Source organism: Artemia sp. Qi Xiang Cuo, chromosome 8 (assembly GCF_049724085.1).
Source record: "Artemia sp. Qi Xiang Cuo chromosome 8, ASM4972408v1, whole genome shotgun sequence".
Classification (NCBI taxonomy): domain Eukaryota; kingdom Metazoa; phylum Arthropoda; class Branchiopoda; order Anostraca; family Artemiidae; genus Artemia; species Artemia sp. Qi Xiang Cuo.
In genome coordinates, this window is record NC_142801.1 from 40,995,644 (window position 1) to 41,139,822 (window position 144,179).

The 144,179-nt window shown below is 35.6% G+C and overlaps 3 protein-coding genes across 4 annotated transcripts in view; 2 read left to right on the top strand and 1 right to left on the bottom strand.

Annotated features, from left to right (window-relative positions):
- Positions 1–36,238: 36,238 nt before the first annotated feature.
- Elp5 (Elongator complex protein 5) lies at positions 36,239–88,087 on the bottom strand. 2 transcript variants are annotated; one of them, XM_089092966.1, is made up of 6 exons: positions 87,964–88,017; positions 72,086–72,200; positions 69,421–69,708; positions 60,758–60,927; positions 37,276–37,442; positions 36,239–36,524 (listed from the first exon to the last, which is right to left on the bottom strand). In XM_089092966.1, exons 2-6 carry the CDS (start codon positions 72,168–72,170, stop codon positions 36,422–36,424), a joined length of 813 nt encoding a protein of 270 aa, XP_088949092.1. In that variant the 5' UTR covers positions 72,171–72,200; positions 87,964–88,017; the 3' UTR covers positions 36,239–36,421. The 2 variants fall into 2 exon arrangements, with proteins under 2 accessions (XP_088949092.1, XP_088949091.1); XM_089092965.1 differs by lacking the exon at positions 87,964–88,017 and adding an exon at positions 88,022–88,087 and having other exon boundaries at positions 36,240–36,524.
- On the top strand, positions 73,265–79,187 carry LOC148949411 (uncharacterized). The gene is made up of 4 exons (XM_089092699.1): positions 73,265–73,370; positions 75,227–75,514; positions 77,254–77,721; positions 79,031–79,187. The coding sequence occupies exons 1-3, from the start codon at positions 73,265–73,267 to the stop codon at positions 77,469–77,471; spliced, it is 612 nt and encodes a 203-aa protein (XP_088948825.1). The 3' UTR covers positions 77,472–77,721; positions 79,031–79,187.
- A 12,659-nt stretch (positions 88,088–100,746) lies between the features above and the next one.
- PIP4K (phosphatidylinositol 5-phosphate 4-kinase) overlaps positions 100,747–144,179 on the top strand; it is a 120,981-nt gene continuing 77,548 nt past the window's right edge. The window contains exon 1 of the mRNA XM_089093428.1: positions 100,747–100,959. Coding sequence (XP_088949554.1) covers positions 100,834–100,959 — 126 coding nt within the window. The 5' untranslated portion in view covers positions 100,747–100,833. The remainder of the gene's footprint in view (positions 100,960–144,179) is intronic.

Here is a 144,179-nt window from a genome sequence, read left to right on the forward strand (position 1 = left end):
TTTAAAGCTATAAACTTGGCTTTTTAATTTGTTTTTTCTTTCAATTTAGTCCATTTTTATCCTTCAGTTTTCCATTAATCTTAAGTTAGTCGTCATTTAGTCTCAAACCTGTTTTTAAATAATATAAATCTCCAACAAGGTATAATTCTATGAAACGATATATTATTATTACTACTACTACTACTAACAACTCACCGCAGCACCAAGCCGCCTGAGGCCAACACAGCTACGCACGCTCCTCCTCCACCCCAATCTATTCAAAGCCACCGTTTTTACACCCGCCCACGAAGTTCCCATTTCCTTTAAATCTTTCTTTATGAAGTCTTCCCACCCCAGACGGGGACGACCTGCTTTCCGTTTAGCCCTAGACGGTTGGCCAAAAAGAACAACCTTCGGCAATCTGTCATCCTTCATCCGCACAACCTGCCCTAGCCACCTCAACCTTTCTTTCATTATAGCCCTAGACAGCGGTATTGAACCACATCTTTCGTATAGCCTATTGTTTGAAATATGGTTAGTCAGCCAGGTACCCAGAACAATCCTTAAGCAATTTCTCTGGAAAACATTTAGCAAATCTTCATCCGCTTTTCTGAGCGTCCATGCTTCATAGCCATATTTGACCACTGTCATCACTGTAGCTTCTAATCTAATCTTGGTTTGCAGATTTATCTTCCGATTCTTCCATACTTTTTTAACTGTGAAAAAACACCCTTAGACTTGGCTATTCCACTTTTAACATCTTCACTGCTCCCACCATCTCTACTAATAATATTACCAAGGTAAGTGAAGCTGCCCACCTGATCAATCTTTTCATTACCCAACGTCACCTTTTCATCTTCACTTATTCCTAGCCTTAGTGACTTAGTATTCCTAACATTAATTTTCAAACCAATTCTAGCACACTGAAATCACAAAACCTCTAAAACTTCATTCATTTTGCTCACAGTTTAATCCAGGATGCTTAGATCATCAGCATAATCCAAGTCCAGGAAGTCTTTCCTCCCCGTTTGATTCCGTGTTCTCCCATTGCCTTTCCTGTGCTCCTTAAGACCAAGTCCATCAAAATGATCCATATAAAGGCGGAAAGAACACAACCCTGCTTAACTCCTAATTTAATACAAAACCAGCTCCTACCCTCATTTCCTACCTTAACCACAGCAGTGTTATTCTCGTACATAGCACTAATCACTTTAATGTATTTGTCTGGTATACCATACAAGGACAAAACCTTTACTAAAGCTATTCTATCAACAGAATCGAACGCTTGCTCATAATCTATAAAACTGAGGACCAAAGGCGTTTGAAAACTCAGGCACTTCTCAATCATTAGCCTAAGAGTGAAAATTTGGTCGACACATCCTCTACCTTTTCTAAAACCGCAGTGTTCTTCCCTTAAAACTTTGTCTGCGGCATCTCACAGTCTAAAAAGTATCATATTACTAAGTAATTTACTACCTTGAGAGACCAGACTAATGCCTTGATAATTTCCACACTCACTTTTATCACCTTTCTTATAAAGTGGCTGAATTAAGGTTTTCCTAAAATCGTTAGGTACTTCCCCTTTTTCAAAAATCATATTCATAATCTTCAGTAACTTATTTCTTCACCATAATCTTCACCATATTTAAGAAACTCATTTACTACCCTATCAGCTACTACTCGCTACTAGATGGTGATCTTTATTTTTAACATCAATAACGGCACTCCTATATACCCTACTATCTTGTATTGATCCTGCCAGTCTTCGGTTTACTATAACATAATCAATAAGGTTTGCTGTTTTACCATCACGTGAATACCCGGTTAACGCTTCAATCGTCTTACAATCATAGACTACGTTGGTTACAATTCGTATTTTACATCTTCCTACAAAGTTACTAACGTCTGTATTCATTGCTTCTTTCTTTACCTGCACCAAGTTTACCTACGATTGGGCACTGCTCATTTATGGTTATGCTAATCTGGGCGTTAAAATCTCCCAGTAAAAACATTATATTTCCACCTGGGACCCTGTCTATTTGCTCTTGTAACTGTAAGTAAAATTCATCTGAGTCACTAGTATCTCCGTCAATCGGTTCAACAGGGGCACATACAATGGACGTAGGGAGAGGGGCAGGGGGGGCAGCTGCCCCCTCCCTAGACCTTCAAATTTACATTATATATGGCTGAAAAAGCAGATGGTTGGAAAAGCAGTTGATAAAAGGCCCTCCATCACACTATCGACTGCCCCCCTTCCTAGACAATGTGCTGCCTACGCCCATGGCACATACTACTATAACTGATTCCCTGAACTTTTTAGTCATAAAATGAGCAATTTGTATTCTATTATTAATACCTTCCCAGCCTAAACAAGACTTGGCAGCTTCCTTATTCATCATGAGCCCTACTCCCTGTGTATGTGCACCATCCTTTCTGCCAGAGTAAAAACAAATTCTATATCACCTAATTTCATGCTTCCTGACCCTGGAATATGAGTTTCTGAAACTCCTAATAATTCCAGTTCGAATTGTCTCAATTCGTCAGTCAAAATGTCGAAACGATAGTTATTATTTAACGTCGTAACATTCCAAGTTCCAATTTTCATGTTCTTTAAATCATGGAAATTATTTTGGCCTCAGGAAAAGCAATGATCCCGGAAAGCAGTGCAGGACTGGGATCACTTATCTTCTCAAGTCTACACCGAAGTGCTTAAGCGGGCTTAGAACCGGACAGCAAGAAGTCCCTGGGACCTCCATGAATGGAGGCTTTGTGCAATCCTGGGCCCATCTTGGTCACAACATGGTTTTCAGCACTTGGTGATGCTCTTCTATCAACAAGAGTCAAAATCCTGCACAGACAATCTCAAGCCTATTACCCCCGACTCATTATATATTCATGCCTACAAATATATTGTCCAGATATAAAGCGTTGTAAAACTACGAGTGTAATTATAGTTGCTATGTAACCTTTTCCTTAAATCAATTAGTTGGATTCAAGAACTTTTGTGTTTCTTAAGGGACTTCATTGAGCAATAAGAGCTTAGATAAAGTTCGGTTTAGGACTTTGCGTATAAATAACGTCCACAAATGGTTACATTTGCAATACAAGTAATTAACTGTAACTCAAGTGCACATTTTATTTTCTAAAGTTCTAGGCATTGAATGTCGAAGATTTTCTGAGCCGCACAGAAAAATATCGCTCCCCTACTTGCATCTATGCTATAGCATCTTTAGTAGACCTTCAAATACACCTATTTTTTACTTGACTGGGAAAATCCTTTTTTTGCGTTTTTGGACTGTTTGGATTTAAATATTTCTATTAAAAATGAGTCAAATGCAAAATAATTGGTATAGAGAAACCAAATATGGCTTATAGAGACAAATTTTTTCCAATTGTATTTGCAAGGGAGAAAAGGAGAGATGGTGGAATCTGGCAAACTGAAAAACGTCAAGTATATTCACAGTCAAAATATTTACACAGTAAGTACTGAAGCAGTCAATGCCAGTCCATGCAGCTTGCTTCAATAAAAGATGCTGTAATTACAATGCGCTATCCATCTATTCGCACAATTGAATAAGTCCAATAGGATAAGATTTTGTTGCATATGCAACTATCATAGTCCCTTGCAAGCCGAATTTACATTCTTCTTTTTATCAGAACGAACGCAAAAGCAGATTTGAAAATCAGGCAACAGATAAAATAAGGCAACATCAAGAGATGAAAACAATAGGGGACACATGTTTTTTGATACCTTGAGAAAGGCGACAGCTAAGGGACAAGGTCGGTAAAGGGTGAGAAACACTAGTAGGTACATGGGTACTTACGGGGGGGGGTGTTTTGGAGAAAACATTTCAAGCGCGAGTTTTAATCACTGAATTTAATTCTGCAAAACGGAAACAAAACTGATTATTGTTCACTCTAGGGTTTCCCACCTGTTTTTTATAGTAGGAGGAAATATAAGGCTTCACACTCTTTCAAATTCATTCGTACGATTCTTTTTGGATGTGTTCAACCTTATCAGAGCCCTTAATTGAAATCCGAGGGTCCCAAATAAGACAAGCATATTCAAGTAGAGTCATTCTTCGAAGAACGAGAAGGGAGTAGCTACACTTGTTAAGGGTCGCTTGGTGGAAAGTAGAAGCATTGGCTTGAGAGAGGATGTATTTTTTTTACATGGATTAATTTAAAAAACTTTTTCCACGAAAGAAATTTTTCAAAGAAAATTTAAGGACTACATTCAGCCAAAGATGAGCAGAAATAAATCACTATCAATAAATAAATGAAAATCAAAACGAACAGAAATTGCAATAAATAGCCAAGTCAAACTCAAAAGGAGTAGAATTTCGCACAAAGAGGAATAGAGCTAATAAGAATCCAGATTTCGGTTTACTATTTATAGGTTGGACAATTTTTAATTAAAGCTGTGCTATAATGCTTTGGATGGATGTGTACGCGGAAAATATGCAAATACATGTGTTGAAAATCTGTTTAATCTTTGGGATTCTTTTGAGCTGACGAAAGTCTTACGTCCGTTATGTTACATCATTGAGTATCGACAAATATTAATCAACTATCCCTGTCCACATGCCCTGAAAGTTTCAGCTTAATACCCTTAGCCTTTCCTAAGATGTTGCAGGTACACCCTCTTGACAACCATGGATGTATTAAATAAAAAAAAACAAGTTTTTTTTAACTGAAAGTAAGGAGTGACGTTAAAACTTAAAACGAACAGAAATTATTCCGTAAATGAAAGGGGTTATCCCCTCCTCAACGCCTCGCTTTTTTCGCTAAAGTTTTTTATTGTTTTAAAAAATAAAGTTGTGAGGCAGAGTCAAAATTTAGCGTAAAGAGCTAGGGGTTGAGGATGGGTCAGCCCCTTTCATATAGGGAATAATTTCTGTTCGTTTTAAGTTTTAATGTCGCTCCTTACTTTCAGATAAAAAAAAATTTTTTAATTTAATTTCTGAACGTTTTTGAATTAATGCAGCTTTGATTTTGGCTCACCGTACATAAATAATTAGAACGCAATTTGTATATTAATTTTACTTGTTTTGGCTAAATGGCTTTCTTGAAATTTTGTTCTGACATAACTTACGAATTAACTCACGTAACGAACTTTAATATTTGTATGTTTTTATTGCGTATATTAGGGAGTTTACCCCTAGTTAATACCTCGCTCTTTACGCTATAGTTCGAATTTTTTCGAGTCACAAACCCCTGAATCACAAAGGCCGGTTAATTAGAATAGATAGCTCTTTTGAAAGTACTAAAGCAACTTTAGCGTAAAGAGCGAGGTATTGACTACGGGGTAAACCCCCTCATATACATAATAATTTCTGTTTGTTTTAAGTTCTAATGTTGCTTCTTACTTTCAGTTGAAAAAAACTTGTTTTTTTATAATTCCTGATCGTTTTTTAAATAATGCTGGGAAATCCGGCACCCCCTTCATAGAAATGTCCCTTCCCCCAAGGAAAACCCATCCTCCATGGAAAGATTCTCCCCCGTAACCGTCTCCTCCGACCCCCCCCCCCCACCAAAAAAAATATCCCTCCTGAAACATCTGTATATGTCCCATTAACCAATACTATATTTAAACAATGGGCAGAGTTCTAAACATACAGCCCTTCCCCTGGGAACTGTGGGGGAATAAGTCATCCTCAAAGACATATTTATTAGATTTTTTACTATGCTGAACAAGATTGCTATCTCAAAATTTTGATTGGGTGACTTTAGGAAAAAAATGAGCGTGGAGGGAGCCAAGTTACCCTCCAATTTTTCGGTCACTTAAAAAGGGCACTAGAACTTTTAATTTCCGTTCAGATCAGCCCTCTCACGATATTCTAGGACTACTGGATCGATATGATCACCCCTGGGGAAAAAAAAAAAAATATATATATACGCAACTATGATCTTTCTTCTGGCAAAAAATACAAAGTTCCACATTTTTGTGGATAGGAGCTGGAAACTTCTATAGTAGGGTCCTCTGATAAACTGAATCTGATGGTGTGATTTTCATTAAAGTTCTATGACTTTTAGGGTTTTTTCCCCATTTTTTGGAAAATAAGGCAATTTTCTCAGGCACGTAACTTTTGATTCGTAAGACTAAACTTATTGAAACTTATGAATTTGAAATCAGAATGAAAATCTGATTCTATTGATGTATCTATTGGTATCAAAATTTTGTTTTTTGGAGTTTTGGTTACTATTGAGCCGGGTCGCTCCTTACTTGAACTGTTTGACATAGGGTATTTGATTAAGTTCAATTTGCCGCTCAACAATGAACAACATCAAGTATATTCATAATCAAAATATTTACACAGTATGTACTGAAGCAGTCAATGCCAGTGCATGCAGCTTGCTTCAGTAAAGGATGATATCATTACAATGCACTATCCATGTATTCTCATAATTGAATAAGTCCTATATAATGAAATTTTGTTGCATATGTAGCTACCATAGGTCCTTGGAAGCCGAATTTACATTTTTCTTTCTTTTTTTTGTCAGAACGAACGCAAAAACAAAGATTTAAAAATCACGCAACCAGATAAAATAAGGCAACATCAAGAGATAAAACAAAAGTTCACACGCGAAATCACAGTTTATATAATTAGCAGTATGATCATTCTCTATCTCACCCATTATAAAAACCCGGACCGGGGTGCGAGTGCTCCGGAGAACGTTTTTGCAGATATAAACATAGGCGAAGTCAGATTAGCAGGTATGCAGGTTAGTCTGTTTCCGTCTGTTTCCATCAAAGTGCATTGAAACAAACGGAAACAGACTAACCCGCATTCCCGCTAATGCAGAAATAAGTGGGAGGAGCTTTTTGTTCACGAAGACCAGAAATGATCTGCGATAAGCTTACTGGGTATATTCTGTCTACTGTGCGCGAAATTAAAAAGAGATAACTATGGTGGTTGGTTGTTAATTGGGGACACACGTTTTTTGATACCTTGAGAAAGGAGACAGATAAGGAACAAGATAGGTAAGGGGTGAGGAATACTACAAGGCACATAATTCTGCAAAACCGACACAAAACTATTTTTTGTTCACTCTAGGGTTTCCCATCTTTTTTTTTACAGTAGGAGGAAATATAAGGCTTTATACTCTTTCACATTCATTCGTACGATTCTTTTTGGTTGTGTTCAACCTTATCAGAGCCCTTAATCGAAATCCGAGGGTCCCAAATAAGACAAGTATATTCAAGTAGAGGCATAATTCTTTATAGAATGAGAAGGGAGCAGCTAAACTTGTTAATTGTCGCTTGGTGGGAAACAGAAGCATTGGCCTGATTGAGAATTTTTTTTACATGGATTAACTTAAACTTTTTCCACGAAAGAAATTTTTCCAAGAAAAGATAAGAACTACATTCAGCCAAAGATGAGCAGCAATAGTCAAATAATTTTTCAAGCACAAAACTGTCATAAATCACTATCAATAAATAAATGAAACCCAAAACGAACAGAAATTGCAATAAACAGCCAAGTCAAACTCAAAGAGAGTAGAATTTCCCACAAAGAGGAATAGAGCTAATAAGAATCCATATTTCGGTTTATTATTTATATGTCGGACAATTTTTAATTTGCATTGATTTGTACACGGAAAATATGCAAATATATGGTTATAAAATCTGCTTAATCTTTGAGATTTTTTTGAGCTGAAGGAAGTCTAACCTCCATGCAAGGGGGGGCTGGGGGCCTTGGCTGGCCCCCAGTGCCCCATTGCACTTCCTGGCTGAAGGGCCATGAAACGGAGATCAGCACCGCCGTTTTGGACCTTAAGGGTCTAGTGCCGTATTACTTACTTACTTACTTAGCCTCCATTATATTACGGTACATCCTTGAGTATCGACAAATATTAATCAACTATCCCGTTCACATGCCCTGAAAGTTTCAGCCTAATACCCTTAACCTTTCCTAAGATGTCGCAGATACACCCTTTTGACAACCTTGGATGTACATAGTGTATTTGATTTAGTTCAATTTTCCGCTCAACAATGTCCTGACACTTTAAACTTAAGGCCCTTAGCCGTTCCTGAGATATCGCAGATATGCTTTTTGGACGCAATTGGGGGCACATAGTGTGTTTTGAGTTAGTTTTACTTCCCCATAAACTTCCCCTGAAACTGTTAACTCGACACCTTATTCCATTCATGAAATATTGCATCTATGGCATTTTGACAGCCTGGATGTACTTAAAGTCTTTTGATTTAGTTCGATTGTAATAGTAATACAGCAGTAGTAGCAATCGCAAGTAGTTATAGTTGCAGTTACAAATAATTACAGTCTCATGTGGCCGCAGTCAAAGTTCCAAGTAGTCGCAGTAGCAATCAATAGTTCCCTCTTAATGTCATTAGTCGTTCCAGATATATTGCAGATACACCTTTTAACATCCATATTTAGTTAAAAAACCCCTTAACATACCCTGAAAGTTTCAAATTAATACTTTTATCTGTTCCTAAGATATTGTAAATATGCGACTGTGAAAAACTTGACTGGACTTTGTGTCTTTTGATGTAACTCAACAGCCTCAATAAAATACTCTGAAAGTTCCAACATACCACTTTAGGTGTTCCAGGGATATCGCACGTACATCCTTTCGATAGTCTGGGTGCACTTAGTACCTTGTGATTTGATGTTACACCCTCCTCAACTTTCCTTAAAACGTAAAAGCATATTCTGTTCCTGAAACATTGTATCTATGCCATTTTGACAACCTGGTTGCACTTAAAACCTCTTCGCTTAATCCATCAGTATTAGCACAAGAAGTAGTGGCAGTAGGAATAGTAGCAGCCTCACAAGTTTCGGCTTAATACCCTCAGCCGTTCTTGAGATATTGTTGATACGTCCTTTTGACAACCAACATGCGCATAGTGCCTTTTGACTTAGTTTAATAGCAATATAAACCTTCCCTGAAAATTTATGATTTATATCCTATTCCAGTCCTAAGATATCCCGCCTATGCCATTTTGACAACCTCGATGCACTTAAACTGTTTTGAATTATTTGAATAGTAGCAGCAGTAGTAATAATCTCATAGTGGCTTTTTGGTTTGTTCAATATCCCCTTGAAGTTTCTACTTTATACCCTAAGCTGTTCCAGATATATGCAACTTATGACAAGTTGCATCCACTTTGTATGTTTTGATTTAGTTCAACATTCCCTGAAAGCTTCGTTTGATGCCCGCCTTTTTAGAATCCCATCATTAAAGATGCCCCCCTTTCCCAATAAAATATCGTATTTGTAAACAATGACCGACTAATTTTGCATTAGTTCAAGTAGTATCGATATACACACTCCAGAACTTACATGGAAACTTACACCTGAGACAAGAATATGCAGTGTAGTTTGACGTGCACATTGCAAAAAGCGACCAATCCTTTTATACTATATATCTATAAAGTGAACAAACACGTTTTGAAAGTATAATTGAGATTATATAACGCAACCAGACAGGTTTTTGAGGCAACACCCATTTTTTAGGGCCAATCAGAGAGAGCGGAGGTTACTCCATATATGATAATTTGATTAGTAATTGGATTCAAATAAAAGGAGTGATTTTCATTGCAATTTATATTAGTAAGAGAATTAAATTCAGAGAGAATATTTTATTTGAGAGGATATTAGTAGAGAAAATGAGGGGAGCATTTACACTATTGGAGGTTGATGGTGGAGCCGCTAGCAGCAAAGATATACGAGGACCAAACGTGGCTGTGAAAATAACAGGAGGCTGTAGACTATGCCTTGAATGGGATGATATGTATGCTAGATGTGATATCATTGAGCAAATTTAGAATGGAAGAGCAATTATGTTTTGCTACGAAACTGAATATTGTGCATATAAATAGACTTCGGGTAGCAATAGATGCACTAGTGAAATATATTGATGAAAGCAAATTGAATCAGTGATTATTATTATTGTACTTATGCTCAATAGAACTGTTTCTATATCAAAGATATTTCTCTTTCTATAGTAGACTATCATATATTTTTAGAGGAGAAAAAAAATCTGGTTTATCTGAAGTTGGTTGTGAGAGTGTTAGGAATCTAAAAAATAGATGGATTTGAGAAAGAGCGAATCTTGGGAAATCTTGTTTTTATGGAAAAACATTTTATTCTCGATGATGATTTTCTAGAGCTGTCTTTACAAACGAAGATATTTTCTCAGGGAATGCTTGTCGATATAATGAAAACTGATTCTCCGTCATTAGACTATTGCATGAAGCTTTTACATAACCAAATAATCAACGTATTTAATATGGATCCATACATGTCTCAGTACAAGTCCTATTGCATACCATCGGACTTTATTGAAAAAATTCTAAGTGTCAACAATACCCTAATCATTGTTAATAGCAGTCCATCGACTTTGAAGACAGGCCATTGGCTATATTTCTTTAAAACAGTAAAAAATCTTCAAATGCTTTCTTCTCTTGGACTATCGTATAAATTTTATATTCTATACATCAACCACTTTATTAAAAGCAGTGGAACAACCATTATTCAAAATCAAAAAAAAGTACAGGATTTAACGACTATGACATGCGGCTTTCATGCACTATTCTTTTTCATATTCAGATGCCATGGCTATACCTACAAGCAGTTTCTCGACATCTACGTTGACTTACCTTGATTGAACGACTTTCTAGTGGAAAATATACTTACAAGCGTGTTTAATATTGATTTTAGTGCCCTATAAATAAAATGTTCTATAAACGTATGTAAATCTGTTTAATAATATCAAAAATGTATACACATGATAAAAACGACTTTTCTACTCTATAGATTTCATCTTCTACTAAGTATAGGTATTTGTCGAGAATAAATAATGCAGGTAGATTATCCGAATTCACGGTATACTTATCCTGATGTGCTGCAATGTCAGGGTTGCATTTTCTACAGTAGAGTGTAACTTCACTCTTGTCATATCTCTTTGTATAGTCACTGATACTATCCTCATTCATTCTGTACAATTCACGTGTTTCAATTTGCTTTATTTGAAGTAATGTCACAAACAGTGTCCTCAAGTGGCGAATCACATTCCGTCACAGCCAAATAAAAATCAGTGCGCTTATAATCAAAGTAGCCATGGTCTTCACAACGATGACGTAGAAACCAAATTCTTTTGTTGTTCCAACAGCTGAATCGCTGACCCGGCTGCTCCTCCCAAAACAATCTAAAACCACGACGATACCAATCTCTTAGCAGTAAACTAAAATCACGCTTACGATTCTTTCCAATCATACCAGGATATGTATTCTCCCACTGACTAAACTTCAACTCTAACTAAACTCTAAGCTAAGACTCTAGGCTAAAACTCTCAACTCTTAACTATAACTAAACTTAACTTCAACTCTAACTAAAAAGCTAAAATAAGACTCTAAGCTAAAACTCTAAATTCTTAACTATAACTAAACTTCAACTCTAACTAAAACTCTAAGCTCAGACTCTAAGGTAAAACTCTAAACTCTTAACTAAAACTAAACTAGAACTCTAACAAAAACTTTAAGCTAAGATTCTAAGCTAAAACTCTTAACTATTACTAAACTAAACTTCATCTCTATATAAAACTCTAATCTAATAATTTAAGCTAAAATCTCTAAGCGCTCAACTATTACTGTATTTAACGTCAACCCTAGCTAAAAATCTAAGCTAAGACTCTAAGCTAAAACTCTTAACTATAACTAAACTTCAACTCTAACTAAAACTCTAAGCTAAGATTCTAAGCTAAAATTCTAAACTCAACTAAAACTAAACTAAACTAGAGCTCTAAGCTAAAACTATAAAGTAAAACTAAACAAAACTTCAACTCTAACTAAAACTAAAAGCTAAGACTCTAAGGTAAAACTCTAAAGTCTTAACTAAAACTAAACTAAACTAGAACCCTCACAAAAACTCTAAGCTAAGACTCTAAGCCAAAACTCTAAACTCTTAACTAAAACTTAACGAAACTACAAATTTAACTAAAACTCTAAGCTATGACTCTAAGCTAAAAATCTAAATTCTTAACTATAAACTAAACTAAACTTCAACTCTAACAAAAACTCTAAGCTAAGACTCTAAGGTAAAACTCTAAACTCATAACTAAAATTCAACTAAACTAAACTAGAACTCTAACAAAAACTCTAAGCTAAAACTCTAAACTCTTATCTATAAGTAAACTAAACTTCAACTCTAACAAAAACTCTAAGCTAAGACTCTAAGCTAAAACTCTTAACTAAAACTAAACTAAACTAGAACTTCAACAAAAACTCTAAGCTAAGATTCTAAGATAAAAAATATAAAATCAAAACTAAAACTAAACTAAGCTTGAACTCTAACAAAAAATTTAAACTATGACTCTAAGCTAAAAACTCTAAACTCTTAACTAAAACTTAAGTAAACTTCAACTATAGCTAAAACTCTAAGCTAAGACTCTAAGGTAAAACTCTTAACTATAACTAACCTAAACTAGAACTCTAACAAAAACTCTAAGCTAGGACTATAAGGTAAAACTCTAAACTCTTAACTAAAACTAAATTAAACTAGAACTTCAACACAAATGTAAGCTAAGACTCTAGTCTAAAACTCTAAACTCTTAAATAAAACTTAACTGAACGACAAATTTAACTAAAACTCTAAGCTATGACTCTAAGATAAAACTCTAAATTATTAAGTATAACTAAACAAAACTTCAAATCTTAAATAAATCTCTAAACTAAGATCAAAGCTAAAACTCCAAACTCTTAACTATTGCTAAACTAAACTTCAACTCTAACTAAACTATAAGCTAAGACTCTAGGCTAAAACTCTCAACTTTTAACTATAACTAAACTAAAATTCAACTCTAACTAAAGCTCTAAACTCTTAACTATAACTAAACTTCAACTCTAACTAAAACTCTAAGCTAAGACTCTAAGCTAAAATTCTAAACTCAACTAAAACTAAACTAAACTAGAACTCTAAGATAAAACTATAAAGTAAAACTAAACTAAATTTCAACTCTAACTAAAACTTAAAGCTAAGACTCTAAGGTAAAACTCTAAACTCTTAACTAAAACTAAACTAAACTAGAACCCTAACAAAAACTCTAAGCTAAGACTCTAAGCTAAAAACTCTAAACTCTTAACTATAACTAAACTTCAACTCTAACTAAAGCTCTGTACCATGAGTAAAATGCGATGTATTTAAAATACCAAAATAAAGTTCCTTCTTTCTAAAGATAATTCTGACTCCTATAATTAAGCTAAATCTAGTTTCAAAAATAAAAAGTCCTTAATCAGCAATGAAAAGAAACTGCAGTCTTTGGATTTCGCTAAGACAGTGAGCATTAAGAAAGGTGCAACGCACAATATTTCTAAGGACGTTTAAACGATAAAAACCGCGTGAACACCTAAATCATCAAAAATATTTAAGACGTATTATTGGACGAGGGTTCGCGTCCTTGGGCCACGTGAGCCAATGGCAAGCCAGTCCTTACAGCGCAGGACGAAAGAACTGCGTTTGGTAGTGGGGTAAAAGTGCCTTTGATTAGGATTCGTAAATCAGATTTGGAAGGATTAGTAGATCAGAGTCGAGATCATTCAGACAAAATTCTTATTCTTCCATCGTTGTCACCGGTATTGTTATTTGAAGTGACCCATTGCTGTGCATCTAAGTATGTAAGTTCAATAAATCTATTGCCTTTTTTATCTGTGTTTATTTCATCTTATATGTCTGCATCCAGTCTGATAATAGGTAATTAGTTCGTATGTCTCCAAGGTAAACGCTCCCAAAGGAATCGGATCTTCAGATAGCTCGAGGAAGAAAAGGCCTCATTTTTTCATCCCTACAAATACCTAAATTTGTCATCACTTCAGCTTAAAACGCTTCTACTCCCTGTTTACCATATAAGTTTTTGTTTCCCTGAATCCCGATAAAATTGCATTGTGGAAACGGGGTTCGGAGACGTCAGAATTAATAGTTCAATAATTCCTAATTCCTCATAACTTTTGATGAATTAAATTAAATGAAAGAATTCAAAGATATTCAAGATCAGCATTAAAATACAATTCGATTAATATGTATGTTGGAGAATAATAATAGGGAAATAAACCTATGCCATTCATATCTGATTTATTGAGAAAGCCAGGTTTTATTATTGACTGGTAAGAATACGTTTGATTTAAATACCAATTTTTCCATCGCTACAAACACAAACAATTTTTCTATCGCTACAGCTCCAAGCTAAGACTCTAGGCTAAAACTCTAAGCTCTTAACTAAAACTTAACTAAACTACAACTTTAACTAAAACTCTAAGCTATGACTCTAAGCTAAAACTCTAAATTCTTAACTATAACTAAACTAAACTTTAACTCTAACTAAAACTCTACGCTAAGACTCTAAGGTAAACTCTTAAATAAATCTAAACTAAACTATAACTCTAACAAAAACTCTAAACTCTTAACTATTACTAAACTAAGCTTAAACTCTAACTAAAACTCTTAGCTAAGACTCTAAGCTAAAACTCTAAACTCTTAACTAAAACTAAACTAAACTAGAACTTCAACAAAAACTCTAAGCTAAGACTCTAAGCTAAAAACTCTCAAATAAAACTAAACTAAACTAGAACTCTAACAAAAACTCTAAGCTAAGACTCTAAGCTAAAACTCTAAGCTCTTAACTAAAACTAAAGTAAACTCCAACTCTAACAAAAACTCTAAGCTAAGACTCGAAGATAAAACTCTAAAATATTAAATATAACTAAAATCAACTAGAACTTCAATAAAAACTATAAGGTAAGACTATTGGCTAAAACTCCAAACTATTACCTAAAACTTAACTGAACTATACATTTAAGTAAAACTCTAAGCTATGATTTTTAGCTATAACTTCATACTTTTACTATAACTAAACTTCAACTATAACTATGACTTTAAGCTAAGACTCTAAGCTAAAACTACAAACTCTTAACTATAGCTAAACTAAACTTCAACTCTAACTAAACTCTAAGCTAAGACTCTAGGCTAAAACTCTCAACTCTTAACTGTAACTAAACTTAACTTCAACTCTAACTAAAACTCTAAGCTAAGACTTTAAGCTAAAACTCTAAATTCTTAACTATAACTAAACTTCAACTCTAACTAAAACTCAAAGTTCAGACTCTAAGGTAAAACTCTAAACTCTTAGTTAAACATAAACTAGAACTCTAACAAAAACTCTAAGCTAAGACTCTAAGCTAAAACTCTAAATTCTTAACTATAACTAAACTAAACTTCAACTCTAACTAAAACTATAAGCTAAGACTCTAGGATAAAACTATTAACTCTTAACTATAACTAAACTAAACTTCAACTCTAAGCTAAGACTCTAAGCTAAAACTATAAAGTAAAACAAAACTAAACTAAACTTCAACTCTAACTAAAACTCTAATTTATGCCTCTAAGCTAAAACTCTAAACTCTTAACTAAAACTAAACTAAACTAGAACTCTAAGCTAAGACTCTAAGCTAAAAACTCTAAACTCTTAACTATAACTAAACTAAACTACAACTCTAACTAAAGCTCTAAGCTAAGACTCTAGGCTAAAACTCTAAACTCTTAACTAAAACTTAACTAAAACTACAACTTTAATAAAAACTCTAAGCTATGACTCTAAGCTAAAACTCTTAACTATTACTAAACTTAAACTCTAACTAAAACTCTAGGCTAAGACTCTAAGCTAAAACTCCAAACTCTTAACTAAAACTAAACTATACTAGAACTTCAAGAAAACCTCTAAGACAAGACTATAATCTAAAAACTAAACTCTTGAATATTACCAAAATAAAAGAGAAATCTAAATAAAACTCTAAGCGATGCCTCTATGCTAAAACTCTTAACTATAACTAAAGTAAACATCAACGCTAGCTAAAACTATAAGCTTAGACTCTAGGTTAAAACTCCAAACTCTTAACTATAACTAAACTAGAACTTTAACAAAAAATCTAAGCTAAGACTCTAAGCTAATACTCTAGGATAAAACTATAAACTCTTAACTAAAACTAAACTAAAACTACAAATTTAACTAAAACTATATGTTATGACTCTAAGCTTAAACTCTAAATTCTTAACTATTACTAAACTAAACTTCAACTCTAACTAAAGCTCTAAGCTAAGACTCTAAGCTAAAACTCTAAACTCTTAATTAAAACTAAACTAAACTAGAACTTACACAAAAACTCTTAGCTAAGACTCTAAGCTAAAAACTCTTAACTAAAACTAAACTAAATTAGAACTCTAACAAAAACTCTAAGCTATTACTCTAAGCTAAAACTCTTAACTAAAACTAAAGTAAACTTCAACTTTAAATAAAACTAAGCTAAGACTCTAGGCTAAAACTCTATGCCAATGGGTTAAAGAAAAAACCAGAAAAATGTTGGATAATTTCAAAGTCTAAAAATTCAGTCCAAAAAAAGTTAAAAAAATTCAAAAAGGGATGGAGGAAGGGAGGGGCTCGGGGGCCTTTGGGGGCCCGGGGGGGGGGGGGCTTTGGGGGCTCGGGGGCACCGGGGGACCTTTTCGGGACTCGGGGGCCTTTGGGGGTGCCTGGGGACCTTTGGGAGTCCGGAGGGCCTTTGGTGCCAGGGGGGCCCTTTGAGGTTGGGGTAGGGGACTTCACAACATTGATCAAATGGAACTTGTGTATTATAACGACCACAGAGTTTCGCCCCAATCATCTTCTAAAATGTCTCAAACGGTTTCGCCCAAATAATCCCCTAAAATGTCTCAAACAGTTTGGCCCGAATAATCCCTAAACGTAATTTCTGCGTGTTCCTTTTGTCTTGGCATCCCTGCGCTGTCACATTTGAAATTCCCGTGAAACCATTTCCCTCGTTAATCTCTTCATCTTATAGGTGTTCCTAGCTACACTATTATGGTTTCGATAGAATATCAATTTATCACTCTGATCTAAAGATCAAAGAAGCCATATTTAGAAAATCGAATATTAATTTATCTCTGTCACGTAAGATCAGAGAAGCCATATTTAAAAATGGAATTTTTATCTCTTTAGAGTCCCGTATATTCCTAGGAAACAAGTGGAAACAATTCCTAGGAAACAAGTGGTGTCATTTCTAATTCCCCTTTCGTAGATCAATAATTCCCCTCGATTATGTAAATCAATTTCTCGGACATCCACTTCCCCCTCGAGTCGAACAATAACCCTTGAATAAATTATTTGTAATCAGAATTCCCCCACTGATTATTTAAATCAATTTCTCGGAAATCCACTTCCCCTTCGATTACGCAATCAATTTCTCAGAAATCTAGTTCCTAGCCGATTACGCAATCAATTTCTCGGAAATCCACTTCCCCCTCTTGTCCCAGATCAATACATCTCTCTTCCCCGTTAATACGCATGTGCAAACTTCACCCAAGTGACATTACACTAGGAAACAACAAATAAATCGACCTTGAAAATGGGGTCATTGACCCGTTAGAGTCAATAAACCATGAAAATACATCAAAGTGAGAAAAATCCTGTTTTTTCATTCTCAGTGACAAAAACCATAAAAACATGCATAAATCATGTGTAAGTCGGACCTCCTGATAGCTCCCTACTGACGAGGTGCTGCCACATATCGTTTCTGATGATTACCTATATGTAGTAGAAGAAATCAAAAAGAAAACAGTTTTTTGTATATACAAATTTTATTAATAAGTCAAAGTATATACATTTTTAAAGCACATCCCTCTTGGAGAATCAACATTTGCTTAATAGATGTAGGAATGACTTTTTTCAACTGGCAAGTCGTTCAATCGAGGATTGTCTCCATAAATCTTGAGGAGGTTTCCATTACACTCTCCAGGTGTTCCAATTTTGTTCCAGTATTTGCAAAATTCCGAGCGTATTCCTAGGAAAAATAACATAGGATTTCTGCAACACAGATAGGAAAATTAACATAGGATTTATATGGGTCAGATAGGGAAATTAAGAGGGTATTTCCATGAAACTCCCCGGGTGTTTCAATTTTGTTTCAGTATTGTCAAGATTCCGAGCGCATCCCCAGGAAAAATAGAATAGGATTTCTTAAAAAAAAAAAAAAATACGAAAATTAACATAGGATTTCTACGTTTCAGACAGAGAAAATAGCATGGGATTCTTGTGACACAGATAGGTTATTAAGATGGGATTTTAAACGCACAGATAGGGAAATTAACATGGGATTTTAAACGCACAGATAGGAAAATTAACATAGGATTCCTTCGACTCTCTCAGGTGTTTCAATATTTCCCCTAGCAACAACCATTTTTGTCTTGATTCGTCACCATTTTTGGCACATTGTTTTTCTGGAAGACACCCAGGATTTCCGTGACCAGGTCTAATATGGATGACACCATCGTATGTGACAAGCTAGACTCTAGGAGCCCATGGGGAATCTCCGATTGTAACCGAGCACGGCGTACACGTGTGTGCTGCGTAATAACGGCGCTCATCTTACGCAATGATAGCTAATGGGAGAGCTTGGAAGATAAGTGCATCATCTTGCGAGAAGAGTAGGTACCCATACTGTTAAAAAGTATACTTATGGGCGAGAGCGACACTGTGAAACACACCCACGACAGAGTTATGGGCACTGCGGCACTGTTTTCATACATATCTGAGGGCAATTGACTAAGGATATGCTGTCACTTGGGGATTTTTTTGTTTTCTTGATATTATATTCTCTCAGTTTCAAGTCAATGACACATTTTAGAAACGAACGCTCCTCTTACGGCATTGCCGCCTCTGAAACAGGAGGTTCACTATGGCTATAGATTTTCGAATAGATTAACTATCTCAAAATTTTCACGCAATAGCTTTTTGAGCTTTTGTTTTAGCTAGATTTGTCGTTTCATACCACAAATCGCCTGAAAACACCGCTTTACTGAGGGACAGACTTTTTGGCTAAAAATAAATATATATGTTAACCCTTATTTTATAGGACTGCCTGGACCTTTAGAAACGAACGTGCCTCATACGGCATTGCCGCCTCTGAAACAGGAGGTTCAATATGGCTATAGATTTTCGAATAGGTTAACTATCTCAGAATTTTCACGCAATAGACTTTTGAGCTTTTTTTTCTAGAATTGTTGTTTCATACCACAAATCGCCTGAAACGCCGCTTTACTGAGGGACAGACCTTTTGGCTTAAAATAAATGTATATGTTAACCCTTATTTTATAGGACTGCCTGGACCTTTAGAAACGAACGTGCCTCATACGGCATTGCCGCCTCTGAAACAGGAGGTTCAATATGGCTATAGATTTTCGAATAGGTTAACTATCTCAGAATTTTCACGCAATAGCATTTTAAGCTTTTTTTTAGCTAGAACTTTAGTTTCGCACCACAAATCGCCTGAAAACACCGCTTTATTGAGGGACAGACTTTTTGGCTAAAAATAAATGTATATGTTAATCCTTCTTTTAGAGGACTACCTGCATCTTCAGAAACGAACTTACCTCATACGGCATTGCCGCCTCTGAAACAGGAGGTTCAATATGGATTTAGATTTTCGAATCAATTAACTATCTCAGAATTTCCAGGCAATTTTAAGCTTTATTTTTAGCTAGAATTGTTTTTTCGTACCCTAAATCGCCTGAAAACACCGCTTTAATGAGGGACAGACCTTTGGCAAAAATTAAATGTATATGTTAACCCTCATTTTATGGGACTACCTAAGCATTTAGAAACAAATGGTCGTGTTTTCTATCGTTTGATCTAGATTTTTAGGATCGAGCCTGATTTTTACAGATTGCTCATGATTTTTATGAATTTGTCAGGGTTTCTTTGTTTTGGTAATGATTTTTAAGAGGTTAGCCATGATTTCTACACTTTGCCCATGATTTCTAAGGTGATCTTGATTTCTATGATTTCCCCTGATTTCTACTGTTTACTCTTAATTTTTATGAATTTTTCAGGGTTTCTTTGTTTTGGTAATTATTTTTTTAGAGGTCGACCATGATTTCTACACTTTGGTCATGATTTCTATGATGTGCTCTTCATTTCTATGGTTTGGTCCGGAGTTCTAGAGTTGACCCTATCTTGTAGATAAGCATCTTATAATTTACAAACAGAAAATTGTTGCTTCTAAGAGAAATTTGTTATCTTGGTGGGAAATTTGCTGCTATTAAAAAAATTTCTTACTATTAAGAGAAAAACCGTTACCTCCAAAAGAAATTTGCTAGTAATAAATAAAAGTTTGTTAGTATTAAGGAAAAAGATGTTACTTCGAAGGGAAAGTTTGTTAGCGTTAAGAAAAAAGTTTCAACTTCTAACAGAAAACATGTTAGCATAAACAGATAATGGTCACTTCTAAGAGAAAATTCTTATCTTTGACAGAAAAATTGCTGTTATTAGAATAAATTTCTTACTTTTAAGAAAAAACTGTTGCCTCCAAAATAAATTTTCTAGTAATAAGTAGAAGTTTGTTAGTATTAAAGAAAAAGTTGTTATTTCGAAGAGAAAATTTGTTAGTGTTAGAAAAAACTTGCTATTTCTAACAGAAAACTTGTTAGCACAAACAGAAAATTGTTGATTCTAAAATAAATTTGTTTTCTTTGACAGAAAACTTGCTGCTATTAGATAAAATTTCTTACAATTAAGAAATTTAGGTTGACCTCTAAAAAAAATATTATCAAAACAAAGAAACCCTGACAAATTCATAAAAATCAAGAGCAATCTGTAGAAATCAGGCTCGATCCTAGAAATCTAGATCAAACCATAGAAAACAGGACCATTTGTTTCTACGGGTGCAGGTAGTCCTATAAAATGAGGGTGAACATATACATTTACTTTTTGCCAAAGGTCTGTCACTCAGTAAAGCGGTGTTTTCAGCCAATTTGTGGAACGAAAGAACAATTCTAGCTAAAAAAAAACTTAAAAAACTATTGCGTGAAAATTCTGAGATAGTTAATCTATTCGAAAATCTATATAAATATTAAACCTCCTGTCTTAGAGGTGGCAATGCCGTATGAGGTAGGTACATTTCTAAAGGTGCAGGTAGTCCAATAAAATGAGAGTTAACATATACATTTATTTTTAGCCAAAAAGTCTGTCCCTCAGTAAAGCGGTGTTTTCAGGCGATTTGTGGTACGAAACAACAATTCTAGCCAAAAAAAAAGCTTAAAATGCTATTGCGTGAAAATTCTGAGATAGATAATCTCAGAATCTTAACATGGAATTACTCGGAAAATTAACATGGGCTTTTAAAGGTGCCCTCTGACGTCACGGCAACCCTGGCAAGATTCCGAGTGCATACCTGATTTCCCGACCAGGTGTTCCAATATTTTTTTCAGCATTGGCAAGATTCCGAGCGGCTGGCAGGATTCCAGGTGTTCCTCCTAGTAAGCGCCATTTTTATCGATTCCTCTAAAAATAGAAGCCCCATATAGGTGTCTATTGATTTCCCTGTAAGACGCCCAGGTGTCCCCCTTACAAGCCCCCATATAGGAGTATATTGATTTCCCTGGAAGACGTCCAGGTGTTACCGTAGCAAGCGTCATTGTTTTACCTCGTAAAATAGAAGCCCCTCCATATAGGGGTCTATTGATTTCCCTCGAAGACGCTCAGGTGTTTCATTATTTCTTCTGTATTAAAAACTTATGAGGCCAATTTTGTAAGAAATCATGTCTAAACAAGTTTTGTGACATCCTAGAAGACATTTTATTCATCGTGGGTCAGTTTCTTTCTGGAAGTGAGACAGTCAACATCTAAAAAATGTTTTAAACATGCCCATTACGCTTGTATACATTGTACAACTGTACATCTTGTAGAAATTGTACATCTGTGGATTACTATGGCGAAATGTGTAAATTATGATAACCATGCAGATTACAAAAGGGATATACAGTGCAAATGCAAGACTATAAGAGATTCGCGACTCTCGTACTAGAGGATTCTTATGTTCCAATTGTCACTAATACAAATGTGATCAATGGGAAAATATATGTCACGATATTATCGCAAAAAACCATACACGTGAGGTCACTTTATTTTAAAAAGCCTGGTGCCGCCTCAGTTTAAAATTGTTTTTGGAAAGAAGAACCTGGTCTACATTTCAATTGCTGGAATAATAAAAGTTTGGTTTTTACGACATCGCTGTGAATACAATGGCTACTATGATTATAAACCTACAGACTTTTATTTGGCTGTTGCAGAAAGTGATTTTTCATATGCAAATTTTGTATGTGTTTTCAATTTTGTATTTTCCGGGGAGTAAACGCCGGCCACCATCTACTGGCATCAAAATTTCTTTTTTTTTAGAGTTTTTGTTCCTATTGAGCCGGGTCGCTCCTTACTTACAGTTCGTTACCACGAACTGTTTAAAAAGATAGTTGAAGGAACCTGTTTCAAAGAAAAGATAGTATTACAACCTAAGCGAGGGGATAAGTCAAATTTAAAGCGAACAGAAATTACAACAAATGAATAAATGAAACCCAAAACGAACATAAATTAAAGTTAATAATCGCATCAAACATATAGATAAAACATACTCCTATGGATGAACAGACGACTCCTATAACGAACATAAATTAAAATGAATAATTAAGTCAAACGTAAAAAGAGCAAAAATTGCTACAAACAAGAGTAGTGCTGCCGCCTCCCTAATCTCTTTAACGACCAGAGGGTCATTTACGCTTTGCTGACAGTGAGTTGGGTACTTGTCACTTTTTTTTTCACTTGAAACTTTTTTGTCAAGACCTTTATTACTGTTAATATGGGTGGACTCATCAACTAAGCCGAAGTTCAGGAAACAAGGGCCAATTGCTTCAATACCCCAAAAAAACTAATCAACGGTTTGCAGACTAGGAGCAAAATTTCCCCATCTTTATCGTATACCTTGCCAGCTGTCGGACCTAACCCCCCGCACCAATATCTTCCAGCTTAAAATCTAACTTTTGAAATGTCTTTAACCGGTATCTGACCCCGACAAGACATTCGTCTATAGATGCCTTTTTGTTTCCTCGGGCATCTAAAATAAATTAGGTATTCCAGTTTTAGTGAGAGGTGTCTGAAAATTCCTGTAATGGTTTCAATAACCCTTCGTGTTTCAGACCTTTAAAGTTGAAAAAGATGTTTAGTCAACGGGGAATTAGACTTAGGAATTACTTGCTTTGTTTAACTCATTACTTAAGCAGTAGTAAGTTGCAGGTGTCTACATGGTGTCTCGTTCTACCGAACTGTAACTTCTGCCTCTGATTCCATTGATCTGCAATTTTTAGCCCGACAGTACTTTGTTTTGCTTCTTCTTCTAGAACAATTCTTTGTAGTTTGAATTCCTACACGTAGTTCCATGGATATAGTGGCAGTTCCATAGTGCGTACATGTGATCTTTAGGCAGGCAAGCCTTAATACCCTTCTCAAGGGGACATATGTACCTAAATTTCGGTTGAATTGACGTAGATCACTATACCATACGGCAGGACTAGTCAAATTACAGCATTATACATGATCTGATTTGGAGCTAAGCCCCAGCTTTTCCCCATCATTCTCTGGCACTGCATTAGAGAAGCTATGGCTTTCTGCGCTTTCCCTAAACAGTGGGCTTTCTACCTCAACTGGAGATCGACTATGATTCCCAAATATTCAACCTGTTTCTTCATTGGTATCGGGCAACCATACGTTTTAAAATTAAAAGGAGCTGTCGAATTCCTTTTCTTCGTGAATACTACCATTTCACTCTTCTTACAAGCAAAACACAGATTATTTTTGTGTGGCCATGTTTGGATGGTATTCAGCATTTGTTGTCCTAACTCCAACAGGGTTTTCGGATATCTGTCTCGCAGGAGAAAAACTATCGGCGTATCCCTGAGTGTACCCAGAATGCCATTGTAGCAGATTCAAAACATTATTAATTACAAGGTTCCACACATGCAGAAAACTTACTCCTCCTAGGGGGTATCCTTTCAGATTAGTGATTTTTTCCGCTTTAGCTCTGTATCTAGGCAAATTCTTCGATTTTCATTGTTTGCTCTATGTGCCATATTAGCTGATGCACAGCTATTTCTGAAGAGCAGCTGGGTATAAAACCCACTTGGTTTTTGGATATTAGATTTTTAGTCTCAGGCTTGCTTATGAGGTAATAATGAATTAACCGTCCCATCACTTTCAGTTCGAAGGATGTTAGTGTAAAAAAAAGACCTAAAGCCGAACTGGCCAGCCATGACAAAACAAAGTAATGAAGCCGAAAATGACAAAAGGGTCTATGTCCAGCAAAGAAAAGGAAGAGGAACGCTTCTCAATTTCTCAGCCGAGTCCATGTCAATGGTAAAGTGAGTATATCCCACATCTCCTTTGACATGAGACCTGGTTAAACTTGTTTTCCCTTGCTTCAGGAGCCCGTTGCAGGACACCAGAAGTCCAACAAACCTATCTGGTGGATTGCAACGGGGCCCTCCACAAAGGAATTTTTTTAAGAAATGCATCGCCTGGCACGAGGGCGAGGTATCCCACTCCCTCAAATCTTATGGAGAAAGTATTCCGGAGAAAAATTAATGGTATTTAATGATTTTTTCATCCAGTAGATCAACAATGCACTATTTGATATCGACTTTCAAACTTCCACCGCGACCGCTCACCACCCTAATTGAGGTAAGTTTTGCAGCCTCCGCGAAGCTTGTTTTTTCCTTGGCCGTCAGACTAGGATTTTTCTTACTCCTTAATGTCTTTCTTTTTTTTTCCACCATAACTCCAGAACCATCAGTGCTGGTAGCAATACTAAGGATAATACCCGGTCCTCAAGCTAGTCCTTTGGACAATGGTGCCCCCCCCCCCCGGCGCAGTCGTTTGGGACGGGGCTAGCCTGTACCTTTTTTTCTTTTCAGGAGGAGCTTTCTTCAGTGATGTCCAGACGCTCAATAAAGCTTTTCACGCTCCTTTGGAGAGCACCATCCACAGGATTCAAACCAGTTTGGGTAGGCAGCTCTCGACCCTCAGAGGGGAGGGTCACCCACCACTTGTCGGTAGCAGGCATTACTATATCCCCTGAAGCAGTACTTGCGATAGAGCACTTTTCTCCCATTTCAGGTTGATCCTTTAGAGATTTCTTCTCGCAGTGTGTTTGGCGTTTAGTATGTTCTGAGCGAATTTTCCTCCAGGGCATATCTTCTGTTTTTAATACCTACTGTTTCTGCATCTCTTCAGACTCCTCTTCTAAGGGCTGAGTCTGAGAGGCTTCCTCTTCTACGAGTGTTGGTTCGGATGAATCACCGTCAAGCAAAATGGTCCGAGTTCACAGTCTTGCCTTCTAGTAAAGGAGGGTCCGTGATTTTAACAAACAGATCATCATTACAATGCATTTTAACAAACAGATCATCATTACAATGCATATCAATTCATTAACACAATAATCCTGCCAGACCTCAAGTCCTTGGCGTCCATTCCGCAGTGGAGAATCAACACAACAGCCTCCGGATATCCGCATTGGTCGGTGCCTTCCGAACGCAACACCAGCCTTCTCACTGGTTTGCCAGCCAGTTTGTATCGATAACGTGCAAGGCTACTCACCAAATGATAGTACAGCCATCTGCTTGGCTAGAATATGTCGGGTCCTTGGACACGGACAGAGTAAATTTTTATCCAATGTATCCTTTCCTTCAGCATCCCTCCACAATTGTTTATACTCCCCACCACATAAGAAAAGGCCAGTTACCATCAGTATGTCCAAGCTTGGTGGCATACCTACAAAAACACTACCTCATAGCCATTATACTGGGCAGGGCGGCAACTGAAATTAACAATAGTAGGCCCCTATTCGGTGATAGATAAAACATAGTTCACTATTTACTGGAGCACCACGTGAAGGTTGTTGCCACTGTCCCCGGTCGAAACCTTTTCTTTTGATTCTACTTCATTACAACATATAGACAATTAATGCCAAAATAAAACTTTAAAAATTAATATTGACAATTTTTATAGCAATCTGTTTCTTGTGTTGAAGCAATATTTTGATTTTGACGGATTAGTAAACAATTTAACAGTTGACTTGCAATATATTTTAAAGGAAAGCCTTTAAAATGAAGAAAGTATGGATGGAAAATTTGTGGCATATCGGACTAATGAAACTAGATTGATTCCTTGAAATGTAATGATAAAAGAGAAGCTGCTTAAAATAGCGGAAATGATGCCCCGGCCTTCGGGGATTTTAAGAGGGCGTTAGTCCTACTCAAATTTGTGGTAATTTTTGTGCGTTTTAGAATTCTCCCTTGGTAGCTGAACCAAAATTCTACAAAATCGCCGAAAGGTGTAAGAGTTAATTACACCCAGAGCGTGCAAATAGGCAAAGGGGGTCTGGAACCGGGCCTCTTTGAGGATCGAGATTTATACAACTTTCATAGAGATATCACAGGTGGGGAAATATTTCTAAGAATGGTCAATAGAGTCTCCAACGAATTGGGGGTATCTGAACTTAAAAATGAAACTTCGCATCTAGAGAGTAAACTCCACTGATTGGGAGGCAGCTGGGTGACTGGTATTACAGATATTTCCAAATCTCTAGCCGTAAGACTATGAAACAAAATTGTATCAGATATTCTAAACATTTTTCATGTTTTAGAAGGGGGGTGTTTCCCTCCTCCTCAGATGTTTTAACTTACAATTAGAATCAGTTACAGCTGTAAAAAAACGTAAATCGTTGTAAAATCTACCAAAAATAAAGCCCTTTAGAGGAGTTACAGTTCTTTGTTTGTAATTTCCGTATCTATACAACTGATGTAAATGCACTTCAACTTCCTGACAAGCGATTAAATTTAGAATATGTTTTTCGTTTTTAAATCTAAAATTTGGAAAGAGCAAGTGATTGACAGTCAAATGGGGCATCGAAAACATATCTAATACCATCTCGAATAGGTAATGTGGCTACCAAAAGTCTTACAGTTGTTATCGATATAAAAGAAAAAGAGAAGTATTCTTAGAATGGAAGTAAAGACATCGAAGTGAAATCGGGATTCGAACCGGAATCAAGAATAATCTTAGTATCGTACCATCATAGGCAGCGCAACAGCGCTGCCTAAGTAAAGAACGATGTTGGCACAATTTTTTTTTTTTTTTTTTTTTTTTTTTTTTTTTTTTTATAGACCAGGGCGCTTCGTATCGAAGGAGTTGACATAGAAACATCAAAAAGGGCCCATTTGATTGGAAACTAAAGGGGCTAGTCCACTTTTCAATAGTCAAAAGTGTTTAGAGGGTAATTAACCCCCTCCCATGCCCACTATTTCCCCTAACACATCCAATCAAAATTTTGAAATAGCCATTTTGTTCAACGTAGTTGAAAATTCCGGAAATTATGTATTTGAGGATGACAACCCCCCCCCCCCTCTAAAACCCTCAGGGCAAGGGTTGAAGTTATGCCCTGAAGGGATATAAGGTTTCTTATAAAAAGCGTTGTCGTAAAAACTTCAAAAAGGGCTCATTCAGTTGGAAATTGAGAAGAATAGTGCCCTTTTTAATAGTCGAAAGTGATTGGAGGGCAACTAACTCCCTTACCACCCCCGTCATTTCCCCAAACACTCCTGATCGACATTTTGATATAGCAATTTTGTTCAACGTAGTTGAAGGGTCCGGAAAGTATGTCTTTGAGGACGAAAACCCCCCTACAGCCCTCAGGGCTAAGGTTGTTAGTTATGACTTGGGAGCATATAAGGTTCTTTTAGAAAGCGTTGTCGTACAAACTTCAAAAAGGGCTCACTCGATTGAAAACTGAGAGGCCTAGTGCCCTTTTTAATATTCAAAAGTAATCGAAGCGAGAATCCCCCCAAGCCCATCATTTCCCCAAAGACTTCCAAGCAACATTTTTATATAGCAATTCTGTTCAAATTAGTTGAAAGGTCTGGAAATTAGGTCTTTGAGGATGACATCCTCCCCCCACAGCCCTCAGGACAAGGGTTTTAAGTTATGCCCTTGGGGCATATAAGGTTTTTATGGACAGCGTTGTCGTAGAAACTTCACACAGGGCAAATACCCCCCCCCCCTCACGCCCATGACGCCCCAAACACTTCCAATCAAAATTTTGAAAAAGCCATTTTGTTCAACGTATTTGAAATATTTGGAAATTATGTCTTTAAGGATAACAAATCCCCCCTGCCTTCACGGCAAGGGTTGTAAGTTATGTCCGAGGGGGGAATAGAAGGTTTTTATAGAAAGCGTGGCCATATATACTTCGGAGGGGGTTCATTGGATTGGTAATCAGAAGCTCTATTGCTCTTTTTAAGAGTCAAAGTAATCGGAGGAAAGCTACCCCTCCCCCCACACACACGTATCGTATTGTCCCGTTTGGGGTTGAAATGAACCCCAGAGCCTAGGGGCAAAGGTTGTAAGTTATGTCCAGGGGTATTTAAGATTTTTATGAAGGTATGGTTGTATCAACTTTAGAGGAGACTTATTTGGTTAAAAATCTTGATTATAGTTCCCTTTTAAGAGTTAAAAGTGATAAAGGGTAGCTAGTCCCCCCCCCCCCCCGACTACCCCTCTTCACCAAACTAATCTGACGTTAGATAGCAATTTTGCTCAAAATAGTCCAAATAACTAAAACAATGACTCTTGGGTTGACACAACCCCCCAGTGCCCTTGGTATTGGGTTGTAAGTCATGGCCTGGGGTCATATGGTTTTTATTGAATGGGTGGTCACAAAAACTTCAGATAGGGCTTATTTGAAATTGGAAGCTATAGTACCTTTTTTAAAAGTCAAAAGTGATTTGAGCGCAACCAGCCCCCGCACTCCCCACGCTCATCATTCCCCCAAAGACATCCAATCAAAATTTGGAGATAGTAATTTTGTCCATCGTAGTTGAAGAATCCGGAAATTATGTCTTTGAGGAAGACACCCCCGCCCCCACAGCTCTCAGGGCGAGGGCTGTAAGTTATGCCCCGGGGACATATAATGTTTTTATAGAAAGGGTTGTTGTATACACGTCGGAAGGGACTCATTGGATTGGTAGTCTGAATTTCTAGTGCCCTTTTTAAGATCCAAAGTGATCAGAATGCAGTTACCCCCCTCCCCCCCTCAAAAGTGATTTGAGAGCAACCAGCCCCCCTACGCTCATCATTCCCCCAAAGACATCCAATCAAAATTTTGAGATATCAATTTTGTTTATTGTAGTTGAAGAGTCCGGAAATTATGTCTTTGAGAAAGACACCCCCGCCCCCACAGCTCTCAGGGAAAGGGTTGTAAGTTATGCCCCGGGGACATATAATGATTTTATAGAAAGGGTTGTTGTATACACGTCGGAAGGGACTCATTGGATTGGTAGTCTGAATTTCTAGTGCCCTTTTTAAGATCCAAAGTGATCAGAATGCAGTTACCCCCTCCCCCCCTCAAAAGTGATTTGAGAGCAACCAGCCCCCCTACGCTCATCATTCCCCCAAAGACATCCACTCAAAATTTTGAGATATCAATTTTGTTTATTGTAGTTGAAGAGTCCAGAAATTATGTTTATGAGAAAGACACCCCAGCCCCCACAGCTTTCAGGGAAAGGGTTGTAAGTTATGCCCCGGGGGCATATACTGTTTTTATAGAAAGGGTGGTTATATACACTTCGGAGGAGACTCATTGGATTGGTAATCTGAATATCTAGTGCCCTTTTTAAGAGCCAAAGTGATCAGAATGCCGTTACCCCCCTCCCTCCCCTCAGCACGTCGTGTTTTCTCGAAATACACCAAATAAAAAAATTTGAGTCATTTTATTCAAAATATTCCAAAGATCATATAAGAATGCTTTTGGGGCTGAGACAAATCACCAGAGCCTAGGGACGACGGTTGTAAGTTACGCTGCGGGGAATTTAAGATTTTTATGGAAGTGATGGTTGTACAACTTTAGAAGAGGCTCATTTGGTTGAAAATTAGAATTTCTAGTTCCTTTTTAAGCGTCAATAGTGATGGAGGGCATTTAGACCCCCCCCCCTCCTCGAAAACCCCTCTTTTTATCAAAGGCATTTGATGAGATTATGAGATATCGATTTTGTTCAAAATAGTCCAAAGGACATATAATAATGTCTCTAGGGGTGACACACCCCCTAGGTGACGCATCATTTTTGTGAAAAATGGCTCGCAAATTATACCATGCAAAACAATAGCAGATGTGGCTCAGATCCTCAATCTGGCTAATGAACCTTCACTGTGAATAATTGAAGTTTGATTTAGTTTTCCTTTGTTTATTTGTGATATGGATAGATTTCAGTCGTTTTTGGAGTCCCGTTTAAACTTAGATGCGATACTTAATGATTCGACTGGGAGTGATAAAGATGTACAGTATGTCAGAAATCAACCGGATTGTGATTTTTTAGATGACCCTTTAACTAATGAAGTTGAGCAATGTGAATTCCCGATAAGGGTGTTACATGTTAATGCGCAAGGATAACAGAGTGCTTATAGTGAACTTAAGTTTTTGTTAAATTCTAGTCCTAAAGATATTGTAGCTGTAGGTGAAACTTTTTTGTTACAAAAGTCTCCAATGTCTATGTTGCCCCTTTCGGGTATGACATCTGATTCAAAGTGTAAGTCTGAGACTATGAAATGTGGTCAGGTCAATTAATTCATTTCCGATAAGATTAGCGTGTTGATCTACTTGATGATTTTTCCGGTTGGGAAGAAGGTTTATGTGAGATTCGTTTTGTTGAATTAACATCCCATTGGCTGTGAACCTTTTATTTTTGGATCAGTATATAGACCGCCATCAAGTAACCCCAAAGAGTTTTTTGAGATTTTTGAGCCCCTAGTTGTAAAACTTGGTGGGTGTAAAAAACCAGTAATAATTTCAGGTGAGTTCAATTTTGATTTGTTGAATTTAGATGTGGCTTTTCATAAAGAGTTTCTGAACATTATGCTGTGTTCAGGCCTTTTTCCAAGTATTTCGCTACCTACGAGAGTAACAAAGACTACTGCAATTTTGCTGGATAACATTTTCTTTTCTGGTGTTTCTTTTAAAGCGATAAAGTCTTCTGTTGGTATATGTGACATGTCTGATCATTTTCCAGTTAGTGTTGTTTTAGATATAGCCCAAAGTTTATCTCAACCTGCATTTAAAAAACATGGAAATAAAAATTCTCACCGACAAAAAAAATTGATTTTAAGCTTTTGCGTGAATTGATAGATAATAAAGGCTGGACCCCCATTTTTGATTCAAATGATGTTAATGATGGTTTTTCGACATTTATCCATGATATGATGCAACTCCGAGATCAAGCAGCATCGACAAGATTTTTGCGCGGAAAGTTTTCAAAAAAATTTGACCCGTGGATTACGGATGACATATGATGTCATTAAAGATGAAAAAGAAAAAACATCGTCAGTATCTGGCTGCCAAATCTGATGTATTTTATGAGGATTATAGAACTTATAGAAATAAACTGAATTCTATTATAAGATATGCTAAAAGAAAATATTATTCTGATAAATTTTAACAGTATAAGTCAAATATGAAAAAGGCATGGCAGCTAATCAATGAAAAAATCCGTCCCAATCATCCTTCGAGTTCGGGAGTTAATTGTCTTGAACTTGATGGTTCAAAAGTGACGGATCCAAAAGAAATTTTGGATTTTTTTGGAAAACATTTCAGTACTATTGGGTCTAGGATTGTATCGAGTATCTTTTGAAAAATGCCCATGTTTTATCTTTGTATAAAGGGGGTGCTTCTACGGACCCTTAAAACTATAGAGGAGTTTCACTGTTATGTTTTTAGTAAAATTTTGGACAAAATTGCTCATGAGTAACTTCAAAATTATTGATGTAATAATAAAATATTGCATCCTTTGCAGAATGGATTCATTAAAGCAAAATCAGCAGAACTAGCAACACATCAGCTTTTAATTGAAGTAAATAATGCGCTGGACACTGGTCAGGGCGCCTTGGCTATATTCTTGGATGTGGCCAAGGCGTTCGACTCGGTGGATCACCGACTTTTACTAAATAAACTAAAAAATATGGATTTTCTTCAAAATCTTTGAATTTTTTTGCATCTTACCTTGCTGAAAGAAAAATTAAATGCCATGATAGTAAAAATGGAATCCGATCTAATTCATTTTCCGTAAATTGTGGGGTTCCTCAGGGCTCTGTTTTGAGTCCTACCCTAGTTCTTCTCTTTATTAATGATTTGCCTGAGTTTCTTCCTATCTGCAAAATTGTTATGTTTGCGGATGATGTTGTGATTTTTTCTTCCCATTCTGATTTAAAACAGCTTTTCCTGAACATCCAAAGTACTGTATTAACTACTTCAAAGTGGTATTGTCGAAACCTTCTTCTATTAAATGAAAGGAAATGCCAGTATATACTATTTTCACGAGTTGGTTCAATCAATTCTGATGTTTTTAAATAATGTGGAATTGAAACGGGTAAAACAGTTTAGATATCTTGGGATAATTATTGTTGAAAATTTGTCGTTCCATGAACATGTTAAAACTCTATCGGTAAAAGTTTCTAGGAATGTTGGGATTATGTGCCGTCTCCGCCATGTTTTTCTGGTTAATATACTTAAATCAATTTACTTTTCTCTGATCCACCCTTTTTTTCTATATTGTGTTTCAGTGTGGGCTTCAACTTGTCCTTCTGTTTATAAACCCCTTAAAATTTTACAAAACAAAGCGATAAGGATTCTTTTTCTGAATAGGTCTTCTGTTACTCATCTTTTTGAATCAGCTAGGGTTTTGTCTTTATATAAACTTCATTTCGTTGCAATATCCCAGATATGTCACAATTACGATTTTAGTCAGTTAGCATGAGATTTCCATGAAACATTTCTTCTTAATTCACAGCTTTATATCCAACATCACTCAGGTTCAAATTCTCACACGAGTTTAGGCGAACAACTAGAGCAGAATTTAGTTTGAGGCATATTGGTCCGAAGGTGTGGAATTCTATACCCCTGGATATTAGAGAGTGTTCTGATTACCGTCAGTATTGCAGAATGGCGAGGAAGTTTATCTCTGAAAGTTGAGTTTGGTTTTATTTACCTTTTTTTTCTTTGGGCAGTTTTCCGAGAGAGTTGTTTTTGTTTTTTTGTTTGTTTTTTCTTTCTTTTTTTTTCGTTTTCATTTAAATTGCTAATTGCTAACGGTGTTTAATAATTTGTTGTAATTTTTAATGCGCTCAATTATGCCACTAGGCATGTGCGCAGGTGTATTTTGTAGCGTTATGTATATTTCATAAATAAAATATCTATCTATCTATCTATCTAGCGCCCTGAGGATAGGGTTGTAAGTTATGCCATCAGGGCATATAAGGTTTTTATGGAATGGGCGGTCGTAAACTTCAGATGGGGCTTATTTGATTTGAAATTGGAAGTTATAATGCCCTTTTTAAGAGTCAAAGGGATTTTAGGGCAACCAGTCCCCCTCCACACTCATCATTTCCCTTAACACCTCCATTTAAATTTTGAGATAAAAACTTTATTCATTGTCGTTGAAGGTTTCGGAAATTAGTCTGTGAGGAAGACGCCCCCCCCCCCCCCTACAGCTCTCAGGGAAAGGGTTGTAAGTTATGACCTGGGGCCATATAAGGTCCTTAGAGAAAGGTGGTCGTATATGCTTTGGCGGTCTCATTGGATTGGTAATCAGAAGTTCTCAGAGTCAAAGTAGTCAGAGCACAGCTACCCCCCCCCCCCCAGACGCACAAACACGTCGTTTTTTCCCGAGATGTTTCCAACAGATATTTTGAGACAGTCCTTTCATTCAAAATAGTCCAAATATCGTATAAAAAGGCTTTTGAAGTTGATAGAAACCACCAGAGCCTGAGGGCGAGGGTTGTAAGTTTTGCCCCTGGGGCATTTAAGGTTCTTATGGAAGGAATACTTGTATGAACTTTAGAGATGGCTCATTTGGTTGCAATTGGAAGTTCTGGTTCCCTTTTAAGAGTCAATAGGGATAGAGGTCAAGTAGCCCCCCACCCAACTACCCTTGTTTTAATAAAATGTATTTGATTGAAATTGTACGATGGCAATTTTGTTTAAAATAGTCCAAAGAACATATAACAATGCCTACAGGGTTGGCAAAACCCCCCAGAGCCCTATGGGGAGGGTTTAAGTTATGCCCTGGAGGCATATAAGGTTTATATGGAAAGGGTGGTCGTACTAAATTCAGATGGGTCTCATTTGATTTTAATTTGAAGTTATAGTGCCCTTTTTAAGAGTCAAAGTGATTTAAGAGACCCCCCCCCTCCCCCACGCCCATCATTTCCCACGGCAAATATCCAAACAAAGTTTTGAGACATATTTTTTTTTTAGCATTTTTGAAAGGTTCAGTAATTATGCGTAGCAATAGTTGTAGTAGCATTATTACCAGTATGCAAATAGCACCTTTTTCAACATCCCCTTCAACACACGATGAAATTATGCCATCAACCGGCCCTGAAGCATTGCTGATACGACCTCTTAACAACCTGTATGGACATAGTGTGTTTCGGTTTATTTCATTACGGCTACTATATTACCCAAAATATTTGCCTTAATACCCTTAGGTTTATAAGTAGTACTAGTAGCACTAGTAGTTATAGTAGTAGCATTAGGAGTGCAGTTAATAGTTGAAGTCTTAGGTTTAGTAGCAGTAGTAGTAGTAGCAGTAATAATAAAATAATAAATAGTAGTAGTTGTAGGAGTAGAAGCAGTAGTATCATGATGCAAATTTTGTCTTTTGGTTAGTTCAACACCCCCCTCAACAAGCGTTGGAAGTTTTAATTTCACACACCAAAAGATATTGCTTATATACCGTTTTGACAACCAGCATACAGACGGCCAGTTGTCATCCGTACAACTTCTTCTTCTTCTTCTATTTCACAGCAGGCGGGCTTTTCAGTAATACTATTTAGCCGTACAACAGAAATATTCTCTGAAATTTTCACCTTCATACCTCCATAGGTTGTGGATTTTGAACTAGCCAAAAGACACTGTGTGTATGGATTTAATACTGCTTTTACGGTTACTGTAAGTAATGACACTAATGATATTAAGTTAAAAATTTTAGGGAACGTTTAGGGGGAATTTCAATTAAACGAAAAAACTATGTGCATTCAGGTATTAAAAGGGCATGTAAGCAATATAGGGCATATAAGGACATAGGAAGCGATGCTTTATCATAGCTAGTAATATCATTGAAATATTTTAAAGGAGCTAATTTGATCAAAATTAAAATTTTTAGTGCCCTCTTAAGAGTCAAAAGTGATTGGAGGGCAGTCAGCCCTCCTCTTTAGCTCATAATTTTCCAGACACTTCCAGTCAAAATTTTAAGACAGCCTTTTTGTTCAGAATAGCTGAACGGTCTAGTAACTATATTTCTAGGGTCATTGGGTTTGTCTACCCCCCCCCCCCCTCCCCACAGTTATATAATTTGCCATTATGCTTAAAAACTAAATGTTGTTTTAAAAGTAAGTCAAAACGCACTGTTCGTATGCTGGTTGCCAATAATATATTTCAGCAATATACTAAGAACGACTGAGGGTAATAAGCTCAAACTTTCGGGGCTACTTCTGCTCTTAAAATTTTACTAAATCAGAAGAGTGTAAGTCTATCCAGGCTGTAAAAGAGCATAGATATAATTTTTTGAGAATGGTACTAAATGTTATTTATCAGGTCAACTAAAGGATGTATATGATTAAATTAAACACTAATATATGCGTCATGGTATTCAAAAGGGTTTATGTTGTTTTAAATTGCTGAAAAGTGTTTCCAGCATACAAATACCAGGCCAAGCTATAAATTCTTAAGAAAAACCAGAAAAATCCAAACTATTATTTTCTTTTTCCCTGAAAAAGACTATGTCACTATAAAACGAACAGAAATTAATTAAAAAACTTTTTCCACAAAATAAGTTTTTCAAAAAAAGTAAAAAACTCCATTAAACCAAAAATGAACAAAAATAGAATCAAATAATCTACCAAACTACCACAAATCAGCATCAAAATTATTAATGAAACCTAAAACGAACAGAAATTACAATAAATAACCGACTCAAGCTCAAAACGAGCAGAAATTAACACGAGTAGAGTTTAAAACCCCTATGCTTTCTAAAAGCCAGAATAAAATTTGTACTTTACTGAAAAAAATTAAAATGAATGGGCATTGTCAGTTCAACATACATATGCTCATATTTATTCCTTAAATTCTTAATTAATTTTGGATTTCTTAAAGTCATAAAAGTGAAAACATTTAAAAGAATTTTAAAACATTTTAAAGAATCTATGCTTTCCAATTGTTTAAGTCAAAATCCCCTCTATTCATTTCATTTCAAGAATAAAAAAAAAAACGAAAAAACGTGGTCCTATCTACAATTCAAAAAAAAAAAAAAAGAAAAAAAAAAAAAAAAAAGTTGTTCTCTCTTCTCTAATATATCGAGTTTACAAAATACTGAAAATACTCATTTTTAATTTTCATAGATAGTTATTTTGCACACTGAAAGTCAATGACTAAATGAAATGATAAGAGAATAGTTATGTTAATTGAGAGTGACCAGCAAATACGTAAGAATAATTAAAATCGTAACAAAAATCAAAATGTTAGGTCTTCATCAGGGTCTTCTTCATCAAAGTCATCACCTGCATCAGGCTCATAAAATATCTGACTGCTTGTCTCTTGGGATTCTTTGCTCTTTCTGGAAGAAAAACAAACTATTCAATTTTTTCCCTAAAACTATTTGAAGAAATTCAAATTGAACTTCGTTATTCAGAAAACACCAAACCTAAAAATCTGACGATGGACAATTTCTTTTTTCGGGCCATTAGGCCAGACTTGCAACTTTTTTCAATGCGTATCCATACAATATCAATGCAGTACGCATGCGTATGTTGGCCCAAAAGGATAAAAAAAAGAATGTAGATACAGCTGAACAAAGGAGATTGGAGCGGGACTGGCCAAAATTATACGAAGCTCCTAAGGAAGGAAAAACATATAAACAATTCATGGCAGACGTATTTCTGTTTTCTGAGTCAACTCTATTGCCTTGCGTATGATGAACCTATAAAGCCTTTGTTTTAAATATACTATTTGCATAATTTAGGGCCTTTACGTCACGTACTGTGATGATCATGTCACCCTCGGAGGCATATTTTTTGGCTTTTCGAACGTTCTGATTAAAATAGTTGTCTTGAAATTTTGATCCAATTCCATTTGGGGCGAGGTTGCCCTACGATAACTTATACCCCTTAAAAGGGTTACTAAGACTCGAACTTTGTGATCGACTGAGCCCTTCCCCAACTTCCAGCAACCGTCCATTTTTTATGATCCCCTGAGGAGGGGGAATTCTTGGAATAGATACCGCGCTTTGTTAAGCCGACGTCAGTAAGTTGACGATAATATGCCCATGAATAGTCAATGTTGAATAAAATGTGTGCGGTTTCACTTACTTGGTAAATGGTAGGACTACTTGTTTCCTATCTAGTTCTTCCTTTTCAGATAACGCTAGTCTAAATGTGGAAAAGGGCATAATTTCCTTCTCCCTGTTCTGTTCCTCTTTTCCTATCACGTTTGATGACACCAAACCTGCCAAATCGTCGAGTTTATAAGATTCGACCTAGAAATTAAACACAATTAAATTATTCTATAGCAATTCAAAATGACAGTGTTACAGTAAACATAATGTATAGGGTGCATGAATTGGTTTACACGCAATAATGACCTATTCATAGCCCATAGTAAGCCAAATTAGAAATTAAAGGTTCCAGAAAAACATACGAAGTGTCGACTGCGAAATGGTACAAGTCAACATATAAGAAACCCGACGCTTTGCGACTTTTTTCTATGTTCGTAGCCCATCAGAAAAATTGGAACATGATATGCAGGAGGCTAACATCCCTCCTTCAGAGGACGCTGCGGATAGCGATGGGATTTAATCTTTAAATCTTCAATCAGAAACCCCAACTGAAATATTACGTAACAAGAATATGCACGGAAAAAGAAGTTTCTTGTATAAAAAATTCTTTCGGAAAATTTTCCCTAATGCTGAGAAGAAAATTGTTAACCTATAAGAATATTTAGATTGAAATTAGACGAAGAAAAGCTTTTGAAACCAAAAATTTCAGATAAATGATTCATGTTGGTAAGTTATTTTAGGCAAACTTTAAAGCATTGGGAAACTATCAAACTCTCCAACTTTTTTATGGTGCTCACCCTACTTCAGGGGTACTTAAAGATCTCAAATAAAACCTCCTTTAGAGTTTTGTTGATTCAGAACTGAAAAAATATAACTAGATTTGGTTTAAAAAACGGTCTTGGAAAGAGCTGCGGTGTTGCCACAGGGCTATTAAATACTCCAATTTTTAACCTTAACTGCTTGTCACTTTTTATGGAAGTATGTTAAGAAACTTCTTTTATTTAACAAAAATTCTTTTTCCCTGTTCCAAATATGGTTCAATTGTACAAGCTGCCTCCTGGGGTGAGCTCCCCCTAAAGGTTGATGATTCTAATAACAGTTTTACTTCTTACATAAGCATTCAAAGAAACTTCTTTTGTTTAATCTTCTTTTTCCCTGTTCCACATACTGAGGAAAAGTATCTGAGGGCATTAAAATCGCCAAAATGCCCCTCGGAGGAATTAATAAAGCCTGAAAGTGTTTCTTATCATTAAAATTCCACTTTTAGTTGGTTATGCTAGAAAAGCACATACTAGGCATAGATAATCAGTCCCCTTAGGAAAAAGTTGAAAACAGTGCACAGGATCAATTTCTTGTCAAGAAAGAGCAAAGGAGGACCCCCCCTCCTATAATTTATGTTATTATATTTCCGTCTATCGGCTACGAACATAAAGGTGAAAAACATTCGTTCAATGCTTGTTTTTCATAAGTTGACGCGCAATGATTTACAGCGAATACGTTGAGATATTTTGTTTTTTATGCTGATCTCAAATATTCAACATTAGAGTTATGCGTAATATACCAATTTGCGTAAGATTGTCGGTCTGATTTAATACAAAAAGGAAACATACAGAACAAATAATAAACCTTCTCTACAGAACCTACCAGTAAACTCGCTACACTTGAGAAGTCTATATTTGAGTTTCCAACGCTCTCTCTCAAATAACAGCAACTTTCACGTTCTTCCTATTACGTGAAAGCTTTTCAGTCTAAGGCAGTGGTTCTCAAGCTGTGGAACGCGTACCCCTTGGGGGTACACACAATTTTTAGGGGGTACGCGGCCGGCCAAAAATAAATAAAACAACTCTTTTGCTCTAGGACCAGTAATTTTATTTATATTTTATCCATAGTTTACTTAGTACCGGTAACTGAGAAGGGGTACCTAAAATATTTGTGGGATAAAAGGGCTACAGTCTCTAAATAAGTTTGAGAACCACTGGTCTAAGGAATTTTTTTTTGTTCTTTCTATTTCCTAGGGGGTTGATCATATTGAACTAGCGGAAGGAAGGGCCCTTTTGAATTCGGAAGTCATCAGTAGACGGAAGTTCACACAAAGCTTATTCGAACCGAAATTTGTAGGCATAATGCCCTTAATATGTAAATGGCGGTGTAAATAGTAACGTACCTTTTTCTGTTACTTTGCGTAAAAAGAAAATGACAAATTTGGCCCAGCAAAACAGCTAAAAGCGGCATTAAACGACAATTATGAGACAGTCAATCAACTGAAGCGTAAAAAACACTATGTGAAAGTAGACACAAAATAAAAAAGGGATTTCCACTAGGATTGATACCTTTTTTGTAGATAAATGGACTTTTTCTTTAATGAAATAATGAACATTTTTAATATTCAAAAAAAGTAAATGAATGTAAATACAAAAAAAAACAAAAAAAAACAACTGAATAATAAAAAAGATTGAAAAGCAATCGAAACTTGAACGAGCTAAATTATCACGGGTTAAGGATAGGCTGGCACCTTTACTCTTACTAAGTGGACTGAGACATAATTCAATCCACTAGGATTGGTACCTTTTTTGTAGATAAAGGATTTTTTCTATGAAGAAATAATGAATTATTTTTAATATTCAAAAAAAGTGAATGAATGTAAATACAAAAAACAACAACTGAATAATAAAGAAAAAGATTGAAAAGCAATCCAAACTTCAACGAACAAAATTATCGCGGGTCACAGATAGGCTGCCACTCTTCGTCTTACTAAGTGGACTGAGACATAATTCTCACTTTGTGTAAAACGCAAAAAGTATCGGAAAGGAAATTTGGGTCTGCTGTAATATACGCATCAAAAGGAGTATTTTTATGTGAGCTTTGATCTATTTGCGCTTTCAACAATGGGTGAATATAATCGTAGTCCGCTTAGCTGGAAGCGAGGGCGACAATAATTTTCTATGCGCCATATGACATAGGTTCTAATGCGCCATAATTTTTTTATTTTCTAGTTCAAATCAATACTTTGATTAAAAAAAAAGTTTTCGATTGAATTCGCAGTAAGTTCTATAACATAAAATACCTTTCAAAGGATGGTTGGACAACAGGTCGGATCAAAAAAAAAAAAAATTTTTATAATTCTTAGCATGGTCATTCGTCTGGATTGAGAACGGTAGCCCACCCTGCCTCTTCAAGAAGATAATAAGAAACAGATTACTCATGTCAAAATAAACCAACCCCGACGTTTTTATACAATACTTTTTGAAGCATCGTTTCTATAAAACTCCCTGCAGCAGTACCATTCCATTTTTTGTTCCAGTATGGCCTTGCACAATAGTAGTAATGCATCTATATATTTGAGATATACATTGAATTACACATGAATATGCGTGTAGTTTAACCGGTACATCGACTTACCAGGGCCAGTCACCTATTACTACGAACGGTGTTTGCCCTACCAAACGGGTTTTCTAATGTGACACTCATTTTTTGGGTATAGTCTGGTTTGGTGGGTATAATCTGGTTAGGTGGGTATAATCTATTCCATGACACCTTTCCAGTGCATTTCATCATAACATATTTTATTATTATTTTTTTTGGCAATTGAATTTTTTTGTGGGTATATATGGAATCCGGTTAATAGCCTGTAGCTTAAAGGTATCTGAGATCTCGCTCCAGTATCGCATACTCTATTAGAGATATCAAAATGGTATCTCATTTGCATTAAGCTAACTCAATTTGCGAAAAAGAAATTCCATTTACACAACTGTGCTCTGATTGAATTCTCGCCAGCAATGAGTCGAAAATGACACGTAATCACTGCTAAGCCTTTTGTTAGTGCCAGAGGAAATTGTTATACCTTTTAAAATAGCTTTACGAGGTTTGAGGGACTCTGTTGTTTTATTCACTGTGATATTTTCTTTACATGGAGTTCGTTCAAAAAGCGAGGATTTTTGTTGAATAAATAATTGTTATACCGTTTAAAATAGTTCTACAGGGTTTGAGGAACTCTGTTGTTTTAATCAATGTGATATTTTCTTTACCTGGTGTTCGTTAAAAAAGCAAGGATTTTTGTTAAATAAATAATTGTTATACCGTTTAAAATAGCTTTACGGGGTTTGATGGACTCTCTTGTTTTATTCAGTGTGATTTTTTCTTTACATGGTCTTCGTTCAAAAAGAGAGGATTTCTGTTAAATAAATAGTTGTTCTACCTTTTAAAATAGCTTTACGGGGTTTGAGGGACTCTCTGTTGTTTTATTCCTTGTGATTTTTTCTTTACATGGTGTTCGTTCAAAAAGTGAGAAGTTCTGTTAAATAAATAAGTCTTATATATTTTCCATTCAATTGAAAGCAAGGAATTTTGTTAAATGAACAACTTTTATAGCTTTAAAAATAGATTTAAGTTGCTTGATGGGCTCTGTTGTTTTATTAAGTATGAATTTGTCTTTAGAGGGTGTCCGTTCTAAAAGCGAGGATTTCTGTTAAATAAATAATTGTTATATTTTTTCCGTTCACTTGACAGCGAGGATTTCTGTTAAATAAATAATTGTTATACCTTTTAAAATAGCTTTACGGGGTTTGAGGGACTTTGTTGTTTTATTCCGTGTGATTTTTTCTTTACATGGTGTTCGTTCAAAAAGCGAGGATTTCTGTTAAATAAATAATTGTTATACCTTTTAAAATAGCTTTACGGGGTTTGAGGGACTCTGTTGTTTTATTAATTGTGATTTTTTCTTTAAAAGTTTTTATTTAAAAAATATATGATTTATTTTAAATAAATAATTATTAGATAATTTCCGTTCAATTGAAAGCGAGGATTTCTGTTAAATAAATAATTGTTATACCTTTTAAAATACCTTTACGGGTTTTGAGGGTCTCTGTTGTTTTATTCCGTGTGATTTTTTCTTTACATGATGTTCGTTCAAAAAGCGAGGATTTCTGTTAAATAAATAATTCTTATATTTTTTCCGTTCAATTGAAAGCTAGGATTACTGTTAAATAAATAATTGTTATACATTTTAAAATAGCTTTACAGGGTTTGAGGGATTCTGTTGTTTTATTCCATGTGATTTTTTTCATTTCATGGTGTTCCTTCAAAAAGAGAGGATTTCTGTTAAATAAATAATTGTTATACCTTTTAAAATAGCTATACGGGGTTTGAGGGACTCTGTTGTTTTATTCAGTGTGATTTTTTCTTTACATGATGTTCGTTCAAAAAGCGAGGATTTCTGTTAAATAAATAATTGTGATACCTTTTAAAATAGCTTTACGGGGTTTGAGGGGCTATGTCGTTTTATTCCGTGTGATTTTTTCTTTACATGGTGTTCTTTCAAAAAGCGAGTATTTATGTTAAATAAATAATTTTTATACCTTTTAAAAATAGCTTTACATGGTTTGAGGGACTCTGTTGTTTTATGCCGTCTGATTTTTTCATTACATGTTGTTCGTTCAATAAGCGAGGATTTCTATTAAATATATAATTGTGTTATTTTTTCTTTACATGGTGTTCATTCAAAAAGCGAGGATTTCTGTTAAATAAATAATTCTTATATTCTTTTTTCCGTTCAATTGAAAGCGAGGATTTCTGATAAATAAATAATTTTTATACCTTTTAAAATAGCTTTACGGGGTTTGAGGGACTCTGTCGTTTTATTCCGTGTGATTTTTTCTTTACATGGTGTTCGTTCAAAAAGCGACGATTTCTGTTAAATAAATAATTGTTATACCTTTAAAAATAGATTTACGGGGTTTGAGGGACTCTTTCGTTTTATTCCATGTGATTTTTTATTTAAATGGTGTTCGTTCAAATAGCGATGATTTCTGTTAAATAAATAATTCTTATATTTTTTTCCGTTCACATGAAAGCTGGGAGTTCTTATAAATATATTTCTATTATAGCATTTAAAGTTGCTGTAAGGTGTTCGATATACTCCGTCGTTTTATTCTGTATGATATTTTATTTAAATAATGTTCGCTTAAAAAGAAAGGATTTACTTTATAAAGATAATTGTTATACCTTTTAAAATAGCTTTAAGGGCTTTGAAGAACTCTTTTTTTTTATTCTGTGTGATTTTTTCTTTACATGGTGTAAGTGTTTTGGTGGAGATGGGTTGATTGCCAGAAGGATGTATTAGCGTAGTTATAGTGGAGGACGAGTTGCTAGCGAAAACCCCGTGTGGATGAGTTGAAATAAAAAATTTTAACAAGAAATGGCTGAAAAGTGTTTTGGGGGGGGGGATGGGTTGATTGGCAGAAGGACGTATTAGCGAAGTTAAAGTGGAGGGCGAGTTGCTAGCGAAAAATCTAAGCTAAGAAGGGTTTTTGACCGTAAACTCTAGTTTTTTGTAAGAAAATTATGGAAAATACAATTCGTTGGTTCATAGGTGAAACTTAAGTCCAGATATGGATCGAAAAATAAACTATTTCTGTAGAATCTGAGCTAATCAGGGTTTTTGACCATAAACTCTAGTTTCCTGTAAGAAAATTATGCAAAATACAATTCTCTCGTTCAAATGTGAAACTTAGGTCCATTCTCTGGTTCAAATGTGGAAAAACCCGTGTGAATGAGTTGAAATAGAAATGTTTTAACATGAAATGACTGAAAAGTGTTTTGGGGGAGATGGGTTGATTGGCAGAAGGACGTATTAGCATAGTTATAGTGGAGGCCGTGTTGCTAGCGAAAAACCCGTGTGGATGAGTTGAAATAAATTTTTTTATCAAGAAATGGCTGAAAAGTGTTTTGGGGGAGATGGGTTGATTGGCAGAAGGATGTATTAGCGAAGTTATAGTGGAGGGCAAGTTGCTAGTGAAAAATCTAAGCTAATAATGGTTTTTGACCGTAAACTCTAGTTTTTTGTAAGAAAATTATGGAAAATACAATTTGTTGGTTCATAGGTGAAACTTAACTCCAGGTATGGATCGAAAAATAAACTATTTCTGTAGAATCTGAGCTAATAAGGGTTTTTGACCATAAACTCTAGTTTCCTGTAAGAAAATTATGGAAAATACAATTCTCTCGTTCAAACGTGAAACTTAGGTCAATTCTCTGGTTCAAATGTGAAACTTATGTCCAGTTTCTGATGCTCATAATAATGAGGACTGATGGTTCTAATTCAATATTTTTTTTTTCATAAAAACAAACTATATTTTTTTCAAACTTCGAAATTATTCAACTTTTTTTTTTTACGTATCTTAAAATTACAAAACATGCTTAAGGCTCTAACAATTGTAATATGTGATTGGTCAGAGACACAAGGTGGCTTTCCCACTGGTATTCTATTTCCGGATATCGACACTACCTAGTCTATTGCATGTATTAAATCAGTATTTTTTACGCGGTAGAACGATAAACACATAAGTCATATGTTTTAAAAAAGTGAAGATGGAGCATTTTAATATTTTACGCAGTAGAACGATAAACACATAAGTCATATCTTTTAAAAAAGTGAAGATGGAGCATTTTAATAAAGTGTGTTCACATGTCAATGTTATTGTAGCATTGAATGCTGACAAGGAGAAGTATTTAAACTATGAAACAAGTAAAAATGGTAGCACAATTGGAAATGTATGTGTGCATTGTCATGACAGTAAGGAATTTAATTTCTTTGAATTACCAAAAAAATTCAACGCCTGTTAGGGTGTATATGCAAGATTAGATACCCAGAGATGATAGCACTAAAACAAAATACCAATATAAAAATAATAGTTGATGAAGAGAGAGATCTTCTCGCCAGTGCTTGTGGTAACATGCTACCTCTTTTTACACCCCATCGTCAACTTTCGGGTATTAGCATTCAACGGAAGATCAAAAGAAGACATGCATACTCTTCTACTAATATCATAAACCATATCTTGTCGACGTGTCGAAACTGTTACCGTTGTAAAAATAATATCGTAATAGACAGTGAAATTGCCGAAAAAATAAAAAGGGCATTGGCAGAAAATATCACTAAGGAATATAAAGATGAATCGATGAAAAACAAAGTGCCAGCGAACGTCACTACCATTAATCAAACAATTAAAGAACCAAATAATATCAAAGATGAAGTGCATATTGAAAATGTGGATGACCCCCCATTAGAAATGTGTTCACATGCTAGTGTTATTGTAGCATTGAATGGTGACAAGGAGAAGTATTTGAACTATGAAACAAGTACAAGTGATAGCACTATCGGAAATGTATGCTGGCGTTGTCAAGACACTTTAGAATTAAATTTCTTTGGAATACCAAAATAATTCAATTATACAAATGGCGGATATAGGAAAGTATCATTTCCAGAGATGTTAGTACTCAAAGAGAATCCCAACATAAAAATAATAGTTGATGATGAGGGGTATCTTCATGCTAGTGCAATAGGTAACATGCTACCTATTGATAGAACCTTTCGTCGGCTTTTAGGTATTAGCATTCAAATGAAAGCAAAGAGGAAAAGAAAGGTCTACTCTGCTACTAATATCATAAACCATATCATGTCTACGTGCCGAAACTGTTACCTGTGTAAAAATAATGTGATAATAGACAGTGAAATTGCCAGAAAAATAAAAAGGGTATTGTCAGAAAATATCACTATGGAATATAAAGATGAAACGATGAAAAACAAAACACCAGCAAACGTTACTGACATTGATCAAACAGGCAATGAATCAAATAATACCAAAGACGATAAGCATATTGAGCCTGTTCATGAGATACCAGTAAAAATTGTCTATGATTCAAAAGTGAATAAAGATTATTCCACTGATTACGAACTAAGAGAAGACAATAAATATAATATCAAGAGAGAACATGGTGAACTATTTTATGGAACAGATTCAAAATGTCCAAAATTAATCATTGATATTAATAATGTATCATAATATATTTTTGTATTAATATTCTACATAAAATTATTTCATTAAAAATATTACATTGTTATGTGTTCATTATTTTTTAGAGTAAGCTAGCATGTCATGCGTTTAGAATGTCTATTAAAACATCGACGATGTAAGAAAAGGAATTTGCGTACATCTATTGTCAGACACATGGGATAACATTGTCAAAATCTAGGTATCAGAATGAAAAATTGTAGGTAAGTAAGTAAGCAATCAAGTAAGTAAGGAAGGAAGTAAGTAAGTAAGTAAGTAACAAGAAGTCACCTCTTGGATACGCAATACACAATATGGAAATATCATTTAAGAAATTATGAAAAAATTGTAAGCAAGTAACAAACTCTTTCCTGAAGTCACCTCTTGGATACACAATGCAGAAACTTCATTTAAGAAACTATGAAAAAACTGTAAGTAAGTAACAAATTCTTTCTTGAAGTCACCTCTTGGATACACAATACAGAAATTTCATTAAAGAAATTATGAAAAAATTGTAACTAAGTAGCAAATTCTTTCTTGAATTTACCTGTTGGATAAACAAAAAGGCATTTCGTTCAAGAAAATATGACAAAATTCTAAGCAAGTAAAAAACTCTTTATTGTTTTCACGAGTTAGATATACGATGTAGAAATTTAATTCAAGAAATTGTGAAAAAAATTCTCAGTAAGTAACAATTTCTTTCTTGAAGTCAACTCTTGGATACACAATACGGAAATTTCATTCAAGAAATTATGAAAATATTTGTAAGTAAGTAACAAACTTTCTATTGATTTCACCTCTTGGATATACAGTACAGATACTTCATTCAAGAAAATATGAAAAAAACGCAAATAAGTAACTTTTTTTTCTCTTTATTACAAACAATTTTCACTTAGCTACACGATGTAGAAATTAAATTCAAGAAATTGTGAAAAAATTTTCAGTAAGTAACAATTTCTTTCTTGAAGTTAACTCTTGGATACACAATACGGAAATTTCATTCAAGAAATTATGAAAATATTTGTAAGTAAGTAACAAGCTCTTTATTGATTTCACCTCTTGAATATACAGTACAGATACTTCTTTCAAGAAACGGGATTAAACACGTTTTGAAACTCCATGCTATTTGCATGCCTTTCCTTGGTACCTTTCCAAACGAGCGGGGATTCCCCACTGATTCCTACACATTGCAAAAAAGTGAGCAGTACGATAACTCAACGTTTCCAAGAAGACTGTTTTTTTAGACAACACACCCACGGATATGACACACACAGAGAGACTAGACACGCAGAGACACGACACACAAGAAGAGTCACGCTTTGAAACTACATGATATTTGCATGCCATTCATTGTCACCTTTCCAAACGAGTGGGGATTCACCGCTGCTTCCTACACATTGCAAAAAATTGAGCAGTACGAAAACTCCACGTTTTCAACCAGACTGGTTTTTTAGACAACACACCCACAGAGATGACACACACATAGAGACGAGACACGCACAGACACGACACACAAACAGAGTCATAGTGAGAGAGATATCCAAAAAAAGTTGGGTTGATCTAGGTTCACTTAGAGTGGCGCAACTCTAAGTGAACGGAAAAAGTATAACAATTGTTTATTTAACAGAAATCCTCGCTTTTTGAACGAATACCATGTAAAGAAAAAATCACATGGAATAAAACAACAGATTCCCTCAAACCCCGTAAAGCTATTTTAAACGGTATGACAATTATTTATTTAACAGAAATCCTCACTTTCTGAACGAACACCATGTAAAGAAAAAATCACACTGAATAAAACGACAGAGCCCATCAAACACAGTACATCTAATTTAAAAGGTGTAACAATTATTTATTTAACAGAAATCCCCCATTTTTGAACGAACACCATGTAAAGAAAAAATCACACGGAATCAAACGACAGAGACCTTCAAACCCCGTAAAGGTATTTTAAACAGTATAAGAATTATTTATTTAACAGAAATCCTCGCTTTTTGAACGAACGCCATGCAAAGAAAAAATCACATCGAATAAAACAACAGAGTCCCTCAAACCCCGTAAAGCTATTTTAAAAGGTATAACAATTTCCTCTGGCAATAACAAAGGGCTTAGCAGTGATTACGTGTCATTTTCGACTCATTGCTGGCGAGAATTCAATCAGAGCAGAGTTGTGTAAATGGAATTTCTTTTTCGCAAATTGAGTTAGCTTAATGCAAATGAGATATCATTTTGATATCTCTAATAGTGTATGCGATACTGGCGCGAGATCTCAGATACCTTTAAGCTACAGGCTATTAACCGGATTCCATATATACCCACAAAAAAATTCAATTGCAAAAAAAAATAATAATAAAACATGTTATGATGAAATGCACTGGAAAGGTGTCATGGAATAGATTATACCCACCTAACCAGATTATACCCAGCAAACCAGACTATACCCAAAAAATGAGTGTCACATTAGAAAACCCGTTTGGTAGGGCATCATTATTATGAGTATCCAAAACTGGACTTAAGTTTCACATTTGAACCAGAGAATTGACCTAAGTTTCACATTTGAAAGAGAGAATTGTATTTTCCATAATTATCTTACAGGAAACTAGAGTTTATGGTCAAAAACCCTTATTAGCTCAGATTCTACAGAAATAGTTTATTTTTCGATCCATACCTGGACTTAAGTTTCACCTATGAACCAACAAATTGTATTTTCCATAATTTTCTTACAAAAAACTAGAGTTTACGGTCAAAAACCATTATTAGCTTAGATTTTTCACTAGCAACTTGCCCTCCACTATAACTTCACTAATAAATCCTTCTGCCAGTCAACCCATCTCCCCTAAAACACTTTTCAGACATTTCTTGTTAAAATTTTTTATTTCAACTCATTCACAAAGGTTTTTCGCTAGCAAATCGGTCTCCACTATAAATATGCTAATGCCTCCTTCTGCCACTCAACCCATCTTCCCCAAAACACTTTTCAGTCATTTCATGTTAAAAAATTTCTATTTTAACTCATTCACATGGGTTTTTCCACATTTGAACCAGAGAATGGACCTAAGTTTCACATTTGAACGAGAGAATTGTATTTTGCATAATTTTCTTACAGGAAACTAGAGTATATGGTAAAAAACCATTGTTAGCTCAGATTCTACATAAATAGTTTATTTTTCGATCCATACCTGGACTTAAGTTTCACCTATGAACCAACGAATTGTATTTTCCATGATTTTCTTACAAAAAACTAGAGTTTACGGTCAAAAACCCTTATTAGCTTAGATTTTTTTCTAGCAACTCACCCTCAACTTTAACTACGTTAATACATCCTTCTGCCCATCAACCCCTCGCCCCCCCAAAAAAACACTTTTCAGCCATTTCTTGTTAAAATTTTTTATTTCAACTCATCCACACGGGGTTTTCGCTAGCAACTCGCCCTCCACTATAACTACGCTAATACATCCTTCTGGCAATCAACCCATCTCCCCCAAAACACTTAAACTATGGAAAGAATAAATCACACGGAATAAAACGACAGAGTCCCTCAAACCCCGTAAAGCTATTTTAAAAGGTATAACAATTATTTATTTATAAGAAATCCTCGCTTTCAATTGAACGGAAAAAAATATAAGAATTATTTATTTAACAGAAATCCTCGCTTGTTGAACGAACACCATGTAAATAAAAAAAAAAAATTAATAACCAATCAGAGTCAATAAATCCACGTAAATATATCATAAAATGTATAACAATTATTTATTTAACAGAAACCCTCGCTTTTTTAATGAACACTATGTAAATAAAAAATCACACTGAATAAAACGACAGAGCCCCTCAAACCCCGTAAAGCTATTTTAAAAGGTATAACAAATATTTATTTAACAGAAATCCTCGCTTTCAATTGAACGGAAAAAAATATAAGAATTGTTTATTTAACAGAAATCCTCGCTTTTTGAATGAACAAATTGTAAAGAAAAAACAAAACAACAATATATTTAACAGATATAATCGCTTTTTGTACGAACAACATGTAAAGAAAAAATCACATGGAATAAATCAACAGAGTCCCTCAAATTACGAAAAGATATCTTAAACGGTATAACAATTGTTTATTTAACGGAAACCCTCGATTTTTCAACGAACCGTCTGTAAAGAAAAAATACGATGGAATAAAACGCCAGAGTCCCTCAAACCCCGTAAAGCTATTTTAATCTGCAGAACTATTATTTATTTAAAATAACTACTCGCTTTTTTGTAAGAACATCAATTAAAGAAAAAATAATTCTGAAAATATCAACAGAGTCTTTCGAACCCTGTAACGGTATTTTAAAATATATAACAATTATTTATTTAACAGAAATCCTCGCTTTTTGAAGGAACACCATGTAATAAAAAAATCACAGGGAATAAAACAACAGAGTCCCTCAAACCCCGTAAAGCTATTTTAAAAGGTATAACAATTATTTATTTAACAGAAATCCTCGCTTTTTGAACGAACATCATGTAAAGAAAAAATCCCACGGAATAAAACAACAGAGCCCCTCAAACCCCGTAAAGGTATTTTAAAAGGTATAACAATTATTTATTTAACAGAAATCCTCGCTTTCAATTGAACGAAAAAAATATAAGAATTATTTATTTAACAGAAATCCTCTCTTATTGAACGAGCACCATGTAAAGAAAAAATCACACGGAATAAAACAACAGAGTCCCTCAAACCCCTTAAAGCTATTTTAAAAGCTATAAGAATTATTTATTTAACAGAACTCCTCGCTTTTTGAATGAATATCAAGCAAAGAAAAAATCACATAGAATAAATCAACAGAGTCCCTCAAACCCCGTAAAGCTATTTTAAAAAGGTATAAGAATAATCTATTTAAAAGAAATCCTCGCTTTCAATTGAACGGAAAAAATATAACAATTATTTATTTAACAGAAATCCTCGCTTTTTGAACGAACACCAGGTAAAGAAAAAATAACACGGAATAAAACAACAGAGTCCCTCAAACCCCGTAAAGCTATTTTAAAAGGTATAACAATTATTTATTTAACAGAAATCCTCGCTTTTTGAAGGAACACCATGTAAAGAAAAAATAACACGGAATAAAACAACAGAGTCCCTCAAACCCCGTAAAGCTATTTTAAAAGGTATAACAATTATTTATGTAACAGAAATCCTCGCTTTTTGAACGAACGCCATGCAAAGAAAAAATCACACGGAATAAAACAACAGAGTCCCTCAAACCCCGTAAAGCTATTTTAAAAGGTATAACAATTTCCTCTGGCAATAACAAAAGGCTTAGCAGTGATTACGTGTCATTTTCGACTCATTGCTGGCGAGAATTCAATCAGAGCAGAGTTGTGTAAATGGAATTTCTTTTTCGCAAATTGAGTTAGCTTAATGCAAATGAGATATCATTTTGATATCTCTAATAGTGTATGCGATACTGGAGCGAGATCTCAGATACCTTTAAGCTACAGGCTATTAACTGGATTCCATATATACCCACAAAAAAATTCAATTGCAAAAAAAAATAATAATAAAACATGTTATGATGAAATGCACTGGAAAGGTGTCATGGAATAGATTATACCCACCTAACCAGATTATACCCACCAAACCAGACTATACCCAAAAAATGAGTGTCACATTAGAAAACCCGTTTGGTAGGGCATCATTATTATGAGTATCCAAAACTGGACTTAAGTTTCACATTTGAACCAGAGAATTGACATAAGTTTCACATTTGAACGAGAGAATTGTATTTTCCATAATTATCTTACAGGAAACTAGAGTTTATGGTCAAAAACCCTTATTAGCTCAGATTCTACAGAAATAGTTTATTTTTCGATCCATACCTGGAGTTAAGTTTCACCTATGAACCAACAAATTGTATTTTCCATAATTTTCTTACAAAAAACTAGACTTTACGGTCAAAAACCATTATTAGCTTAGATTTTTCACTAGCAACTTGCCCTCCACTATAACTTCGCTAATACATCCTTCTGCCAATCAACCCATCTCCCCCAAAACACTTTTCAGCCATTTCTTGTTAAAATTTTTTATTTCAACTCATTCACACGGGTTTTTCGCTAGCAACTCGGCCTCCACTATAACTATGCTAATACATCCTTCTGCCAATCAACCCATCTTCCCCAAAACACTTTTCAGTCATTTCATGTTAAAAAATTTCTATTTCAACTCATTCACACGGGTTTTTCCACATTTGAACCAGAGAATGGACTAAGTTTCACATTTGAACGAGAGAATTGTATTTTGCATAATTTTCTTACAGGAAACTAGAGTTTATGGTCAAAAACCCTTATTAGCTCAGATTCTACAGAAATAGTTTATTTTTCAATCCATACCTGGACTTAAGTTTCAACTATGAACAAACGAATTGTATTTTCAATAAATTTCTTAAATAAAATTTGAGTTTACGGTCAAAACCCTTATTAGCTTAGATTTTTCGCTAGCAACTCGCCCTCCACTTTAACTTCGTCAATATATCCTTGTGGCCATCCACCCCTCGCCCCCCCAAAAAAAAACACTTTTCAGCCGTTTATTGTTAAAATTTTTTATTTCAACTCATCCACACGGGGTTTTCGCTAGCAACTCGTCCTCCACTATAACTACGCTAATACATCCTTCTGGCAATCAACCCATCTCCCCCAAAACACTTAAACCATGGGAAGAAAAAATCACACGGAATAAAACAACAGAGTCCCTGAAACCCCGTAAAGCTATTTTAAATGGTATAACAATTATTTATTTATCAGAAATCCCCGCTTTCAATTGAACGGAAAAAAAATATAAGAATTATTTATTTAACAGAAATCCTCGCTTTTTGAACGAACACCATGTAAAGAAAAAATCACACGGAATAAAACAACACAGTCCCTCAAACCCCGTAAAGCTATTTTAAAAGTTATAACAATTATTTATTTAACAGAAATCCTCGCTTTTTGAACGAACACCATTTAAAGAAAAAATCACAGGGAATAAAACAACAGAGTCTCTCAAACCCCGTAAAGCTATTTTAAATGGTATAACAAATATTTATTTATCAGAAATCCTAGCTTTCAATTGAACGGAAAAAAAATATAAGAATTATTTATTTAACAGAAATCCTCACTTTTTGAACGAAAAAATTGTAAACAAAAAATAACACACCTATATATTTAACAGAACTCATTGCTTTTTGAAGGAACAACATGTAAAGAAAAAATCACACGTAATAAAACAACTGAGACCCTCAAACCCTGTAGAGCTATTTTAAAAGGTCTAAAAATTATTTATTTAACAGAAATCCTCGCTTTTTAAACGAACACCATGTAAAGAAAAAATCAAACGGAATAAAACAACAGAGCCCCTCAAACCCCGTAAAGCTATTTTAAAACGTATAACAATTATTTATTTAACAGAAATCCTCGCTTTTTAAACGAACACCATGTAAAGAAAAAATCACACGGAATAAAACAACAGATACCCTCAGACCCCGTAAAGGTATTTTAAAATGTATAACAATTATTTATTTAACAGAAATCCTCGCTTTATGAAGGAACACCATGTAATGAAAAAAATCATATGGAATAAAACGACAGAGTCCCTCAAACCCCGTAAAGCTATTTTAAAAGGTATAACAATTATTTATTTAACAGAAATCCTCGCTTTCAATTGAACGGAAAAAATATAAGAATTATTAATTTAACAGAAATCCTCGCTTTTTGAACGAACACCATGTAAAGAAAAAATCGCACGGAATAAAACAACAGAGCCCCTCAAACCCCGTAAAGGTATTTTAAAAGGTATAACAATTATTTATTTAACAGAAATCCTCGCTTTCAATTGAACGAAAAAAATATAAGAATTATTTATTTAACAGAAACCCTCGCTTTTAGAACGAACACCATGTAAAGAAAAAATCACACGGAATAAAACAACAGAGTCCCTCAAACCCCGTAAAGCTATTTTAAAAGGTATAACAATTATTTATTTAACAGAAATCCTCGCTTTTTGAACGAACACCATGTAAAGAAAAAATCACACGGAATAAAACAACAGAGTCCCTCAAACCCCGTAAAGCTATTTTAAAAAGTATAACAATTATTTATTTAACAGAAATCCTCGCTTTCAATTGAACGGAAAAAATATAAGAATTATTTATTTAACAGAAATCCTCGCTTTCTGAACGAACACCATGTAAAGAAAAAATCACACGGAATAAAACAACAGAGTCCCTCAAACCCCGTAAAGCTATTTTAAAAGGTATAACAATTATTTATTTATCAGAAATCCTCGCTTTCAATTGAACGGAAAAAAATATAAGAATTATTTATATAACAGAAATCCTCGCTTTTTGAACGAACACCATGTAAAGAAAAAATTACACTGAATAAAACAACAGAGTCCCTCAAACCACGTAAAGCTATTTTAAAATGTATAACAATAATTCATTTAAGAGATATCATCGAATTCAATTGAACGTACAAAATATCAGAATTATTTATTTAACAGAAAAACTATATTTTTTAATGAACACCATGTAAAGAAAATACCAAATGGAATAAAACGACAGAGTCCCTGAAACCCTTTAAAGATTTATGAAACTTTATGACAATTATTTATTTAACAGAAATCCTCGCTTTTTTAAAAAATACCATGTAAAGAAAAAATCACACGGAATGAAACAACAAAGTCCCACAAACTCCGTAAAGCTATTTTAAAAGGTATAACAATTATTTATTTAACAGAAATCCACCGCTTTTTGAACGAACACCATGTAAAGAAAAAATCACACGGAATAAAACAACAGAGCCCATCAAACCCCGTAAAGCTATTTTAAAAGGTATAACAATTATTTATTTAACAGAAATCGTCGCTTTTTGAACGAACACCATGTAAAGAAAAAATAACACGGAATAAAACAACAGAGTCCCTCAAACCCCGTAAAGCTATTTTAAAAGGTATAACAATTTCCTCTGGCACTAACAAAAGGCTTAGCAGTGATTACGTGTCATTTTCGACTCATTGCTGGCGAGAATTCAATCAGAGCAGAGTTGTGTAAATGGAATTTCTTTTTCGCAAATTGAGTTAGCTTAATGCAAATGAGATATCATTTTGATATCTCTAATAGTGTATGCGATACTGGAGCGAGATCTCAGATACCTTTAAGCTACAGGCTATTAACCGGATTCCATATATACCCACAAAAAAATTCAATTGCAAAAAAAAATAATAATAAAACTTGTTATGATGAAATGCACTGGAAAGGTGTCATGGAATAGATTATACCCACCTAACCAGATTATACCCACCAAACCAGACTATACCCAAAAAATGAGTGTCACATTAGAAAACCCGTTTGGTAGGGCAAGTACCGTTCCTAGTAATAGGTGACTGGCCCTGGTAAGTCGATGTACCGGTTAAACTACACGCTTATTCATGTGTAATTCAATGTATATCTCAAATATATAGATGCATTACTACTCACAATGAAGCCAAGACAACAATGAAACCACAGACAAACGAGACGAAATCAGTGTCTGGGATTCAACCATGCTCAGTCTTTCGTCGTCTCGAATTAAGTTTATTTTTCTCCCTTTCGTCATTCTTGTAGAAGGCTCCACTAAGGTAGTAGTGTTTCCTTCGGTCCTCTTTGGTCTACCATGTAACTATACCTTCAGATGCACTTGCAAGGCCAGACCGTCATTTCTACAACAGATCTTGCTCTAGTGCAATACCAATTTTTTCTAAAACGAAGTGGAGTAGATATTAAAATAATTTATGATTGCATGTTTTCTATTCCTTCATAGATTTGGGTGGTTTGTACTGTTTTTTTTTTTTCTAGAAAAGCTTTCAAATGCAGTTTTTTATGTTAATTCAAAAAATTGAAATTTATTTAAGCTAGCCATACTTTTTGTAAGAAGATTTTGGACTCCCAGCATTTAGTTTTTCAAATGTTTAGGGGAAAATTCTGCAAATTTTTATGCATACACTGTGATGAACTTTGGATGGATGGGTATGGGTAATATTATTCAAATACATAAATTGAAAAATTGCATAATTTTTGGCCTTCTATAGGGCTGAACCCATAGTGACCACAACGTTAATCCTTGAATATAAACGAATATTCATTGGTAATTTAGTCATGAGCCTCTTATTATGGTATATTTTGTTTTAATGGTATATTGTTACAGAAACTTTGTTAACCTAGAAATAAATTTATATTGAAATTAGACAAAGAAAAATGCATATTGATCTCATGTGTTAAAAACATTTCTCAATTGTTGTTCAAACAATAAAATAGGACGTCAAGAATAAATGGAGCCAGATTTGTTTCCCTTTGAGGTTCCCTTGATTCTGAAACTCCAAGAAAGGTTTCTCCAGGGCCGAAAATTTTAAGCAGATCAACATGAAAAAGGGATATCTTGCGCTGAAAATCAGTAATACTACATTTTTCTTCAAACAACTATTGGCTTTGATAAGCTCCCCTTGATCCTCTCGAGTCAAAATTTAATATATAATTGATCTCCCAGTCCAATAATCCTTCCAAGTTTGACCTAGGTACCTTCAGTCGTTAGTTTATACCCCTAGCCATGCCTGAGTTACTACAGATAATCCCTTTTAATAACCTGAATGCATATAGTGTTTTTGATTTAGTTCAACGTTCCCTGAAAGTTTCAACTAAAAACCCTTTTACCGTTCCTGAAATATTGCAGATACACGCTTTTCAAAACTTGGACGTACGTAACGAGTTTTGATTTAATTTGGCATCCCCATCAACGTTCCCTCAAGATCCAATTTAATACCCTTAGACGTTCTTAAAATTTTATAGATTCGCCATTTTGACAACCTAGATGCGCACAGTGTCTTTGGATTTATTTTAATATCACCTCCACAGTCTTTGAAAGTTTCAACTTAATACTCTTAGGCATTCGTGAGATATTGCAGGTACGCCCTTTTGACAATCTTGATGCATATAGTGTATTTAGTTCAACATACCCATCAAATTTCCCTGAACGGTTCATCTAAATACCCTTAGCCACTCCTGAGATATTTTACATACGCCCTTATGACATCTTGCATGAACAAAGTTACTGTGCATTAGCTCAACATGTCCCTCAGGATTCCAACAATAAGCCCCTCAACAAGCCATGAAAGTTTCAACTTAATACTCATAGCCGTTCGTGAAATTGCTGAAATATTGCAGATACATCCTTTTGGCATCCTGAACGAACGTATTGTATTTTGATTTAGATCAACATGCCCCTCAACATTCCCTGAAAGTTTCAACTTAATACTCTTAGCTGTTTCTGGAGTATTGCAGGTACCCTTAGGCATCTCTGAGATAAGACAAATACTACCTTTTGATATCCTGGTTAAACATAGTGTTTTTTTAGTTCAACATGCCCACCAATATTCCCTGAAAGTTACAATTTGATACCTTTAGCTGTTTCTGAGATATTGCAGATGTGCCCTTGTGTCAACCGGGATCACAGGTGTCTGATTTGGTTCCCCCCTCCCTTGCATACCTAAATATTACGCCCTTTTGACAATATGGATGCATATGTTGCCTTTTGGTTAGTTCAAAATGCGCTGACCGTTTCAACTGAACATCCTCAGTTGTTCATGAGAAACTGCATATACGCCCTTTTGACAACTTGCATGAGCATAGTGTTTTGATTTAGTTCAATATCCTACTGAATATTCCCTGAAGGTTTCAAAAAATATCCTTTGCCTTTTGGGGACCCAACAAACATGCCCTCCTTTCGCAATAATATAACCTACATGCAAACAATGTACAGCTTGCATAATTTATAGCCCTTGTCCCACGGACTTTGGCCCCGGAGGTATAGTAATTGGATCTTTAGACTATTTTGAACGAATTCCTATCTTAAAATTTTGATCTGATGTCTTTGGGCGTTAAAGTGAGGGACCAAGCAGAGCCTGGGAGGGCTAAAAAGGGCATGGGAGGGAGGCTAGCTGTCCTCCAATGATTTTGACTCTTAATAAAGGGCACTAGAACTTTTCACTTTCAATTGAATAAGCCCCCTCCGAAGTTCTACAACTACTCCTTCCATACCAAGTTGCCTGGGAAAAAATATAAATAAATAATACATTGAAGCCTCGTCGCTCTTTGCATAGGCAGCACTGTCGTGCTGCCTATGAGCAGCGCTATTGTACTGCCTATGAAAAATAGAAAATAAATTTACTTTTCAGAACATTCGACATTTCGGTATAATCCTCAATTGCTTTGGGGGCATGTATCTAAATTTACTTCTCTACTATCATCACAACCTAACCCTATGATGTTGCATCTTTTGAGCGATATTTTTCTTGATTATTTTCTTGTGATCGCCCTTCACTCGAATTAGCGTTTCGTGAGATGGCCTCGTTTTTGAAGTCATTTCTTGGCATTATATTACATCTGTAATCTCGTCTGTGTTACCCTGTCAGCCATTAATGCACAAATTCGTTTAATCAAATACCTGACAATTCTATTCTTAGCCTTAATCGGCCAACAATATGCGCCGGATGCTTTATGTAAAGGCGTAGTAAATCGTGTACCAAAAATTAATAAGGACCCAAAATCGTGTGATTCGTATCCCCCAATAACAGTATACTCATTTATACGTAAACGGTTTGTTCACCGGTCAAATAGTCCAAACTGGGATCACGGTGGCAATCAGTTTGGCTTTCGAGAAGGTCTTGATGCCAAAATGCACACGCAACTTTTTCAGCTATCATTGATCATCAAAAATAATCAAAGAAAAATCTCTATATTTGTGCTATTGACATTACTAAGGCTTTCGATTCCGTTCTGCATTCCTAAGCACCCATTTATTCGTGCTTGTTTATGGAATGGTAACAGGGTACACCAATTCATTTAAGGTCTGGAGAGTCAGATCAGTAACCATATCCCGGTTCGTCGTGGCATAAAAAAGGGTCGGTTTTGAATGTTGCCATTTTTAATAGCATTATTTGAATCGCCATATGTCACATTCCACCTTTTATTACTGAGCCTTATATAGACGCCGATCACCCTTCCTACGCCAATAACATTCTCCTTTTTGTCTGACGTCTTTCAGATGCTAAAATCTGTCGTAGAAATGTTTACAACATTTAACCGAAATTGGACTCCCAGTTGCCCCTTTGAAAACAGAATTTCTTGTTTTAGGGCCCCAATAATCTGTTAATGTCACTATTCAGGTTGGTATCGCTATAATCCCTGCTTTCGTTTCGCTAAGACATCTTGGTCTTCCCCTTGGTGTATCTATTAAAGCTACAATAATACTCATTATTAGAAAGGATAAGGTGAAAAAATGGTAAATTACTTGCTAAGGTCAAGGATCAATTTGATAATAGAACTTTGGTTTGGTTTTACAATTCGTTTTTTGCGGCCCATATGTTTTCTCTGACTGTCTGGCGATTGTTCTCCGCGATGGAACGCCTACAAATCCGTTCGTTTTTTCTTTCGATTCTCCCAACATTTTCTCCAAATTCCTATAAAAACCAGAAACATTAATATATCTAGGCGGCACGCTGTTTTTGCATTTGTGAAAATTTTTAATAGCTTTCAATGCGATTTTGTAACCGATCTAGTAAAATTATTTATTTCCCTTAGAGTAGTGAAAGATCAACTTAAAGTAATGAATGTGTGTTAAATTATGATTTTAAAGTTTTGTTTATTGCCGTCGATGTCAAGTGAATACTCTTAATTTTTTGGATATTAGTAGATATTTTGCTTTCTTCCTGTGAAGAACGTGTTTTTTCTCTAATGTACTCCACTAGCGCGCATTCTTTGTATGCATAGGGGGAACAAATAAACTGTTATTATTGCATTTTTTATAAACGAGGTGACGATTTCAAATTTTGGATGACCAAGATATTCAAGACGCTGTATTCACGACGACTTCCTGTCCGCTGTATATACTTAAAATTAAATTTATAAGTACTTCGGGTTCTTTTGATTAGTACATACTCTTTTGTAAGAACCTCTATAACTTTTACATTCGCTATAAATGTTCTCTGTCATGCACGTTCTTTCTATCAGATTCCAATTTTCTTCGTCTGATATCCTTAGGACTAAACTTTTTGCTAAGATCGCTTTTTCGGAGCCAAAATAGATTTGTTACCATAAAAAACTACGGTCTCAGCGTAATTGCTAAAATTTTCTTGCTAACTGGTTCATGATCTGGTCTAGCAGGATTTCGTTGTACGAGGTTATCAATTTGTATTTTACCAGTAGAGGCATTAAATATTAACTTTTCCCCTTCTGTAAAGAATTCCGTTAGGCACAAGAGGAAGAACTTAATGTGGCTTACTATAGGATATTTCCTTAATTGTTTGCAAGTTATCATCATATTCAAAAACTTACCGGTACAAAAAAAAAAAAATTTGTCTCTTGATCAGGTGTCTTCCAACATTTAGTAGGAGGCTATGGAGTTCTTTCAGTTGCTTTCCGACCTATCATTAGGCATATATCATTAGGCATCATCATTAGGCAATACTATCTTATCAGTCTGACATAAGGCGGAAATCAAAAACCTAATGTTTAACCCCTTGATGAATTATTTTTGATACCCGTTATTATTCATACAACTTTTGACGGGTTGTTTTTTGTTTAAAAAAACTGACTGAATAAGAAGAACAAAAAAAAAATTGTAAGCCTAAAACAGATTCAAACTAACCTGTAGAGTAACCTTGCCGCTGGGTTTTTTCCACCTAATTTGGACCCAGTTGGAATTTGAAGTAAGTGCTTTTTTACTGATCACGCTGCAATCACTAATATACATCAATTCAGAGAAAAACTCAGCTGTATGACATTCAGGATGGACTAAACCAACGACCATCACTTTCGCTGAAAGAGTAAAAACGAAAAAGAAATAATAATATAATTTTTCTTCTTCGTCACCAAACTCAATCTGCGGTAACTGACTGACTGAGCTGCAATACTTTGAATTTCAAGCGATAATTCAATCATAAAAAAAAATGAATATACTCTCTCTCACCATACTTTTTCCATAGAAAAAAAATGAACTATATCTCTTCGTTCAAAAATTAATTCTTTGATCTATTTTTGAATAAACCGATGTGCTCATTACCCCCCCCCCCGAATGTCGGAATATTATTCCAAGTTTCCATAGCTAAATAACGGATAGTGACGCCGGCACCTGGGGTGTCTTGATAGTCAACTACGAAATTACCGACACTCCTCGTATCATATGAGTAAAGGGCATTATTAACATGAAGGAACTCATGTAATCTCAGTGTGATTACATCTAAAATCGGATATCATTTCGTAACAATTGGCTTGGTGACGTATAATCCTCTTCCACGGTTACCAATAATTAGTAGACTGTGAATTGATAATATCTGTGGAAATTATTCTTTGAAATCCGTTGAAAACTTAGCTAAATGGGGACTTTCGTATACTAATAGAATCCTGAAAAAGTGGTGCATTCAACTATACCATTGCCAGAAAATTAGAACTTTTGAGCATATAATTTAGTAAATAAATTGCTGGGAATAGGATAATTGCGACGTGTCCAATATAAATTACCAATTGCAATTATACTAATGGTTCTTAGTGGCGTTCAGTGAGGACGCGGGGAACAGTAACGGACATTTTCTTTTATCAAGCACCAGTGCCAACTCTGAACTTGCCACTCAGGGTTAGGTTGAAGATCCTATTTCCAATCGTGCTGTTTCCCGTCTAAACAGGCTTTAAATCTCTGCCGTTTGTGCCATTATGTCGAAACCTACGAAATATATTTGCCCGGAGTGTAAACTACGCGCCGCTAGTGGCACGGTTCAGTGCAGTCGGTGTCAACTGTGGCTACATCCCAAGTGCGCAGGGATTAAAATTGAGCAGAGAAAACTACAGAGTGAGTGGTACTGCTTAGACTGCCAGTCCTCCCTTCCTCTGAATCATCCTTTGAAATCACCGATGTCACTATACTCCCTACCCCCTGGCACTAAATTACTACGAAGTATCCCCAAGTCTACCCTAAAAGTTACTACCCCAAAGACAGTTTCTAAAAACCAAGCTTCCCAAGCCTTTCCGTGTACTGACTGTTAATAGTATACAAAACAGCAGGGTTCCATCAAATAAAAATATGGCACAAATTTCATAAATCAAACAAGGCGTGAAGTTAATATAGTCTATTTGAAAAAAAAATTTTACATATTTGCAAATTATCTAAAAAAAGGAAACGACCTACTCAATGAACGTGATTTGGAATTTAAAAAGGTGGGTGAAGAAATCAACTCCCGTAATTCCCCCTATCTTGCTATATTAGATGAACTATCTACCCACAAAAGCAATCAAGTGACCCTCACCGTAAAAATGATTGAACTTAAATGTAATGCAAAAAACAGTGAAACAATCGTTCCCACATTTAAAGAGCAAACATCAGTTTTCAGCAGCTCTAGCGATGATAGTGCTAGATCAATTTTTTTACCGCCAAATGTTGACCCACTTTTAATACTTTACCCTGAGGACATTCCTGTAGCTGTGCCAATATTTATTGTGGACTGAAATGAAACGGATGCTAGTGTGACGTCACTGAGTCTACTAATACCTGATGTTAATATGGCAACGGACCAAACTGAACGGAATGACACGATTGCTTCAGCGAGCGCCGAGTTTTTTGTTAAAGTTTTAGCAGATGATGAAGTGTACATCGTTTTTGAGAACATTAATAAAGTGAAAAAGAAAGAAAACCTGAGAAAAAATGGAAAAGAAAACGTAATATGTAAATATTTTAATCGGGGGGGTTGTAAGTTACGTAGAAAGTGCAAGTTTTTACATAAATGTCGTGATTTTATAGCAGGTATTTGCAGGATTGTCAAGTGTAGTTTTGACCATGTTGACCTCTTTTCCTTTTCAACGTGTATTGACAAATCGTGCAATTTCGCACATGCATCGGTAATAATGGAGGTTGATATTGCGTTTCAACTTTTCTAAGGGCGATGTAAAAAACGACCACGATTCCCACCCATTTCCTTCTCTAGCCTAGTACCTTACTACCACCAGTCACGCCCCACCGATTCGGTAATGGTAGGGGGTGGCATTACACTCGAACCTTTTTTAGGGAGACGCAGACAGCACCCGTGACCCCCATCCCCTCCTCCCTACTTTTTAATACTATTCTACCGCCAGTCGCATCCCCCTCCCATTTCCAATCGCACCTGGTGTCCTCCTCCTCCCTTTACTCCACCCCTTTCACCAGATGTGCAGTATTTTACCCAGTTTCCCCCCTCCTCACCTTTTAAATTAGCCGAACCGTATTCAGTGTCAACTTTCAGCTTACGGTTTAAAACAGATTTTCAGTTTTTCAGTCAACACAAGAGTCGTCACCGGTTGTAAATGGCCCCCCCCTGCTGATACTCCTAGTTCATGTCCGAATCTTAAATATGAAACTAAGCGTAATAAAACAAGATCGGTAGAAAAGATGTAAATCAAGACCGTTATCAATTTCCGTCATTGCTTACTCTAAATGCTGAAAGTCTAAATCAAGATAAGATAGCCGAGCTGGAAGGTTACGCCGATGTGTGAAAACCCTGAATAGTAGCTGTCAGGGACTTGCACAGGCAGAATAGTGATCATCTTAAAATTAGAAAGTTTACCGAGTTTATTAAGCTACGAACCGATGATTAATCCCTGGGGAAAAAAGGTGGTGGTGTAATGATGATGGTTCGGGATGACCATGCAACACAAAAAATTAATATACCACACTTGAATGAGTATGATGAGATTTTAGGGGTCCTCGGTGGGCCCAAACGACTCCCAAGAAGTTTTGCTAATATAGCTGTTTGCGCTGTTTAATTTTCACCGATTCAACACGCTTCTCAGAAAAAAAATATTTTCTTTAAGCTTAGATTACGTTACAACAAAATACCCTAACGTTGGCATTTGTTTAGCTGGTGATAAAAATGATTTAAACAAGTTTTTTTCTTAAAAATAACGCACTAAAACAAGTAGTTTCGTTTCCCATGACAAAACGAGGAACTTCACTTGATGTTATATGTTCAAACCTTTTTGAATATTACCGGAACCCCCAAGAGCTCCCACCTCTTGGCGGAAGCTACCATTATATGTTTCATGGGAACCCCTTTCCTTCGTATAAAATTAAATGCGTTATTGAAAGTTTTTATTATAGACCTCTAAATGATAATGGTCTATTAAAGTTCGGTTCATGGATTTCAGAAGAGAACTGGGAAGACGTATACTCTTCTGATTATCCACATGAAAAAGCATCTATTCTTCAAATTAAAATCTGAACCAAGTATGAAGAATGTTTCCCCGAAAAACCCATCAAACCCTCCAATTCTGATATACATTACATAAATTACTAATTCAAGTAGGTAATTTGAAAACAAATTCAAAAACGAAAAAACAAAGAAGAGTCAGTAGCACACAAACTACGTACTGGTAGTCAAAAAATTACAAGAGGCTGCCGTTTCATATTACAATTTAAAAGTTGAACACCTTTTCCAAAACAAAACTTCAGCATGACAAGGAAATAAAAAAACTTTCTGGCAAAGGTGCTAATAGTCTAGATGTGTCTGGATCAAAATGATAAAGATACAGCCGAACAGTTAAATAAAAATTTAGCAAAAATTGCACAAGCACTTCCTTCTTTGTCTGGACAAATGGGACATCTTCTGTCAACAACATCGATAGACGCGCTGGCGGAAATCAGTGAAAAGGGAGTTTTTATTGAAATAAAGAAGCTGAAACGAACAAGTATAACCCCCTATTGATGTTCCTGTGGAATTACTTAAAGCTTTCCCTGATAAGATTGCTCGCCCTTTGACTAATATTAAATAAAAAAAACAAGTTTTTTAAACTGAAAGTAAGGAGCGACATTAAAACTTAAAACGAACCGAAATTATTCCGTATATGAAAGGGACTGTCCCCTCCTCAACGCCTCGCTCTTTACGCCAAAGTTTTTTATTGTTTTAAAAAATAGAGTTGTGAGGCAGAGCCAAACTTTAGCGTAAAGAGCGAGGCGTTGAGGAGGGGACAGTCCCTTTCATATACGGAATAATTTCTGCTCATTTTAAGTTTTAATGTCGCTCCTTACTTTCAGTTTAAAAAACTTGTTTTTTTATTTAATTTTTGAACGTTTTTGAATAAATGCAGGTTTTGATCTTGGCTCACCGTACATGACTAATTAAAACAAAATTTCCATATTAATTTTTACTTTTATTTAGTTAAATGGCTTTCTCGAAACTTGTTTAATTATATTTACGAACGTTTTTATTAGTAATAAATATACGTAGCTTACGAATTAACTTCCGTAACGAACTTCTATATTCATATATTTTTAATTTGTTTATTAGGGGATTCACCCCCTAGTCAAAACCTAGCTCTTTAAGCGAAAGTTCGAATTTTGTTCCAATTTTTTAAAAATGACCGCTTAATCACAAAGGCCGTTAATTAGAATAAATATCTCTTATGAAAGTACTAAAAAATCTTTGGCTTAAAGAGCGAGGTATTGACTACGGGGTGATCCCAATCATATATGTAATATTTTCTGTTCGTTTGAAGTTTTGATGTTGCTGCTATTGCAGTTGAAATACTTGTTTTTTTATATTAAATTTCTGATCTTTTTTTTAAATAATGCCGGGAAGTTCGGCGTCCCCTTCATAGCAATGTCCCTTCCCCCATGAAAACTTTCTTCATGGAAAGATCCTCCCACATAACCCCCCGCCCCGCTCCCCAACTACCAGGAAAAATCTCCCCGGAAAATGTCTGTATACTTCCAAATAACCAATACTATATGTTAACATTGGGTAAAGTTCATAACTTTCAGCCCTCCCCCCGGGAATTTCGGGGGATTAAGTCATCCTAAAAGACATACTTATTATATTTTCGAACATGCTGAACAAAATGGCTATCTCAAAATTTTGATCAGGTGACTCTGGGAAAAAAATGAGCGTGGGAGGGGGCCTAGTTGCCCTCCATTTTTTTTGGTCACTTAAAAAGGGCACTTAAACTTTTAATTTCCATTCCAATGAGCCCTCCCACGATATTCTAGGACAACTGGGTCGATACGATCACCCCTGGGGAAAAAAAAACAAAAAAAAACAAATAGCCTTAACACGCACCCGTGATCTTTCTTCTGGTATAAAATGCAAAATTCCACATTTTTGTAGATAGGAGGTTGAAACCTCTACAGTAGGGTTCTCTGATACGCGGAATATGATGGTGTGATTTTCATTAAGGTTCTATAACTTTAAGGGGGTCTTTCCTCCTTTTTTCGAAAATCAGCCAAATTTTCTCAGGCGCCTAACTTTTGATGGGTAGAATTAAACTTGATGAAACCTAGTATTTATTAGAAATCAGCATTAAAATCTGATTCTTTTGCTGTATCTATTTGTATCAAAATACCGTTTTCTAGAGTTTCTGCTACCATTGAGCCGGGTCGCTCCTTACTTACAGTTCGTTACCACGAACTGTTTGATTTTTAACTTGATTTCAACTACTCATCTATACCCGTCCATTTGGAAAACTGGGTACATTACTTCTATTCCGAAAAAAAGACTTGAGTTGGATTTTGTTGGAGTAAGACCGATAACTTTAACACCCACTTTTAGCAAAATTTACGAAACTTTTTTTTAGCAAAATGGTTAAAAATTCAAACAGAACTACTAATTGATCCAAAGCAATTTGGCAATATGTCAAAGACGTCCACGACACACTACCTGATTCGTCTGCCTGATTTTATTTTCAAACATGTGGATGAACCAGGTAGATGGCTTAACCTTTTAACAATCGATTTTAGAAAAGGTTTTGATTTAATACAGCAAGATATGTTAATTCAAAAGCAACTTGTGGAATTTTCTGTACATCTTAATTTAGTTTCTGTTATTCGAAGTTTTTTATCTAACCAATTTCAAAGAGTAAAGTATAAAAAAGTTTTTTCAAATCCTCAGCAGATTTTTTGTGAAGTTCCTCAAGGGACTAATTTAGGGCCAGTTTTGTTCCTAGTCATTATCAAAAACATTGCCAGTGACATGGCAATCATTTGGAAGCACTTTGATGACTTAAGAACAGTAGAAATATGTGGCGAAGGTGTCTTCAACAGTGCGGCGGTAATCATCGAAAAAGTAAGACACGAGTCGGTATCTTCACTGATTACAGTGAATGAAAAAAAGAGTAACATGTTAACATTTTATTTTTTGAAGAATTTTAGATCTACTTTTAATCTCCCTGCCCCTGAACAACAAATTGTAAATAAAACTACATTACTAGGGATAACCATTAAGTCTGATCTAAAGTGGGAAGCACTCACTACAGAGTTGGTGAAGAGAGGTAACGCTAGCTTACAAATGTTAAAATTAAAGACAAAATTTCGCGTTCCACCAACCCATCTTTTAAGAATTTACTGTACTTTTATAAGACCGCTTTTGGAGTATGCTACCCCTGTGTGGCATTTTGGCTTAACTCTGGAACAATCTAACCGCATCGAAAGAATCCAGAAACGTGCTGTTGTTATAATTTCCCGTAGACCTGAAATTCCGTATTCTGAACTATTAGTTAAATTTGAGTTGGTTTTGCTGGAGCAAAAGAGGCTGATGCTGAATATGAATTTCGGAAAAAATGTCTTGATAATAATAAATACCGTGATATTCGTCCCTCAGATTTTAACCCGACGCGACCAACAACGGTTGTCGCGGGACCAGTCACAATGGTGACAAAAATAGAAGCCAAACATTTGCTGTATCATAGAACGTTTGTTTTTAGTTTCGTGACTGAGTACAATGATGTCCTCTAAAATACGGCATCTTTATCTATGTTTATTATTGTGTACTTTTATGTTTTCATATGATGTATCTTTATGACACATTGACCTATGATATGTATTTATGACGCAAACCGTAATTTGGCAATTGCTATGAAGGTGGTTTTAGAATAAAATGATTTGATTTGATTTGGAACTGGCTAAAGGCTGAGTGCATATATTATACTAGCATCGATATGCAAAGCTTGCAGCTTGGTAATCACAAATTGGTCTCCCGTTAGGCACTCTTATACGCTTGAAACAAAATACTCTGTCATTAAGCCAAACATTTTTGTTCAAACTTCAAACATAACATTTTTTCTTCTTTTTTAAGTATAAGATATAGTTAGTTAAAATTGTATCTTAAGGTATTTTTTGGGAGCTTGCAGCAAATTCAATTTTTTATCGCTTTATTAATCTCCTTTACTTAAATATTAATTCTAACACAGCTCACTAAAATGCTTCCGTTTTTTATTTGTCTTCTTTTACGGTAATCACAGATTCGCAAAGCCAAATTTATCAGTAATTAGGCTACCATGCCATCTTTCATTGGAGGGGGGAGCCCTGAAACGGAGTATCCTAAAAACTGCTCACTTACAAGATTTTTCGATTGGGATGAGTTCTTTTAACAGTGTTCATAGAGAATAAGGTTGGTATCCCCTACTTCCTCCCTCTGCGTACAGATACTATGCCAAATTTCAGATGCAAGAATTAATTCTGATTCGGAGTTTCACTTTATTGAATATAACATCTCAATACTTCTTTACCTCATTTTAGTCTTTATAGTTTAATAAAAAAGTTCCTATGTAATTGAGTCCAAGACTGCACGAAGAGTGGTGGCGGAAATCCCTCTCCTTACATACGAAAAACCTCTCTTCCATCATCCCAAAAAAAGCTTTATCTAAAAATGGATTTTCCCGTTCATACTTCTGACCAAGATACCTCTATAGAAAATCTTCCAACCTGGTTGCCCCTATGACAACTTTTAAAGTACAAAATCTTTGAGGGGAGAATTTAGCAGGCATAAATTTGTAAAAATTTCGCGTCTTTATTCGGAAGGTAATTTCTATTATCGTAATTTTATTGTTTTCTACGATTAGTTTTTAAAATAAATAAAGTATGCATTTTATTCGATTTAGCAAAAAATATTTCTAAAAACTTGGGGGAAAAATGTTTCCCTCCTCATTCCAAAGTTCCTGGACCCATCCCTCTTTTTAATTATTCCCCTCCTTCGACTGTGCGGTCGCGTGACCCTTGAAGAAGGACGCATGCTTCCACAGAAATCAGACGAGCAAGCTTAAAATCAGTGACAGCCCTGCCTTCGACTTTCAAAACTCCTGCTCGAAGTTAGTAAATTAAGCAAATTCCAATTTCCAGGACAATTATCTGAACCTATTGTTTCATCCTTCTATTTATTTATTATTTTTTGCTTAATATCTAAAATATCCAGCCAGCACTGTTACAAAGCTGAGTGAATTTTTTTTGTCAAATTTAAACTCAGTGACATAAAATAAGTCGAACCCAACTACAAGCAGAAGCATGGAAAAGAAAATTGTTACCTTTTAATAATACATTAAGAAGAGACATCACTTTCTCGTTTCCATAAGACATAATTAGAGCAGTTAAAGAGTCAAAAATCACCAAGGTTCTTTCTTCTACATCTTGCATTATTGTTTTAAAGTGAGACTCGAATGGGGGAATAAAAGCATTAATTATGGTAATCGAAGATATCCTTTGCTTACAAGTCTTCTGCAGGTTTATATTACAATCGCAAGTAATGAGAATAGACTTTTTTGCGCTTTTAGAAGTTTCTTGAATAAACAGTAAAACCAACTCTTGCTCAAGTCCTGAAAAATAGAATTAGTATAATTAGTGCAGCTTTCCAAAATCAAATCCCTGTAAAGAGTAAGCTATGTAGTGATCACAGGTTGAAGTTATATGACTGTGCAGCAAATGGTGGCAAGTTTTTCAGGATAAATAAAAAGAGAACTATCAAGTGACTTGTTCATATACCATCAGCTGGTACTGCAGAGCCAGTAGCCATATACAGTACATCTAGCTCGTAGCCTATCGTCACAATAAATAAGCTTCTGCAAGACCATCCATCATTAAGCGGTAATATTTGTTTCTTAGCAATGAAGACATTGCTAAGACATTTTCTTCTGTTGAAATATTAGCAGGAAAACAAGTCTATAATAATTTTTTATTTGCGGGGGTGCCCGTGCTTGCTTGTCCCTGGCCATCCCATCGTCTCCCGTGATGGAGGATTATGAATTCAAAATAGTGGTTTCACTAAAAATGTTCTAAAGGCACAGTAAATGCTAATCAAGGGAAAGGGGCATTACACACGTAGGCTGGTAGCCTCTTGTTAAAATCGGAAACATGAATTTATTTTGAATCTGCACTATTGGAGGCATAAAATGGGAACTTTCCTCCAGCACGCCCTCTCCCTTTTCGACTTCTCAGATGAAAGAAAGTTATTTATCGATATTGATGGAAGGAGAAAAATGGCCGAGGTCCCTTCTCCTTTCACTCACCTCCTTTCACCACCAACGTTTCAGCAGAAAGATAATAAAGCAAAAAGAATAAAATATTAGAATACTTTTATTGCCCTAATAGTACACAGCTAGCAACGAAAGTCAGACGAAAAGAAAACAAAACACACAGCAAAATGGATAAATATAAAAATGAATTATCAAAACTTTACACAGTATTTTCAAGAAGTTCACCATTGTAGTTCTTCACAGAGTATCGAACAAAAGAGGATACGTATCGTTTCGATGCCTTTCGGGATGGAGGAAAACGGAATTGGTAAGACGAAGTGAAAACTCCTCAACGTATTTTTGGTCGGCCGGTCTATGGTTCTTGAAAATTCTGTAAAATTTCTCGATGTGCATTAGAGTATGGGTATTTTTTTCCAAAACGCATAGTAAGATGGTTGAGCCTTTTAGGCAGCTCCCAGTGTCTGCAGGCTGTCCTCATAGAATGAATAATCTACCCGAAGCATTAATTGGCAAGTCAATACGAAAGAACCTGTTATTATTTATTTAAAATTTATCAAGTATAATTTCTTCTTTATAGTTAATACTTCTCACCCTCAGAGTCACTGAATTAAAATTCCGACATAATGAATTCCCTGTGTAAAGGATTAAAAAGCAGATCCTTTGAATTTTTGGCTTATCAACAAATCATACACTTTCAAGGATATTAAGGTTATGTCAACATCATATTAAGCGCGTCCAATTTACCACGAAATCAATACTTTGGGAAAATAATATACCTTTTTATTATATTCACCATTGGATTTACAAATAAAAGATCTAAAGCCGAACTGGCCAGCCATGACAAAAACAAGGAAAAATCTATCGGCGGAGATAACAAACGGGACTACAGCCAGTAGAAGGAAAAGAAGTGTCAATCTCTTTAGTGTTCTCACTGAAGCAACTCTATTTAGCGCGCTCAGTCACAGCAGCGACACTTGTACATACAGATATTTGCTGTTTTTATTTCTTGGTTTTGGATTTTATTTGATTTTTGGTTATTTTAGTTTTTATCTTTGTTTTTTAGCGTTGAAGACGCTTTGTTTCATACAGGCGAAATATCAGCGTCACTTTAGTTTTGTCTCTTTCTTCTACTGGTCGTTGTCACGTTTGTTTTGTTTGTCATGATCTCTCTCTCTCTCTCTCTCTCTCTCTCTCTCTCTCTCTCTCTCTCTCTCTCTCTCTCTCTCTCTCTCTCTCTCTCTCTCTCTCTCTCTCTCTCTCTCTCTCTCTCTCTCTCTCTCTCTGTTTTCATTGGACTACCATCCAATTACTCTGTTTTCATACAATTTACCATCATATTAACTAATGCAATATAAGGCTAAATTGTTGAGATTGAATGTGAGATTTGTGAATTTGAGATTTGGAGTTGCTCCAATTCCGAAAGCGAGTAAAATATTTTTTGTTAAATGTTATCCCGAACATTAGTTTTTACTACACATGTCATCCATTTAATTCTCTTTTTTTTCTTGCGGTTCTTTGCGAAAAAAAACCTGCAGCCCCCTCCCCATAAAAAAAAATCCCATGTAGATATCTGCCGTGGATTCTTGAATAATTTACCAATAGTTTATATTGTTATCCATGTAATTGCAAATTAAATTAAAGCAAAGCATCGCTTGGTCATTCCATACTAACGCTGTCCATTTGTAATGATGTTTAGTTTGATTTGTTATAGGGTACTTACCAGATAAAGTATACAGCTTAGAAACTGAAAATGTAAGACAGTTTTTCAGTAGTGATGGCTTCTTTCCAATAACAACTTTTTCCATATCTGATTGAGGCTGGTAATACAGGCAGATCTGCAAAGAAAATAAATGTTGCTAGTAAATAGAATATGATATAAGGTATTGCTGTTATAAACACACCAACAAAGTGATTAGCGCTTCAAATTTAGTCAGACTGAACTTGATATGATTAACAAAATAAGACAGACTGAAAGAAGAAAGAGAGTAGCTTATTCAATTTGAGCACAAGTCAAATTTTTATTTAAGAGAAAAGAAATGGTACCCATTAGTATCAGCAGCTAATCATATGAAACACTTTGTAACCAAAACTCTAAAAAAAAAAGAAATTTCAATAATAATTAATGCATCAAAAGAGTTAGCTTTTTGTGGTGATCGTATCGAGCTGATGGTCCTAGAAGATCGGGAGAAGCCTTATTGAAATAGAAATTAAAAGCTGTAGGGCCATTTTTAAGTAACCAAAAAGATTATGCCAAGGGAAAGTGTTATTTTATGGCACCAAACTACTATTTTGTCCCAAAGAGGATTAAGTAGCTACCAACGGAAAATTTCGAGATTGCCAATCGATTTAAAAGTACCAAAAACTATATATTGAGCCTCCTCGCTGCAGAGGAAGTAATACGGCTTGGGGGCACCTTCATTGCTGAAAAGTCACTTAATCATCATACGCCTTCAAATAAATATAGAATGAATCTTAGGATAGAAAAGAGGTGGAAATGTATATTTAATTCTTCTTGACTCACGGGCATATTTTTGGTCTACACTTTTATTATTGGTGCTAGGAAGATAGTTACCCTCCCTACCGGCACAGAGGTGGAAAAGGCAAGGCAGAGCATCATGAGTCTCGCAAGACATTTCTTGTGGAGGGGGGGGTGTGACAAGCACTACTAGGAGCTATGTATTAAGCGATCTTAAACGGTAATATTTCTATTTTTCTATTTATATTCAATGTTGTAGTAAAAGAACTTTATCTATAGCCTGCCATACAGCAAAAGAAATAGGCGGAGTAACAACAACAAAAAAGTAAAAAAAGAAAGGATAAACTAACAAAAAACTTCATATTAACATGTACAAAAAACACGAAAAATCAAACATTCAGCAAAAGAAACTGTAAATCAAGTATGTTCACATGCAATCAGAAAGACCATTCAGAGCTTTTACGCGAGCAGGATCTTCGAGTTCGGGCAGCTGAATTAAAATATTGCATAATTTATACTCATTCTACAGGTATGTATTTCTGGTGTAAAGAAGGAATCAGAGTAGAAACTTCAGGTACTTTAAAAAATATGATCTAATCTTTAGTTTCTCTGTATTAGATAGCCCATTCCACGGTGGCGGAACATAATAAATAACTGGTAAAGCAACTGCGGAATAAACTCGCGACAAAGATTTTCTATTCAGAATGAATTTCAGTGAAGTCACTTTAACGTTTCCTTAGACCCATTATAAAGCCGTCAATTATCACTGCTGGATTGTGTATTTTATTAGTTGCATATGTTACACCAAGGCACTTCAGAGAATAACTTGAACATACAGCGTGGCCGTCTACAATTACAACCACACTACTATGTAGGCCACACATACGGAACGGCTCGCAAATGAGGAACTCCGTCTTAGCAGCATGATCGATACCCAACAGATTTGTACCTCTCTACAAGTAACTCGTGATTCATTTGAAGCGCGTGCACATCGCTGCTTATCATAAATAGGTCGGCATAGCATATAAGGCCTAGGTAAAAAAAAAAAAAAAAATCAAATACAAATCCTCAGGTTATTCTCTTTGTAATAGTGGGAATTCAAGCATTAAAAGCAGAGGACTCAGAACTCATTCTTGTCTTACACCTTTTAAAAAGCGCATGGGCAAGGATAGACTTCCATCCAACAGTGTAACGCAAACTGAACTCTACAAGTACCAATGTGACAAGAGGGCTACTGCATAACGGTTAACTCTTTGGCCCGGGAGAGTTAGGAAGAGCTGAGACTACAGAACTGAATCGAATGCGGCGGAGGTATCGACACTACATAAAATTGGCAGACACCACATCGACACTATAAATGCGGCAGATTCCGAGCGTGTACTTTAACCATGATTTTATTCACTAGCCTGTGCACAAATGCACACCCCATTCTTATACTAAATCCGAACTGGCGTTCTCCAACGTTACATTTAAATGCCATTTCAGAAAGTAGTATGCGTTCTAAAACATTACTTAAAGTTCCCGACACTGTAATGAGTAGATAAAAAGCACACAGATTGGGGTTTTTCGCTTTTTCAAAATGTTCGAAACAATGACGCTACAAAAAAAAACTTAGTTCCCGCGTCAATGCGCATCTGAAGGAGCAAGGCGATGTACTAAAGGAGTAGTGACGACACATTACGAAGTGCAGATTCAAAATAAATTCGTGTTTTCGATTTTAACAAGAGGCTACCAGCCTACGTGTGTAATGCCCCTTTCCCTTGATTAGCATTTACTGTGCCTTTAGAACATTTTTAGTGAAACCACTATTTTGAATTCATAATCCTCCATCACGGGAGACGATGGGATGGCCAGGGACAAGCAAGCACGGGCACCCCCGCAAATAAAAAATTATTATAGACTTGTTTTGCTACTAATATTTCAACAGAAGAAAACTTTCCTTCCTAAATTTTGTGATCAAATAAAACCAAAAATTTTCCATTCAGTTACCTCGGGTATGATGGTACTTATTAAGTTAATGATGAAGAAAAAATATTACGTAAGTATAGTAAAAAAAAAAAAAAAACGTATTCCAATGGATAAAAAATTTGTCTTAATTGCTAAGAAACAAATATTAACGCTTAATGGTGGATGGTCTTGCAGAAGCTTATTTATTGCGACGATAGGCTACGAGCTAGATGTACTGTATATGGCTACTGGATCTGCAGTACCAGCTGATGGTATATGAACAAGTCACTTGATAGTTCTCTTTTTACTTATCCTGAGAAACTTGCCACCATTTGCTGCACAGTCTTATAACTTCAACCTGCTATTACTACATAGCTTACTCTTTACAGGGATTTGATTTTGGAAAGCTGCACTAATTATAATAATTCTATTTTTCAGGACTTGAGCAAGAGTTGGTTTTACTGTTTATTCAAGAAACTTCTAAAGGCGCAAAAAAGTCTATTCTCATTACTTGCGATTGTAATATAAACCTGCAGAAGACTTGTAAGCAAAGGATATCTTCGATTACCATAATTAATGCTTTGATTCCCCCATTCGAGTCTCACTTTAAAACAATAATGCAAGATGTAGAAGAAAGAACCTTGGTGATTTCTGACTCTTTAACTACTCTAATTATGTCTTATGGAAACGAGAAAGTGATGTCTCTTCTCAATGTATTATTAAAAGGCAACAATTTTCTTTTCCATGCTTCTGCTTGTAGTTGGGTTCGACTTATTTTATGTCACTGAGTTTAAATTTGACAAAAAAATTCATTCAGCTTTGTAACAATGCTGGCTGGATATTTTAGATATTAAGCAAAAAATAATAAATAAATAGAAGGATGAAACAATAGGTTCAGACAATTGTCCTGGGAATTGGAATTTGCTTAATTTACTAACTTCGAGCAGGAGTTTTGAAAGTCGAAGGCAGGGCTGTCACTGATTTTAAGCTTGCTCGTCTGATTTCTGTGGAAGCATGCGTCCTTCTTCAAGGGTCACGCGACCGCACAGTCGAAGAAGGGGAATAATTAAAAATAGGGATGGGTCCAGGAACTTTGGAATGAGGAGGGAAACATTTTCCCCCCAAGTTTTTAGAAATATTTTTTTATAAATCGAATAAAATGCCAACTTTATTTATTTTAAAAACTAATCGTAGAAAACAATAAAATTACGATAATAGAAATTACCTTCCGAATAAAGACGCGAAATTTTTACAAATTTATGCCTGCTAAATTCCCCCCTCATAGATTTTGTACAGAAATATGAACGTGAAAATCCTTTTTTAGATAAAACTTTTTTTGGAATGATGGAAGGGAGGTTTTTCGTACGTAAGGAGAGGGATTTCCGCCACCACTCTTCGTGCAGTCGTGGACTCAATTACACAGGAACTTGTTTATTAAACTATAAAGACTAAAATGAGGTAAAGAAGTATTGAGATGTTATATTCAATAAAGTGAAACTCTGAATCAGAATTAATTCTTGCATCTGAAATTTGGCATAGTATCTGTACGCAGAGGGAAGGAGTAGGGGATACCAACCTTATTCTCTATGAACACTGTTAAAAGAACTCATCCCAATCGAAAAATCTTGTAAGTGAGCACTTTTTAGGATACTTTTTTTCAGGGCTCCCCCCTCCAATGAAAGATGGCATGGTAGCCTAATTACTGATAAATTTGGCTTTGCGAATTTGTGATTGCCGTAAAAGAAGACAAATAAAAAACAGAAGCATTTTAGTGAGCTGTGTTAGAATTAATATTTAAGTAAAGGAGATTAATAAAGCGATAAAAAATTGAATTTGCTGCAAGCTCCCAAAAAATACCTTAAGATACAATTTTAACTAACTATATCTTATACTTAAAAAAGAAGCAAAAATGTTATGCTTGAAGTTTGAAGAAAAATGTTTGGCTTAATGACAGAGTATTTTGTTTCAAGAGTATGAGAGTGCCTAACGGGAGACCAATTTGTGATTACCAAGCTGCAAGCTTTGCATATCAATGCTAGTATAATATATGCACTCAGCCTTTAGCCAGTTCCTTCATGTTAATAATGCCCTTTACTCATATGATACGAGGAGTGTCGGTAATTTCGTAGTTGAGCACCAAGACACCACAGGTGCCGGCGTCACTATCCGTTATTTAGCTACGGAAACTTAAAATAATATTCCGACCTTGGGGGGGGGGGAAATGAGCACATCGGTTTATTCAAAAAAAGATCAAAAAATTAATTTTTGAACAAAGAAATATAGTTTTTTTTCTATGGAAAAAGTATGGTGAGAGAGAGTATATTCATTTTTTTTTTTTTTTTATGATTGAATTATCGCTTGAAATTCAAAGTATTGCAGCTCAGTCAGTCAGTTACCGCAGATTGAGTTTGGTGAGGAAGAAGAAAAATTGTATTATTATTTCTTTTTCTTTTTTACTCTTTCAGCAAAAGTGATGGTCATTGGTTTAGTCCATCCTGAATGTCATACAGCTGAGTTTTTCTCTGAATTTATGTATATTAGTGATTGCAGCGTGATCAGTAAAAAAGCACTTACTTCAAATTCCAACTGGGTCCAAATTAGGTGGAAAAAACACAGCAGCAAGGTTACTGTACAGGTGTCTTATGTGCAGTACCAGCTGATGGTATATGAACAAGTCACTTGATAGTTCTCTTTTTATTTATCCTGAGAAACTTGCCACCATTTGCTGCACAGTCTTATAACTTCAACCTGCTATTACTACATAGCTTACTCTTTACAGGGATTTGATTTTGGAAAGCTGCACTAATTATAATAATTCTATTTTTCAGGACTTGAGCAAGAGTTGGTTTTACTGTTTATTCAAGAAACTTCTAAAGGCGCAAAAAAGTCTATTCTCATTACTTGCGATTGTAATATAAACCTGCAGAAGACTTGTAAGCAAAGGATATCTTCGATTACCATAATTAATGCTTTGATTCCCCCATTCGAGTCTCACTTTAAAACAATAATGCAAGATGTAGAAGAAAGAACCTTGGTGATTTCTGACTCTTTAACTACTCTAATTATGTCTTATGGAAACGAGAAAGTGATGTCTCTTCTCAATGTATTATTAAAAGGCAACAATTTTCTTTTCCATGCTTCTGCTTGTAGTTGGGTTCGACTTATTTTATGTCACTGAGTTTAAATTTGACAAAAAAATTCATTCAGCTTTGTAACAATGCTGGCTGGATATTTTAGATATTAAGCAAAAAATAATAAATAAATAGAAGGATGAAACAATAGGTTCAGACAATTGTCCTGGGAATTGGAATTTGCTTAATTTACTAACTTCGAGCAGGAGTTTTGAAAGTCGAAGGCAGGGCTGTCACTGATTTTAAGCTTGCTCGTCTGATTTCTGTGGAAGCATGCGTCCTTCTTCAAGGGTCACGCGACCGCACAGTCGAAGAAGGGGAATAATTAAAAATAGGGATGGGTCTGACTCTAGTCAGAAAAATAGGGAATAGGGATTGCCGTAAAAGAAGACAAATAAAAAACGGAAGCATTTTAGTGAGCTGTGTTAGAATTAATATTTAAGTAAAGGAGATTAATAAAGCGATAAAAAATTGAATTTGCTGCAAGCTCCCAAAAAATACCTTAAGATACAATTTTAACTAACTATATCTTATACTTAAAAAAGAAGCAAAAATGTTATGCTTGAAGTTTGAAGAAAAATGTTTGGCTTAATGACAGAGTATTTTGTTTCAAGAGTATGAGAGTGCCTAACGGGAGACCAATTTGTGATTACCAAGCTGCAAGCTTTGCATATCAATGCTAGTATAATATATGCAATCAGCCTTTAGCCAGTTCCTTCATGTTAATAATGCCCTTTACTCATATGATACGAGGAGTGTCGGTAATTTCGTAGTTGAGCACCAAGACACCACAGGTGCCGGCGTCACTATCCGTTATTTAGCTACGGAAACTTAAAATAATATTCCGACCTTGGGGGGGGGGGGGGTAATGAGCACATCGGTTTATTCAAAAAAAGATCAAAAAATTAATTTTTGAACAAAGAAATATAGTTTTTTTTTCTATGGAAAAAGTATGGTGAGAGAGAGTATATTCATTTTTTTTTTTTTTATGATTGAATTATCGCTTGAAATTCAAAGTATTGCAGCTCAGTCAGTCAGTTACCGCAGATTGAGTTTGGTGAGGAAGAAGAAAAATTGTATTATTATTTCTTTTTCTTTTTTACTCTTTCAGCAAAAGTGATGGTCATTGGTTTAGTCCATCCTGAATGTCATACAGCTGTGTTTTTCTCTGAATTTATGTATATTAGTGATTGCAGCGTGATCAGTAAAAAAGCACTTACTTCAAATTCCAACTGGGTCCAAATTAGGTGGAAAAAAACCAGCAGCAAGGTTACTGTACAGGTTAGTTTGAATCTGTTTTAGGCTTACAATTTTTGTTGTTCTTCTCATTCAGTCAGTTTTTTTTAAACAAAAAAACAACCCATCAAAAGTTGTATGAATAATAACGAGTATCAAAAATAATTCATCAAGGGGTTAAACATCTAGGTTATTGATTTCCGGCTTATGTCAGACTGGTAAGATAGTATTGCCTAATGATATATGACTAATGAGAGGTCGGAAAGCAACTGAAAGAACTCCATAGCCTCCTACTAAATGTTGGAAGACACCTGATCAAGAGACAAAAAAAAAGTTTTGTACTGGTAAGTTTTTGAATATGATGATAACTTGCAAACAATTAAGGAAATATCCTATAGTAAGCCACATTAAGTTCTTCCTCTAGTGCCTAATGGAATTCTTTACAGAAGGGGAAAAGTTAATATTTAATGCCTCTACTGGTAAAATACAAATTGATAACCTGGTACAACGAAATCCTGCTAAACCAGATCATGAACCAGTTAGCAAAAAAATTTAGCAAAGATAGTGAAAAAGTCATGTCAGATATGCTATATACAAAACTGTACCAGGCGTCAATGGAGGAAGTGTCAAGCACTGTGGAATGCAACAAGGCAGAGTTTCAAAGGCCCTGATAAAGTCCAAGATTTAATGTCAAAGCAGCTAATTGTTCCCAGTACAACATGGTGGAATTCTCAACATGATACTGTGAAAAGTATTGTTCAAGTGCAGGATAAGATATGGCAGGTTTGCACTTAACTAAACCTACTAAAGTTGAAAGTGATTGAGCTTGAGATTCTTGAGGAATATGCCAAGGTAAGTGAGAATGTCACAACGGCACTTGCCATGCTACAGGGGGACGAGAACTTTTTTCTGGGAATGCTCTTGCCCATGTTGATTGTACTACAAAAGAAAATTATGGACATGAGACAAAACCTCTCTATCAAGCATGCAGAAGCTCTTGTGGAAGCAATCTTGGATGTTTTAGAGAACTGGTTTTCACATGCTTTTATAATTCAGCTAAGAGAACCAAGTTCTGAGGAGGTAGCAATAGCAAGTGAAAGCCACCCTGGTTTCAAGTGAAGATGGACACCAGAAGATATCTGCAACAAAATCATTTATGTGATTTCTAATGAAAAGAAACATATTTTGCTTGTCAATACTGATGATCTCTTCACTGATTGTGATGCTGAGCACAGCTTTTACTTTTGACAGTGATAGTGTTGGGATAAGTATAGATTCTTCTTTAGGCTATAACATGAAATTTCGGTTATTGAGGTTCATGGACAATAAAGACAATTGGATTGAGTCCTTGAAAGAATACCCAGACATTGCAAGAGTTTTTGAAAGTTCAATACTGTCATTTAATCATCTGCTGTAGTAGAACATCTTTTTCTGTTAGGGGTTTGGTATTTACAACAGAGCAAAATCAGCTTGGAGATAAAAAGTTTGAACTTTAGTTGTTAAAAGCAAACTCCCAACTTTGATAATGAATTTTGTAATAATTTTCATCATAAATGGTATGCATTGAGAAAAAGGTGTTTCATAGCTAGAGCAATTTGTATTAAATGTGTATTTTGTAATTAAATACAAGTTACATCCCTGGCAATGTATTTCACAATTACTAATTTCTAATTATTTAGTCCAATTACTAAGTAATAGTAATTACTTGTTAATTTCCAATTACTAAGTAATTTGTATTTATAATTAACTACATTTTAAAAGTATTTCCCACAACACTGCATTTACATAACATTTTCATCTAGGATTCTTAAATCATAAGCATAATCTAAGTCTAGGAGGTTTTTACTTCCCCATTGGATTCTGTGTTCTCCTGTTGCCTTGGATACTATGTTGTTTCTTGGTGGATCAAAGAGTTTTGCTGAGTGAAAACAGTATTCATGGATCTTAATGGCTCTGAAGCACAGACAAGGCCATGAGAAGGTTGACCTTGAGCTTTCTTATGCCAAACCAGTGGGGAAGGTGCATACTGCCCAGGACCCTGCCAGTAGGGCTGAGTCCAATTTATAATCACTGTTTTACCATTAAAGTCAGAACTTATTGGCACAAATTGTCCCTGACACCCCTTTAGGGCTGAAAAATTTTTGGGCTTGATAAAATTCTAGACAAGTTACTTTTTGCTATCTTGGCATTAAATTAGGTAAGGAAAATGACACTTTCATTAATGAATTAAGCACCAAAAACATAATCTGGGAAGGTATTGCCAAGCTACTATGTTGGCCCTCTTCTGATTTCTAAGTCTTAGAAATTTGCCTATTTGACAGGTCAATACCTATTGGAATTGTGACAAAACAACATTATACCTTAATTTTCAGTCCTTAGTTTCTTTTTCTCTGGTTTTAGTTTTGAAGATGCAATTCCCATATTTCTGTAAAATTTTAAGCAATGTCAATGAGTTTTTTTTCTAAATTTAGGAACTGTATTTGCAGATCTTTGAAACCTCATAAATTGAGATCAAGCAAAGTTGTGAAGCTGCAAATACTTCCCTTGTACTTCATTTGGATATCCAGTATACAACTAATATAAAGTAGTATGGTTTATATATAGAGAAAAATCCTTAGCCAATCATAATATATAGAATTTTTTTTAGCCAACTAGGTGGGTAATATCAGGCCTGTTTTTTCACTCATTAATGTGCTTAAGATCTTACATCTTTTGTCAAAAAACGCTTAAAAGTGAAATCTTTGAACAACAAAGATCTTACATCTTTGGTCGTTTTTGTGCAAACGTCTTTCATCATTCTGCTCTGATCAGCGGTCTGAGAACAATGATGAGTAGATCATCAAAGTTCTCTCATCATTGTTCTATATGGCAAAACATTGGTGGTCTTCACACTTTTGGCATCAGTGAGCTGTAAGATCTTAGAACAAAGATGAGTTAAAAAACGATAATCTTTGCAGAAAGATGTAAGATCTTAAATGTAAGATCTTAGTGCTAAAAAACGGGCCTATTACTGAAAGTGTATATATAGGGATCTTTAAATTTGCCAACCAGTTGGCAATTAGATCTCACCTCTATATACATTACATCCTGAATTAGCCAGCTGGTCAGCTAATAATAGAATTAGATTTATACTATATCCTAAAATTAGCCAACTAGTTGGCCATTAAGATCCCTGGTATACATAAAATTTAGTTTAAAATAGCCAACTGGTCAGCTATCAATAAAATTTATAATACACTTGTGGAATTTGCAAACTAGTTGGCTATTTTGAACTAAAGTTTTTATATACCAGGAATCCTATTAGCCAACTAGTTAGCCAATTCCACAAGTGCATTGGAAACTTTATTAATAGCTGACTAGTTGGCTATTTTAAACTAAAGTTTATATATCTGGGGTCATAATAGCCAACTAGTTAGCTCATTCCACTAGTACATTAGAAACTTTGCTGATAGCTGACTAGTTGGCTATTTTACACTACAGCTTTTATATACCAGGAATCTTAATAGCCAACTAGCTACCTAATTCCACAAGTGCATTAGCAACTTTATTTACTACTAACTAGTTGGCTATTTTAAACTAAAGTTTATACATACCTAGGATATTAATAGCCAATCAGTTAGCTAATTCCATAGTGTATATACAACTCTATTATGAACTGAATAGTCAGCTAATCCAGGCTGAACTATATATGGTTGAGATCTAATAGCCAACTGGTTGGCTAATGTAAACATGTTTATGCAGCTGAGACCTTAATAACCAACTAGTTAGCTAATTTTATAATCTATATAAAATTCTAACATTAGCTGGCTAGTTGGCTAATTAAGGCTGAAATGCATATATAGGTGAGATCTAATAGCCAACTGCTTGGCTAATTTAAAGATTCCATAAATATATATATATATATATATATATATATATATATATATATATATATATATATATATATATATATATATATATATATATATATATATATATATATATATATATATATATATATATATATATATATATATATATATATATATATATATATATATATATATATATATATATATATATATATATATATATATATATATATATATATATATATATATATATATATATATATATATATATATATACTGTCATTCATATTAGCCACTTAGTTGGCTACTAGACATTTTTTGGTAAATATTGAGCAGTTCAAATTACTGACCTACAAATAAAGTGAACATACCACTAGATGCCATTTTTTAGTCAAAACTAAGTTGAATAACAAAAAAAAAAAGAAGAAAAAAAAACCTGCCAAGTTTTCTTCTTGTTTTGTTAGGCTGCTTAAAATCTGCTGTTTCACAAATATGTGGAAAAATATCAAGAAATTGTTTTGAATTTTTTATTCAACTTAATTGTGACAATTCAAACCTTGTGGATTATATAACTTTAACATATTGGGTTTTATAATGAAATAGTAAGCTTGAAACCAATGTTTTAGCCCTTTGTATACAAAAAAACATAGAAAGAAATTATCTTTTTAAGGGTCCAGAAACAGCTTATTTGCAAGAAAAGAGATTTTTATATTCAAAAAGAGCATAAAAAAGGCATCTAGTTGTATATTCACTTTATTTGTAGGTCAATAATATAAACTGCTCAATATTTACCCATTTTTCCCATATAGGGTAAAAAACCAGTATCCAATTGAACAAAATTATGTAAAACTAAACCCCCACACCTTTTTGCCAAAGAGGAATTGAGAAGAATTGTATATATCAACAAATAGTTGAAAATCTAAGCTATGTATTAATAGGGTTATTATTAAAATTACTTCAGATCAAACACTTGAAATTATTAGTTTTTTGGCTTACCTACAAGGACCTCTTTTTGGAAATACTGTAAAATTCTACTTTAGCTACTGTTGGCTATCTTTGAAAGGGGTCAGGTTAGGAAAATGAAACTTTCAGGGATGGGTCTATAGACTAAAGAATGTCATGGGAAGGTATTTTGAAGTACCTACCTTCACTCCTTCTCCCTCTAGAGAGTTCTGACCTTTAAAAATATGTGTGTTACAAAAATGAAACCTAGCAAAATAGATCTTCTGCTTAAATGAAGTACAACAAAATTGTTTTCAGCTTCACAACTTTGCTCAATCCAAATTTATAAGGTTTTAAGGATATGCAAATACATTTCCTAAATTAAAAAAAAACAAACAAGAAAACATTGATATGGCTTATAATTGTACTCAAATGACAGGAATTGCATTTTTAGAACTAAAGCCAGAGAAAAAGAAACTGATAACTGAAAATCAAGGCAAAATGTTGTTTTGTCAAAATTTCAACAGGTATAAGCTTAGACCTGTCATGTAGGCAAGTTTCAGACCCTCTAGAGGGCATAGGAATGGATGTAGGTACTTCAAAATACCTTCCCAGGACATACTTTAACCTGTAGACCCACCCACCCAACCTAACCCCTTTCCAAGATAGCAAAAGTAGCTAAACTAGAATTTTACCATTACTTATCCTGTTTTGACATACATATTATCTCAATATTTCAGTTTTATTCAAATATTAACAGAGAATTGATTTCTTCTGATTCTGAAAATATAACTTTTATTGCTTGATATTTGTTCCATAAATCACACACATTAAATATAAATTTTAATTGCTTGTCAAAACAGACCATGTTTTTAATTTTGTTGACAAGTTATTGATTAAAATTTCACCAAGAAGGTGGGACTCTTGTTACTACATTCCCATCACAGCATGCTGTAGTACAATAGGGGTGGTCCAAAATCCCATCTCTATTTTTCCAGGATGTCAAAGAAAAGTGGTCTTTCCCAAAAAGAGGTCTTTTACCCTATTAAATAAAAAAAACAAGTTTTTTTTAACTGAAAGTAAGGAACGACGTTAAAACTTAAAACGAACAGAAATTATTCCGTATATGAAGGGGGCTGCCCCCTCCTCAACGCCTCGCTCTTTACGCTAAAGTTTTTTTATTGTTTAAAAAAATAGAGTTGTGAGAAAGTCAAACTTTAGCATAAGGAGCGAGGCGTTGAGGAGGGGACAGCCCTTTGATATACAGAATAATTGCTGTTCGTTTTAAGTTCTAATGTCGTTCCTTATTTTCAGTTAAAAAACTAGTTTTTCTCTTTAATTTCTGAACGGTTTGGAATTAATGCAGGTTTTGATTTTGGCTCACCGTACATGAATAATTAAAAAAAATTGCATATTATATTTGGTTAAATGGCTTTCTCGAAACTTGTTTAATTTTATTTACGAACGTTTTTATTAGTAATAAATATACGTAACTTAGAATTAACTTACATAACGAACTTCTATATTCATAAATTTTTAACACGTATATTAGGGGGTTTGCCCCCTAGTCAATACCCTGCTCTTTAAACTATAGTTCGAATTTTTTTTCCAGTTCTTTAAAAATGACCTCTTAATCACAATCAGTTGATCAGTTGAAAAACTTGTTTTTTTTTTATTTAATTCCTGATCTTTTTCTTTAATAATGCTGGGAAATCCGGCGCCCCTTTATAGCAAAGTCCCTTCCCCCATGAAAACTTCCTTCATGGAAAGATCCTTCCATATAGCCCCCGACCCTCTCCTTCCCCCACCTACCAGAAAAAATCTCCTCTGAAAAAGTCTGTATACTTCCCAATAACCAATAATATATGTTAACATTGAGTAAAGTTCATAACTTTCAGCCCTCCCCCTGGGGACTTTGGGGGATCAAGTCATCCTAAAAGACATTTTTATCATATTTTCGACCATGCTGAACAAAATGGCTATCTCAAAATTTTGATCGGGTGACTTTGGGAAAAAAATGAGCGTGGAGGGGGCCTAGTTGCCCTCCATTTTTTTTTGTCACTTAAAAAGGGCACTAGAACTTTTAATTTCTGTTCGAATGAGCCCTCCTACGATATTCTACGACCACTGGGTCTATACGATCACCCTTGGGAAAAAAAACAACAAATAAACACGCATCCGTGATCTTTCTTCTGGCAAAAAATGGAAAATATCACATTCCTGTAGATAGGAGCTTGAAACCTCTACAGTAGGGCTCTCGGATACGCTGAGTATGATGGTGTGATTTTCATTAATTTTCTATAACTTTTAGGGGGTCTTTCCCCCTTTTTTCGAAAATCAGCCAAATTTTCTCAGGCACGTAACTTTTGATGGGTAGGATTAAACTTAATGAAACTTATATATTTGAAATCAGAATTAAAATCTAATTCTTTTGATGTATCTATTGGTATCAAAATCCCGTTTTTTAGAGTTTCGGTTATCATTGAGCCGGGTCGCTCCTTACTTACAGTTTGTTACCACGAACTGTTTGATAATGTTTTGCTAAGTTTTTCTCTATATATAAACTAAGCTAGCCTATTTTCTACTAGCTATCTGGTGGTAGGCATATCCTACTTCATTTAAGTAGAAAATATATTTTGCAAAGTTTCACTTTTTAAACACAAAGATTTTTAAAGTTCAGCAAAGTTCAGTGCTGTTTACAGGGAGAAGGAGTGGAGATAGGTACTAAAATAATGGTAAATTTGCAGGTGGCACAATAATTTAGCTAGGATGAAAGTAAAAATTTCATTTGATGCCTTTTTTTATGCTCTTTTATAATACAATAATCATTTCTGTTGCAAATTGCATCTTGAGTCCTTAAAGGGGCCCCAAAGGTATTTAATTTTTGTAACCACACAAAGAAGTTATCAACACTAGTTAAGTTATTGAAAAGTCGTTAAAAACATATCACTAATTTATAAATCAGTTGTTCAACAGTAACATATTCCAAAAATACTTATTTATAACAATTCAAACCTCATTTATTAGGCAACTCAATTCAAACCATTTTCCTACCATTTCAAGTTGTTCAAATGCAGTCAACAAAAATAGTGCTGAATTTTGTAATTTAAAACTTTGCTGTTGACAATTCAGGGTAAATTCCAATTCAGGATATATAGACCTATTAGCACATTAGGGGGTTGGGGGGGGGGGTGAAAAGTTCAAGGTAAATTTGCAGTGGGCCATATAATTTGGTAAATTTTTACCAAATCATATTATTGAGTTTCAAATAAAGTGAATATACCATTTTATGCCTTTTTTTTTTGCTGATTACGAATATAACAATCATTTCTATAGGAAATAAATTTTAGCCCCCCCCCCCCTATATATGTCAATGCATGATATTTAGTTGCACATATGGGGGTGGGGGTTCGGTTAGGGGGGGGGGCTGAAATTCATTTTCAATAGAAATGATTGTTATATTTGTAATCAGCATAAAAAAAGGCATCAAATGGTGTATTCACTTTATTCCTAACTCAATAATATGATTTGGTAAAAACCTACCTATAATTTTTCTAGGATGAAAGTGAAAACATCATTTGATGCTTTTTGTATGCTTTTTTATAGCCTAATTCATATAAAATACCTTCAAGGCCCCTTTAAGGGCTCAAGATGCAATTTGCAACATAAGCAATTATTGTATTATAAAAGAGCATAAAAAGGCATCAAATGACATTTCCACTTTCATTCTAGCTAAATTATTGTGCCACCTGCAAATTTATCAAAATAACTTCCTGGGACATACTTTAGTCTGTAGATTTGTCCCTGAAAGTTTCATTTTCCTAACCTAATGCCTTTCCAAGATAGCAAAAAGTAGCTCATCTAGGATTTTATTTTTGCCTTCCCCGAAGTACATCTCAGCTTGTAAAATAAATGCTTTAGCCTATAGCAGAACCAATTTCCACAAGCAATCTCAATTTTCATCACCAATGTTCTTTTGCTTCAAATATTACACTTAGTTTTTTTAAAAAATTACCTAAAATTTTTTAAAAGTAAAAAAAATTAATACAATCCAAAGAATCACCAACACTCACAGAAAGATTGCTTATTCAAAAATAAATTTTATACACTATATCATGATTTAAAAGTTTAAATTTAATGCTTGTTAATGTCTAGATTTGATGTTTTTGCTACCGTCCAATCAACAAGATTTTACATTGTTTTCCGCCGATAAAATTAACCTAACTATTTTCAACGCTGGAAAAGAAAACAATGGACCTTTTTTCTGCTGTCAAAAGACAAAAATGTTGGCAATAACGCATTTGTGGTACTACTATATGGTTTGAAAAATATAAAACTTTATGGAAGTGATGAGGAGAATTAATGTTTGAAGGTGGGCACCAATACATATTGGACTCCTTCATTAATACAACAAGAGTGATCAGAGGGCTATCGGCCTATCTCCCACGCCCTTTTCGGCCAAAGGCATTGGATGAAATTTTAAACTCGCCATTAGTTAAGAACAGCCTAAAAGTTAAATAATTATTTATCTGGGGATGCCACAACTTTCAACAGAACTTGGGGCGACGCCTCTAAGTTATGCATGTTGCATGTGTCGGATATATCAGGTTTTATTATTGGGAAAGGGAGTATATTCGATCCAGGGTGTCCAAAAAGGGTTCGGATATTAAAATGAAACTCTTAGGATATGTTGATGTGGATGCCAAACAAAAGCAAAACCCACTATATACAGGATGGTCTTTACAAGGCATAGTAGGCATGTGCCCTATCCCTGTTTATGGCAGTTTTTGCACATTTCAAGTTTATTTTAATTATTTATTGTATTTTCTGTTTGCTTTGGGTTTTAGTTTCTGGCTTATGGTGATTTGTGCTTGTTTTACACTTTAATTACTATTTGACCTTATTTCAAATCATCTTTGCTTTAATGTAGCTCCTTACTTTTCGTTAAATTTTTTGGGAAAATGTGTTTTTTTATTCTTTAGAAAAACACACATGTTTTCAGAAACCAATTGGATATATAAGTGTTAAAAATAAAATACCATGAAGAATTGACCATATCGTTGAGATTTTGCAGCAGTACGAGAGATTTTACTGCTTTTTCCTTCGCATTAATAAAAGTTCATTAGCTGCGAATGGATTAAAACTCATTTTTTGAAAGATTAATTTAAAAATATTTTCCAAAAAACAAGTTTTCCAAAGAAAAGTATAGAGCTCCATTAAGCCAAGAATGAGCAGAAATAAAGTCAAATAATCTTCCAAGTGTAAAACTAACACAAATAACTATCAATAAATAAATGAAACTCAAAACGAACAGATATTACAATAAATGGCTGAGTCAAACTCAAAACGAGCAAAAATAAACGTCCGTAGGCCTGATAGCCCCCATCCCTTCTCAAGACCAGAACATGATTTGCACTATACTAAAAACAAAAAACAAACTCAATTCAATCATTTATTACCCACAACTACAAGAGAACAGGTAGTACAAGTGGAGCATACACACAATAATAATAAAAAAAGAAAAAAAGAGCCTCAACAAAACACTAGCAATTAATTTCTATTAAGAAAAAACTGTAAAAGACCATGGTCAGGGCCAATTTTACAAAATTGTAGAAAGCTTTTTGTGTAGGTCAACGAGCTTTTGAGTTACATCCGTAACATAGAATTATTTAACTAGATACCGATTTCTAGTTCATGGCGTCAGAGAAAGAAGAAATTTGCAAAATTTGAAGTATGTAACTTTAATCTTTTTAAATCCTTTAGCTTAAGAACAGAATGAACACCCGAAAAATAGAGTACAGAATAATCAGAAAAAGTCAAGAATAAGCGCCCAAGAGCTCTTCTGTTATATTTTCCACGGTTTGCTACAATTTTTGAATAACTGAACTGATTTTTTCTTACTGAATCAGCAACAATCTGTTGACGGAAAAGAGCTAGAGAATTAGAAACAGTAATACCAAGCCACCGAAAGGAAGAGACAGAAAGTACAGAAAATTCATTACGTACCAGAGGAGTAGACGAAGACAGACTATAAGATAAGGATTCACTCTTGTCAAGATTAAGGGATAGACCAGTATTCAGGAAAAACTGAAAAACTAAAGAAACTATCGCAGAAAGAGCAGATTTAGTACGACTAATCTACAGGATGTCATCAGCATAGGCAATATAAGAAATATCAGTAGAACCAGAAAGATAAATACCTGAGACGTTTTTCAGAACAATAGAAATACAAATTTTGAAAAGGGTTGGTGATAAAACACCCCCCTGCTTTATGCCTCGAAGTACTTTAATAGTTGATTCTGGAGAAGATTTCAGGCGGAGGTAAGAATTGGAATACCAAAACCGTAGAAGGTAAATAACCGAAAAATTAACACCAGACGAAGCCAAAGAAAAGAAAAGCTGGTTATGAATAACAGAGTCAAAAGCCTTTGAAAGATCAAGTGTACAGAGATACACGCTTTTACCCTTAGAAGAAAAAGAAAGTAGAATAGAAGAAAGGACACAATGATTATGCTGGCGCGCCACACCAGATCTGAAACCAAGTTGATTTTCACCAAAGAAAGAAATATTTTGAGTTGGGCTAGGTAAAAGAATATACTTGAAGACTTTGCTAATATTGCAAGAATAAGAAAATGGACGGTAAGAAGAGCAATCTGTTGGCGGTTTACCACTTTTTAAAATTGAAGTCGCGCTCACACACTAAAAGCTTTCCGGGACGGCAGAAGACGCCAAGCATATTTGAAACAAAAGCGCAAGATGTGACACAAGTTCAGCACATTGGGGAGTTAGATGCTATTTAGAGATACCATCAGCACCAATAGATTTAAACTTAAGATGTTTCAAAGCATCATAACTTCATAACGCGATATAGGCAGAACAAAGCGCTGACTTAAAAATCTAGGGACTATTTTAACAAACGCTTCGCCAAACTTTCTATGAACAGAATAATTCAAAATTGAGAATATCTTCAAATAATGTTCATGCCAAGAACTTGGTGGAATAGCATCACTACTCACATCAGATTACCGTGATGTGACCGATCAGCACTCACATCAGATGACCGTGATCAAATGACCGTGGATTGTCAGTTTAATTTATATATACTGTTAAAGTTTTGATAATTTCTTATTTATGAAAGTAAGCAAAGTGGAAATATTTATAACATATTTTGTTTTCAGTAAAGCGCAAATTACGTTTTGGTCTTGAGAAGGCATGGGGTTTATCAGCCCTATTCACGCTAGTTTTTACTCGATTTGAGTTTGACTCACCATTCTATTGTAATTTCTGTTTGTTTTGAGTTTCATTTATTTATTGATAGTGATTTGTGGTAGTTTTACGCTTGGAAGATTATTTGATTTTATTTCTGTTCATTCTTGGCTTAATGGAGCTCTTTATGTTTCTTTGAATAACTTGTTTTGTGGAAAAAAATTTTTAAATTAATTACTGTTCGTTTTTTATTGACATAGTATTTTTCATAAAAAATAATATTTTACATCTTTTCAGTTTGTTTCTATAAGAATCCATAGTACGGGTTGCTATTTGTATTTTGGAGAAAGTTTTTCAACGATTTTTAATCCTGACACAAACAGTATTTCTAATTTAGTTTTATAGCTTCTGAATTTGACCTGAAAAATAAAACTTAATATCATCCCCAAAGATTCTATCTATTCTCTTTGACAACCTGGATACGCTAACACTCTTTTTACTTGTATAAATTGTAAGAGCAGAAGTAGCAATAGGGTTATTCCCAAAAGTTTCAACTTAATACCCCTAGTTGTTCTCGACATATTGCCGAGGTGTCTTCTTATTGACAACTATAAACACAATGCCTTTTGATTTTTTTAAAGCAACATTTTGTTTTAAAGCATAATGGGTCAATTGCATAATTGTGGGGGGTTGACATGCCTAAAATCGCTAGGGACATGATTGCTGGAAAGTTTTACTCTGTTGAACAAGATGCTTATCTCAAAATTTTGACTGGATGGGTTTGGAAAATGTGGGCTTGAGAGAAGGGCTGCTTGCCCTAGAATCTCTTTTTACTTTTAAAAAGGGCACCATAAGTTTCAAAGATATTTCTAGCTGTTATAGAGTTGTGCTGCCTGTAGTATTGCTTATATGTTCTTTTGAAAACCTACATGCCTATAATTTTTTCGTTTAGTTGAAACTCCAAAATGTTCCCTAATAGTTCCATCTTAATACCTTTAGCGTCATTAGTTACAGTAACGGTAGTGGTAGTATTAAAATTATACATATAGTACCTTCTGGCTAGTTCAAAATCTCCCACTACTTACACTCAAAGGTTTAAATTGATGATATATTTAATGATGATAATTTAAATTGATGATAATTTAAATTGATCATATATGGTTTTGTCAACCTTTTGAGACTCCAAATGCTCATAGTTGTTTTGATTTAGTTCAACATCTGCCTAAATAGTCTTTTAAATAGCTATTAAGGTAAAAGCTTCACTTTAATAGCCTTTGCTTAAACAGTAGCAATAGTTGTAGCAGCAACAGTAGCAGTATGGACATAGCACCTGTGGTTTCTTCAGCATAACCTTCAACACACGCTGAAAGTTTTAGCTTAATACATACCATCAAACGGTCCTGACATATTTCTAATGCGTCCGCTTTTCAACCTGTGTGGGCATATATATAATGTGTTTCAAATTAGTTCCATACAGTTTCTATATATCCCTAATTTTTCACCTTAAATCCTTAGTTTTAATAACAGTAGAGTAGTAGTAGCAGTAAAATCAATTGTGGTAGCCTAAGCTTTAGTTGCAGCAGTAGTAACAATAGTAACAGTAGTATGAGTAGAGGTAGTAGCATTAGGACGCAAATGTTTTCTTTTGGTTAGTTCATCATCCCTCACAATAAGCCCTGTTAGTTTCAATTTCACACACCAAACTGTTCTTAAGATATTGCTGTTACACCCTTTTGACAACCTGCATACAGAGGGCGTGTTCTGATTCAGTTCATCTTCCCCGCTCAAAATTTCTTGAGAATTTCACCTTCATACCCTTAGGCATAGTTGAAACAGTAGTCACAGTAGTAGTATTGATATTACTAGTAATAGTATTGAATAGCGGTAGTACTACTAGCAGCAGTAGTATTAACCTATCGCCTCTTGGTCACTAGAACATTCCTCTTATCAAGTCCTGGAAGTTTCAACTTAATACATGTTGTCTCTGCTGTAGCATTGCGGATATGTCTTTTTGATAACCAGTACGTTTATACACTCCTCGAAACTTTCATCTCAATTCTGTTAGCCTTATTAACATTAGCAATAGAAGTAGTAGTAGTAGTAGTAGTAGTAAATGTAGCAGTAATAGTAGTTTTAGCTGAAGTGTGCACATATATCCTTTCAGTGACATGATCCTCCCCTTTAATTATTCTTTGAAAGTTCTAACTTAATACCCAAATCAATTCTTGAGATACGTTATTTCGACAATGTGTATGCACATAGTTTCTTTTGATTCAGTTCAAATTTCCCCTTAATACAGTAAATAGAGTAGTATGGTGGTAGTATTTGTAGCATGCAAATATTGTCTTTTTGATCATCTGCCTTATCATTTCCTGAATTTTCCAAATTAATATACTCAGTTATTCTTGTGCTGCACCCTTTTGACAATCCGTATACACATAGCATGTTTCGATTTAGTTCAACACTACCCTCAACATTCTCTGAAAGGCTCACGTGAATACCCTTCGTCTTCTTGGAAATTAAAGTTCAAACATGCATGCCTTTCTCAATAACATATTCTCTGTGTAAAGAATGAACGAATTGTCTAACTTACAGCTCTTGTCTTGAGGCCTGTGGGGAGGTTGACATCCCTATAGTCATAATTACTGGAACTTTCAACAATGCTGAACAAAATAGCTGTCTTAAAATTTCAATCGGATATGTTTTGGTGAATGATAGGCTTGGGGGGGGGGGGGCTGATTGCCCACCAGTCACTTTTGACTCTTAAAAAGGGCACTAAAACTTCCGAATTACAATGAAATGAGCTCTATCCGATCTAAAGTTTATAAGACTACCCGTTCCATAAAAATATTATATGCCACGGGCATAACTTATAACACTTGCCCGTGGGACCTGGGGGACTGTGTCCGCCCTAAAGAGATTGTTGTATAATTTTTTGACTATTGGTAACAAAATGGGTATCTCACAATTTCAATTGAATGGGTTTCTGGAAAAGAGGATGTCAGGAAGGGGGCTATCTGCTCTCCATCATTTTTTACTCTTAAAAGGGAACTAGAACTATACATTTCAAATCAAATGAGCCTCTTCTAAAGTTCACACGACCACCCTTCCATAAAAAACCTTATATGCCCCTGGGGCATAACTTACAACCCTTGCCCCTAGACTCTGGGGGATTCTGTCCTCCCCAAAGCTCTTATTCTATGATCTTTGGACTCTTTTTGAACAAATGGCTATCTTGACATTTTTATCGGATCATTTGTGGAAAATATGAAGTAGGGGGTTGGCTGCTGTCCTCGTTCGCTTTGACTCTTAAAAAGGAAATCTGAACATCTGATTTTCAATCCAATGAGCCCGCTCCTCAGTTTATACAACCACCCTCTACGTTAAAACCATATACCCCTCGGGGCATAACTTAAAACCCTTGCGCTGAGGGCTGTGTGCGTGAAGGAGGGGGGGGGGTTGTCATCCTCAAAGACATAATTTCTAGACCTTTCAGTTACGCTGAACAAAATAGCTATCTCAAAATTTAGATTTAACGTGTTTTGGGAATTGATGGGCTTGGGTGGGGGGCTTGTTGCCCTCGAATCACTTTTGACTATTTAAAAAGGTCCTTTCAATTTCCAATCGAATGAGCCTTTTCTGAAGTTTTTACGACAACAAATGGCTATCTCAAAATATCTATCAGATGCATTTCGGGAAAATACGAGGACAGGGGGGTGGAGGTATCTGCCCTCCGATCACTTTGAATCTTAAAAAGAGTACTAGAACTTCTGATTACCAATTCAAGGAGCCCCTTCAGAAGTTTATATGATCATCCTTACTATAAAAACCTTATATGCCCCCATGGCATAACTTACAACCGTTGCCCTGAGCTATGGGGGGGGGGGGCGGAGGTTTTCATCCTCAAAGACATAATTTCTGGACCTTATTAACTACGCTGAACAAAATGGCTATATAAAAAATTTTGATTGGATGTGTTTGGGGAAATGCTGGTTGTGGACAGGGGCGGATCCAGGATTTTTTTAGAGGGGGTGGGGTGGTGTGCAAAATTGGTTGATCCGATAAACTTACGTTAGAAGCCAGTTTATTTAACGCAAACTTGCGTTAGTTAAGTAAATTACACTACTTTAGACGACGTTAGGGGAACGCGCGCCCCCTTTTGCCCCCCTGGATCCGCCACTGGGCGTGGGAGGGGGATTAGTTGCCCTCCAATCATTTTTGACTATTAAAAAGGGGCACAAGCCCCTTGAATTTCCAATTGACTAACCATTCTTCGCAGTTTCTACGACAACAGATGGCCATCTCAAAATTTCTATCCGATGCATTTTGGGAAAATACGAGGTGTGATATGACTCTGAATCTTATAAAACATACTGGAACTTCTGATTACCAATCCAATGAGCCCCCTCCGAAGTTTATACGACCACCCTTTCTATAAAAAGTTTATATGCCCCTAGGGCATAACTTACAATACTTGACCTAAGGGTTGTGGGGGGAGGGGGATTGACATTCTCAAAGACGTAATTTCCGGACCTTTTAACTACGCTGAGCAAAATTGCTATCTCAAAATTTCGTTTGGATGTGTTTGGGGAATTGGTGGGTGTGGGAGGGGGGTTAGTTGCCCTCCGATCATTTTCGAGTATTAAAAGTGGGACTACCACCTTCAATTTCCAGTCGAAGCCTTTTTTGAAGTTTTACGACAACAAATGACCATCTCAATATTTCCATCAGATACATTTCGGGAAAATACGAGCTGTGGAAGGGGGGTAATTCCACCCTCCGATCACTCTGAATTTTATAAAGGGCAATAGAACTTCTGATTACCAATCCAATGAGCATCCTCCGAATTTTATACTATCATCCTTTCTATATAAACCTTATATGCCCCCAGGGCATAACTTACAACCCTTGCCCTGAGGGCTCTAGCGGGGGGGGGGGGGTTGTCATCCTCAAATATCTAATTTCCAGAACTTTCAACTAAGTTGAACAAAATGGCTATTTCAAAATTTTTATTGGATGTGTTTAGGGGAATCGTGGGCCTGAGAGGGAGGCTAGTTGCCCTCCAATCACTTTTTACTATTGAAAAGAGCACTAGCCCTTCCAATTTTTAATCAAATGAGTAACTTTCGAAATTTTTACGACAACTCCTTCGAGACGAAGTGCCCTCAAAAAAAAAACTATTACGCTGCCTATGATAATTACAAAGGTAGTTACGATTTACTTATACTTGCTTCATGTTTACGATTTTCAAAGAATTCTTGTTTGGTTTTTCATCAAATTCAATGCGTTGTTTGAATTGTGTTTTTCCACAAATCGCATTTTGTTGGAACTAAGGCAATAATATGACGACTGTTTTCGAAAACATGTCTAGATTCTTTCAGTAGCATTCGATCTAATCGAAATCTGATATCAGTTGAAATTTTCCCAGTATTTCTTCTTGTTAACACTATGGTGGAATCGTCAATTTTCGGAAAGGTATATTTGAAAACATTTAGCATGAGCTAAATTACAAATGGCTTTGTGCGATAACATTAACCTAAAACTTAAAAAGAGTAACACGAAATGTCAACTCGACCGCTATTGGATAGGAAAATTAAAATGGTGGAATTTAAAAAATGCTTCTGAATTCTAAACTATGCCAATCCTTGCGAATTGTGATTTGGCAAACGCAATTTAATGCTATTTTCAACTTCAAAATTTTCAAGAAACCCTATAAGACTTTTTATTAGACCAAATAGAAATAGATCAGATCAGAACTAGGTTATTTTGACAAAGTTTCCTGATGAGAATATTAATAAAATCGTCAAAGGTCTTTTTTGAAAGTGTCATGCGTCTGAACACAGCACAAGATAATTTCTCTTAATAATAAACTTTTCCACCAATTTTCAAATACCTTTAAAATTTACTTTTTGAGAAGAACCTTTTTACTTGCAGAAGAATAAATTTAAAAATTTACTTTTGAGAAGAATAATTCGTAGTGCTCTGAAATTTAATTAATTTAATTTTTTGGAGAAAAATTTGTTGTGCTCTGAAATTGTAAAAAGTATCAGCATGTCTATAACTATATAATACAAGTAATTTTCTTCAAAATACCACAAATTTTTAAAATAGTATTCAATTGATTTCAATAAATATCTATTGGTGCTTCCTTGCTCAATTTTTCAAATATATGTGATTCGTCACAATATTTGTGATTCTATGAAGTCTTTTATTTGTTTTTACATCGGTTTTAATCTCTCTTGGAGATGCCACAGATATATTGTGGCAATAAGAAATGCCTATGGCTTTTGTCTGACTTGGTGCTTGAAGAATTTGTTTTACCTTCAAGGGTATTATCTTTATTATACCATGATTTGATTCACCCTTATGTTTCACTTGCGGGCATTCTATGGTCAAGCAATTTTTAAAGTAATTTTAAATGGGCTCAGATCCTTCAGAACGAAGCAATATTTCTTACTAGAGGTTGAAGAAAAGGGACAAATAGCACTTGAACTTGCTTGAACAAATTAGAAGTGGTAAATTTAGGACAGTCACGTAATTTCTAGCTAGGAATTTTTGCTTACCAATGTTACGAGTCCAAAGTCCTAAGTTGTTGTTGTTACTGCTTAGATAATAGGTCTCTTTGTAATTTAACAACTTTCATATTGATGATTTTTTGTCTAACATACAAATGGAACTAGGTTCTGCTTTTCTTTTAGATTTTCACCGCCTCATTTTGGAGCTCCATTCCAGTGAACATTCGTTTGGTGGAGCATATTTGGTTGTTTAAAAGTAAACTGAAGAGATATTTACTGAGAAAAGCTCGTAGCTTTAATTTTATCGTCATTAATATATTTTTATTAATGTTATTCTATTATTTTAACAATTCTAGAAGGGTTGATAAGAAATTGTTAACAGTTTGTGTTTGGGTTATTTTATACAAACGTTGTTTTAGTTATGTTGCTAATACATTTTTGTTCTTTTTTGTACCTGTTAAGAAAAGTAATTACCTTAAAAATTACCTTAAATCACAGCTTGGAGTGAAATAAGGACTTTCGATCCTGTTGAATCACTCCTTATGATGACTGTTGTAGTTGGTTAAGTTCTGGTGGAAGATTCTGGTGCTTCCCAGTCAAACTTCCACGGTGTATCTTTCCACTCAGCATCCAGATGGCGTTTGAAAGCATCTGTTGATTCAGCAGCAACAGTGTCCTTCTTGAGGTTGTTCCAGAGGTTCTCGATCCGATCCGAGAAGAAATTGCATCTTGCTATTATTTAGAGTTTACTACCAAAAGATAAAATGAACCAAAAGATAACCCTGAGTCTTATAGGCCCATAATGATTACACCTGTGATGGGGAAAATAATGGAGAAAATGATTTATCACAGACTCCTCTGGTTTGTTGAAAAAAATAATATGATCCCACACACTCAAACTGGATTCAGGAAATACCACTCCTCAACAGATGCTTTCATATTGCTAACAAATGCAATAAACGAATCTTTCTCAAAAAATAATATCCTAGTGGCAGCTTTCCTAGATTTTGAAGGGGCATATGACAATGTGAACCACCAAATCCTTTTAAATAAACTTGCAAACCTTGGAGTACCCCCTAAGCTAGTATCTTTTTATTAAATCCTTCATAGAAGTGCGAAGTTTCATTGTTTTTGTTGGTTCAGCCTCTTCAGCCCAAAAGACAATATCCAAAGGCTTACCTCAGGGAGCAGTCCTCAGTTGCCTCCTATTTGCCCTATATCTCTGGGACATGAACCTACCCCACACAAATCTACAATATGCTGATGATCTGGTGCTATGGTCATCTGACAACACCTTACAGATAGCACAGTCAAATCTGCAAAAGTCACTTTTCCAGTTTGAAAAATTCTCTCAACATTCAGATTTACCCATTGCACCCACCAAGTCAAAAATAATCCAATTTCACCGGAAGCGAAACCATGTTAATGCAAAACTAACTCCAAATAAAACAACTATTCCAGAAGATAATAATATTAATTACCTAGGTCTCATGCTTGACCAAAAACTTAATTTCCACCTCCACATTTCAAACACAATAAAAAAATGCTATAGAAAACAAATATACTAAAAAGACTTCTTTCCACACCCTGGGGCTGTAAGGAGAAAACCTTACTCCAGTTTTATAAATCACATATAAGACCCCATATTGACTATGGGCTCATCGTCTCTGGTGCATGTGCAAAGACCCAGATGCAAAAAATTGAAACAACACAAAATGATATAATACGTCTCATATTTGGTCTTAGGAAACCCACAAGCACCAAGTTTCTGTTTATGGAGAGTGGATTAACAACAATAAGGGAGAGACGTAGCTTTCTCTTGATAAAACATCTTACAAAAATTGAATCAAATAGCTCACACACATTACATAACTGGTTAAGAAATCCAGCCATGTATAGAGGTATTGCAGATGAGTATGCGAATACTCAAAAGAAGTTCCCTGTACCAGCAAAGTCTATTGCACCAACTTTCCCCCAATCCCCTCCATGGAATTGGTCATTTCCCATAATAAATACTGAATATTCAAAATGGAATAAAGATTTAACCCCCATTGCTTTTGTCCAGAAAAAATTTTGCAGAACTTAATACAGTTACCTATAAAAATCACTTCCAAATATTTGTTGATGGGTCAAAAATGAATGAGAAGGTTGCAAGTGGTGTTTTCCTTCCTCACCTGAAAATTGCAATGGGCGAGAGATTATTTAATAATTTATCTACAATGTCTGCTGAGTTAAATGCCATAATCATTGCATTAGAACACCTTAAGCAAAACCAACCTTTGATTGAAAATTCGAATAATATTATCATCTATTCCGACTCTTTATCAAGCCTTGAGTTGCTGGCCTCAGCTCCTCAATATAAGTTGGACATTGACACTTATCATTGTCTCAGTATTATTGATAATGTTGATTAAATTGTCATAAAAAATTAATTTAAGTACATTCATAGCCAATCTGTCATAAGAGGTAATCATCAGGTTGATGAAATAGCAAAAAATGCTATAAATATTGACCAGCCAAGTGGGAGACCAATCCCAATTAGAGATATTTACCGATGGAGGCTTTCAGATATTAATTTTAATAAGATTAATCCTATCCTTTCCCCCTTTCCCAATAAGTATCTTTCTAAAATTTATCATGGAATTCGTTCTAGAACAAATGGACAAAAATTTCCTTGCATTCTCATATAAGCTTTCTAATTCAAGTGGTTCAATTCCCCTGTCCCCTCTTTGCAGGCATTGTAATATGAATAATGAAACAATTGACCATTGCCTATTTGAATGTAATATGCTGACGTCTGCACAACATACCTTGCTTTGTAAACTGTTAAAATACTTCAAACACCACAAAATCCCACTATCAGCCAAGAGCCTAGCCAACTATACCTGCACACAGAGCATACAAATCGACATCTATCAACTTATATTTGAACTCCTAGAGTCGAAAGATCTGGTGAAAGATATCTGAATATATCTAATAAATATGAGGCTATCAAGCCAGTAGCTCTGTAGCCCATAGAGTGACGCAAAAGGAAAAGGGCTAAAAAGTTTTACTGAAAAGCCCGCCTGCTGTTAAATAGAAGAAGAAGAAGAACTACATAACTGGCTTCTTCTACCTAACTGGCTCAGTAATAACAATTGGCTTCTAAAACACATCTAAAAAAGATGTCTGGCCCAACGCTCAAGGTGAAGCTGAAGCAAAAGAATATAAGGATTAAACATCAAAAGAAAAAGGTGTTCCAAGCTACAGATCCTCTTCTGTCTGTTTTCATGTGGGGAGTCAATCATTCAGTAAGATTGTTTTGTTTCATTTTTATTCTGTTTTGAATACTAATAAATGAATATGACTGTAGGTATATGAACCCATAGGGAGAAGGAATTCTTCCTATCCATGATGCTTATGCAAACTAGGCCTATGTCTAAAATTAAAAAATAGGCCTAGCCTAGGTTATTTAAGGATTTTTATTATGTTTTACCGTGTTTAGCTAGGCTTGTTACATTTAGGGGTTGGGAGGGGGAGGTGCTTGTTAGGGTAAAGGTTAGTAATTGGATTTCTTCAGGTGGAAACATGCTAGAGAAAAAAGGGTGGGGGAGGGGGTAAAGGTTAGGAATTGGGGTAGGCTAAATTTCTAGTGGGCCATATAATTTAGCTAGGATGAAAGTGAAAACAGCAATTGATGCCTTTTTATGCTCATTTTTAATTCAATAACTGCTTCTGGGGCTAGTTGCATCTTGAGCCCTTAAAGGGGCCCCAAAGATATTTCATTTTTGTGACCACACAAAGAAGTTATCAACACTAGCTAAGCTATTGAAAAATGTTTAAAAACATATCAATTGTTTATAAATAAGTTGTTCAGGGGTAATATATTCCATAAATATTTATTTATAACAATTCAAATCTCATTTATTATGTAACTCAAGTATAAACTGTTTTCCTACAGTTTTAAGTTTTTCAAATACTTTTAACAAAAATAGTGCTAAATTTTGCAATTCAAAACTTTGCCATCAACAACTCAGGGTATATATTTCTACATTAGTGGGGTAGGGGGGGGAGATAAAGTTCATGGTAAATTGGTAGTGGGTCATATAATTTAGCTAGGATGAAAGTGAAAACATCATTTGATGCTTTATTTATGCTCTTTCATAATTCATATAAAATACCTTTGCAGCCCCTTTAAGGGCTCAAGATGTAATTTGCCCCAGTAGCAATTATTGAATTATGAAAGACATAAAAAAAGGCATCAAACAATGTTTTCACTTTCATCCTAGCTAAATTATATGGTCTGCTAGAAATTTACTAGAATTAGATTTCTTCAGATGGAGACAGGCTAGAGCAAAAAGAGACTCATTTATAGATTGCTAATTTTGTGCTTGTTTCTATTGTTTTGTTTATATTTGACAATTCATCTCCAATCCCTCTTTAATGGTCTCTTACATCCTAGGCTATACAAAAAAATGATGAAATTCTTACTTTATAATATACATTTAGAATCAATAAATTTTATTTCTTTTTTTTTCCATTTTCATCCATGGCTAAATATTGAAAAATTCACTTAAATGCTGTACAAATATAGTGAACATACAACTTAATGAATTTTTTTTATTCTCTTTTCAAATATGGTAATTTTTTTGGCACAAATCCAATTTTAAAATGCTGACCTAAATATATAGCCTATATTATATATTTTTTATGCATTAATTGATTCTTAAATTTGTCACTGTCCATTCAATGTATGGGTAAACCAGTTTTAACAAGAGCCATGCAAACAAAGCTATATAAATAGGGTGACCAGATTTTCTCAGACCCAATGCAGGACATACCAAAATTTGAAGAGCGCTGGAAGGAATAGGAAGTGTGTGTGGTTTCATAAAAACACTCAAAAATTTTTCTTAAACTTTTATTCTCTTATGTCATTATATTTTTATTTTAATCATATTTGGCTGATGAATGCACCTTTTTTAGAAATACAACATTGTTTTTGATTTCCTTCTTAAACTCATCACACAGTTTCTTTCCTTTAAACTTGACAAACACACAAGATTTCAGTGTGTCCAGTTCCAATTGTGATTTTTCATCAGTCCAAAAGTTATTTATCAAAGAAAAAAACTTTCTAAAGCTGCATTTGTGCCAGGCAGACTTAGGAAAGACTCTACAAGTAACCCTAAATTGTTGTACAGAATGGATTCCTTTTAAAAAATTGCAAATATTTCCATCCAAATCAAATCAACCTGCATTTCTTCCTCAGACTATGTTTCCATTTTGGTTGCATCACAGAAATTCTGGGTGTAAATGAACTCATTGAACAGCTTGGACTCATCAAGTGTCATGTTGTTTGTGTATTTGTGGAACAAGTCAATGGAATCACCCATGCCTGACTATTCCATTGGTGCTTTCATTAAAATCCATTGGGAAAAAATATTAAACTTATTAAAGTAATTCTATTTTTTTTTATCTAAAAATGTTTTAATTGTTTTGAATCTTTATAAAAAAAGCAGGACGTTTTTGGGCAAGGTTTCAGAATCCGGGACTGTCCTGCACAATGTGGGATGTCTGGTCACCCTGTATATAAACCATATAACAACATATGGCTTGTCTTTCTACATGGTACTAGCTTGTCCATGCCTAGAGGTTGGAATGTCCCTGGCATCACCCTACTTCAAGAATGACAAAGAAATACTAGAAAAAGTACAACAAAGAGCAACCAAAATGGTCAAAGGCCTCAAACAAATGCTATACAAAGAGCATTCAAATCATTTGGAGCTTCTCACTGACATATCAGAGGAAACATGGTGACATGATTATGGCCCACAAAATTATTTAAAAAAATATTCTCCCTCGTCTCCTTGGTCAAGTAGTAATAAAGTTTCATTCCTTCTGTTTGAGTCAATGTGTAGTGACAATAGTGCCTTAGAACCAAGCAGAGAAGATAAAGATGAAAAGATTATATACAAAAATGTAAGGAATTTCTGTTACTGGTAGCCAATGTAGATCAGTTAATCAATAAGATTAGGGAAGTAAAAAGCCTTGTAACAAATAAGGGATATGATTTGGTGATGCTAACAGAGCCAAGAATAGTAATACTTGATTGGAGGATAGTCATATCTGTATTCCTGGATACCAAGTAATATCAAACTTAAGTTCAAGTAATTGCAGAAGGGGTGAACTGGAAATAGTTAGAGCAGAGTATAATGTTAAATTGGTAGACACTCTACCTATTAATGATTATGTTGAGTTGGTCTACTTTAATCTAAAGGTTCCACTTGACCCTGGCATGACAAGAATTGCTCGTATTTATAGAAGCCCTTCAGCTCCATCCAAAATTGTTACAGAACAAGCCATAGCAGATCATTTTCAAACAATTAATGCATCACATAAAGGTAATTTGCTAATAGCTGGGGACTTTAATTTCCCACAAATATCATGGAAAGATTGACTTGATTATCATGAAGATGATTCAACACAACAACCATTCCTTGATTGTATACATGACATCTCCATATATCAAGCTCTTGATAAACCAACAAGATATAGAATCTTCCAGAACCCAACCCTATTAGACCTTATTTTCATTAATAACCAAGACCTTTTGGAACACATTGAGTACTTACTCCCCATTAGTAAGAGTGACCACATAACTATAGAAATGCAGCTATGCCTAAAGACTATGACTAATAAATTTATTAAAAGGGTCTTCACAGATTACAATTCCATCAGGAGGGAACTGAAAATGGAAAAATTTCAAATTAACTTTACTTAGAATTCAAGATAGCAACTCTTCTGTATCTTACAGGAGAAAGCAAAAGACTCTTCCATACATGACCAAGGAAATTAAGAAGCAGCTCAATAAAAAAAAAAGAGATCTTGGAAAAAATATAAAGCAACTGAATGTCAAGACCAGAACAAGAAATTAAAAAGAGCAAGAGGTAAGTTGAGAAATCTAACCAGGAAACTTTATCAAAACCATGAAGCCACACTAGCCAGATAATGCAAGCATAACCCAAAGAAATTTTGGCAATATATGTCATGTGAAAGTCCTGGTAGGCAGTCAATATCTAAACTAACTGCTTTGGGAGCTGAACTAACAGATGTCAAAGAAATTGCAGATGAACTGAACTGCCAGTTTCTGTCTGTTTTAAGTTGCACATCAGATACAGACCTACCCAATGTTGACCCTACACAAATCCACCATCCAATGGAGCCAATTGAGATTGATAGTTCAAATATCTTCAAACAACTTAAATTGCTAGATATCAACAAATCACTTGGGCCAGATATGTTACATCCACATCTTCTAAAAGAAGTTGCTGAAGACATTGCTAAGCCTGTCTCCTTATGTACCAAGGAAGTGCCAACAGGTTGGAAAACAGCATTTGTCACCCCTTTGTTCAAAAGGGAATTAAAGCCAGTGCAGAAGACTACCATCCCATAAGCATAACCCCAGCTTTTGCTAAATTCCTGGAAAGAGTGGTAAATGACTGTCATGAAGCATCTCAAACTTAATGGGATACTATCACTCAGCCAACATGGTTTTCAACCAGGAGAGTCTCTAGAAACAAATTTGTTGGAGACTTTAACAGGCCTGATTGATCAGGGTTTACCTGTGGATGTATGTAATTTGAATGTAATATGCTGTATGTATTTGAATGTAATATGCTGACGTCTGCACAACATACCTTGCTTTGTAAACTGTTAAAATACTTCAAACACCACAAAATCCCACTATCAGCCAAGAGCCTAGCCAACTATACCTGCACACAGAGCATAGAAATCGACATCTATCATTTTATATTTGAACTCCTAGAGTCGAAAGATCTGCTGAAAGATATCTGAATATATCTAATAAATATGAGGCAATCAAGCCAGTAGCTCTGTAGCCCACAGAGTGAAGCAAAAGGAAAAGGGCTAAATAGTTTTACTGAAAAGCCCGTAATTGGAAAGAGTGGTAAATGACTGTCATGAAGCATCTCAAACTTAATGGGATACCAGCCAACATGGTTTTCAACCAGGAAAGTCTGTAGAAACACATTTGTTGGAGACTTACAGTGTTATAACAGGCCTGATTGATCACGGCTTACCTGTGGATGTCTTGTTGCTTGACCTTGCAAAAGCATTTGACAAAGTTCCACATCCACACTTGAACAAAAACTATATAAATGATATTTTTCAATTAACTAAAAATAATCTAACTCACTTACGGGCTTTTCAGTAAAACTATTTAGCCCTTTTCCTTTTGCTTCACTCTGTGGGCTACAGAGCTACTGGCTTGATTGCCTCATATTTATTAGATATATTCAGATATCTTTCAGCAGATCTTTCGACTCTAGGAGTTCAAATATAAATTGATAGATGTCGATTTCTATGCTCTGTGTGCAGGTATAGTTGGCTAGTTCAAAGTTCAGATAACAAAAAAGCAGTGTCGACACAGCCCCCCCCCAGGGCCCAGAGGTAGGCGTTGTAAATTATGCCCTCGGGGCATATATGGTTGTTATGGTAGGGATGCTCTTAGAAACGTCATAGAGGGCTCATTTGATTTAAAATTGAAAGTTGTAATTCACTTTTTAAGAGTCAAAAGTGATTAGAGGGCAGTTAGCCCCCCCCCCTTACACTCAATTTATTTATTTTTCCCAGAGGCACTTCATATAGAAGGGGTCGTCGTCTAAACTTCAAAGGGGGCTCATTCAATTGGAAATCGAGAGTTCTAGTGCCCTTTTTAAGAGTCAAAAGTGATCGGAAGGCAACTAGCCCCCCAAGCCCTTTTCCCCAAAATACATCTGATAAAAAATTTGAGGTAGCCATTTTGTTGAAAATAGTTCAAATATCATATAGGCTATAACAAAAACTCCTTTACGTCTGGCCATTGCGTTAAAAATAGTTCAAAGGTCTGATAAGAAAAACTCCTGTTTCGACACCCCTCCAGGGCCTGGGGCAGGCGTTGTAAGTATTGCTCTGGGGCCATATATGGTTCTTATGGAAGGTATGCTCGTATAAACTTCAGAGAGGGCTCAGAAGATTGGAAATTGAAAGTTCTTGTTCACTTTTTAAGAATCCAAAGAGATTGGAGGGCAACTAGCCCTCCTTTCCACGCCCTATTATCCTCAAACCCATCCGATAAGAACTTTGAGAGCCATTTTTTTCAAAATAGTTATAGCATTGTAAGCTATGTCCTGGGGCTGTATGTGATTCTTATGAAAGGGATGCTCGTATACACTTCAGAGAGGGTTCATTTGAATGGAAATTAAAATTTGTAGTTTATTTTCTCAGAGTCAAAAAAGATTGGAGGGCAACTAGCCCCTCCTGCCCTCTACGACTTTGGGTTTTACGGACGGATAAACCCATCCAATAAAAATTTGAGGTGACCATTTTGTTAAAAATAGTGCAACCATCAGATATTAAAACCCCGGGGTCAGCAAAACCCCCTGGGGCCCAGGTCATCCAGAAGGTCATAACCAATTCTTTAAAAGCTGTTTGTTTATACATACTTACATAATAGCCATAGCCAGCTTTTCTGGGTATTTACCTATCCTCCTTTTACTTCCTCAGGCCTTTATCCCTTGCTGATGGTCCTCACTTTGATTTGGCCCCTAAAACTGATTACACCAACAAGCTATTTTTGCACCAAATTGGGACTTAGATCGTTTTTGGAGGTACATGTACCCCCCCCCCTTTACTTTTTGCCTCTTCCTATATTTTAACGTATACCTTTTTTATATTTTGATGAAAAAATCCACTCTTCTCATTGTTTTCATTGCAAAAATGGGAAAAACAGCAAAATTGTCCTCCCCAAATATTTACCATTACATTCTTACACCCCCCATCCCTCTACTGTATTTTTGTGAACTGGTGCCCCTGAAAATCAAGACTTGGCTGGGTTTGGAACAATTCAGGACTTAGCTTGCTGTTACACTTAGTCAGTAATTAGCTTGTTCCTGGATCACATCTAAATTCCACAGCTTGGACTTTGCTTGTTTTAAAGCAAGTTAAAACTTAGCTCATATTTATACCAAGTCAGTTTACAAATTGAACTAAAGCTCCCATTCACTGAATCTGAAATCTGCTTGTGTTTGCACATGATATAAAGTTGGCTCAAATTTTTCACCAAGCTTGGATTGGTTCGTTTTTGTACCAATTCAATCAAAAGCTTTGACTTAGTTCATTCCAGTCAGAGCTTAATTTATTTTTGCAATGATTTAGGAATTCACGTTTTTTCTCCCACCAAGCTAAGACACAACTCATTTTGCACAAAGGCAGTACACAGCTTGGACCATTACTTGTTTTCACAAATTCAGGGATTAGCTCAATTTTGTACAGAATAGAGAATTGGCTCATTTTTGCACCAAGCCAGGACAGATTCGTTTTTGCATCAAGTCAGTCCCCAACTTGGGCTTAGCTCATTTTTGAACTGAGTCAAGACTAGTCCATTTTTGCATCAAGTCACAAGCTGGCTAGTTTTTGCAACAAGTTAGTGTGCAGCATGGACTTGGCTTGTTTATGCACTGAATCAGGCTATTGAAGAGAAATTATTGACAATCAAAATTTTGAAATAGCCATTTTGTTCAACGTAGTTCAAAGTTCAGGATATTAGGTCTTTGAGGATAACAACCCCCCGCCCCTACAGCCCTCAGGGTAAAGGTTGTAAGTTATGCCCTGGGGCATATATGGTTTTTATAGAAAGTGCTGTCATAAAAACTTCAAAAAGGGATCATTCGATTTGAACTTGAAATGGCTAGTTCCCTTTTTAATAGTCGAAAGTGACTGGAAGGAAACTAACACCCCTTCCACGCCCACAATTTCCCGAAACACATCCAGTCAAAATTTTGATATAGCCATTGTGTTCAACGCAGTCGAAACTTCTGGAAATTATGTGTTTGAGGAGGACACTCCCCCCACAGTCTTCAGAGCAAGGGTTATAAGTTATGCCCTGGGGACATATATGGTTCTTATGGAAGGAATGCTCATACAAACTTCAGAGAGGGCTTATTTGATTGGACATTGAAAGTTCCAGTTCTTTTTTTAAGCACCAAAAGATATCGAAAAGTCGCCAGCCCCCCCCCCCCCAACCGGTTCTTCCCACATGCAGCCGATAAAAATTGTGAGATAGATATTCAGTGAAAAATACTTAAAAGATCATACAAGAAAAGTTACGCCGTGAACAAGACCCCCCAGGGCCTGGGGGCAGTTGGGGTAATTTATGCCCTTGGGGCATATATCAGTCTTATGGACGGGATGCTCGTCTTAACTTCAAAGATCGCTCAATTGATTGGAAATTGAAAGTTCTAGTTCACATTTTTAGAGTCAAAAGAGACTGGAGGGCAACTAGCCAGCCCACCCACGCCCCTTGTTCCCTAAATGCATCGAATAAAAAATTTGAGATAGCCATTAAGTTCAAAATTGCTCAGAAGTCAGATAACAAAACTCAGGTGTCGTTACAACCCCCCAGGGACGGGGGCAGGCGGTGTAAGTTATGCCCTGTGGCATATATTGTTTTTATGAAAGAGATGTTCGTATAAACTTCATAGAGGGCTCATTTGATTGGAAATTGAAAGTTCGAGCTCACTTTTAATAGTCAAAAAATATCCGAGGGCAGCTAGCCCCCCCCCCCATGCCTTCTTTTTCCGAACCCATCTGATGATAATTTTAAGATAGACATCTTGTTAATAAATAGTTCAAAGGTCGGATAAGAAAAACTCCGATGTCAATACAACCCCCCAGGGCATAGGGGAAGGCGTTTTAAGTTATGCCCTGAGGGTCTGTATTGTTCTTATGAAAGGGATGCTCGCATAAGCTTCAAGAGGGTTCATTTCATTGGAAATTGAAAGTTCTAGTTCTCTTTAAAAGAGTCAAGAGATTTAAGGGCAACTAGTCCCCCCTCCTCACCCTTTTTCACCAAACCCATCCGCTACAAATTTTGAGATTTCCGCTGAAATTTTGAGCCAGTTTTTTGGAAATTGTTCAAAAATTATGATAACAAAAACTCCCCCCAGGGCTCGGGGTATAGGCGTTGTAATTGTTGGCCTGGGGGCGTATATGGTTCTTATGAAAGGGATGCTTGTATAAACTTCAGAGAGGGCTCAAGTTCTAGTTCAATGTTCAAGACTTAAAATATTCTTATTGGCAACTAGCCCCCCCCCCACAAAACCTGTTTCCCCCACGCCCATTTGATAAAACTCTTATACTAGCCTTATCATTAAAAATAGTTCAAAGGTCAGATAAGAAAAATTCCTGTGTCGACAAAAACCCCAGGGCCTGGAGTCAGGCGTTATGAGTAATGCTCTAGGGGCATATATAGTCCTTACGGAAGGGATGCTCGTATAAACTTCGGAGAGGGCTCATTTCATTGGAAATTGAAAGTTCTTGTTCACTTTTTAAGGGTCAAAAGAGATCAAAAGAGGGCAACTAGCCCCCCCCCCTCCACGCCCTAAATAAATCAGATAAACATTTTCATATTGATATTTTTTTTAAAATAGTTCAAGTTCAGATAACAAAAAAAGCAGTGTCGACACAGCCCCCCCCCAGGGCCCAGGGGTAGGCGTTGTAAATTATGCCCTCGGGGCATATATGGTTGTTATGGAAGGGATGCTCTTAGAAACGTCATAGAGGTCTCATTTGATTTAAAATTGAAATTTGTAATTCACTTTTTAAGAGTCAAAAGTGATTGGAGGGCAGTTAGCCCCCCCCCCCCTACACTCGATTTATTTATTTTTCCCAGAGGCACTTCATATAGAAGGGTTCGTCGTTTAAACTTCAAAGGGGGCTCATTCGATTGGAAATCGAGAGTTCTAGTGCCGTTTTTAAGAGTCAAAAGAGTCAAAAGGGATCGGAGGGCAACTAGCCCCCCAAGCCCTTTTCCCCCAAATACATCTGAAAAAAAATTTGAGGTAGCCATTTTGTTGAAAATAGTTCAAATATCATATAGGCTATAACAAAAACTCCTTTACGTATGGCCATTGCGTTAAAAATAGTTCAAAGGTCTGATAAGAAAAACTCCTGTTTCGACACCCCTCCAGGGCCTGGGGAACGCGTTGTAAGTATTGCTCTGGGGCCATATATGGTTCTTATGGAAGGTATGCTCGTATAAACTTCGGAGAGGGCTCAGAAGATTGGAAATTGAAAGTTCTTGTTCACTTTTTAAGAATCAAAAGAGATCGGAGTGCAACTAGCCCCCCTTTCCACGCCCTATTTTCCTCAAACCCAACCGATAAGAACTTTGAGAGCCATTTTTTTCAAAATAGTTATAGCATTGTAAACTATGTCCTGGGGCCGTATGTGGTTCTTATGAAAGGGATGCTCGTATACACTTCAGAGAGGGTTCATTTGAATGGAAATTAAAATTTGTAGTTCATTTTCTCAGAGTGAAAAAAGATTGGAGGGCAACTAGCCCCTCCTGCCCTCTACGCCTTTGGGTTTTTCGGACGGATAAACCCATCCAATAAAAATTTGAGGTGACCATTTTGTTAAAAATAGTGCAACCATCAGATATTAAAACCCCGGGGTCAGCACAACCCCCCGGGGCCCAGGTCATCCAGAAGGTCATAACCAATTCTTTAAAAGCTGTTTGTTTATACATACTTACATAATAGCCATAGCCAGCTTTTCTGGGTATTTACCTATCCTCCTTTTACTTCCTCAGGCCTTTATCCCTTGCTGATGGTCCTCACTTTGATTTGGCCCTTAAAACTGATTACACCAAAAAGCTATTTTTGCACCAAATTGGGACTTAGATCTTTTTTGGAGGTACATATACCCCCCCCCCTTTACTTTTTGCCTCTTACTATATTTTAACGTATACCTTTTTTATATTTTGATGAAAAAATCCACTCTTCTCATTGTTTTCATTGCAAAAATGGGAAAAACAGCAAAATTGTCCTCCCCAAATATTTACTATTACATTCTTACACCCCCATCCCTCTACTGTATTTTTGTGAACTGGTGCCCCTGAAAATCAAGACTTGGCTGGGTTTGGAACAATTCAGGACTTAGCTTGCTGTTACACTTAGTCAGTAATTAGCTTGTTCCTGGATCACATCTAAATTCCACAGCTTGGACTTAGCTTGTTTTAAAGCAAGTTAAAACTTAGCTCATATTTATACCAAGTCAGTTTAAAAATTGAACTAAAGCTCCCATTCACTGAATCTGAAATCTGCTTGTGTTTGCACATGATATAAAGTTGGCTCAAATTTTTCACCAAGCTTGGATTGGTTCGTTTTTGTACCAATTCAATCAAAGGCTTTGACTTAGTTCATTCCAGTCAGAGCTTAATTTATTTTTGCAATGATTTAGGAATTCACGTTTTTTCTCCCACCAAGCTAAGACACAACTCATTTTGCACAAAGGCAGTACACAGCTTGGACCATTACTTGTTTTCACAGATTCAGGGATTAGCTCAATTTTGTACAGAATAGGGAATTGGCTCATTTTTGCACCAAGCCAGGACAGATTCGTTTTTGCATCAAGTCAGTCCCCAACTTGGGCTTAGCTCATTTTTGAACTGAGTCAAGACTAGTCCATTTTCGCATCAAGTCACAAGCTGGCTAGTTTTTGCGACAAGTTAGTCTGCAGCATGGACTTGGCTTGTTTATGCACTGAATCAGGCTATTGAAGAGAAATTATTGAAATTAAAAAAAAACGTCTATTGGGGTATTAGTATTAATAGAGATGAAGAGGATTTTAGAATTAACAATACTTTATTTAAGGAGCAGGTAGAATTGTCTAACAGTAGTGACTTAAATAATAGTCCTGGAACAAGTGATGACCCTGTAAACAAAAATTGAGATGAAGTCAAATCTGGCAAGAGTCAATGGACTGCAGTTAAACTTGTAAATAAAAAAATCTCCACTTGAATTCTAATGCATGAGTTTTGTTGATCTGTTGTCATACATAAATTCAGACTACCTAAATAGTTCTAATATTTTTAACCTGTAAATTTAATCAGGAATGGTGACCTGCTTTTTTTGTGTAAATTCTTTTAAATAAATATAGTATTTTATTTTTGATAGATCCCATTTGCCAATCTGAATCCATAGAGAAGTAATATCTGCTCTATTAGAGATTTTCGGTGCCGTTTCTGTGTTACAGTGTTGCAGTATTGTGGAAGTTTATTAAGATGTGAGCTTTGTTTATTTGTTTGTCTTTTGTTTTGTTTTTTCTCTTGCTGTGGTGTTTTTTATTTGTCTTTTTATTTAGATGATTTAACTGTTTTTATTTCTTTTTCCCTTTTTTCCATTGATAAAGGCTCCTGGATATGGAGTTGAAATATTCGGATTTTGTCCCATTAATTAATGTGTTGTTTTGTTTTTTATTCTTTGTCACTGCTTTATTTAAATTAAATCCGTTTTTCTCGCTTAGTTTTTCCTATTGCTAAGGGTATTGGGATGATACTTTCATGGAATATTGAGGGGTCTGATGAACAAACCATTAATATAAGCTGTATAATATTTAAAATTCAGAAAAGATAGAAGCTTCGAATAACAGTTTTTTTTTATCTATAACACAAATCTGATAGGTAATAAGAAGATGTAGTATTAGTAAAGAATAAGTGGGCACAAATCAGTTTAGTACAAGCTTTTCAAAGAATTCATTGCCATTTCAAATTTTTGCCCCTGAATTGAATGTGTGACCTTAAACTCGTGAAAAATCATATGTCATTCCTAAAACTTTGCTGTATTTATTGACAGATTAGAGTATACTGTGACTTAGGCATTACTCTTCTGTCAACTGTGATTTTTTTTTTTTTTTTTTTTTTTTAATGTATGGTCAATATTTAATATTCTCAAAATATGCTTCAGATTAGCTTTTCCTAAGTGAATGATGATAATTTCTCCATCAGTGCAAAAACAAAAATTCCAAGTAATGATATTTTTCCCTTGTAAAATTAAAATGCCTTGAGCCCACAATACATTATCTTGTTTATAAGGGAAGCCTGATTCAGTGCATAAACAAGCCAAGTCCATGCTGCACACTAACTTGTTGCAAAAACTAGCCAGCTTGTGACTTGATGCAAAAATGGACTAGTCTTGACTCAGTTCAAAAATGAGCTAAGCCCAAGTTGGGGACTGACTTGATGCAAAAACGAATCTGTCCTGGCTTGGTGCAAAAATGAGCCAATTCTCTATTCTGTACAAAATTGAGCTAATCCCTGAATTTGTGAAAACAAGTAATGGTCCAAGCTGTGTACTGCCTTTGTGCAAAATGAGTTGTGTCTTAGCTTGGTGGGAGAAAAAACGTGAATTCCTAAATCATTGCAAAAATAAATTAAGCTCTGACTGGAATGAACTAAGTCAAAGCCTTTGATTGAATTGGTACAAAAACGAACCAATCCAAGCTTGGTGAAAAATTTGAGCCAACTTTATATCATGTGCAAACACAAGCAGATTTCAGATTCAGTGAATGGGAGCTTTAGTTCAATTTTTAAACTGACTTGGTATAAATATGAGCTAAGTTTTAACTTGCTTTAAAACAAGCAAAGTCCAAGCTGTGGAATTTAGATGTGATCCAGGAACAAGCTAATTACTGACTAAGTGTAACAGCAAGCTAAGTCCTGAATTGTTCCAAACCCAGCCAAGTCTTGATTTTCAGGGGCACCAGTTCACAAAAATACAGTAGAGGGATGGGGGTGTAAGAATGTAATAGTAAATATTTGGGGAGGACAATTTTGCTGTTTTTCCCATTTTTGCAATGAAAACAATGAGAAGAGTGGATTTTTTCATCAAAATATAAAAAAGGTATACGTTAAAATATAGTAAGAGGCAAAAAGTAAAGGGGGGGGGGGGGTATATGGACCTCCAAAAACCATCTAAGTCCCAATTTGGTGCAAAAATAGCTTTTTGGTGTAATCAGTTTTAAGGGCCAAATCAAAGTGAGGACCATCAGCAAGGGATAAAGGCCTGAGGAAGTAAAAGGAGGATAGGTAAATACCCAGAAAAGCTGGCTATGGCTATTATGTAAGTATGTATAAACAAACAGCTTTTAAAGAATTGGTTATGACCTTCTGGATGACCTGGGCCCCGGGGGGTTGTGCTGACCCCGGGGTTTTAATATCTGATGGTTGCACTATTTTTAACAAAATGGTCACCTCAAATTTTTATTGGATGGGTTCATCCGTCCGAAAAACCCAAAGGCGTAGAGGGCAGGAGGGGCTAGTTGCCCTCCAATCTTTTTTGACTCTGAGAAAATAAACTACAAATTTTAATTTCCATTCAAATGAACCCTCTCTGAAGTGTATACGAGCATCCCTTTCATAAGAACCACATACGGCCCCAGGACATAGTTTACAATGCTATAACTATTTTGAAAAAAATGGCTCTCAAAGTTCTTATCGGTTGGGTTTGAGGAAAATAGGGCGTGGAAAGGGGGGCTAGTTGCACTCCGATCTCTTTTGATTCTTAAAAAGTGAACAAGAACTTTCAATTTCCAATCTTCTGAGCCCTCTCCGAAGTTTATACGAGCATACCTTCCATAAGAACCATATATGGCCCCAGAGCAATACTTACAACGCGTTCCCCAGGCCCTGGAGGGGTGTCGAAACAGGAGTTTTTCTTATCAGACCTTTGAACTATTTTTAACGCAATGGCCATACGTAAAGGAGTTTTTGTTATAGCCTATATGATCTTTGAACTATTTTTAACAAAATGGCTACCTCAAATTTTTTTTCAGATATATTTTGGAAAAAAGGGCTTGGGGGGCTAGTTGCCTTCCGATCACTTTTGACTCTTAAAAAGGGCACTAGAACTCTCTATTTCCAATTGAATGAGCCCCCTTTGAAGTTTAGACGACGACCCCTTCCATATGAAGTGCCTCTGGGAAAAATAAATAAATCGAGTGTAGGGGGGGGGGGGGCTAACTGCCCTCCAATCACTTTTGACTCTTAAAAAGTGAATTACAAATTTCAATTTTAAATCAAATGAGACCTCTATGACGTTTCTAAGAGCATCCCGTCCATAACAACCATATATGCCCCGCGGGCATAATTTACAACGCCTACCCCGGGGCCCTGGGGGGGGGGGCTGTGTCGACACTGCTTTTTTTGTTATCTGAACTTGAACTATTTTAAACAAAATATCAATATGAAAATGTTTATCTGATTTATTTAGGGCGTGGAGGGGGGGGGCTAGTTGCCCTCTTTTGATCTCTTTTGACTCTTAAAAAGTGAACAAGAACTTTCAATTTCCAATGAAATGAGCCCTCTCCGAAGTTTATACGAGCATCCCTTCCGTAAGGACTATATATGCCCCTAGAGCATTACTCATAACGCCTGACTCCAGGCCCTGGGGTTTTTGTCGACACAGGAATTTTTCTTTTTTGAGCTTTGAAGTATTTGTAATAAATTGAGTGTTGTATGCGTAATCGGATGGGCATTGGCAAAAAAGGGTGTGTGGGGGGGGGCTAGTCGCCCATGAATATCCTTTAACTATTTAACATTAAACTAAAACCTGAGTCCTCTCTGAAGTTTATACAAGCATCCCTTTCATAAGAACCATATACGCCCCCAGGCCAACACTTACAACGCCTATACCCCGAGCCCTGGGGGGAGTTTTTTTTATCTAATTTTTGAACAATTTCCAAAAACTGGCTCAAAATTTCAGCGGAAATCTCAAAATTTGTAGCGGATGGGTTTGGGGAAAAAGGGTGAGGAGGGGGGGCTACTTGCCCTTAAATCTCTTGAATCCTAAAAATTGAACTAGAACTTTTAATTTCCAGTCAAATGAGCCTTCTATGAAGTTTATACGGGCATCCCTTCCATAAGAACCATTCATTTCTTTAGGGCATAACTTAAAACCCCTTCCCCTATGCCCTGGGGGGTTGTATTGACATCGGAGTTTTTCTTATCCGACCTTTGAACTAATTTTTAACAAAATGTCTATCTTAAAATTATCATCTGATGGGTTTGGAAAAAGAAGGCATGGGGGGGGGGGCTAGCTGCCCTCGGATCTTTTTTGACTATTAAAAGTGAGCTCGAACTTTCAATTTCCAATCAAATGATCCCTCTATGAAGTTGATACGAACATCACTTTCATAAAAACCATATATGCCCCAGGGCATAACTTACAACGCCTGCCCCGGGCCCTGGGGGGTTGTGACGACACCTGAGTTTTGTTATCTGACTTCTGAGCAATTTTTAACCTAATGGCTATGTCAAAATTTTTATTGGATGCATTTGGGGGAAAAGGGGCTTGGGGGGGGGGGCTAGTTGCCCTCCAGTCTCTTTTGACTCTTAAAATGTGAACTAGAACTTTCAATTTCTAATCAAATGAGCCCTCTTTGAATTGACTACGAGCATCCCTTCCATAAAAAACACATATGCCCCCAGGGCATATTTTTAAAAACCTGCCATCGGGCCCTGATGGGTTGTGTCGACACCGAAGCTATTCTTGCGTGATCTTTGAACCATTGTTAACAACCTGGCTATCTAAAAATTTTTATCGGATGCATATGGGAAAAAAGGGTTTGGGGGAGGGGGGAGCTGGTTACCCTCCTATATCTTTTGATGCTTAAAAAAAGAACTAGAACTTTCAATTTCCAATCAAATGAGCCCTCTCTGAAGTTTATATGAGCATTACTTCCACAAAAACCATATATGCCCCCAGGACATAAATTATAACCCTTGCCCTGAAGTCTGTGGGGGGAGTGTCCTCCTCAACGACATAATTTCCAGAAGTTTCAACTGCATTGAACACAATGGCTATATCAAAATTTTGACTGGATGTGTTTTGGGAAATTGTGGGCTTGGAAGGGGTGTTAATTGCTTTCCAATCACTTTTGACTATTAAAAAGGGAACTAGCCTTTTAAATTTCAAATCGAATGAGCCCTTTTTGAAGTTTCTACGACAACGCTTTCTATAAAAACCTTATATGCCTCAGGGCATAACTTACAACCCTTGCCCTGAGGGCTGTAAGGGCGGGGGGTTGTTATCCTCAAAGACCTAATATGCTGAATTTTCAACTACGTTGAACAAAATGGCTATTTCAAAATTTTGATTGTCAATAATTTCTCTTCAATAGCCTGATTCAGTGCATAAACAAGCCAAGTCCATGCTGCACACTAACTTGTTGCAAAAACTAGCCAGCTTGTGACTTGATGCAAAAATGGACTAGTCTTGACTCAGTTCAAAAATGAGCTAAGCCCAAGTTGGGGACTGACTTGATGCAAAAACGAATCTGTCCTGGCTTGGTGCAAAAATGAGCCAATTCTCTATTCTGTACAAAATTGAGCTAATCCCTGAATTTGTGAAAACAAGTAATGGTCCAAGCTGTGTACTGCCTTTGTGCAAAATGAGTTGTGTCTTAGCTTGGTGGGAGAAAAAACGTGAATTCCTAAATCATTGCAAAAATAAATTAAGCTCTGACTGGAATGAACTAAGTCAAAGCTTTTGATTGAATTGGTACAAAAACGAACCAATCCAAGCTTGGTGAAAAATTTGAGCCAACTTTATATCATGTGCAAACACAAGCAGATTTCAGATTCAGTGAATGGGAGCTTTAGTTCAATTTGTAAACTGACTTGGTATAAATATGAGCTAAGTTTTAACTTGCTTTAAAACAAGCAAAGTCCAAGCTGTGGAATTTAGATGTGATCCAGGAACAAGCTAATTACTGACTAAGTGTAACAGCAAGCTAAGTCCTGAATTGTTCCAAACCCAGCCAAGTCTTGATTTTCAGGGGCACCAGTTCACAAAAATACAGTAGAGGGATGGGGGTGTAAGAATGTAATGGTAAATATTTGGGGAGGACAATTTTGCTGTTTTTCCCATTTTTGCAATGAAAACAATGAGAAGAGTGGATTTTTTCATCAAAATATAAAAAAGGTATTCGTTAAAATATAGGAAGAGGCAAAAAGTAAAGGGGGGGGGGGGGTACATGTACCTCCAAAAACGATCTAAGTCCCAATTTGGTGCAAAAATAGCTTGTTGGTGTAATCAGTTTTAGGGGCCAAATCAAAGTGAGGACCATCAGCAAGGGATAAAGGCCTGAGGAAGTAAAAGGAGGATAGGTAAAGACCCAGAAAAGCTGGCTATGGCTATTATGTAAGTATGTATAAACAAACAGCTTTTAAAGAATTGGTTATGACCTTCTGGATGACCTGGGCCCCAGGGGGTTTTGCTGACCCCGGGGTTTTAATATCTGATGGTTGCACTATTTTTAACAAAATGGTCACCTCAAATTTTTATTGGATGGGTTTATCCGTCCGTAAAACCCAAAGTCGTAGAGGGCAGGAGGGGCTAGTTGCCCTCCAATCTTTTTTGACTCTGAGAAAATAAACTACAAATTTTAATTTCCATTCAAATGAACCCTCTCTGAAGTGTATACGAGCATCCCTTTCATAAGAATCACATACAGCCCCAGGACATAGCTTACAATGCTATAACTATTTTGAAAAAAATGGCTCTCAAAGTTCTTATCGGTTGGGTTTGAGGAAAATAGGGCGTGGAAAGGAGGGCTAGTTGCACTCCGATCTCTTTTGATTCTTAAAAAGTGAACAAGAACTTTCAATTTCCAATCTTCTGAGCCCTCTCCGAAGTTTATACGAGCATACCTTCCATAAGAACCATATATGCCCCCAGAGCAATACTTACAACGCCTGCCCCGGGCCCTGGGGGGGTGTCGACACAGGAGTTTTTCTTATCAGACCTTTGAACTATTTTTAACGCAATGGCCATACGTAAAGGAGTTTTTGTTATAGCCTATATGATATTTGAACTATTTTGAACAAAATGGCTACCTCAAATTTTTTATCGATGCATTTTGGGGAAAAGGGCTTGGGGGGCTAGTTGCCTTCCGATCACTTTTGACTCTTAAAAAGGGCACTAGAACTCTCGATTTCCAATTGAATGAGCCCCCTTTGAAGTTTAGACGACGACCCCTTCTATATGAAGTGCCTCTGGGAAAAATAAATAAATTGAGTGGAAGGGGGGGGGGCTAACTGCCCTCTAATCACTTTTGACTCTTTAAGAAGTGAATTACAACTTTCAATTTAAAATCTAATGTGCACTCTATGACGTTTGTACGAGCATCCCTACCATAACCACCATATAGGCCCCGAGGGCATAATTTCCCACCCCTACCTCTGGGCCCGGGGGGGGGGCTGTGTCGACACTGCTTTTTTGTTATCTGAACTTTGAACTATTTTAAACAAAATATCAATATGAAAATGTTTATCTGATTTTTTTAGGGCGTGGAGGGGGGGGGGGCTAGTTGCCCTCTTTTGATCTCTTTTGACCCTTAAAAAGTGAACAAGAACTTTCAATTTCCAATGAAATGAGCCCTCTCCGAAGTTTATACGAGCATCCCTTCCGTAAGGACTATATATGCCCCTAGAGCATTACTCATAACGCCTGACTCCAGGCCCTGGGGTTTTTCGTCGACACAGGAATTTTTTTTATCTGACCTTTTAACTATTTTTAATGAAATGGCTATTATAAAAATTTTATCGGCTGGGCTTGGGGAAAAAAGGGTGTGTGGGGGGGGGGCTTGGGGTCCTCAGCTATTTTTTGATCTTAAAAATTAAATTTTAAATGTTAATTTTGAATCACATGAGCCATCTCTCTGACCTTTAGACATGCATTCTATTAATAAGAACTACATGCGATCACCGAGAAATACTTACACTGTTTACCCCCGGAGCCCGGGGAGGTGTTTTTGTTATCATAATTTTTGAACAATTTCCAAAAAACTGGCTCAAAATTTCAGCGGAAATCTCAAAATTTGTAGCGGATGGGTTTGGGGAAAAAGGGTGAGGAGGGGGGACTACTTGCCCTTAACTCTCTTGACTCTTAAAAATTGAACTAGAACTTTCAATTTCCAATCAAATGAGCCTTCTATGAAGTTTATACGGGCATCCCTTCCATAAGAACCATTCATGTCTTTAGGGCATAACTTAAAACCCCTTCCCCTATGCCCTGGGGGGTTGTATTGACATCGGAGTTTTTCTTATCCGACCTTTGAACTATTTATTAACAAGATGTCTATCTTAAAATTATCATCTGATGGGTTTGGACTCTAAAAATGTGAACTAGAACTTTCAATTTCCAATCAAATTAGTCCTCTTTGAAGTTAATACGAGCATCCCTTCCATAAGACCCATATATGCCCCCAGGGCATAACTTACAACGCCTACCCCCAGGCCCTGGGTGGTTGTGTTGACACTGGAGTTTTTATTATATGATCTTTGAAATATTTTTAACAAAATGGCTATCTCAAAACTTTTATCGGATGTATTTGGGAATAAAGGGTTTGGGGGGGGGGAGCTGGTTACCTTCCGATATCTTTTGGTGCTTAAAAAAAGAACTGGAACTTTCAATTTCCAATCAAATAAGCCCTCTCTTAAGTTTTTATGAGCATTCCTTCCATAAGAACCATATATGCCCCCAGGGAATAACTTATAACCCTTGCCCTGGAGACTGTGGGGAGAGTCTCCTGCTCAAACATATAATTTCCAGAACTTTCAATTGCGTTGAACAAAATGGCTATCTCAAAATTTTGATTGGATGTGCTTCGGGAAATGGTGGGCGTGGAAGGGGTGTTATTTACCTTCCAATCACTTTTGACTATTAAAAAGGGAACTAGCCTTTTAAATTTCTAATCGAATGAGCCCTTTCTGAAGTTTATACGACAACCTTTTCTATATGAACCTTATATGCCTCAGGGCATAACTAACAACCTTTGCCCTGAGGGCTGTAAGGGTGGGGGGTTGTCATCCTCAAAGACCTAATTTCCAGAACTTTCAACTACGTTGAACAAAATGGCTATTTCAAAATTTTGATTGGATGTGTTTGGGGAAAAGATGGGCATGAGAGGGGGTTAGTTGCCCAGCTTGCCCTCTAATCACTTTCGACTATTAAAAAGGGCACTAGCCCTTTGAATTTCCAATCGAATAAGCCCTTTTTGAATTTTCCATGACAAAGCTTTCTATAAAAACCTTATATGCCCCCAGGGCATAACTTACAACCCTTGCCCTGAGGGTTGGGGGGGAGTTTCCTCCTCAAAAACATAATTCCTATCTGGAAATCAACTACGCTAAACAAAATGGCTATCTCAAAATTTGTATTGGATGTGTTTTGGGAACTGGTGGGCGTGGAAGGGGTGTTAGTTGCCTTCCAATTACTTTTGACCCTTAAAAAGGGCACTAGAACTCTCGATTTTCAATCGAATTAGCCCCCTTTGAAGTTTCTTCGACGACCCCTTCCATATGAAGTGCCTCTGGGGAAAAAAATAATAATAAAATATTGGAGCCACATGGCCTTTACTATTGGGGAACTGGTGGTCGTGGAAGGGGTGTTAGTTGCCTTCCAATCACTTTCGACTATTAAAAAGGGCACTAGCCCTTTCAATTTCCAATCGAATGAGTCCTTTTTGAAGTTTCCACAACAAAGGTTTCTATAAGAACCATATATGCCCCCAGGGTATAACTTATAACCCTTGCCCTGAAGACTTTGGGGGGAGTGTCCTGCTCAAACATATAATTTCCAGAACTTTCAACTACGTTGAACAAAATGGCTATATCAAAATTTTGAATGGATGTGTTTGGGGAAATGGTGGGCATGGAAGGGGTTTTAGTTGCCTTCCTATCACTTTCGACTATTAAAAAGGGATCTAGCCATTTAAATTTCCAATCGAATGAGCCCTTTCTGAAGTTTCTACGACAACGCTTTCTATAAAAACCTTATATGCCCCAGGGCATAACTTACAACATTTGCCCTGAGAGCTGTAAGGGCGGGAGGTTGTTATCCTCAAAGACCTAATATCCTGAATTTTCAACTACGTTGAACAAAATGACTATCTCAAAATTTTGATTGGATGTGTTTGGGGAAAAGATGGGCATGAGAGGGGGGTTAGTTGCCCTCCAATCACTTTCGTCTATTAAAAAGGGTACTAGCTCTTTGAATTTCCTATCACATGAGTCCTTTTTGAAGTTTCTATGACAAAGCTTTCTATAAAAACCTTATATGCCCCAAGGGCATAACTTACAACCCTTGCCCTGAGGGTTGGGGGGGAGTCTCCTCTTCAAAAACATAATGCCTACCTGGAAATCAACTACGCTAAACAAAATGGCTATCTCAAAATTTGTATTGGATGTGTTTTGGGAACTGGTGGGCGTGGAAGGGGTGTTAGTTGCCTTCCAATCACTTTTGACTCTTAAAAAGGGCACTAGAACTCTCGATTTCCAATCGAAGTAGCCCCCTTTGAAGTTTCTACGACGACCCTTTCCATATGAATTGCCCTGCTCTAAAGGAAAAAATAATAAATAGTACATTGTTCCAACATCATTCTTATATGCCCTCAGGGCATAACTTAAAACCCTAGCCCTTACTGAAAAAAAATGTGCATTGTCAATTTAATATACATATGCTGATATTTATTCCCTAAAATCTTAATTAATTTTTAATTTCTTAAAGTTACAAAAGTGAAAATATTTCAAAGAATTGTTTTCAGTAAAGCGCCAGTGACGCAGTAGGTTTTAGGCTTCTGCAGTGAGACGATACCCAAACTCTTGTTTGTAGTTATTTTTATTCGATTCAAACTTGATTTGCATATTCAATTTAAGTTTCACTCGTTTTAAGATTTATTCATTCATTTACATTAATATATATTGTATGTTTTGTTCGCATTGATTGTTTATTTAATTTCTGTTCGTTTTAAGTTTCATTTATACTTTAATAGCAAAATATTTGTTTTCGTTTTAAGCTAGATGTTCATATTCAATCTAAGCATTACTCGCTTTTATTCATTTATATTATTACTTGTCGTATGTTTTTTGCTATGATTGTTTATTTAATTTCTGTTCGTTTTGGGTTTCATTTATTCTTTAATATTAATTTCTGGTCGTTTTGAGTTTGAATTTTAACATGTATTTGTATCTCCTGAGGTTAAGTTTAAAATGGCATTTACTTTTCTTTGAAAAACTTATTTTGCGGAAAGTTTTTTTAATTAATTTTTGTTCGTTTTTGATTGCAAAAAGTTTCAAGTTTTTTTTGGCATGGGGGGGGGGGGTGCTTACTGTCCGATTATTATTGACTTTAAAAAACGGATCTATAAATTTAAATTTAAATCGAATGAGGCTTTTATCAAAGTCTATACGATTACCTCTTTGATAAAAACCTTATATACGGTATGAACAATAGACAGCTTGCATAACCTGTGGACAGCGATTAAAAAAAGTTAATGGATTGAGAAAGAAACTCAATCAAGAGGGTTTTGACCATTTCACTTGCTGGAACAAAGAGATCACGACTGTTTGGACTTGGCCTAAATAGGAATTTGTGCGCCCAAATAATATTGCATCTATCACAGAGTATGTATTTTAACCTTATAATTGGATAATTATAATAGATTTCTTATCTGTTCTTCCCATACAAAACCCCTTCCCATAAGTTATAAACCCCCCTTAATAAGTGATGCCCCAGGGCATAACTTACAATGCGTACCCCTGGGCCCTGGTGGGCTGTGTCGACACCGGAGTTTTCGTTATCAGAACTTTGAACTATTTTAACAAAATGTCTATCTTAAAATTTTTATCTGATGTATTGAGGGCGTGGAGGAGGGAGAGGGGCTAGTTGCCCTTCAATCTCTTTTACTCTGAAAAAGTGAACAAGAACTTTCAATTTACAATCACACGAGCCCTCTCTAAAGTTTATGCGATCATTCTTCCATAAGAAATAATATGAAGGATTCGGAGAATCCTTAAATTTCAACCCTTGCCCTGAGGGCTTTGGGGGAGTTGTAATCCTCAAAGACCTAATTTCCAGAACTTAAAACTATGTTTAATAAAATGGCTGTCTTAAAACTTTGATTGGATGTGTTTGGGGAAAAGATGGGCGTGAGAGGGGGGTTAGTTGCCCTCAAATCACTTTCGACTATTACAAAGGGCACTAGCCCTCGGAATTTCCAATTGAATGAGCCTTTTTTGAAGTTTCTACGACACCGCCTTCTATAAAAACCTTATATGCCCCCCAGGGCAGAACTTAAAACCGTTTCCCTGGCGGCTTAAGGAGATCGTTCTCCTCAAAAAGACGATTTCCAGCTGAGAAAAAACTACACTAAACAAGACGGCTGTCTAAACGTTTCCATGAAATGTATTGGGGTAAATAATGGGCGTGGGGGGGGGGCTAGGTGCCCTACCGTCACTTTCGAAAGGCAAAAAGGGAATTATCCCTTTGTAATTTCAGCCAAGTGTTCCAGCTTCTAAGTTTATAAAAAGAAGCCTTATTTAAGACCCATACATAACCCTATGTCAGAACTTAAAACTCTTGCCGAGGGTTGTGGGGGAGTGTCCTCCTCAAAAATGTATTTTCTATCTGGAAATCAGCTACACTGAACAAAATGGCTATCTCAAAAGTTTGATTGGATTTGTGGGGGGAAAGGATTGGTGTCGGGGGGGGGGGAGATGGCCTCCAATGAATTTCGACTATTAAAAAGGGCGCAAACCCATTAATTTCCAATCAAATGAGTCTGTTTTGAAGTTTCTACGACAACGCCTTTTATAAAAACCTTAAATGCCCCCAGGGCATAACTTAAAACCTTTGCCCTGAGGGTTGTGGGGGGCTAGTTGCCCTCCAATCACTTTCGACTATTAAAAAGTGCACTATCCCTTTTAATTTCCAATCGAAAGAAACTTTTTTGAAGTTTCTACAGCAAAGCATTCTATAAAAACCTTATATGCCCACAGGGCATAGCTTAAAATCCTTGACCTGAGGGTTCTGGGGGAATTTCCTCCTCAAAAACATATTTTCTATCTGGAAATCAGCTACACTGAACAAAATAGCTATCTCAAAAGTTTGATTGGTTGTCCTTGGGGAAACTCTTGGCGTAGGGGGGGGGGATATCTTGCCCCAAAACAATTCTGACTATTAAAAAGGGCGCAAACCCACTAATTTCAAAATAAATGAGTCTGCTTTGAAGTTTCTACGGCAGAGCCTTAAATAAAAACCTTACATATCCCAAGGGCATAACTTAAAGCCATTGCCCTGAGGGTTGTGGGGGAGTGTGCTCCTCAAAAACATATTTTCTATCTGGAAATCAACTACGCTGAACAAAATGGCTATCTCAGAATTTTGATTGGATGTGTCTGGGGAAATAATGGGCGTGGGGGGGGGGCTAGTTTCACTCCAATCACTTTCAACTATTAAAAAGGGCATTAGCCCTTTAATTTCCAATCGAATGAGCCTTTTTGAAGTTTCTACGACAATGGCTCCTATAAAACCTTATATGCCCCCAGGGCATATCTTAAAACCCTTGCCCTTAAGGATGTGGGGGAGTGTCCTCCTCAAAAACATATTTTCTATCTGGAAATTAATTACGCTGAACAAAATGGCTATCTCAGAATTTTGACTGGATGTGTCTGGGGAAATGATGGGCGTGGGGGGGGGCTAGTTACCCTCCAATCATTTTCGACTGTTAAAAAGGGCACTAGCCCTTTAATTTCCAGTCGAATGAGCATGTTTTGAAGTTTCTACGACAACACCTTCTATAAAAACCTTATATGTCCCCAGGGCATAACTTCAAACCCTGGCCCCGAGGGTTGTGGGGGATTATCCTCCTCAAAAACATATTTTCTATCTGGGAATCAACTACGCTGAACAAAATGGCTATATCAAAATTTTGATTGGATGTGTTTGGGGGAATGATGGACGTGGGGGGGTCTAGTTGCCGTCCAATCAATTGGGACTATTAAAAAGAGCAATAACCCTTTAATTTCCAATCGAATGAGCCTGTTTTGAAGTTTCAACGATAACGCATTCTATATATACCTTATATGCCCCCAGGGCATAACTTAAAACCCTTGCCCTGAGGGTTTTGGGGGAGTGTCCACCTCAAAAATATATTTTATATGTGGAAATCAACTACGCTGAACAAAATGGCTATCTGAAAAGTTTGATTGGATGTGTTTGGGGAAATGATGGGCGTTTGGGGAAAAGGGCACTAGCTCTTTAATTTCCAATTGAATTAGCCTGTTTTGAAGTTTATACGACACCGCCTTCTATAAAAACCTTATATGCCCCCAGGGCATAACTTAAAACCCTTGCCCTGAGGGTTGGGGGGGGGGGGGGGTATCCTCCTCAAAAATATATTTTCTATCTGGAAATCAACTACGGTGAACAAAATGGCTATCTCAAAATTTTGATTGGATGTGTTTGGGGAAATGATGGGCGTGTGGGGGGGTTTGAGGAGGGGGGCTAGTTACACTCCAATCACTTTCAACTATGAAAAAGGGCACTATCTCTTTAATTTCCAATTGAATGAGCCTGTTTCGAAGTTTCTACGACAACGCCTTCTATAAAAACCTTATATGCCCCCAGGGCATAACTTAAAACCCTTGCCCTGAGGGTTGTGGGGGGTGTCCGCATAAAAATCATATTTTCTTTCTGGAAAACGACTCCGATCATCAAAAGACCTATCACAAAGTTGGGATGGGATGTGTTTGGGGGAATGATGGGCGTGGGGGGGGGGCTCTGTTCCCTTCCATAATTGTTGACTATTAGAAAGGGAACTAAAACTCTCGATTTTCAATCGAATGAACCCCCTTTGAAGTTTCTACGACGACCCCTTCCATATGAAGTGCCTCTGGGAGAAAAAAAAAAAAATCAGAGGCAACGCTGTGTTGCCTATAGTAAAGGCCATACGGCTCCAATGTTTTATTATTATTATTATTTTAATAATAAAACATTGGAGCCGTATGGCCTTTACTATAAGCAACGCTACAGCGTTGCCTCTGATTTTTTTTTTCCCAGAGGCACTTCATATGGAAGGGGTCGTCGTAGAGGCTTCAAAGGGGTCTCATTCGATTGGAAATCGAGAGTTCTAGAGCCCTTTTTAATAGTCAAAAAGGATTGGAGGGCAACTAGCCCCCCCCCCCTCACGCACATCATTCCCCCAAACACATCCAATCAAAATTTTGAGATAGCCATTTTGTTCAGCGTAAGTGATTTCCAGTTAGAAAATATATTTTTGAGGAGGATACTCCCCCACAACCCTCAGGGCAAGGGTTTTAAGATATTCCCTGGGGGCATATAGGTTTTTATAGAAGGAGTTGTCGTAGAAACTTCAAAACAGGCTCATTCGATTGGAAATTAAAGAGCTAGTGCCCTTTTTAATAGTCGAAAGTGATTGGAGTGTCACTAGCCCCCCTCCCCCCCCCTCATTCCCATTATTTCCCCAAAGGTGTTGTCATAGAAACTTCAAAAAAGGCTCTTTTGATTAGAAATTCAAAGGGATAGTGCCCTTTTTAATAGTCAAAAGTGATTGGATGGCAATTAGCCCCCCCCCCCTACGCTCATCATTCCCCCAAACACATCCAATCAAAATTTTGAGATAGCCATTTTTGTTCAGCGTAGTTGATTTCCAGATAGAAAATATATTTTTGAGGAGGACACTCCCCAACAACCCTCAGGGCAAAGCTTTTAAGTTATGCCCTGGGGGCATATAAGGTTTTTATAGAAGGCGTTGTCGTAGAAACTTCAAAAAAGGCTCCCTCGATTGGAAATTCAAAGGGATAGTGCCTTTTTTAATAGTAGAAAGTGATTGGAGGGCAAGTAGCCCCCCCCCCATGCCCATCACTACCCCAAACACATTCAATCAAACTTTTGTGATTGCCATTTTGTTCAGTGTAGATGATTTCCAGATAGAAATTATGTTTTTGAGGAGGACACTCCACTACGAACCTCAAGACAAGAGTTTTAAGTTATGGCCTGGGGGCATATAAGGTTTTTATAGAAGGTGTTGTCGTGGAAACTTCAAAACAGGCACATTCAATTGGAAATTTAAAGGGCTAGTGCCCTTTTTAATAGTCTAAAGTGATTGGAGGGCAACTAGCAACCCCCCCCCCCACGCCCATCATTTCCCCACACCTATTTCCTAAAACCATTGATATTGCTATTTGGTTCAGCAGAGATGATTTTAAGATAGGCAATATTTTTTTGAGAAGAAAAATCTTGCACAGTCCCCATGACAAGGATTTTAAATTACTCCATGGGGGCTTCTAAGGTTTTTATCGAAGGCGTTGCAGAAACTTCAAAACAGGCTCATTCGATTGGAAATTAAAGAGCTAGTGCCCTTTTTAATAGTCGAAAGTGATTGGAGTGTCACTAGCCCCCCTCCCCCCCCTCATTCCCATTATTTCCCCAAAGGTGTTGTCATAGAAACTTCAAAAAAGGCTCATTTGATTGGAAATTCAAAGGGATAGTGCCCTTTTTAATAGTCAAAAGTGATTGGAGGGCAACTAGCCCCCCACGCCCATCATTCCCCCAAACACATCCAATCAAAATTTTGAGATAGCCATTTTTGTTCAGCGTACTTGATTTCCAGATTGAAAATATGTTTTTGTGGAGGACACTCCCCCACAACCCTCAGGGTAAAGGTTTTCAACTATGCCCTGGGGGCATATAAGGTTTTTATAGAAGGCGTTGTCGTAGAAACTTCAAAACAGGTTCATTCGATTGGAAATTAAAGGGCTAGTGCCCTTTTTAATAGTCGAAAGTGATTGGAGGGCAAGTAGCCCCCCCCCCATGCCCATCACTTCCCCAAACACATTCAATCAAAGTTTTGAGATAGCCATTTTGTTCAGTGTAGCTGATTTCCAGATAGAAAATATGTTTTTGAGGAGGACACTCCCCCACAACCCTCAGGGCAAGAGTTGTAAGTTATGGCCTGGGGGCATATAAGGTTTTTTATAGAAGGCGTTGTCGTAGAAACTTCAAAACAGGCACATTCAATTGGAAATTTAAGGGGCTAGTGCCCTTTTTAATAGTCGAAAGTGATTGGAGGGCAACTAGCAACCCCCCCCCCCCCCCACGCCCATTATTCCGCCAAACACATCCAATCAAAATTTTAAGATAGCAATTTTTTTCGGCGTAGTTGATTTCCAGATAGAAAATATGTTTTTGAGGAGGACAATCCCCCACAACCCTCAGGGCAAGGGTTTTAAGTTATGCCCTGGGGGCATATAAGGTTTTTATAGAAGGCGTCGTAGAAACTTCAAAACAGGCTCATTCAATTGGAAATTAAAGAGATAGTGCCCTTTGTAATAGTAGAAAGTGATTTGAGGGCAACTAACCTCCCTCTCACGCCCACCTTTTCCCCAAACACATCCAATCAAAATTTTAAGACAGCCATTTTATTAAATGTAGTTTTAAGTTCTGGAAATTAGGTCTTTGAGGATTACAACTCCCCTAAATCCCTCAGGGCAAGGGTTGTAATTTAAGGATTCTCCGAATCCTTCATATTATTTCTTATGGAAGGGATGCTCGTATAAACTTTAGAGAGGGCTCTTTTGATTTAAATTTGAAAGTTCTTGTTCACTTTTTAAGAGTCAAAAGAGATTGAAGGACAACTAGCCCCTCCCCCTCCTCCAGGCCCTAAATGCATCACATAGAAATTTTAAGATACACATTTTGTTAAAATATTTTAAAGATCTGATAACAAAAAACTCCAGAGTCGAAACAGCCCACCAGGGCCCAGGGGTAGGCGTTGTAAGTTATGGCCTGGGGCATAACTTACTGAGGGGGGTTTATAACTTATGGGAAGGGGTTTTGTATGGGAAGAACACATAGGAAATCAATTATAATTATCCAATTATAAGGTTAAAATACATTCTCTGTGATAGATGCAAAATTGCTTTGGCACACAAATTCCTATTAAGGTCAATTCTAAACAGTCGTCATCCCTTTGTGTCAGCAAGTGAAATGGTCTAAACCCCCTTATTGGAGCTATTTTTACAATCCATTCATTGTTGTCAATCGCTGTCCAGAAGTTATGCAAGCTGTCTATTGTTCATATATAAGGTTTTTATCAAAGAGGTAATCGTATATACTTAGATAAAAGCCTCATTCAATTTAAATTGAAAGTTATAGATCCTTTTTTTAAATTAAAAAATAATCCGACAGTAAGCACCCCCCCCCCCATTCCAAAAAAAACTTGAAACTTTTTGCAACCAAAAACGAACAAAAATTAATTTAAAATAACTTTCCGAAAAATACGTTTTTCAAATAAAAGTAAAGGCCATTTTAAATTTAACCCCAGGAGATACAAATACCTTTTAAATTTAAAACTCAAAACGACCAGAAATTACTATTAAAGAATAAATGAAACCCAAAAGGAACAGAAATTAAATAAACAATCATAGCAAAAAAAACATACAAGTAATAATATAAATTAATAAATAGATCTTAAAGCGAGTAATGCTTGGATTGAATATGAAAATAAAGCTTAAAATGAAAACAAATATTTTGCTATTGAAGTATAAATGAAACTTAAAACGAACAGAAATTAAATAAACAATCAATGCGAACAAACATACAGTATATATTAATGTAAATAAATAAATAAATTTTAAAACGAGTGAAACTTAAATTGAACATGCAAATCAAGTTTGAATCGAATAAAAATAACTACAGACAAGAGTTTGGGTATCGTATCACTGCAGAAGCCTGAAACCTACTGCGTCATTGGCGCTTTACTGAAGACGAATTATATTGCAAAGGTTTTCTTTTGTACTTAATATTGTAAATAAATATTAAAATTACAGTAAAATTTTGAACTAATGAGCTTTTAGCAATTAATATCATTATGCATCAAATCCTCAGTTTAATTTATTAGTTCTTTTCAAGATTGGTCAAGACAAATATAGTTTCACTACAAGCAAAATTTGGATACTGCCCCCTTCTTTAACAGTAAAAACCTAAAGCCTTCTGCATCATTGGTGCTTCACTGAAAACGAATTACTTGTATATTACAAATTTATTATTTTCCAGTTCTTACAGCATTGAAAATAAAAATAAAAATTACAGGGAAAAAAATCTTGAACTGATGGATCTTTCAACAATTAATATCATTATATATCTAATATTCAATTTGATTTTGTTTATACTTTTCAAGACTGTTCAAGACTCATATAGTTTTGCCTTTTTTTTTAATTCTGCCATTTTTTGTAACTAATCGTGTTAGTTTGTTATGAAAACATTCTATGGCTTCTAGGCATTTCTATTTTAACGGAAAACTGCACCTTAAACTTTGTGGAACATGCATTTTCTTGCATGAAACACCAAAATATAATAAAATGTCAAGTGTCGGAGTGTTCCACCACTCGCAAGCAAGTGCCATTGGTATTTCTGAATCCGCATGGTCAATATAGGGAGTGAAGGGTAGGCTAATACTCATAGCAGCCCCATTCCGTCATGGGATGGTTCACATTTTTAACACCTGGCGTCCGGACTATCATATAATCTACCAGGCATACAACTACCTCAAATCAGTGTTAATGAATTAATGAAACCCAAAACGAAAAAAAATTAAAACAGATATTAGAGTCAAACTCAAAACGAGCATAAATTATTGTGAGTAGGGTTCACAACCCCTATGCTTTCTATAAGCCAGAATATAATTTGTACTTTACTGAAAAAAAAATTCAAATGAGTTTACTAAAAAAAATGTGCATTGTCAATTTAATATATGGGTGATTATGGGTTGGGCCATTTCCTCCTCCGGTGTAAGCAACTCTCTCATTTAAGGGGATCAATTATCCAGGATGGGGAAGATAGGCTGCTTTGTGAGTTAATGAGGTCTAAGACTCCCCGTTATATTGTGGCAGTAGGAAATTTTGTATTGATGGGAAGGATGTCAAATGAAGTGTAATTTTTCTTTAGTAAATGTCTTTTTTGTATATGGCTTTAGTTGGCTTTTAAATACAGATTATTATTATTATTATTATACATATGCTGGTATTCATTCCCTAAAATCTTGATTAATTTTGGTTTCTTAAAGTTACAAAAGTGAAAATATTTCAAAGAATTGTTTTCAGTAAATCGCCAATGACGCAGTAGGTTTTAGGCTTCTGTAGTGATACGATACCCAAACTCTTGTTTGTAGTTATTTTTATTCGATTCAGACTTGATTTGCATATTCAATTTAAGTTTCACTCGTTATAAGATGTATTAATTTATTTACATTAATATATACTAAGTGTTTGTTCGCATTGATTCTTTATTTAATTTCTATTCGTTTTAAGTATCGTTTATACTTTAATAGGAAAAAATTGTTTTCGTTTTAAGCTTGATTTTCACATTCAATCCAACCATTGCTCGCTTTAAGATTTATTTATTCATTAATATTATTACTTGTTGTATGTTTTTTTTTTGCTATGATTGTTTATTTAATTTCTGTTCGTTTTGGGTTTCATTTATTCTTTGATAGTAATTTCTGGTCGTTTTGGGTTTTAACAGGTATTTGTATCTCCTGAGCTTAAGTTTAAAATGGCCTTTACTTTTCTTTGAAAAACGTATTTTTCGGAAAGTTTTTTTTTTAATTAATAATAATAAAACATTGGAGCCGTATGGCCTTTACTATAGGCAACGCTTTATAGCGTTGCCTCTGGTAATCTCATTCCTACAATAAGACTTAATACAGTAAGACATTTGTGATTCCGTATGGTCTTTTATTGAATTAATTTCATAATCGGACTTGAAAATAGTTCACCTTGAACTTGGATTATATTATTTGACCTACATATTAGATTAAACTACTACATATATATTTTATTGGAATACTGGTCTGTCCCTGGCTGTTATAATTAGATTGCTCAATGACCAATCGAAATAGGAAGATTATTTTAAATTCGTTGCTGAACTTTGTCACCAGATCCATGCTTGATGGTGCGAAAATTGATCTGATTCTCGGAAAAACTGTGTTTTTTTTTATCATGGTACTTGAAAATAGTTCACCTTGAGCTTGGATTATATTTTTTGACATACATATTAGATTGACCTACTACATATTTATTTGCTAAAGAGTTTTTGTATAAGGAGCTGAATATTCAGAGCTGATGTGTGAAACGTGCGAAAGATGAAGATAATGTATTTGACATATGTAAACACTTAAATCAGGCGGCAAAGGATAATCTGCCAGTTTCCACGTTTGCTATATTCTCGCCTTCCGAAACCCCAACAATGCAGTCTCGGCTACTTTAGTCTCGAAAGTTAATGGACTCTCTCGGAAAATTGACAGCTTTTTAGAGAATACGATGCATTCAGGCCCTGTTTGGCCAGCTAGAATTGATACCAACGTAACAATTAACCCTGCCCCAGCTCCTACGTTTGCCGTTGTACTAAAGAACTGTCCTACAAACCTGACCTAACCTAATGCTCGTAAGGACTTTGTCGACAAACTTTGCACTGAGGCCTCAGGTGAAATAACTGAACTTAAAAAATCGGCTTCAGGATGGAAACTTGTTGTTAAGTCAAAGCGTGCAGCGAACAAAATTGCCGAGAATACTAAGAACATCACCTCAGGTATCTCGGTGAGTGTGAAATCCCTACTGGTTTATAGGGATCCTGAAAGGCGTACCGATCGAATACGATCAAAATCAAGTCAAATCTCTTATACCAAACTGCGTGAAAGTTTCACAGTGCGGAAAGTCCCGAGTGTTCAAGGCAAGGCCGTATCCAGGGGGGGGGGTCACCCGGTTTGACACCCCCCCCCCTCTGAAATTTTTGACCGAGTCGAAAATTAGTATAAAAAATACCTGTAAAAACAAAACCTTACCTGAAAAAAAATACGCTCCCACACTAAATACTATTGCATTTTGTGGGTTAACGGTTCTGATCAGCTTACGCAATTAGGTAACCGTAGGTAACCCCATGTTCACTTGACCTTGCATAGTAAATTAGGGTTAATAATATGCGTTCTGATCAGCTTACGCAAGTAGGTAACCCCATGCTCACCTGACCTTGCATAGTAAATTAGGGTTAATAATATGCGCTCTGATCAGCTTACGCAATTAGATAGCCCCAAGTTCACCTGACCTTTCATAGTAAATTAAGATTAATGGGCGCTCGAGGTATGGTATAAGAGAGTGCAAGATTGTCAGTTCAGTTCAGTTCAATTTCGGCCTTGGATAAGAGAAGAGCGATTTTCAACATGAAGAGGAAATGTGACATTACGTCGTTTTTCGCGCCCAAGCGGACCAGGGATGTTTCTGAAAGATTAACGGGACGTCTGCGGAGCATTCATTTACACATGTGGATCTGAAGGGCACTGGAGCCATCGTTGAAGCTTCTGAATCACGCACACTGGAACCAACCATGACGCAACACGCACTTGCACCAACCCAGTCTTTGTCGTTGTTTGCAAATGACATAGGTCGTTTTGTCAACAAATCATCCAGTCTCGATGCAAATTCTAAACTTCGTTTGCTGAAGAGCCCTTGGACTCCAGATATCTCCTACATTTTTCCAGTATCCGAAAAACGGAAGCTGAAGTTTCAGTTAACTTGGCTCGCTCGTTTCAGTTGGTTGTCCTCTCCGTCTGAGGACGCTGCTTTTTGCAGATTTGTTCCGGTATCAGAGAGGCCTACTTGTGCTGTGTCTTCGCTTCAGGCATGCGACGCTACCTTTTTTCCAAATGTTTTTCTTCTTCTGGCTGTTCTTGCGACGTTACCTGTTAGTAGAAAGGCCTCCATTGATCGTGACGGGACTCCTAATATGGGCATAGAGTCCCTAGGGAGAACACGTGGTTAATGGGGTCAATGACCTAAATTTCCAAAGGTCGATTTATTTGCTGTTTTGGCCAAGTGCACGCAAGACCTAACGGAATAGGAAACAGTTAGATCACGTGTTTCCTTCTCAGCCAATCAGCGAGTCGGACACATATCATTTCTCAGCCAATCAGATACCCACCCCTGCTGCCATCTACAATTTAGTCTAACTCTGTCAGCACACCAAATATGGGCATAGCCTCCCTAGGGAGAACACGTGGTTAATCAAAGTGGGTCAATGACCTAAATTTCCAAAGGTCGATTTATTTGCTGTTGTTGTTGTTTTGGCCAAGTGCATGCTCGAGGCGAATGTTATGAGTTTCCAGAAATAGGAAACAGTTAGATCACGAGTGACAGATGATGTCATGGTTGATTGATGTGGCACGAAAGGGGAACTAATTTGTTGTTTCTACTGTGAATTATTGATTCACGAAAGGGGAATTAATTTATTGTTTCCATGGAGAATTGTCTCCAGGACGAAGTTTACTAGTATCTTTGGAGTTCGACCAGAATTGTTTCCGGGGCAAAGTTTATTAATATCTGACAGGTGAAGGCAAGGTTAATTGTAACTCCGGCGAATGTTTTGATCTTAGAGATGAAGAGTTTAACACGGGAATCAGGTTTCTTAGTAATTTCAAATGTGACAGCGCAGAGATGCCAAAAACAAAAGGAACACGCTGAAATTACGTTTAGGGGTTATTTGGGCGAAACAGTTTTAGACATTTTAGGAAATTATTTCGGTAAAACAGTTAGAAATATTTTAAAAGATGATTTTAGAACATGTTTTAGAAGAGAAATTGAGGGTGAAACTCTGTGATCGTTATAATACACAAGTTCCATTTAAACAGTGTCGTGTGGTCCTCTACCCCAACCCCAAAGGGTTCCGATCCCCCATCACAACCCTGATGGGCCCCCCCCCCCCGGTGCCCCAAAGGACCACCCGGCCCCCCAAGGGACCCCGGGCTCCCAAAGGGTCCCCTCCCCATTTTTTAATACTTTTTTAAGGCTTTATTATATCTTTTCAGAGCAAGTTATTTTCTTAATGTTCCTCCTAAACCCATTTTACAAGTTGAAGTACTTATCTTTTTCAACCAAAACTATACTTTACAGCTTTTAGGATACCTCAACACCAAGAAATACTTTTCAAAGACCATTTCAGAGCTAGTTACTTTCTTTATGTCCCTCCTAAACCCATTTTAAAAGTTGAGGTACTTAACTTTTTCATACACAACTATGGATTACATCTTGTATTATGCCTCAACACCAAGATATAATTTCCAACGAATATTTAATAGCAGTATATTTTCTTTGTATCCCCTTAAAAACCAATTTTAAAATCTGAAGTAATTATATCATTCACACAAAATAATACTTTACCTCTTTTAGTATACCTCAACACCGATAAATGATTTTCGAATAATATTTCAGTGAAAGTTACTTTCTTATTGTCCCTCCTAAACCCATTTTCCAAGTTAAAGTACTTATCTTCCTCACCCAAAACTATACTGTACAGCTTTTTGGATACCTCAACACCAACAATTGCTTTTCAAAGACAATTTCAGAGAAATTTGCTTTCTTATTGTCTCAACTCAACACATTTATAATGTTTAATTTCTTATCATTTTCACAAACATCTAAACTATACAGCTTTTAGTATACATCAACACAAAGAAGTACTATTCAAATAGAATTTCAGAAAACGTTTATTTCTTAATTTCCTTCTTAAACTAATTTTATAACTCTAATTAATTATCTCTGTCCCAAACAACTATACTTTATATCTTTTATTATACATTAAGACGTATATGTAAATTTCTAACAACATATTTGATCATTTTAAAGTCTTTGTGTCCCTACAATTCCAATTTTCAATGTTGTCTGAATTAACTATTTCTAACAACAAAAAGACTTACTGAAAAATGTAGCCATAATCACAAATCATTACTTTTCAATTACAATATAAGAGAACGTTACAGTATTAGTGTTCTATATAAACCAATTTTAAAAGGTTAAGTAATTATCTTTTCACTCAAAACTCTACTTTACAGCTTTTTGATAACGAAAAAAAAATAAATAAATTTAAAATTCCAAATAAGAGCAAGTTACATTCTTAATGTCCCCTCCTAAACCCATTTTACAAGTTGAAGTACTTATCTTTTTCACCCACAACTATACTTTACAGTTTTTAGGATACCTCAACACCAAGAATTACTTTTCAAAAACCATTTCAGAGCAAGTTACTTTCTTAATGTTACTCCTAAACCCATTTAACAACTTGAAGTACTTGTTTTTTTCATCCACAACTATACTGTACAGTTTTTATGATACCTTAACACCAAGAATTACTTTTCAAAGACCATTTCAGATCAAGTTACTTTCTTATTTTTCCTTCTAAAAACATTTTCCAACTAATTATCATTTTCACCCACAACAATACAGCTTTTAGTATGCCTCCAAACCAAGAAACAATTGACAAAGACCAATTCAGAGCACGGTACTTTCTTAATGTCACAACTAACATCCAATTCAAAGTTGAAGTAATTATCTTTTCACCATACACTATACTATACATCTTGTAGAAGACCTCAACACCAAGAAATACTTTTTTAAGACCATGTCAGATCAAGGTACTTTCTGAATGTCCCTCCAAAACTCATTTTTCAACTTGAAGTACCTATCTTTTCACCAAAACCTATACTTTACATCTTGAAATATGCCTCAAAACCAAGAAATAATTTCAAAATACCTTGTCAGAACACTTTACTTTCTTAATGTCACTATTAAACACATTTTATAAGGCTAATTACTTATGTTTTACCCCCAAAACTATACTTTATATCTTTTAGTATACCTCAACACCAAGAAGTACTTTTCTAAGACCATTTCAGAGCAAGTCAATGTCTTAATGTCCCTCTTAAAACCAATTTAAAACTTGAAGAATTTATATTTTTAACACACACCTATACATTACATATTTTATTAGGCCAAAACAAAACGAAATACATTCAAAATGCAATTTAAGTGCAAGATATATTCCTTGTGTCCCCTTCAAGACCCATTTTACAAGCTGAATTAGTAATATCATACAACCAAAACTAAGATTAGCAGCTTTTAAGATCCATCGACACCGATAAATGATTTTCAAAGACTATTTCAGAGCACAATGGTTTCTTAATGTCCCTCCTAACCCATTTTCCAAGTTGAAGTACTTATCTTTCTCACCCAAAACTATACTTTACATCTTTTTGTATAACTCAAAACCAAGACATGCTTTTCAAAGACCAGATCAGAGCAAGTTGCTGTCTTATTTTCTCTCCTAAACACATTTTATAAGTTTAAGTACTTATTTTTTTCACACAAAACTATAATTTACAGCTTTTAGGATACCTCAACAACAATAAATACTTATCAAATTGCTTTTCATATCTCTTTAATTTCTTTTTTTCCTTCATAAACTCATTTTATAAGTCTAATCAATTATCTCTCTCCCCAACAACTATTCTTTATAGCTTTTAGGATACCTCAACACCCAGAAGTAATTTTCTAACACCTTATCAGAGAAAGTTAATGTATTAATGTCCCTCCTAAACCAATTTTATAGGTTGAAGTACTTATCTTTTTCATCCACAACTATACTATACAGCTTTTAGGATACCTCAAGACGAAGAAATACTTTCCAAAGACCATAGCAGAGCAAGTTGCTTTCTTAATGTCCCTTCTAAACCCATTTTACAAGTTGAATGTACTTATCTTTTTCACCCAAAACTATACATTACATCTTTTAGTATGCCTCAACCCCAACAAATAATTTCAAAATTATATTTAAGAGCAGTTTATTTTCTTAATATCCCCATCTAAGCCCATTTTAAAATTTTAATTAAATATATCTTCCACCAAAAATTATACTTTGCAGCTCTTAGTATACATCAACACCGAGAAATACTTTTCAAAGACTATTTCAGTGCACGTTGCTTTCTTAATGTCCCTCCTAAACCCATTTTCCAAGTTGAAGTACTGATCTTTTTCACCCACAACTATACATTACACGTTTTAGGATACCTCAACACCAAGAAATACTTTTCAAAGACCAGTTCAGAGCAAGTTACTTTCTTAATGTCCCTCCTAAACCCATTTTACAAGTTGAAGTACTTATCTTTTTCACCCAAAACTATACTTTACAGCTTTTAGGATACCTCAAAACCGAGAAATAATTTTCAAAGACTATTTCAGAGCAAGTTGGTTTCTTAATGTCCCTCCTAAACCCATTTTAAAAGTTGAATTACTTATCTACCTCACCCACAAGTATACTTTACAGCTTTTAGGATACCTCAACACCAAGAAATACTTTTTAAAGACCATTTCAGAGCAAGTTACTTTTTTAATGTCCCTCCTAAACCCATTTTACAAGTTGAAGTACTTATCTTTTTCACCCAAAACTATACTTTACAGCTTTTAGGATACCTCAACACCAAGAAGTACTCTTCAAAGAACAGATCAGTTCAATTTACATTATTAAGGTCCCTCATAAACCATATTTCAAACGATTATTTATAATATTTTTCACCAACCCATTGACTGTAAAGCTTTTGTTTTAAAAAGTAAACAGTAATAATAGAAAAATAACTTTACATTTAACGTTTCATTAATTAATTAAAATAAACCCAAACAGTACACCCAGAACTACCTTTAAAAATCAGAAAAACCAACACATTACACGCATTTGGGTAAAAGACTACAACGAATTACGTTTCAAAGACCATTTAAGAGCAAGTTACATTCTTAATGTCCCTCCTAAACCCATTTTCCAAGTTGAAGTACTTATCTTTTTCACCCAAAACTATACTTTACAGTTTTTAGGATACCTCAAAACCGAGAAATAATTTTCAAAGACTAGTTCAGAACACGTTGGTTTCTTAATGTCCCTCCTAAACCCATTTTCCAATTTGAAGGACTTATCTTTCTCACCAACAACAATACTTTACATGTTTTATGATTCCTAAACACCAATAAATAAATTTCTAAGGCAATTTCAGATCAAGTTATATTCTTAATGTACCTCCTAAGAACATGTTAAATCTTTAAGTACTTATCTCTTTCACAAACAACTATACTTTACAGCTTTTACGATGCCTCAACACCAAGAATTACTTTTCAAAGACCATTTCAGAGCAATTCCTATTCTCTATGTCCCCTCATAAGCCCTTTTCACAACTTGAGGTACTTAGCCTTTTGACCCAAAACTACTAAGTTGCTTTTTGGATACCTCTACAACAAGAAATTTTTTCCAAAGAAATATTCATTGACCATTATTTTATGAATTTATCTCCTAAACCCATTTTGCAATTTGATGTAATTATCATTTTCACAAACTATTTAACTTAACTGCTTTTAGGATACCTTAAGACCAAGAAATACTTTCCAATGACCATTTCAGAGCAATTTCTTTTCTTAATGTCCCTCCTAAACTCATTTTACAAGTTGAATGTACTTATCTTTTTCACCCAAAACTATACTTTACAGCTTTTAGGATACCTCAACACCAAGAAGTACTCTTCAAAGATCATATCAGTGCAAGTTATATTCATAAGGATCTTCCTACTCAAATTTTAAAAGTTTATTTAGTTAAATTTTTAAATAAAAAATTAACTTTAATTATTTAGGCTAACTAAAGAACAATAAAAAAGTTTAAAATAACTTTACAGTGAAAATTTCATTATTAATGTCACACCTACAAACAATTTACAAGTTGAAGTACTTATCTATTCTAAACACAAAAATACTTTACAGCTTTTAAGATACCTTACCACCAAGAAATACTTTACAAAGACCATTTCAGAGCAAGTTATTTTCTTAATCTCCCTCCTAAACCCATTTTACAAGTTGAAGTACTTATCTTTTTCACCCAAAACTATACTTTACAGCTTTTAGGATACCTAAAAACCAAGAAATACTTTTCAAACACCATTTCAGAGCAAGTTACTTTCTTAATGTCTCTCCTAAACCCATTTTACAATTTCAAGTACTTATTTTTTTCACCCAAAACTATACAGCTTTTAGCACACCTCAATACCAATAAATACTTATCAATGACCATATCAGAGCAAGGTACTTTCTTAATGTTACTCCTAAACTCATTTTAAAACTAGAAGTAATTATCTTTTTCACAATAAACTATACTTTACAGCTTTTAGTAGAACTCAACACCAAGAAATACTTTTTAAAGACCATTTCAGATCAAGGTATATTCTTACTGGCGCTAACAAGACAATTGTTCAAAATGTATTTACTATCTTTTTCACAAACAACATCAATTTAAATCTTGAAATATGTCTCAACCACGAGAAATAATTTCAAAAGGCAATTTTAGAGCAGGATAAAGTACTTATATCCCAACAAACCCCAAAATAAAACGATAAAGACCTTTTAAAAGTCACCACCCAGTAAACTTTACAGCTATTGGGTACCTCAATACCAAGAAATACGTTTCAAAGACCAGATCAGAGCACGATACAGTTTTAATTTCCCTCCTAAACCCATTTTACAAGTTAAAGTACTTATCTTTTTCACCCAAAACTATACTTTACAGCTTTTAAGATACCTCAAAACCGAGAAATACTTTTCAAAGACTATTTCAGAGCAAGTTGCTTTCTTAATGTCCCTCCTAAACTCATTTTCCAAGTTGAAGTACTTATCTTTCTCACCAACGACTATACTTTACAGGTTTGAGGATTCCTCAACACCAATAAATTCATTACTAAGACTATTACAGTGAACGTCATTATCTGATTGTCCCTCCTAAGCCAAATTTTAAACTTTAAGCACTTAACTATTTAACAAACAACTATACTTGACATCTTTTAGGATACCTAAACACAGATAAATAATCTTCAAAGACTATTTAATAGCAAGTTGTTTTATTAATGTTCCTCCTAAACCCATTATCTAAGTAGAAGTACTTATCTTTCTCACCCACAAGTATACTATACAGGTTTTAGGATACCTCAAAACCAAGAAATACTTTTCAAATACCAGTTCAGAGCAAGTTACTTTTTTAATGTCCCTCCTAAACCCATTTTACAAGTTGAAGTACTTATCTTTTTCACCCAAAACTATACTTTACAGCTTTTAGGATACCTGAACACCAAGAAATACTTTTCAAAGACCAGTTGAGAGCAGGTTACTTTCTTAATGCCCCTCCTAAACCCATATCACAAGTTGAAGTACGTACGTTTTTCACCCAAAACTATACTTTACAGCTTTTAGGATGCTTCATAACCATCAAATACTTTTCAAAGACAGTTGAAGAGCACGTTGTTTTCTTAATGTCAATCCTAAACCCATTTTACAACTATAAGTAATTATCTTTTCGATCCACAAGTATACTTTACAGGTTTTAGGATAACTCAATACCAAGAAATACTTTTCAAAGACCAGTTCAGAGCAAGTTACTTTCTTAATGTCCCACCTAAACCCATTTTACAAGTTGAAGTACTTATCTTTTTCACCAAAAACTATACTTTACAGCATTTAAGATGCCTCAAAACAAAGAATTATGTTTAAAAGGACATTTAAGATAAATATTCTTTCGTTATGTCCCTACTACCCCCCTTTTACTAGTTGAATTACTTATCATATTTACCCACAACAATACAGATTTTATAATACATAAATACAAATAGATAAAGTTAAAATTAAATTTCAGATATAGGTACTTTCTTAATTTCACTAATAAGCCCAAATTTAAACTTTAATTACTTATATATTTAACCAAAAAATTTACTATACATATTTTAGGATACCTCAAAACCAAGAAGTAATCTTCAAAGACTAGTTCAGAGCACGTTGCTTTCTTAATTTCCATCCTAAACCCATTTTCCAAGTAGAAGTACTTATCTTTCTCACCCACAACTATACTTTACAGCTTTTATTATACCTCAACACCAAGAAATACTTTACAAATACCAGTTCAGAGCAGGTTAATTTGTTAATGTCCCTCCTACACCCATATCACAAGTTGAAGTACGTACGTTTTTCACCCAACACTATACTTTACAGCTTTTAGAATACTTCATTACCATCAAATACTTTTAAAAGACCGTGTCAGAGCAAGTTATATTTTTATTATCACTCCTAAAACCATTTTCCAACTTGAAGTCCTTATCTTTTTGACTCAAAACTACTTAACAGCTTTTAGGATACCTCAACACCAAGAAATACTTTTCAAAGACCATTTCAGAGCAAGTTATTTTCTTAATATCACTCCTAAACTCATTTTCCATGTTGATGTACTTATGTTTTTCAACAACAACTTAACTTTAAAGATTTTGGATACCTCAACACAAATAATTAATGTTCAAAGAAAATTTCATTGCAACTTCTGGTCATTAGGTACCTCCTCCAACACTTGGCCATCTTTATTGACTAATATTAGATACCACCCCGTATCCATTTATTATCTTAGAACACCGTAACACCAAGAAATTCTTTTCAACGATCATTTCTGGATAATTTGCATTCTTAATGTCCCCTCCTAAACTCATTTTCAAACCTTAAGTACTTATTTTTTTCTCCCAAAACTTTACTTTACAGCTTTATGGTTTCCTCAATAAATATAAATAATTGTCAACAATAATGTCAGGGAAAGTTACAGTCTGAATTTCCCTCAGAAACCCATGGTCCAAGCTAAAGTGCAAATCTATTTCAACCACAAGTTTAGTGTACAGCATTTAAGATATCTCAAAACCAAGAAAAACTTTTCAACGACCATTTAAGAGCACGTAAATTTCCGAATGTCCCTCATATACCCATATTCCAAGTTGAAGTACTTATCTTTTTCACCCAAAACTATACTTTACAGCTTTTAGGATACATCAACACCAACAAATACCTTTCAAAAGAACATTTAATAGCAAGTTACTTTCTTATTGTCACTCCAAAACTTATTTTCCAAGTTTAAGTTATTATCTTTTTCTACAACATATATACTTTAATTCTTGTAGG

What these genes read in the sequence shown, in the direction of transcription:
- Elp5 (XM_089092966.1), bottom strand. Translation starts at nt 72,170, where the DNA reads ATGGAAAAAGTTGTTATTGGAAAGAAGCCATCACTACTGAAAAACTGT. An exon ending in GCGGCAAGGTTACTCTACAG is followed by an intron (nt 37,443 to 60,757) that starts GTTAGTTTGAAT and finishes TTTAATTTCTAG; the next exon opens with GTCGAATCTTATAAACTCGA. An exon ending in GTAGTCCTACCATTTACCAA is followed by an intron (nt 36,525 to 37,275) that starts GTAAGTGAAACC and finishes TTTTTCTTCCAG; the next exon opens with AAAGAGCAAAGAATCCCAAG.
- LOC148949411 (XM_089092699.1), top strand. Translation starts at nt 73,265, where the DNA reads ATGTTCACATGCAATCAGAAAGACCATTCAGAGCTTTTACGCGAGCAG. An exon ending in AATTTATACTCATTCTACAG is followed by an intron (nt 73,371 to 75,226) that starts GTATGTATTTCT and finishes TCTATTTTTCAG; the next exon opens with GACTTGAGCAAGAGTTGGTT. An exon ending in TCTCAATGTATTATTAAAAG is followed by an intron (nt 75,515 to 77,253) that starts GCAACAATTTTC and finishes TTACTCTTTCAG; the next exon opens with CAAAAGTGATGGTCATTGGT.